The sequence below is a fragment of the Aphelocoma coerulescens genome, chromosome 1A, assembly GCF_041296385.1.
Source record: "Aphelocoma coerulescens isolate FSJ_1873_10779 chromosome 1A, UR_Acoe_1.0, whole genome shotgun sequence".
Classification (NCBI taxonomy): Eukaryota; Metazoa; Chordata; class Aves; order Passeriformes; family Corvidae; genus Aphelocoma; species Aphelocoma coerulescens.
The window spans coordinates 4,668,766-4,791,190 of record NC_091014.1 but is presented as its reverse complement, the minus strand read 5'-3'; the positions used below and the strand labels follow the sequence as shown (position 1 = coordinate 4,791,190).

The following is a 122,425-nucleotide window of genomic DNA, read 5'->3' as shown; positions in this document are numbered from 1 at the left end:
TCAGGAAAGAGTCCTGAGTTTGGGGCCTGAAGTTGTATCTCATTCCCTTAACAGGAATTTCTGAGCAGCCAGGATGGGTGCTGAGGATTTTCACCCTCTTTACATGTGGCAGCAGCTACAATTTTTTTTCCAAGCTTGAATTTTTTGGGGGGTTTGGCTGAAAGTTTGTGACAGACGTAGGAGCTGAGTCTCTCTGCAGGATTTTAGAGAGGGTGTGAATTTGCACCAGAGCAGATGCTGCTCTAGGACCAAATCTTCCTGAAGCTCCTACAAGCCTGGGGGTGCCTGAAGATAACCAGACATGTCCTGGGCATGCTTATTGAGAGCATAAAAGAGGAGGAAAAAGGTATCAGTGTCATAATAAAAGAGAGGACTTGGAGGAACTGACTTGATCCTGGAGTCACATCCACAGAGGGGTTGCAGCCTTTTGGGTTTCTTAAAAATGTCCCTACATTCATAAAACCTATTGTTTGCAATAGGAAATCAAAGAGGGATTATGGACCTGGCTTTTAGTTTGCCTAGATTTCAGTCTCCCATCTGTACAGTGCTTCCATTCTAAAGACAAAGTACAGAATACTTATAAGGTACAGAATATGGCATTTTTCAGCAGTGAATTATTCAAGCAGTTTGTAAAGCCAGGGCATTGCTCTTTTCATTTTTGGGGATGGGGAAACTGAGGCACAGAGGCTGCTACTTGTTAGAGGTCAGCCAGTCTAGGGTAAAACGATGGTCACCTGCAGGCAGGACATGAACTACCAAGGGGGCATGGTCTGAAATGAGATCAGAAAATTCACTTCATGAAAAAAACCCTCTGTTTCCTTCTTTACTTATAAGCCCACAGCCATGTCTTGCTCAGCAGAGTTCTAGTAAGAAAAGTATTTATTCACATTCCCACCTGATCCCCGCACTGAGATACTTAGTCCTGAGCTCATTATGACCTTAAATATGTTACCTATTACCTTTAATGGCATACTGTAGACTCCTCCACTCATATGCATCCTTATTAAATGTGCTTAGCAACCTGGCAATGAAGAAGTAGAAGTGTCAGCCTCTTCAAATTAAAATAAAAAATCAATTATGCTCTTAGGGGCAGATGGAGATTAAGCTGAATACAATGTACTGTTACTCTGTTGTGGAAGCCAGGGCCTTTATGTGCAATTAGTGGCATTTCGTTCTTAATCTTCCTCCTTAATACAGAAGGAGCCATTAAAAGAGCAAAAGCCATCCACAAGCCTGTTTCATAGTCAGCTTCAGAGAGACGTTTCCAAATGCATCATTTCCATCTTAGTACTGTAAAAAAAAAAAAAAATCCCCCAAATTATTGATATGACCTTTTAAGACTTTGCTGTGACTTTGGGGGTGGTGCTGAGTGGGGGCTGGAAGGAGGAGGGAGGAGAAGGTCGAATGGGAAATTGCAAGATGAGGTTTTGTTGCATGGTGAGATGTTTGCCAGAGAGATTTTGGCACAAATTGTGTTGTGGATGGGCTTTTGGGCTGTTGTGGGAATGTGTCAGGGCATTTCTGCCCACAGCTGACCAGCTCCTAAATCCTGTTAAGTACCAAAACCATGGAAATGCCTGAGCTGGCTTTGGAGGCCACCATGCAAGCAGGGCATTGAGAGAGCCAGACCAACTCAATATTTCACATACTCTGATACAGAATTCACTTCACGTGCAGCAATGACAAGAAATGCAGATCTGATGCATAATTTAATAAAACGTGAGCTCCTGGTCATCCTTGTCAGACAGAGATTTTGGTCTTGTTCTGCCATTAAGGAGATTCCTGTATGAAAGGGGAGGGAAATGGAGAATTTACTTGTTTGACATCACAGAGCTGGGCAGAAACACCCCTGTTAAGTGAAAGCTTTAACCACTGTGCTGCATCTGAGGTCTAAATACATTTCCACTGTTACAGCCTTTCCCTGGGACTGCATTTCTGTGTGTGAGAGCTCAGCTCCTCCTGCCTCAGTTTCCCTAGCCTTCCTTCCCAACACCAGCTTGTAGAAGCTAAAAACCAGGAGGTGTTTGCCTGCCAAGGCAAAGCCTGTAAATACTTGAAATAAATGAGGAAGCTGTTTGTAAATGGTAGAAATGAGCAAGTTTTTGATATGAGAGTCGATCTCTCCTGTACTGCTGGCACAATCAATAAGGCTCATAGCTATGAGCCTCAGTATTGAACCTCAGTGCTGTGATTTATTGGGTATAACATGTGCTTCCTTTTCATTTACTGCTAAGGTTGGGAGAGCTATTGTTTAGCACAGAGACCACGCTTTCTGGGCATTCCTGAGCTGCAAGCATGAGGTGCTGGCTCAGATTTTCCAGTTAATATTAAAGCCAGTTATTGCCCCTCTGGTGAATAGCCACAACCCCTACGCAGTGATTTCTAATCAACAGGCAATAAAAATAAATAAAATTGGGTAATTAACTGCTTTGGGCTGTGGAGTTGGTGTGTGGGTCTCCACATGGGCTGTGTGTCCGGGGAAGGGTGTGCAGGGCAGCTGCTGCTGGAGGCTGTGGGGATGCCTGGCCCTGAGACCTGCCATTTGAGAGGTGATGATCCCTTTTCCCTGGTATTCCTTGAGTTTCTGCATGGGAAGGGCTACACCAAGGGACCCTTTACCTCTCCAAGGGGCTTTTTGCCTCTGCAATTATTCCACACAGGGCTGGTGCTGCCAAGAGGTGCAAAGCCTGTGAGACCATAACCCAATGAATATTTTATGAATCCCAAGCCAACAATCTCTTTGCTGTTCACAGCATTCAAGAGGCAGGACTTTTACTGTGAAGCATAAAGAGGGAGCTTAAATTTTGGATTAACTTCACTTATGCTAATCTCTTCTTTAGATCATGCCTTAAACACCTGCCTTCAAAGCTCAGATACATCGGACAGAAAAAGGGATCTGAGAAATTCAGCCTAAATATGATCTCCAGGAGATGGCACTGTGAAACAAGTCTTTCAGCATCGTAATGCCACCTCCCAGGGACCAACTTCTCTCTGAACTAGGGCTGATGGATAAAAAGAAGACAAAGGTAGACGTGAAAGCCCTGGCCCAGGGACTGTCATGAAATAAGGCCCTGATGGTGTCTTTACCTCCTGTAAAGATTGTGGTAAGGTGGGGTGGAAACTGTAAAACTTAGATGCTGAAGGCCACCATTTGTTGAGAGGAGAGGGAAAACGCAGAGTAGCTTCACTGCGAACCCAGGAGCAGTCCCAGGAGATGAGTATGGCAGAGGAACTGACAGGAGCTGCACTTGGCTGTGGAGGCAGCCCCAGGTGATGCCCTGTTGGTCTCCTCTCTGACACCAAGCTCCTGTTAGACACTCTCCATCCTTCAGCTCACTCAGGCTGGACACTGTTAACCAGCCCCAAATAATTCCCCAGTGTCAGCTGCACAGTCCTGCCCCTTTTCCAGTGCAGGGCAGCTCAATGTCAGCATCCCAAAAGCAGGCAACTCTCTCCAAAAGTGGAGACAACCACACCCTTTGGGTTAAAGGAAACCTGGCTGCTACCAAGGAACTTCTGCCCAGTCTCCCAGTGTCTATCATGGGTGAAGCTCCAGAGCCTGAGCTTTGGCATTTTACCTGTAGAAAGGTTGGCTCAGATCCCCGCATTTGCACTGACTGCAAGGTTAATGCCATTTACTTGTTTATGAAATGTCATCTCAGCACCATGTTAAGCTTGTGGGATGCTCTGAGTCCTTCAGGCACCTGCTTAAATTTGGGCCAGAAATGGATAACCGAATGCACAATCCCCTACAAATCCCATAATGTCCCCCAGAGCATTTCTCTTCCCAAGCCAGGAGAAAAGGGAGAAATTAGGTCTGTTAATACCATAACATCTCTGTTTGTGTGTGTGTTTGTGCCTCTTTGTGTAGGGGATCTTTTTACATCTCCATCTTTCCTCCAAAAACCTGAACCTGCCAAAGGCAACAGCCTGGAAAATGGGAAAGGAAAAATTTTTTTCTTGATAATCTTATCCTGCAGATCAGGAATTGCTGGTATCTGATCTAAAGTAATGGGACTGTCTGAATTTCACTGGGTTGGACATGTTTCTTGTGTTCTACTATGGAAAATTTGGGATGTTAACAGTCAAATCCTTTGGGGGTGATCATCAGAGGAAAGGGCAGATGGATGTTTATCACAGCTTGGGTACTTGGTGTTCAGGTAAACCTTTTTATCAATGCTACTTGCATAAAAGTGCTTTAGTTGAAAACAACAACAAAATTCAGATGTGAAACTTCTGTTCCCAACTTGAAATACAAGGTCAGGTGTCATGGTTGCCAACAAATGTAGCACTAAGGAGCGTGGATAGCAGTGAAATTAATGGAGTTGCTTTAGATCAGTGGGAGATACATCCCTGAGTGTCACTGAGTCTGAAACTGGAGCTGATCTCAGTGTGGTTTTTCTGACAGGGCTTAAATCCATTTTACATTTTGGGACACTACACTGGGACAATTCAGTATTTCTCAAAGCACTTTCTTTTTTTCCCAATGCCGCTCTCAAAGGTTGTATTAAAATGAAATCTCTCAGCTATTACTGCAGTTCGTGTCCACTAAACACAATTTGTATTCTCAGCTATGTACAAGATGCAAAGTCTTTGCTGCCAACTGGAGCAGTTAGTCATCCCCAGACCAGACTGATATAAATCTGCACCTTTTCATTCATATCTGAAAACTTTTCTGTAGCAGCCACTTAGAAAAGTTCCAAAGGAATTTTGTTCCTCAGTTTTAATTACTCCTAGTTTCTTTTTTTTTCCCCAGACTACTTCTTTAGATACCATCCACAGACCTAAATTAGATCACAAACTCTTTGGACAAGGAGAAGGCTTTCTTCCACTTCTCTACATACAGGACCAATTGCATTGTCGGTGCTTCAGAAATAGTCTCTAAGCAAAACTAAAAGAGGCCAGGACACAGAAAATCAAGGTGAAGAGGGAAGAAGAAGCTCCAGAGAAGACAGAGGAACCAAAGCCTCTGAGAAGACCACTTAAGCATGAATGGAAATAAAGCATGAAGGTATCTGGTGTTAAAAGAAAAGAGATGGAGAAACACCTGAAGTGCTGTGAGAACCACTGTGACTGTGTCTGTCCCAAAACTGGATGGTGCCACCAGCTTTTGATGAAGATAGGCTGCAGCCAGAGGAATCTCAGTGTAAACTAAGAGCAGATTAAAAGGACGGAGAACACAGACATGGTGTTTGCAGAGCATTTTCTTTTCAAAAGTATGTTGGAAATCTGAAATGTCACCATGCTGAAAATGTCACCCTCTTTCCACAATCATCTGGAGAAACAGGAGTTCAATGCTCTGCTGGCATCTGGTTGGGTTTTTGGTCTTATTTCGAAGTTCTGACAGTGTTCCCTTGCTGTTTTGAAATCCCATCCAGCCCAAAGCCTGAAAATAGGAACTGCTTGATTTGTGTGTTTTCCAGGAAATCTGCTGGAACAGGAGAGGCTGAGCCCATGCCCGTGGCCTCTCAGAAATGGAGTGTGAATAGCAAGAACATGGATTGTGGTGAAGAAACACTGTCTGCAATATTTGCCCTTTTTTCCCAGTCTTCACTATCTTCTCAAATGTATCCCAGAAACAAATCACATCTTTCTTCATCTTTATTCCACTCCTCACTTGTCCTCTTGCACAAAATCCATGTGGTGTGCTGGGGGTGTCTGTGAGACGCTTGTGGAAAAGAAGGGGATTGGAGAGAGTGGAAGAGAAATGGACTGGGGAGGTTCAGTGATGAATCCCCAGCAAGAACCAGTGAAAAGGGTGCTGGTGCTTGCAAAGGGGCAGAGAAGAGCTGGGGTCACCTGTGGGAAATCAGGGCTTCCCCAGGTGTGAGACCACCCTCCCTGCTCCTGCAAGGAGGGATGCTCACGAAATCAACCTGGAAACTTCAAGCCTCGGCTCAGAAATGACCTGAGAAAGGCAAGCGGAGACAGCACTTGCATCTGAGCTTGAGGGGTGACGTAAATTTGGCAGCCCGGGCGTGGGGACGGACACAGCACCGTTTGGGGTTAATTCCAGGGTGGAAAGGACAAAGCCCAGGACTGGTTGCTGCCTCGAAACAGGGATATCTCTTCCCTCCGCTCTTCTCCAGACCTGTTGAATGTGTGTTCCCTGCACCAACCCCCACCCCGGAGGATGCTCCAAAAGCATCCGCTTGAATTCTCAACCGTACCAATCATGACTGCAGGGAGGCAGGAGCTGGGGCTCTAAAAATCCCCATCAAAGATGCTTTACGCAGTCCCTGAGCAGGGCTGCAAAAGGGGGGGCGAAAACCCTGCAAAATTCACCCCCAGCCCCGCTGCTGAGCAAACCGGGGCAAGGGAACCTCTGGGATCTGCCGGCGGCCGGAGCACCCCGAGAAACCCCGGCTGCAGAGGGGGGGGTTTATCCCCATCCCACCCATCCCTGCGGATTTTTCTGGCCCCCCGAGGACCGGACCAGCCGGGGTGGGGGGCATGGACAGTAGTGTGGGGGGCATGGACAGTAGTGTCTGGCATAATTTTCCAGCCCTGCAGCGGGGCTGATTTCTCGAGACGGGAGAAAAGAGTATGTGTACCATCTGAAAAATCCCGCAGTGTGGCTGTACGTGCAAACACCCCCGCACCAGCACGGCCGCGCACACCGGCGTGCAGCGCGATGCCGCCGTGAATGCCCCGCAACCGCAGAGAAAGGAAAAACCATCAAATAACCCGAAAGACAAAAACCCATCCAATAACCTGGGGAGCAAAGGAGGGAAAGTTGTGCGTGTCCCCGCGCGCCGGGAGGGCGGAGGGTGCCCACCAGTTGATTTTGCATCCTGCCTTGTGCCTTCGCCGGCTTTTCTTGATATATTTTATTTATTTTCTGCAACAGGGAATAAACAGGTAGTGCTGGAGCCCGGCGAAGCGGAGGGAACGGGCGGGCTGAGGGATGCGCTGCATTTTTTGCTTTCCCTCTTTTCCCTATCTTCTTCCCCCATCTCTTTCCCTGGAAGTTTCTTGGCGACACGAAATGAGGAGGAAAAGCTGAATAAAAGGTTGCGGGGAGCGGTGGGGAGGGCAGGCTGGGAGGCAGCGCTCCGGTGTTGAAGGCTTTATGATATTTTATGGCATTTAACACGCGGGCGGCCAGCCCGGGATGCCGCTGCGCGCTGCCCCGCGCCGCGGAGCGCGGCCGAACCGCGGCATCACTTCCACGCGTGGATTCCATCCCTCCCTTCACCCGCTGAGCCCAAATCCCCGGCGGAGGCGCGGCTCGAGGCGCGGAGGCACCGCGGGCGCGCAGCGCGGCGCAGCCGGGGCGGTGTGGGTTGGGATGCGAGCGGGATTATTTTTAGGCATTTTTATTTTTTTTTTTTTAATCCCTTTCCTTGAAACTGCTGAAAAAGGTCACCGAAGGAGTTGGCTGCTAAATATTGAAAAAAAAAAAAAAAAAAAAAAAGGAAAAAAAAAAAAAAGAGAAAGAAAGAAAAAAAAAAGCCCTAAAAAGAGCGGCAGGCATGCGCACTGCGCGGATGCCATATTGGAATGAGTCTGCCGCGGGTGCGGGCGCAGGCACGGGTGGGCTCCGCTCCGCGCAGCACCGCGCACGGCTCCGCGGGGGGAAAAAACGGGGAAAACACCCCAAAATAAGCCAAACTCGCACAGGTAAGGCACCGCGCCCGGCAGCCCCCCCTTCCAAGCCATCCCGGCTTGCATTTCCCTTTATTTTATTTATCGGGTTTGGCAGCGCTTGGGTGGAGAGAGTCGCTTTTCCCCTTTCCAAGATGTATTAAAAAATCTGTATGATTTTTTTCTTTCTTTTTAAAGCGCGAGAGATGTGTGTGGACTTCCCCCCCTTTTTTTTCCAGAGGGTGAGCCCGTGGTGGAGTTGTTGGAAGTGTTGGCGTGCCGGGGCTGAGCCCCCGGCCGGGACCGGCGCTCGGAGCGCGGCTGCCGCTGCCCGGCTGCGCTCCGCGGGCCGGGAGGGTCCGCGCTGCCTCTCGGATCCATCGCAGGCGTGGGGAGCTTTCTTTTTACCTCGACAGGTCATTTTAGATGCTCCTATTTCCTTTTTTTCCCCCCTTTTTCCTGCCTTCCCTTTCCCCCTTTTTTTTCTATTTTCCCCTTCTCCTTTTTTTCTTATTTTTTTTTCCTCTTATTCTCTTTTCCCATCTTTCTTTTCTTTTTTATTTTTATTTTTTTTTAAAGTAATACCTATGATTTTTCCGCTTTTCTCGTGCGACCTCCTTTCAGATTTACGAGGCTGATGCACATCTCTCGGAAAGAGTTATTTTGGGTGTGCGGGTGGGTTTCTTCTGAATCTGTGGGGGAAAAGGAGGGGGGAAAAAAAGCTGCTGCAGGAGGCGAGAGGGAAGGGGGAAAAAAAAAAAAAAGAAAAGAAAAGAGAAGAAAGCAATCAGCTGTGCCAAAATGTGCAGCCCTGATCTAGACATATTTTCCCGTAGCGCTCCCGAACTGCGGTAAATGAATATTTATAAAGCTTGTTCAACATGGCGGGTTAAGGTGTCTTCAAAAACTGCAAATAAACATTTTGCGAGGAGAAGAAGAGGGAAGGCGGGGTGCCGCGCGTTTGGTTCAACTCTCTTTTGTTGCTCGGAGAGGTGCGCTGGGGGATTCAGTGCGGAGGGATGAGGATGGATCCCAATTAGGGGTCCTCCCCCCGCAGGACCCAGCGGTGGGAAAAGTACCGGAGCATTTGTGTGTGCTGGGAAGGGACGTGTGGAGTTGGGAGCGCGGCCGATTTGCCTTTGAATGCCGAAATTGCAGGCGTGCCATGAGAAAAAAAAAAAATAAAATGCGCCGGGAGACGGAGCGCTGATTTATTTTGCATTAGCCGTAGACGTGTCGTGGGATGAGATGTCCTGTTGGAGCTGTCAAACCTTCCTGGGCGCAGTCAGCCGGGAATGTCTGGGGTGGGATTTTTTTGCATGTTTTTGTTTAGCAAAAACACTCTGGAATTGCTCCACGCAGAAATTTGGGCGGCAAACAAGTGACTTGGGCAGTGCGACCTGCGTCTCTCTTGCAGAGAAACCCTAAAAGCCCCACAGTGACGGAGGCAAATCGCAGCTTTTGCAAAGCAAGAGCAGGACTTTGCAGAGAGTTCTCAGGGAGGTGTCTGTGCCCTTCCCGGTTGCCTTTTCCAAATGTATTTTCCAGGGGAGTGGAGGAGTGAGGCTGCCTCAGAGGCAGGGAGAACTTCCCCGTTCCCGTTCAGGGAGCACTCGGTGCTGCTGTTCTGGGGCTGTTTCACCGTGGCTGTAAGATGTTAACTTCGGAGCGTCGGTGTTTTGAAGTGCGGGAGGCAGTGGGATGCTCCAGCTGCGCAGGCTGTCAGTGCCTGGGTGTGGATGGAGGAGCCGGGGAGAACCCAGGAGTGGCTGAAGAGCTGATGTGCTGCTCGTTTCCCTGTGCCTCTTGGAGGTGCTCCCCAGAACCTCACTGTGATTTCATTTAGCAGGAACAGTTGGAGATGCTGTTTGCGCACCTTGTCAAGCAGGGTGAGGTTTCCCATTCCAAAAGGGCTCATCATGATCCATCTGCCCTCCCATTTTCCCCCCTCCTTTCGCCAGCCCCCGGCAGGACCAAGCTGGCTCAGGGATCCAGCAAGCTCACACTGGAGAATGTGGTGGTGGGGAGGGGGGCAGAGGAGAAGATGGGGTTGACATTGTGGTTTCTTATCAAAATAGCAGAAAATGGCATTAATTATAAGCAGAGAGGCTTGGAGGACAGTTATCAAACTGTGGTGGGATTTGAGTGGCAAAATCCAAGAGCTGCAATGGGGTTTTCTTTGGGGTGGGAAGGGATGGAACCATTGCAGAAGGGGAAGGTGTCTTTGCTCTCTGCTTCCCATGCATCTCCCCATCCCCAACTTTGCTGTCCCTTGGACAGGACAGCTTCTAAAACCAGTTTGTGCCCCTGGTGCTCTGGGGAAGAAAGTCTGGTAGCACAGTGGTGACCTGGTGTCTGAACAGAGAAGCAGCTTCACCTGGTTGTGTGATGGGGACATGGAAATGGAAGGGATTTGATAGGGTCTGTGGAGATCCCTCTGAAGCTGGGGCAAACCTTCTCCAAGAAGTTTCTTCCTGCAGTGCCAGAGAAGGGTGCTGGCTAGGATTTAGTGCAATTTGTTTTCCTCTCTGGAAGCCTTTAGGTGAAAGCAAATTTGATTTCCTTTGCTGGTGGCAGAGTAAGTGCAGGTGAGGCAGGTTCTTTCTTTGAGGTTGGCACTATTGCTTGGGTGAGCAGGGATGCAAGTGGCCTTATTCCTCCTTTTTTTTTTTTCCCCTCTCTCCAACAGATTATTTATGAAAAGGAAGAAAACATCATCACAAGTCTAGTAACTTCAGTGCTTATAAAGGATTAGGTCCTAATAAGTCCTGTGATAAGATGGAGGCTCGGTGTAATCTGTTACTAAGTGAAAATCTAAAAGCCATTTAAATGCAGGAAAGAGCTATTGCGAGATTGGTACCTTGTACACAGCAAGGAAATACCTTTTTAATGATTTTTAAGGAGTGCACAGGATAGTGGCACAGTAAATACATTATTAGCAAGACAGAGTAATTTCAGTTCTGTATTGAGGAAACATTTGCAAATATTCAACAGATGTTCCATGTGGCAGAGGTGGAGAGTGTGTTTTGCACAGATGTAAGAACATCTGTAGAAGACAGTATATAGTTATAGAGCTGTGATTATGAGTGATAATTGACTGGCTGGACAGACAGTTGATGTTTTAATGAAGCATTTATTAAAACTTTATGGAGGTGTTACTAGAAATAGGATCAACACCACAACTGCCAGTGCTTCGGACTGGGATGCTTTTCCCCCACTTTTGGCTTGTGCTGTGCTGAGCTGGTGTATTTTGGGTCACTGCTTCTGGCCTTTCAGAGCTGTGGGATGCTGGTCTGATATGAGTGAGGGGCTGTGATATTACCTTGTTGAAGGACAGGAGATAGTAGAGAAGGTGCCATCTTGTTTCTCAACAGATGTTGTGAAGAAATTCTTGGCTGTGAGGGTGGGGAGGCCCTGGCACAGGGTGCCCAGAGAAGGTATGGGTGCCCCTGGATGCCTGGAAGTGTCCAAGGCCAGGTTGGACGGGGCTTGGAGCAACCTGGGATAGTGGAAGGTGTCCCTGCCCATGGCAGGGGCTTGGAACAAGATGGTCTTTAAGGTCCCTTCCAGCCCAAACCATTCTGTGTTTCTGTGAGTCTTCAAGGACTTTTCACTGGTTAAATTCACTGGTTAAATTGGGGTGGGGTAAGCAGAACCATGGAGAGTGTCTGAGGAGGTTTGCAAGGATGATGATGGTTGAAGGAGGTGTCTGGTCCCTGACTGTGTCCAGGGACACAGTGACAAAGTAAAGGAATTGTGGAAAACTTCAAAACTTGTGACAAGCAGCCAAAGCTTGAAGCAGAGGAGCCAGAGGTGTGTTCATCAGGGTTCACAGAAAAAAATGAATGTGGTGATCACAGGGTCCATGTTTTAGATGACCTGAAGGTGTCAGAAGTATTTTATTACTATGAATATTGATGCTGAGTCTATCAGCTGGTGCAGCAGGGTCCTCAGTGCTGAAAATGAAATGCTTTTGATAACAGTGATGCCACCTGAAATATGAGTTTGTTCTGTCATTGTAACATCTGGTCCCTGGGAGCAGGGTTCTTTTAGGATTAGAGTAGCTGATGGTACCTTGTCAACATTTAAAACTCATAATTTGAAACTGTTGATCTTTGCATGACAGACCCTGATGAAACCTGTCAAATACATCCTATGGGTTTTTTTGCCAAAAGATTTCTCTTTCCTTTATTTTCTGTGTCTTGAGGTATGACTCCTACAGTGGTTAAAAAGGTTTGAGTTACAAAATAAGGAAATACAGAAATAAGAGCGAAGACTTTGTCACTGACATTTTAAAAACTCCTGAAAAAGTTTATTTTGAGATTGGCCTTTTGTAAGACCTCAACAAAGCATTCTTGTGAAGGCTGGTTTGGAAAATGTGTTCGCAGTGTACTCCCATTTTTATGAATCAGAAGTGTTGCTCTAAAATTAAATAGTAACAGAAAGAAAAAAAAACCAAAACCAAGTAATTCTTGACAGCTGACCCAGAGATCAATTCTGAGTAGGTGTGAGGCTTAAAAAAAGTATGTGCAGAATCCTTGCTATTTTTACTCCCAATTCCTGCTTTCATGACTAATACTCTTAGCATCACTGGGTGGCTTGTGCAAAGGAGCCCTCTTTTTCTGGGTAAAGTTCTGAGACCCAATTTAAATATAAGTTAATTAGAAAGTCTTACATTTATTTGCTTGGCAGGGAAATGGAATTCCCTCCTAAAATCCAGGAGGTGACTTTATACTTGCCCCTGCAGTGTAGGAGATCAGACAGGACAACCATGGGTTGAGGATCCTTAAAGTCTAAAAGGTCGTAAGTCCCTTGTGGAGCCTTTTGGGTAGAAAGCCATATCTCTCCTAGGTGCATTAAAAATACACCTGTAAAGAAAGTTCAGGAAAAAACAAAAATAACTGGTTCTTGGAAGGTGTTTTGAGTGTGGGATCTCAGGGCCAGGTGTAAGATCAGACTGCAAAATGCTTTGTTGGGATGGTGGTGGGACATTAAATCTGGATGCTTTGCAGCAGTTCTCATGTTCACATGAAAGGGAATCTGATTTGTTTTTCCTTGGAGAAATTGGGTGGAATTAGCCCTGTAAATGGGACTTGTAGGACTCTATGAGTTAAAATGTCTTGTGCAATTTGGTTCTGGATAGACCTTGGCAGGGGTCTGCTGGCTGCTCTCCCGTGTGCTTGGCCAAGGGAAGGGTCCTCCTTTTCCTGCTGTTGTACCGTGAGGTGGCTGGAGATGGTTGTGAGGGCTGGATTTTTAAACATTTTTATTTTTTTAGCAGATCCTGCCAGTCAGTGGAGCTGCTTCTGGATGTAAAGCACTGACAGGGATGTAAGTGCATGTAGGACTAAGAGCCCAAACACTGATCAGCTGTGCTGTTTAAATGAACCAAACAGTGCCAAGATCTAAAATGTCATTTTTTTTCCTAAAAAGTGTTGGAACCAGATGGCAGATGTTTCCTGGATTCTGGTTTGCATCTTGTATTTTTTTTTTAATGGCTCTGACTGCTGCAAAGGCATAGAAGGCAGAACTGATTGCCCTGGACAGTGGGAGTTTGGTTGACGAGGGACTTCTGAACTGGCCTCTAAATTAAGTCAGTGAAAACAGCGTTTTGTGGTTCCTGCTGGGTGACTTCTGTGGCTGGGCTGATTGGTCACACTCAGGGGGTCTGACTGATTAATTTGGTCCATGTCGCTGGTGTTTCGAGGTGATAAGCATCAGGTGATGGGGGCTGGAACTCAGTGATCCTTAAGGTCCCTCCCAGCCCACACCATTCTGTTCAGTGGCTTTACCCTAAGGAGATGAGATGTCTCAGGATGATAAAGCAGCTCTGTGTCTTTAAGTTACCCGTCTCAAAGGCTTCCTAGTTTCAGCTCTGTTTCAAACACAGAGGTGGAAGAAGACAGAGTGTTGCACATGGTTGTTGCTGTGCTTGTTCCTTGCAGTTCCTTTTCCTGTTATAAAGGGCATTGAGGATGTTTCCCCAATCTTCTTCATGGCCCTGGCTCAGGTGAGAGCTTTAGAAGATGCCCAAACTTAAATATGCCATATTTCCAAGTAGTTGGTGTATGTTGGGTGCTTAGCATGGGTAGAAGTGCTTTACCAAAATGGGAAATTGTGGAAATTGCCTGTGGAGTCGTGGAGAAGGTGTCAGAACAGCTGGAAACAGGAAATGTTAGTATGTGGTGACCTCCCTCTCCTTGGCACATGTGCTTCACGGGATGCTGAGCGTGGGGATGTCCAGGGTTCACAGGGGTGATGGCAGCCGTAGAGGTGGGGCAGCAATACCTCCTTGCCCTTGCTTGTGAAACATCCAGCTCATTCAGAAAGAAAACTTAATCAGAAAGTGCTTAAATTTTTGAGGTTTGATCTAGTCTTCAGAGAAGTTTGTGGCAGGTTTTGGCTTGGAAGTCCATCTCTGGGGTCCTTAGGTTTTATTTATGCACAGGACAGCTAAGAGGGGGATCTGTACCCAAGCCTGGGTGTCTGCCTGTTATCTGTCTCTCTTTTTTTTCTTAATACTGCAGGGCTTTTTGCTGTAAACAAGTTAAGAGTCTCTAGTTAGATTTATTTTACTTTAGTCTCTATTTAGATTTACTTATTAGTTATCTTATCTTACTACCATTTATCTCAGTGTGTATCCTGGACTCAGGAGCATGCCAGCTAGGGAGGATGAGAGAATTGCTTTGTGAGATAGGTTTGTCTCTGTTGGCATCAAAAGTGTGAAGCTTTTGGCACCAGTGCAAGAAGAGAGGAGAGCAAGGACCAGCTGAGTTACAGGGGCTGCTACCACCTTGCATAATCCCTTCTCTGCCATGTGCTTTCAGAGAAGTTTGGTTCCTGTCCTTCTCTGACTTTGAGGTGGACAATCCAGGCCTTCCCTACTCTGGTGGTTCCCTAGTTTCCTGTTCTTGCATGTTTTCCCTCCAGGCTGACTCATTTATTTTCTGCTGCTGCTCAAATGTTGACTTCAAGAGCAGAAAGATGAGCCCTGTTGAGTGGCTGGAAGGGGCCTTGTACAGACCATCCCATACCCCAGGGCAGGATTAACTCTACCAAGATCACTTTCTGGACAGATCAGCATCCTGACTCCTCCAAAAAGCCCTTTCCACAGTGTATCCCACTTCTTCACCAGATTCATTATAAGTGATTTCTTCTCCTGCCCAAATCAAATGTCCCCTCCCTGCAGTTTAAACCAAACTGCCTTCTTTGATCCACCAAGAACATGGAAAACACATTATATTCTTTCCCCATTCAGCTGTTTTTTATGTATTTGAATATTGTGAAGATTCCTGGTTCTCCGGAGTACGTGGTATTTGTTTCTTCCACCCTAGAGTACAACACAGAGCTGTTCAAAGCAGTAAATTTCCCTTATTAAAATCCTATGGGGTCTTCAATATGAAAGAGAAATTGTCACTTGATATAAGTGAAAACATTTGGTGAGGGAAGCTCTCAAATAAATAATAAAAAAACCCTCACAGGAATTTGGAATAAAAGGTTTCCAACTTGTACTTTGTGTGAGAGGAGAGACAGGCCCTTTTTCTAGGAGGTAAAACTGTGACTTGATGTGTTCAGTAGTCCTTCTGAGTGAGCTTGCACTGCATTGTGTGGATGCTCAGGGATGTAAATGTTGTGGAAGGCTGCCACTAGCAGTGCATCCTGGATCGTGTCCCTCAGGGATGAGTCCCCCTTCATCCTGGTCCACGAACAGCACCAGTACCACATGGCATTTGAGCATCTCCCTTCACCTTGTCTAGTGGAAGGTCTCCCTGCCCATGGCAGGGGGGTTGGAACCAGATTATCTTTATGGCCCAACCCAAACCATTCTATGACTCTGATTCAGCTTGTCTGCTGGGGAATTTGGATATTTAAAATCTTAACAGGTGCTATGCAAGAATAGGAACCCCCTGAGGGTTGTTCATCTCATCTGAATTTCAGGTGTCTGACTTGGACCACTTAAGTCATCCTTTGGACACGATTTTTCTTGGCTTGGTTTAGGCTGGATATTTGGAAAAGGTTCTTCACCCAGAGGGTGGTTGGGCACTGGAACAGGCTCCCCAGGGATGTGGTCACAGCACTGAGCCTGACAGAGTTCAAGAAATGTTTGGGCATCACTCCCAGGCACATGGGTGGGATTCTTGGGGTTGTCTTGTGTGGGGCCAGAAGTTGGACTTTGATGATTCTGGTGGGTCCTTTCCAGCTCAGGATGTTCTGTGATCCTCTGACCCTGCAGCCCTGCTGCCACTCTCAAGTGTCACTGTGCTGAAAGGTGGGAGCATCTCCAGTCGACGTCTGTTGCTGGATTTTGGAGGGGCCAAAATCAGTTCCAGTTCACTGGGAAAGCAGTGGAATTTGTTTCTTCACTCAGCATTACATGGGCACACCTGATTCACCAGTCAGGCAAGAGGTTTCAAGGATGTACGGTCTTTTTTGTCCTTCTTGTGTCAATCCCAATTAACCAAGTGTGTATTTGAGGGAGAAAGTAAATTTTTCAGGGGTAACTTTAAGGAAGAGCCCTAGGGTGCTGGCTTTGTGTGTGGGTAAGGGATCTCTCCCTACAGGGAATTACTCCAAAGGGAGAAAACCCAGGATTGAGTTGACAGGAGAAATGTAAAATAGTGTGAGGAAGCCAATGCTGGTGCTTGTACAAGGAGCCAATATTGATACAGATGACAAGGCTGGAGATAAAGGCAGGGCTGAGACTGACAGCCGTGGGAAGAAGGAAATAAAAGAGATTCTTTATTATATTGCCTGGCTTTTCCTGCCTGTGAGTTAAGAGCCTGGATCTGAACTAAATACCAAGGGAATGGGAACTGCGTGGGGGGAAGAGTCGGATCAGTCTGAACCACCACTGTGCAGAAACAATGAGCAAGGGATCTGAAACCAGGGAATTTCCCCCCTCCCTGCTCTCTCAAATGCATTTCATAGAATTTTCCTTTGTGCTCCTGCCTGGTGTAATGTCACCTCGAGCCTCTTTTGGTGCTGTTTCCCATCACCTTGTTCCCAGGCTGGCTGTGTGGCTTGTGGTCCTTGATTCGGTTTCCAGTGGATTTCACACTGGCAGAGGAATTGGAGTACAGTGGTGTGTGCTGCTTGTGTAATGTTGATGATTGCAGGCCAGCCAGTGTGCTACTGTTAACAATATGGCTGGGGACTCTGTTTGAAGTGTTAATTAGCAGCAATTAATAAGAAGTGAAAAATTAATACCCTGTGTCAGCTTTCTTTGCTAGTTAGTTATATCAACACTAAAGCTCAGAGCTGTTTTGAAGCTGGTGTTTGCGTAAGAGTTTGGTCTTCTTGTCATGTGGTTTTGGGAAAATACTGAAGTGCTCTCCTACCCTAATTTGTAAACTAGTTATTCCCAAAGTAAGCCAAGTAATGGCCTCTAATAGATCCAGTTTCCTTGGCATGTGGGTGCTCTCGACATGACGTTTGAAAACCAGTAAGTTGCCCGTAGCTTAAGCAAAAAATACATTAAAATAGAGTTTAAAAACCCAAAAATGTTGATGATGTTGCTGAATGTGCCTCAGAGATTCTGTATTTCCCCTCTCTTATCTGAAGTGGGCTCCAACCCAGTCCCAGATGGGGCCACTGAGGATGGGTTCCAGTTGTGTTGCAGACACCTTGGGCAGGTTCCTGCTGGTTTGCCCATCCATTTTCCATTTCGGATGGGAAATTCCATGATCCAGGGGTTTGAGTCCCTCATAGGTCTGGTGGCAGATTTGGGGCTTGGCTGTGTTAAAAAAAAAAAGGCAAGTACTGTTGTTGTCTGGTAGGGCACCTTCAGCTTTTTATCAGCTCATAACTTTGTTTTATCAGCATCATAGAGGCATCACGAGATTTAACTACAATACCAAGAGGGTTATGTTCCTTCTTCGTGTATATATTGTTACCCGTGAGCTCTCTTTAAGATGGTGGATTTGTTGTGTTTAAATTGATCTCTCTGTTCCTCTCTATTCTTTGAATTTTTTTGGCAGACCTGGGTTACCTTCCATCCTTGTCTGGTCCCAGGCAAAAATGAAAATGGCCATGTCCACCCAAGGTTTATCTTCAGCTGGCATCTCCCCTCCTCTCACATTTAACAAGCCTGATATAAAATCCTGATACTTAACTAATTTATTATTAATGATATTTATGGAAGTGTTCTCTACCAAAGGAGAAGTGGGTTTTTTTTGACTTTCAGTAAACTGATTGCTTCTAGTTTCATGGTTAATTGAAACTTAATATACACTGGGGATGAGTGATGTGTATGTTCTGAGGTTAGCTGCACTCAGAACACTCGGAGTCTATAATACACTTAATTCATTAGCAAGTCTCATGTCAACAAAGAATAAAGATGAAGTGCTGTAGTGGCAGTGGGAAAAGGGTTGTATTTATGGATAAATGAAAGTTCAAAGGGCATTTTGTGAAGAGACCAACAGCCATATTGCTCTGAGCTGGTTTATGACCTTCCTTTTTAAAAATAGTTCTTAATCTTTCATTAGCAGGTTCCTTTGGGGTGGGGAACACGAATTTCTAACTTTGCCTGAACAACCTCCAGTGGGGGGTTGAATCACCTGCCTTGGTAATTTGCTTCCACCAGTGATTTTTCTGTGAAACACCCGTGGCTTTTGCAGGGTTTAATTGCAGCTGTGATTGCTCCAGCAGACAGTCCCACTGTGGTCCAGTTAATGGATATCAAACACTTGACATGCTCCTCGTCTTTTTCACTTCTGCTATAACTGCTCACACACGTCTGTTTCTTCTTTTAAATTGCCATTGTAGCTGCCTTAAAAACTGGGAGTGAGAAATCCATGACAGAACACTCTCCTCCTTTCTGTTTTATAACCATCATATCTAGTCTTCTAGAATATGCCTCCAGAGTAGTAAAAGTTGAAAAAAATCCCATATATTTTTACAATCTTATTACACCCTGCTTTGCCTGGCCTCTGGCAGTAAACTTCTTTCCTACTTTTAGTCACACATTTTGCAGAGCATTTGGCATGGGTGCTGCCAGCACAGTCCTCTCTGTCCTGCAGGATTTGGAGGCTCCTCTAACAAGCAGGACCAGTCCTCCCCATCAGATATTCTGGACACACACCTTCCCTACTGCCTGTCTTTGCTTTAGCATATCTTGTGTGAATAGCTGGTTCCCTCTGTGCCCATAACCCCAGCTCTTGGTTTCTCTTTTTCAGTCGTCCTTTGACATCTCATTATTCATCAGCATCTCAGAGTTTTACTGAAAAGCTCACTTTGGAGTTCTTTTTAATCTACTCCTAAAGGTGTATCTTGGGGTATTGCTTGTCTGGTGGCTTACTGGGGATGGAAATGCAGTTCCCATTTAGTCTGGTGCCTGATGCAAAATCTGGTCAGCCTGGATGCCCTTTCTCATATGATTTTTAATTTCTGTGTGTTTTTATTCCACTTTGAATTTACTATGGTCATTCCTTCTAGAAGAATCTCCTCTGCTAACATAACCCAATTTAAAATGAGTTAGTATTTGCTGCCCTGCATGTTAAAACTGGTAGTTATCTTAGGTCAGTCTGCATTCAATAAACAGTTGCAGCTAGCACTATTTCATGAGGGTATCTGCATTTTGCATGCTCAGTTTTATTTTTTAGAGTTACTTCAGTCTCTCTCATGAGTATTTTCACTTCAGTGTTTCCTCTGTTTCATTATCCCAAATCTCCCCATTTGGAATTTTGAATATTTATAGAGTGAGATATCTCACACAGTGTTAGCCATCAAAAAGCTGGAAATCAAGGGCTGAAATGGGTGAAAGATGGTGGAGATGGTTCTTGCCTTTTTTTATTTGTTTGTTTTTTTTACCATGGGTTGTGCTGCCTTGTGGGCTGATCCTTCTCTCTCTGTTGGTGGCATTGGGAGCTGGAGGGAACTTTGAGATGTGAAGCCTCTGAATACTGTTTATTTCATTATTGTTGCTGTTGATACTATTGCCACTAAGGTCCTTTTTTGTGGTTTTCATCCACCCCCAGCTTCAGCTTGGAGACAAGAGCAGGATGGAAGGGTCACCATCAGAGAGTCATGGAATTTTTTAGGCTGGAAAAGGCATTTGAGATCTTTTATTCCAACTGTATCCAGATGGGATGACATGAGTGCCATTGGGAAAGGCTGAGGGAATGGGTTGGTGTAAAGTAAATCACTCATTGCTTTTTTTATTTTTCCTTTAGCTTGTCCTCCTTGCTGCAAGATGAATTAGGAAGGCAAAGCCTCTTCCTCTGAGCCATGGAGACAAGGGCATCCTTCATTGCCAGCATGAGAGAGACCCAACACCTCTCCCCAGAGAAGGATCCCAGCCCAGCCAACGGCGATGGGGAGCACTTTGATTCAGGTGAGCTCCCCTTGCCCTCCACGAGTCCTTGTCACTGCTGCAGCTCATCACAGGTAGAGGTGGGGACAGCCATGCTGCCAGGGAGGTGTTGGGAATGGTTGTACAGCTCCAAACCCTTTTACAGTCTTAGGGATTCGACTGCGTCCTGCGATTGATGGGAAACAGGAGCTTTTCTTCTTCGGGGTCTCTTTGACAATATGTATCAGCTATTCAAAATTTAAACAAAAAGCCATGGAAAAACTTTTCTCAAGGCATCATATTATGTTCTCCCAGCTTCCCCACCAGTTTTTATTATGTTGAAGTTTTGTGGTTAAGAGAGATGAAACAAACATTCTGAAATTACAGCATTTCTCTTCTGTTTTGACCTTCCCCTTCATTTCCTTTGCTATTTTTCAGAGTGCTTCAGGTGAGGGGGCTTCAAACTAGACCAGCCAGAGGAGAGCTGGTCAGATGTTGTCCTTGTGCTCATGACTGGATGCTTTGTAGTGTTCTGGGAGGGGCTCCTGAAGCTGAGGATTTGCTGTGCTAAATTTGTTCATTCTGTGATAGATACAGAAAAGTGGATGCTACGTTCTGATGATTTCTGATGGAATTAGGTGCTTTAACTTCCCGTATCCAGCCTTAACAGGAGGAGACCATGTCATATGATGAAAAAGTACATTATGGCTAGACCTAACCTACTTTCTTTCTGATGCCAAGCTTTTCCCTGCTTCTCCCTCAGCATGACAGACATTTGGCCACCCAGCCTTCAGTTTCTGCACTTCTTGTAGCAGCTCAGTGATTTTCCTGTTTCCTTGGACACCAGATCCTTGGATTTCCAGAGTGGACACATCCAGGGTGATATAGTCACCCCTGGATCTGTTTTAATCTGTGGAAGAGAGATGGGAGCCTCTAAAATGAGGTTCAGTTGGCCACCCATAGACATTTTTTTGGGAATGAGAAGAAACTGGCCTGCAATGCCTAAATTTCTGTGGGGACAAGGATTTTGATGGCTCTTCTGAGGCCATTTGTGGTTGATCAGGTGTTTGTGTGTCTCCTTGTCCCCATGCCTCGTCTGTGAGCACTTCAGTGTTCTATTCACTCAAAAAGTCATGTATGTGTATCTAGCTGCTATAAATAGGATATTTAAGCAATTTGCCTTAAATACTTTCTCCTACAGTGAAGCTTGGGGAAAAAAAAACAAACCTGTGTTTCTGGAGCCACAGAATTTGGGTATTTTATCCCCTTTTTTTTCCATAGCTGAACATCCCAGGGGACTGTTAACAGCTGGAACAGTTGCATTTTTATGGTGTCAATGCACGAGCACTTTAAAGCCATTGAGAGCCTCACAGATAATGACTTGTTGATTTTATTTGCCATCCTGGGCTTGTTTATACATCACTGTATTGTAAACCAGCCAGCCTTGACTCCTTCATTAAGAAAAAGCTCTGGACCTAAGTACCAATAATTGGAAAGGGAGCTGATATGTAAAATAGGTTTAATGCCAGATTTATCACCTCTCAGGGGGTCCTGTGCTCCTCAGCTCTTGGGTTTTTCTGATGGATGAGGAGATTTGTGTGCAGCCCTGTTGCATGTGTAGGTGGTGTTGGGTCCTTCGGGCTTGTCTCATCCCTGTGCCACTCTGTGCCTGCTCTGGATGCTCTCCTGCCAGAATTCCATCAGGGAACAAAGTCCATTAAAAAACCGTTTTGAAAACATACAGTCCCTTCAAAATTCGTTGTGGTGAAATGAAGCAAAATAAACCACTGATGCTGTGATAAATGAGTGCTCTGACATTATTTTTACAGACCTTGTAAAAGTAATTTCCTGATAAAGTCTGCAGATAAAACACGGTAGAGGAGCCAGGCTGGTGATGTGTCAGAGAGGAATGAGCTGACAGGGAGGGAAGGCTGCAGCTCTCACTCTGCCTCACCTGCTGGCCTTGCAGCCTCTTTATTTGGGTTTAGAAAGGAGAGATCTGGGTGATATTTTGTTGAACAGGTGCTGTTGAGAGTTTTGCTGGACAGCATGTGAAAGAACCTGCCAGCAAATATCTCTATGCTGGCCTGTGGCAGAGTAGGTCAGGGTTAATAAGGTTATGAAGCACAGCAGGACTTCATGCATCCATAACTAGCATCTATTTCTATTTATTGAAAAGTTTTGCCAAATTCTAGAGATGACTTTGACCCCTGGAGACATTGCTCCTTGCAAGGGCTGGAGATTAGGCACTGAACAGACTGAAAACCTCTGCTCCCACTGCTCTATGGAATGAATCTTTCCCATAAAATTGCTGAGGAAGTCTGGAGAAAAGGAGACATGCTGAAGGAGGGCTTGGCTCACAAAGGAGATTAGAGCAAAAACAGGAATAAAGATTGAGAGTGCACAGAGAGCATCCTGGGCTGAGGGAAAGGGTGCATACTCTGAAATGGAAGTGTCTGAGCAGGACAGAAGAGAGCCCAGGGCTGACCTGGAAGTCATAGAATCACAGAATTATTTAGGTTGGAAAAGACCTCTGAGAGCTTTGAGTCCAACTATTCCCCCAGCACTGCCAAGGTCACCACTAAACTGTGTCCCCAGGTGCCACATCTGTGTGTCTTTTAAATCCCCCCAGGGCTGGTGACTCCAGTGCTGCCCTGTTCCAAATCTCCTGTCCATGTCCTGAGGTGCAGATGCCCTTGGGGTTGTAGAGCAGCCCATCCCAACCCCCCAGACACAGATGGGTGTGGGAGCAGGGAGCGATGAGGCAGAGGGGAGGATGCACTTTTAGCTTTTCATGTCAGGTGCTTCTGACTTTTGGTGGGATGGGGGTTGGTTGTGCTCAGGGTAAAAAGTTGCTTAAGCATTTTTAAGCCTGGAATGGATAATCATATATGCCCATCTACTGATGGACTAACATACTTGGGTTTAGAGGCTCAGCCTTTGAAGTCTCTGCACCGAGCTCTTCTCTGTAACATTAACTCTGCAGGGTTGCAGGCATGAAGGCTGAAAAATATCCCTGTTCATCTAAATTGCCTGCCTGCATGATACAGAATTTTTCCACCAAGCTCCTACCTTGTGGTTAAGTTGTGGCTTATTCAGTCAAGGTTGAACAAAGCCCTCATTCTGGGTCAGATATCTCAAGTAGAGCCAGCTTCTGTGCCTGAAGGTTTTTTTGCAGTGACTGCAAAAATCAAAACGAAGCCCATTCTTTATTCTGCATTGAATTTGTCTGTTTTTGGATTGTAATCATGGAGTTGGGTTATTTCTTGCTGAGTTGAAGAGTCATCTGGTAGCCTCTTTATCACTGAAGTAAATGTTGATTTACATCTCCATATTTAAGCAGATTATTTGAGTTTAGGGCAAGGAGTCAGACTTGATGCAGCAGCGTGCAAGTGTTTAACAGTGTTGGCAGCTCAGCTGTGAACTCCCAGACAGATCTTTACCCTCCAACAGCTCTGTCTCAAAAAGCCTCTTCCGATCCCCTTTTTCCCCCCTCACCTACGTGGGTCTGGTGCCACAGGCTGCAAATAAAAACTGAGTCTTCCCCTTTTAATAATGAGAGATTCCCCTTGCACAACATAATTTTCTCTGGTCCTGGAAACTGGAGACCTGTAGCAATAATTGCAATAAATTAACCCTGCCTTTTTCTTCATAAAACTGTCTGGGGAAGGTTCTTAATTCAGTTTGTCATGAGTCACTTTAATTACATCATGACCACACTGATGAATGTTTGGGCAGGTAAAGGGTCTCTGAGAGTTTGCCTGATAAATGCTTATTGCAAAGAGCTCATTGCTAGACTGTAAATATTTTTGCTCTGGGGATGAAACTGGGCTTGCAAGATTGCTTGGGAACAAAATGAAAGCAATCAGATTTGGCTGATTTTCTGTAAGTGAAAGAAGATTTATTTTTAATTATTGCTGTGTGCGTTTCTGTGATGGTTTGGGGCCTTGGCTCTGCTCAGCGTGGTTATAAAGAAAGAAAAGAAAGAGTGGTCATGTCAAGCCCTTCCTATGGGGAGGGGTTGTGTGGGGCAGTAGTGTGGCTGGGCAAGAGAGAGTGCAGAGCCCCAAATCTGAAGGGGAGCAGGGAGCAAGAAGTCTGTAGGGGTCTAGTGAGGTGTGCTGGGGGGTTTGGGGAAAAGCAGCTGTAGTCTTGGGGGAAGAGGGAGGCAGGGGAGGTTTATCTGAGATTTATGGGTGGAGAAATGCTGAGGAAGGAGAAAAAGGATGGCAGGAATGAAAATGGGTCTCCCTCACCCCAAGGATTGGGGTGTTTGGTCTACACAGTGCTCAGCCAACAGAAGCATCTTCTGATTTATCACTGGGGCTCTGCTGTAGTTGACGGTGCTGGGTGAGTCCCTTGGAGGGCACAAGGACATTGCACCTCAGTGACAGTGGGCAGGCAGCCACCTCCCTCGCAGCCAGAGAGTCATCAAATGCAAAATAAAAGAGCACAAGTGCCTGTTGCAGTGTATGACAGTTTTTGTACCCCCACTGCCATGGAAGCAAAGTCATTGCTGGTGTCAGTGTTGGCTGCTAAAGCCCCAGAGTCTGCTGAAAGCATAATAAGAGCTGGTCAAAACACAGATCCTTACAGCAAGCTTTCTGTTTTCCCTTCTGTTGATGTTTATACTGGTTGCTATTCTCACCCTGAACTCTTTGACACAACTTTTGCCTTCTTTGGCTGTGCTTTAGGCTGCTTCTCTTTCTCTTTCTCTTGGTTTTTTTTTTTTTTTGTTTTGTTTTGTTTTGTTTTGTTGTTTGTTTGTTTGTTTGTTTGTTTTTGTTTTGTGGATTTTTTTTTTTTTAATTTTGAAATTTTTTTGCTTTTGAGCAGATGAGGGTTCCAGCATTGAGGACACAGACTTCAACTGGGATGAGTTCCTGGAGGAAACAGGAGCCAGTGCTGCTCCCCACACCTCCTTCAAACACGTACGTGCTTTCTCTGAGCCTTATGGGTGTTGTACATGTTCCCTTTTCTGGTTTTCAAGGGCTCCCTGGAGAACTGGAGTGGAGTCTGACCATTTTGGGGAGAAACTGTCCCTCCACACTTGTGATAACCTGAATGGGAATAGCTCTCAGGCTGGTGTTAGGTCACCTTGGGGTGTTTGCAGTCATAGCTTGGAGCTCTGTGTCTGTGCCACTCCCTTATCCTCTCTCTTCCCATCAAATTTTCCATTTTTGAGGGGCTGTGTTGCTCTCCTTTTGCTTATAATGCACTCATTTTTTTCTCTTCACCAATTTTTCCCTCTACATTCATTGTTGTCCATGCCAGCCTGTAGAGATTGATGTCACAAGAGTTTCTTATTTCTCCAAAGCTCCTTTTAATGCCTGATTTACTGGCTGGCAGAGTCACTCAGCACTAGAGTTCAGTGTGGCTTGTAGGAAACCATCTCTCAGCCTCGTGCCTGGAGATGCTTTCTCAGAAGTGTGGGAAGCAGGGAGTTGGGCAGGTGGTGCTTTTCCTGGGTGAACATGGAGCATATGGACAGCTGTGGTAGTGACAGGTCTGTGCACAGATCCAGCACAAGCAGCATTGGAAGAGACCTCTGGAAATCATCAGGTCCTCATCTTTGATGATCTCTGGAGATCATCTTTTTCCTCCAAGTGATTTTGTGGCTTATTTTGTAGGGCTAAGGAGCTGCAGGGATGGAAAAACCTCTCTTTTGTCTGGATCTGAAAAACCAGCACAGTCCTCCATTCCCTATTTTGCTTTCATTTTAACAACAGTGGAGTACTGCAGGGTGAAGGACCATAATTCTCTATACTGGAGAATTATAGGGAAATGCTTATTATGGAATTTATTCTTCATCCAGCAACTATCTGGACAGAGCATCTTGTCCCAGATTTCTGCTCCAGGCCCAAAGTAGAAAGTTTTGTGCTTCATGAAGCCCTTAAGGATGTCTTCAGTTGTGTGGAGATGTCCAGCTCATCCTGCTGATCCTGCTGACTGCAGTGTCTCACAGCAGCTCAATCCTGGGAATGTCAGCGTGGGACAGGTTGGTGCTGGCAACAGTCCTTGGTGACTGTGCTTCACAATCTGAAACTTGATCCTCAAAAATCTGGCCAGGAACCTGAAAGTTGTCAGAGAAAAATTATCTTATCTCTCTGATTCCACTCTTGATGTGATTTCCAGTCACAAGTCCCTTGCCTCCAGAGCACCATGTTGGTGTTATGGTGAGCACAGGGAGAAAAACTACAAATGAATCACTCTCTGCAGTCATCAGGCTCAGGTGCTTTGAGCTGCAGCTGCCAGTCTGTACTGGGAGGAGGCCAGGAGATCCAGTTTTTACTGGGATGTGGGCCAGTCTGTACCCTGGATTATTTATGAGGACCCTGAGCATCACCAAGATCCTGTCTTAGCACTAAGTAAAGCAGTGAATGTCACAGACCACCTTCAGTCTTAGACCATCTCCAGAGGTCCCTTTCAGCTGTTCTGTGACTCTGGGCATTGATGCTGCTGGAAATGCCCACACAAGGAAAGGTGCGTTGAATTCTGCCACCTGCAGATGATAAATGGGTTTTGCTGGGCAGCCATGGGGTCAGAAGCTGGAGTTGGATGAGTGAGGGATTGCTGCTCACATGCCAGAGGAGTGTTTTCTCAGCAGCTTGGCATCCCCACGTCTGTGAAATCCTCCGTTGACCAAGTAGACCATGTAATATTTATCTTTGTGAGTAAAAGAGTAATTTTAACCTGCCATTTCAATTGGAAGTCAATCAGAGGCTTACCCACATTTAAATCCCTCTGGTTTCAGTAGCAGGTAAAGTTCAAACAAACCTGTAAGAAGCTGTCCTTAAACATCTAGGGAATAACAGGTTACATTTTGGATGGTTTTGTGAAGACAAGGCTGGCACCTGTCCATTGAACTGGCATCCACCTCTTCCTTATCAACAACAGCTAGAGGCATCCCACTGGTCCTTGGGACATAGGTTATGCTGCAGCAGGTCCTGGTGTTCATCAGCAGTGTCCCAAAAGAGGTGGACTGGCATTCCAGTGTCCTGAAGCAAGTTACAGGTGACCTGCCACTGCTGAGATAAATGGAAGTGACCCAGACAATTTACTTCTTTCAGTGACAGGTCATACCTCAATTACCAGGGTGCTGGGAGGGGGAATTGGCTGAGGCTTGAGCTGGTGAGGATGGGTGCAGTGGAAATCCTCTCCTTGGTCTGCCTGGTACAGCATTCAGCCCTTGATGCTTGTCAAGCCTCTAGAGGTGCTTCAGTGTTGTTATGTGACTAATTATTGTAGTTGGGCTTAATTCCTAGAGGTGCTTCATACCTGCCTTTTTACCTTGCATGTGTCCTGTGATTTGCCTGCTGGAGCTGTGCAGTGGGAAATGAAAGCTTGAGTTATGCTGACTGTGTCCCAGGCATTAGTGAGATTCAGGGAGTGAGGATGGGTGCCAGTCCTCTCCTGGATGTAGTACACCTGAAGGTACCACTCCTGCACTTTGGGACCTGTGGGACTTGGATGGTGGCATATGTGCTGGTGAAGCAGGAATGGAACTGCCCAGACAGATGGAGAAGGAGGTGGTTGGATTGAGACACAGTCAGCTCATGTCCTGTCCCAGGGCTGCTCTTTAAGGGCAGCATTTCCGGGCGGGGTGGGGTCTCCCTGCAAAGCAGAAAAGGTAACACCATGCCTTTCTCATTTTGCAAGGTTGAAATCAGCCTTCAAAGCAGTTTCCAGCCAGGGATGAAATTAGAAGTGGCCAGCAAGAGCAATCCAGACACGTATTGGGTGGCTACGATCATCACCACCTGTGGGCAGCTCCTGCTGCTCCGTTACTGTGGCTACGGAGACGACCGCAGGGCAGACTTCTGGTGTGATGTGATGACAGCAGACCTGCACCCCGTGGGCTGGTGCACGCAGAACAACAAGGTCCTGATGCCTCCAGATGGTGAGTTCTGCCTGGTTTGTGCTCTAGGGTCATGCTCTGCTATGGGGCTGTGGGTTCATCTCCGGATTTCTGGTTGGTCTGGGATGGGCACTCCAGGTCCTCAGCTGGTGTTGGGTGATGTGGGCAGGGTCATGTCCCCACAGGATTCAGTTTGCCAGTCAGCCTCCAGCAAAGGCATTTTTGCCCTAGCTGGTAACAACAGAAGGCACTTCCACAGGGAGCTGTCTTCTTGCTGCTGAACTGTAATGTTGTGATTTTCACTTCAGGGAGAAAACCGTCCTGTTCTGGTAGAAAGGAGGGGTGAAATTCAAGAGTGAGAACAAACTAAAATAAGCAAGATCAGTTTGGGTGTAACCGAAATCAGAAGCTGACTTTGCACTCAAAAGTGTTTTGCCCTGAAAGTTTAAAACCTTCCACCACCAGACTCCAGCAGCTTTTAATTCCAATGACAGATCCATGTGATTAAAGATAGCAGAATTTGGTCATTACTGGTTAGGACATGTCCTGACTGGCAGCTCTTAGGTGCACAAAAGCTGAATGGAAGCGTTGTAGGTTCCTGAGTGGCCCATGTGGAGCAGTTTGTTAATAATACAGTTTAATCCCCAGTGTATAAGAATATATTTATATATATATGTGTGTGTATATGTATATATATAGGCTGTGTACATCAACAGAGCAGCTGTGGTGTATCCTTGCTACTACATCGCTCCAAGCAGAGACATATTGTCAGTGTTGCTGCTAAGCATTCCTGCCATATACCCCATTTATTCTGGATTAAGGGAGGAAGAGATGAGTATTCAGCCTCCAGCTTGTGCATACATTTAAGAAAAGTCTCATTTAAGGGATCTGCTGCTGAAGTTACTCTTTCCCTTTCTGCTACGTGTGGCCATTGGAAACAGTGCATGTGCCAGCTGTGTGCCGTGTGGGATTTCTCCTGGAGTAAGTGTTCCCTGATTTCCCTCTGAAGTGAGCCGTGGACACAGTCTTTGAATCAAAGCTGACATTCCTGCCTTGCCTATGCCCAACTCTGAGCTAAACTTACGTTTTTGTTCTGGTCTGTGTATTTTGAATAAACACAAGATTGATTGCTTAAAAGAAAAAAAAAAAAGAAGTCTTGAAGATAAATATGGCTGAGAAATCTCTTGGCTTAGCACCAGTAAATCAAGCTGATGTGAGAGGGGGTGAGGTATTTTATTTTATTGGCCTCTTAAACTGCATTTTGTTATGTGGATTACAATCAGCATTACCAGAAAGGTGTACAGTGCTGCAGACTAAATCTCAAAATGTGAGGGTCAGGGGGGTAAGAGAATTTCCTGAATGTCATAATAGAAAATAAAAATTCCCTTATAACCAGAGGCAAGTGCTTTTCCTGGATCTGTTGGAATTTGCCCTTTGGGTCGTGGCTGCTCTGTGGGAATTGCTTTGCTTGAGTGACTGCAAGTGTGCAGTGTCCTACATCCCTTCTCCTCTGGTGGGTGATGTAACTGTACACCAGGGTCTTAAATTTGGGCAACTGCCCTGTTGGGTTTTTTTTTTTGTTCCCCCCCCCTCCCTCCCATTTTCAGTGAATAAACCTTGTTGAATATGTCATAGTATAATTCTCAGAAAGAATAAATTAAATGCATGATTTGTTATTTCAAAAGAGATTTAAGCATTTAAAAGCTTGGCTCGTATTTTGGAATGAGGCATCTAAAATGCCCAAGAGGATCTGAACCTTCAGGACTTACAGAATCATAGGATCTATACGTTGGTAAAAGAGAACCTGATCTTCTCTGTGAACTCTGAAGATTTTTTTAAACCTCTGGAGCATTGCACTGCACCTTATTTTGTTGTCAGACCTATGGGAGAAACAAAAACCAGCTTTAAATTGCATGGACCCATTTCTGAAGGGATCATTTCTGCACATCTTAATTACAAGGAGTGTATCTGTTGGCTAGAGCATGCAAACAGCATGTCCAGGGCTGGTTATCTGTCATTAGGCTGTGATTTTAATCAGGAGCTGAAGGCTTTGGTTAAAAAGCAGAGTTGCCAGAATGGGCTAGTTTAACAGCCAGAATGACAGCGCTGGGACAATGCTCTGTACGAGTCAGGTTGGACTGATCAGTGCTCCTCTCATAAATGTGATGCCAGACAAGAATGGCAGAGTGATGGGACAAAGAATTTCATTAGATGGGAGAGAGATGCAACAAAATGGGCCGGTTCAGTTCAACAGATCGATAGAACTTGGTTTAAAGTCCAGCACACACAGAGCTTTTAAGAGGCGGCTGCCAAATAATTGTTGTTTATGATCCAAATCGGAGGAAGCAGATTAATTTACTGACTGCTGCTCTGTTATTTATGGGGTGACGTGTGTGTTGCATCATGGTGCCTGTGGCCTGTGAGGAAAATGTCGAGTCGTGTTCTGTCCTCCCTTGACGTGTTGGTGCAGTCACTAGATAGGAATACCTGAGGTGGCAATAAAATGTCTTGGTTTATGGCAGGATGGTGTGAGTGCACGTGTGCCTGTGAGCTTCACCCTCCAACCCCCTCCTCCACAGGAAATCAAAGGAATAAAATTGTAGTTACTTCAAGCTTTGCCATTAATTATATTTTTCTCATTACAAATCGGTGTGTAATTTGAATTGCAAACTCAACTATCCTGGCAGAATAGATCTGTTTACCATTCAAAGCAAAATGAAAATTATTTAAATTAGTTAATATAGAACTCATTTGAATGAATTGGATGTTTATTCATGAACTAGCTGAGGCAAGTGTGAAGCTGTCCTTATGGTCTGTAGCTTTGGCACTGATCAGCTCTAATGTCACGTCCTGGGACAGAGATTTCTTCTTTATTGCATATTAACTGTGGTGTAAGCAGTGGGTAACTACTGCCTGATGTAGCTGAGTGCGAAATTTTCATCCTTCCTGACAGGGCCCTTCAGCAATTGTAATTCATATGAGGAAGAACAACCTGCTTCAGAGTCCGCTGGCAGTGTCAGGGCAGTGGTGGTGTGGGAGGCTTTGTTTCCTGCACTGTAAGGGTGGGATGTAAGGTAGATTTTCCATTGTTTAGTTAAAATTTCCCCATTATATCAGCCTGCATGGAAACAGGGACAGCAATTACCCCCTCTTTGTCTCAATCAAACACTGTCTTCCTCCTCAGCAAAGTGCAGTTGTTTGTCGACATCCTTGACCCCGTGGGATGTTTTACCCGTTGAGCATTAAAAATTTAAGCCTAACTAAACTTTCCTGACTAGTGAAAGGAGCAGAGGTGTCTCTCCTCTTTTAGCCTGTTCATTTCCATGTGCTGTTTTCCTCTGTTGATGACAGTTGAGTTCATGGACACATCCGCCATCGGGTGCAGGAGCGGCGTGGAGAACCTGACAAGTGTAGTAGCTAAATTATGCATCGTGAAAGAGCAGGGACATCCTGTGATTGACACTCGGGGGTTTTGGTACAGATTGCAGATTTACAGCTGAGCCAACAGAGCCCAGTCTCTCCTGGCACTGTTTTAATGCATCCTGGGATGAGCTGAAGACACCGGACGACAGGATTGTTGTGTACACTTGTAATTGCAGCAGTGGCTTTGCTTTAATGTTATTGACAGATGGAAATTCAAACAGGGCATTTCTGTGTGCAGATCTGTGAGCTGGAGTCTGCTTGCCGTGCAGACTGGGAGGCTGGAGATGGAAAGAAACACAGCAGGGAGAGAACCAGGTCTATACTTTGATTTTGCAGTGGACTGGTGCGGATGGGAAAACCTCTGAACGCTGGCTGTACCTGGGCTTGGTGACCAAGATGATCAATCACTCTGTGATTCTCTGTAGGAAAGCAGCTTTTACTTTCCTGTTGCATCAATACAAGGGGGATTAAAGTTCCGAAGTCTGATCCTGGGGTGAAATAACCTTCTCTTTCATGGTGTTGAGCTTTATAAAGTTGAACCAATCAAATATACCATTAAGAGGGGTAGACTTAAAGCATTTTGGCTGCCCAGGCTTTCTGTGAAGGCAAACACTGTTATTTGGTCACTATTTGAGACAGGTTTTCATGTGGCTCTCAGGTGAGATTAGCTCCTATCCCGGATCTGGGCCAAAGGAGGGAAATTTCACTGTGATTCCAAGTGCTGGGTCAGATTCTGGGCAGGATATGGTTGAAAAGGGAGCTGAAACTTGTGTCATGGCAAATTGAGTTGTCTTCAAGTGACAACTTACTGCTTTTTTTTGTTTGATTGGTTTTATATATTATCATCTGAGTTTATCACAGAGCAAAATCCTGCTCTTTGGGGTCACTGGTGTAAAGGAGGGGAGAAATGGATCTGGTTAGCTTTGTCAAAATTTACAGCATAATGACTCTGAATGGATTCTGAATGGCCAGAAGATGGTCTGCTGTGTTGCAGGTGTGGATTTGGTGTTCCCCCAAGGCACACAGAAGGCTTTTTTGAGGGTCAAAGCTCAGGGTGGTGGTGATGTGACCCATACCTTTGGCTTTCAGCATCTTGGAGCTCCCTTGAGGCTGCAAAGCTTGTCCATGGGCTTCATAAAAGAGGGACACAGAGATCAGAGATAATGTTTCTGACAATGGATGAGGGTGTTCAAAACTTCTCTTGCAGAAAATACAGTCACGGATATTTTTTTTTTAATGAAGGCAGCTTTTCCCTGGTAATCTCATCCCAGAGGAAGTAAAAATTAAACTGTGTGTGCCTTCAAGTCTGTAATTACAGTGCAGGTAGAGGGATCAGATGGGCAGGGTGGACTTCTCCTTTCGCCTTTTTACTGGTATGGAGAGCAGATCTGGCCCCAGTTTAGCTCTTTCACCTGAAATATTACTTCCTAAGAGCTCGAGGCTGGAGAAAATAAGTAGGCATTCACTGAGCTTACGCTGTTTTACATCAGCTAAGAACTGGGCCCTCGAGCCAAGTAAAATGAAACTCGGAAATCTTCTTTGGCAGGTTGCACTGTCAAAGACGGTGGATGTTTCTAAAGCAGTATCCAGGGCTGTTTTTTAAAATCTCTGCCCAATCTTTATCCTGTTATTCCATCAAATCCGAGCTTAGACTAACCTAATGTAAATAGATGGCAGGATTTCTTTATTTTAAATGCTGCAAATGACTCCTAGTACAGTGTTTTATGTGTGCTTTTCAAGTCGACTTTAGCAGACTATTAATTATGCAGGGGTGACGTTAGCATAAATAACTAGTCAGCAAATAAATGTCAATTAAATATTCTATTAGCATAGTAGGTAGCTTTATGCATTGGCATAGAACATTTAGCAGATTATACTTAACGAGCATATAAAAAAATAGCTTTTATTTTTTCTTAGCTCTCCTGATGACGGCAAAGGGGAGGAGAGGAGGTAAAAATGCTGGCTTTGGCTGAAATGCGCTGTGGTAGGAGTCAAGTCAGTTGACTCTGGTGTATCTTAGGAGTTTCCAGGAGCTGGAAATCACTGGAGCATGTCATGGCTTGGCATTTGCCCCCAGCCTCTTGTAGCCCCTTGCAGGCTTGCTCCTGAGGAAAACATGCTTTCATTACAGCACCCTCAGTAGTTTTTCCTTCCCTTCCTTGGCATGACTCAGATTCCTCAGTCTGGGATGTGAAAATTCAAGAGTTAGCCCATGGTTCATGTGGCATCAGGGTAATGTTGTCTTGATAGGAAAAATGGTCTTTTCACTATTGTGTGAAACGGCAAATCTTTTGCATGTGCTGCTGGCTTTAGTTACTTTCAAAAGACTTAATATTGCCAAGTGAGGCCCTTTTGGGGTAAACTGAGCATAACAGGCCCCCACGTGTCTTTTGGGAATGTAATTAATTGTTGAGCTACTGTGTAAATGTGGCACAGCCTGGCCAGTGGGTCAGGCTTTGCAAGAAGTTTGAGGCGTAGGCTTCATCAAATGCAGAGGGTTTTGATCATCTCCAGGTTTGCTGGGCTTGAGGTCAGCATTTTCTGTTTTGATTTTCCTTTTAATACTATTTTTCAGGTCTAGAGGCATAACTGCAGAGAACCTTGCAGGGATGAGATGCTCGCTGGTTTATTAGGTGGAGTGGGGAGTAAATGATTTATCCTGATGTTTCGGTTGTGAAACTCAGACAAAAAAAAACACTTCCTGAGTGAGAAACACGAGGTATGCACTGCTCTGGCTCTGGCTGGGACCCCTGTGAGTGATGGAGGAAATTGAGGGGAAAAAACAATGTTTGGTTAAACACAGGTCTTTTTGTTTAAAGGTTTTTGGGAGTGCTGTAGAGGTGGTGCTTAGGAGCACACCTACCACAAGATTCCCAGTCTTGGCTCTGCAGTGGCCCTGTGGCTCAGGTACGTGGCCTTTGGGCACTCTTGGCTCTCTGCTAAGGGGAAAGTTTCCCCTGAGGCCAACTCTCATCATCTAGGGTCACTCTTTGTGCTTCTCTTGAGTATCTGGTGGAAATGGCTTAGAAAAGTTCCTTTTTCCCCTTCACAAAACTGTAAATTCAAAGCCACTGCTTTGTATTCACCAGTATTTTCCTTTGGGAAAAAGTCAGCGTTTTTCCCCTCAAAAACATCAAGATAGCTGGTTTTGGGATTAAACATCCAAAAAACTGTCTTGAGTTGCTGCAGACTCAGCACCCCAGAAGCGGGTGCTGGTCCCTCCTTGCCCTTTTGCCTGGGTTAGACTTTGTCTGAGGAGGTTTTGGCCTCTCCTTGTGCATTCATCTTGAGATTCTTCTCCTTGATGCCCCATGAGATGTGCTTGTGCCTGGGGAACCCAGCCCTTGCTGGGGATCAGGCATTTGAAAAATTGAAACCGTGCAAGATTGTTTACTTTTCCAGTGAAAAAAAAGAAAGCCCAGAGCTTACACATGAAGTAGGCTCTGTTTATTAAAAGCAAGAAAAGAAACGCACTTTAATCAAAACCTAATTTTCCAGTAAGAAGCCGTTTCAGCAGAAACATGCCCTGCAATCCTAGTTTCCAGGGACAACTGCTTATGCTGTATTTATATTTATTTATGCTCACAAACAAATGGAGGAAGGGAAAGAGGAGCAGTCCAGACCAGACAGCCTGTGGTCCAGCAAGGCAGGGATGTGTGCAGTGCCTGTGGGCACCAAAACTGCTCAGGACCCTGCAGTGCACCTAAAGTGCCTCTTCAGCATCTGTGTTTGGGTGCTTTTTTAATCATAGAATCCAAGAATGGTTGGGTTTGAAGGGATCTTACTGATCATCTCATTCCACTCCCTGCCATGGGCAGGGACATCTTCCACAGAGCAGAGTATTTCTAAGGATAATTTGGAAAAATCAGATTGTGCCTACGCCTAGATTAGATATCAGTGCAAGTCCTTAGAGGGTTGACAGTTTCACTGATGCAGTTGTTCCCTAATGCAAATCCTGGATTTTTTCAGATTTATGGGTGGAAAATACTTTTCACCTATAACTACAGCCTGTCCTTGTTCCTGTACTGGACTGAGCCATGTAGTCAGCAAACCTTGTAAAAGAATATTATTTAGTTTTACAGCTAACACTGGGGATAATGCAGCCCTGTTTACTCTAGTGTGTTATTAACCCAGCTCGGAGCATGGGTTTAATCTGGAGGTTGGCTGGCAGCCAAGGAAGGGTTCAAGAAGTGGTTCTCCAATGGATGAGGTTTGAGAGCCAATGATTCAGACACGGCCCTACTGAAATGAATCCGCTCTCTGCCTGCTTTTCCCTCGCTTGGGTGGACTCCCTGTCCTGACTTTTATCTCCACATGCTGCTGCCTTCCTCCACAAATGAGGGATGTTGCCATTCCCACAGCAGCTGGATGGTTTGTAGCATCATAAAGGGTCCCTTTTGGGCGGTGCAGGAAAGGCTGAACGATGAATCCTGTTATGATTAAAGAAGCAGCACCTTGTGTACAAGCAACAGCAGAGCTGAGGATCAGGGATATTGCAATGAAAACTGAAAGCCTAATCCTTTTATAAACAGTGTGGAGGGGGGGAGAGAAAAGCAGTGATTTTTGGGGACTTTGACAAGTTATAAATATATCCTGAGTGAAACCAATAGTGTGGAGCTTTATGAAAGATTTAATGAATGAATATTTCATGCCCACATGGTGCTTCTTCTGTAACGTGTGCTGTTGGTAAAAAGCAATAAACAAAGAACCTCCTTCAGGGTTTGTTTGGGCTTTTAAATTAAACTAATTTAATCAACTTTTTCAGTCAAGCTTGATATTAGTTCATTTCTGTACACAGCACTGTACTTGGTTCTGTTTGTTTTCTCCTGATACCTGTTCCGCTGTTTGGAAGATGCTTGAATATCAGAGAATGATTCATTTCATCCTGCCCATATGGTGCATCTGGGTTTTCAAGGCAGAGAGCACAGTCCTGACTTTTGCCTTTTCCTAAAGCCTGAGGAGCCATCCATCCTATAGCATCACAGCTGGGGGTGTTACAGGACTCCAGCTGAGGTCGTTATCCAGCAGGAAAATCACTTGAGCGTGTTGGTCATTTCTGATTGTAAGCAAGAAGAATTTTTCTGGGTTTTGGAAGCCTTCAGCACTCAGTTTGCTGCTGCTTGAAGGACTAGAACTGGCCCAAACTGCTCTGGAGTCTGGCCCCATATGGCCAGCGAGGCTTGGACACTTCTGCACTGGATGTCAGAGGTTTATGCAGGGAGATTGAAATTCTCCTCAAGCTCAGGCTCCTGGCAAGGTTGGGGCTGGGGTGTGCTAGTGAAGTTTCTTTATGCTTGGCTGTTATGACAAACGGCCAGGAGGAAATCAGGGTATGTGTTAGCTCTGTGTTCCATGTCTTTTGCAATAATTTCCAAAAAAACCTTGGAGACCTGATTCTTCCTTGGGAACAGCAGGACTGAAGCCAGTTGATGTTTTCACGGCTGGACCAGCAAGTGAAAAGCCAATGAGACACAGTAGGGAGATAAAAGCAAGGGTGATTGGAGGGGTAGAATTAACTTTGGGGAGGCTTCAGCATGAGCTGTGGACTCTCTCAACCCCACACCTTGCATGGAATGGGGCATTTCTTAGCTACTTTTGCCATGAGGAGGAGCAAAAGCGGGGGGGGGGGGTGGTTTGTTGTTGTGGCTTTTTTGTGGTTTGTGTTTTTGGTTGGGTTTTTTTTTCCCTTGTGGAACCAGTTGATTTTGTAGTGGGCAACTTTGGGAACTGAAATTCATCCCTCTTGGCTGAATGCAGTATGGTCCCATGAGGTCTCTGCTACATATAAGCAGGGCTTTGTATTGGAAGAGGGGTTGTATTAGAAACAGAGCAAGTTTTGCTTGTCCAAACCCACACAGATCTCAGTTTCATTTATTTTTGTAGCATTATGAGGCAATGTGTGAGATTCCCTCTATAGATCAAAGCTCAATCCCATTGCACAGCAAAAGGGTTAAACTTCAGCAAAGACTGATGCAGCAAAACTCCTTGCAGATGATGCTGAGCTGCAGCAGTTGACTTACCCAGCCCAAAACGTTGGCAGAACCAATTTCTGTGTCAGCTCCTGACCTCCTGCAAGGAAAGCTCATTTCAGTGGCACTCAGGCTCTGTTCAGGATGCTTGGAGCACTTGAGGTGAGCAGTTGAGCCCCCATGGCTTTGCCTTCTGTTGCTCATGATTCTGGTCACAGTCTGCAGGGTAACTCTGCAGCCTCCACCGTGACCAAACCATTGGTTTTGGGCCTGATGTTTAGTGCAGGTTGTGCTGGAGGAACAGAGATGGGGAGGAAAGGAGTAATTGCAGCGTGAGGTAGAGACTGTGAATGAGAAGCTGCATTTCCAAGGAAATACTGCAGGAAAAGGCTGTGAGCAGACACCAGACTTTTCTGTGAGTAGAGATTCAGGTTCCTGAGATTTCCTCCTTCTGTAGCAGCAAGTGGAGCAGGGTGGATTTTTGGACCTTTGAGACCATTTCAGAAAAAATCTCCCATCGACAGTTGTTGCAAAAAACTTCTTGCATCCACTGAATCAAACAGCAAAATTCTCCTCCCAAGACACTGAAGTGCCAAGATGGAAATTATTTCATAATCAGCCTCAGTGAGGCTCCTAAAAAAAGAGTAAGTTTTAGAACCCTGTTGCTCTGTGTTGAGCCAGTGTTTGACATCATCCAACCCCTTGGTTCAGACTATGTGAATATGAAACAAAATGCAGAAAAGTAGAGAATCTGTTCAGTACTGAAGAATTACAGCCCTGTTTGTAGGCTTGGTGTGTTGTCATTGAGGAGACTCCAGTGTCATTATTCATTATTCAAGCAAACATCACTGACCTGTGCACCTTGCTTGTGACTCTGGAGGTCTCCACACCCTGAATATCCAGCAGTGAATATGCATAGTTGTTCTTCCACACTCACATCATGTCCTTGGACATGTGCTCTGAAGCTGTGGAGATAAAAAGCCCAGAAACCAGAGAAAAATGGGAGGATTGACCCTGAAAGCATAACAGTGGGTGCAGACCACTCATTTTTTGTAATTGTCAATTTAATTACTGTCTGGCTGAATGCATTTTTAATAAAATACTCTTTAAAAATTATTAGTTTGAGAGATTTTTAAATAGTCATTTCTGATAATTGCATTTAATTTCCCTTCCCTAGTCTCCTGTAATTTTCCCCAGAGGAGTTTTGGAATGGAAATGCCACCTCAGCTGTAAGACTAGACTTAGGTAGTTAATGATACAATAGGTAAAACATGGTCAGATTTAATTAATCTCTATTGGAGACATCTGTGGAGACTTAAAAAAAAACCCTATAGCCTTCATATTCTGAGTTAGAAACACTTTTGGGTGTTTATATCTGAGAAGCAGGTGATTTTTTGGTGCGTTGGATAGGAACTGGGAAGGGTGAGTAGCACAGGGGATTTGATCCAGAGCATGCCAAAGTTGAAGTACACTTTTCTACGGTGGACCTTTTTTGGTCAGTTTGAAGATTAAATTACGTCTTTTAGTCCTGAGCTGAGGGAGGATTTTCTGAGCTCTTTTGAGCCAAGGACAAACCCAATGTGACCAGTGCCACGTCTTCAGCAGAGCTTTCCTTCAGGTGCACCAGGGGCACCTCGGATTTGTGAGGAACAGGCATGGAGTGAATTTGGGAAGCTTCTAGTGGCAGATGCAAGTGCCAGCATGATCCCGAGCCAGCTGTGACTTGCACTTGATTTTTCCTTCATTATGCATGATAATGTGGGCTCCCAGTCACCGTGGAAGGGGCTGGATTCCCGAAGCAGACCATATGCTCCTGGAGCCCATGGAGGTGGCTCGTAACACAGTGCGGAGGTTTAAGGGATGCTCTTAGAAAGCATTTCCCTGATGACACTTAAAAATCAGTTCTTCTCACCCAGATACCAAATTCTGGGTCAATTCTGGCCCTTCTGCATTTTGCTGTGAATTCCCAAATAATCTGTTTCTATGTCTGTGTGTGTGTGTGCTCTCGCTTCCATTTGATTTCGGTCGCAGAAGGAAAAAGGAAACCAGACCCACAGACGAGCTTAAGGACATGCTGAAAGCCATCCTGATTGATGGTTTATTTTGTATTGTGAGGCAGAGCATCCACCTCCTGTGTTTATAGCTAAAAAAAGCTTTTTTCCCCACGCTGTCACTTGGGAATGAAGAAATGAGGGGAAAGTCAGCGTTTTTAGGTGTAAAAATATAGCTACTTCCTAAAGTGCTGGAGTTGATGTAGAAGATTAATTATATCCAGGGAAAACCTTGCCAGATTCAGGAAACCATCCTGCTATGTGTTGTACCAGTTTTACTGAAGAGGCTCTGCCATGATGAGTACAGAACCGAAAGAAGGGGAAATCCTGCAATTCTCGTGTGCCAAACAACTCGGGGAAAGTCACTGAGGAGTCCCTGGCCATGTGAAGCATCTACACCCTGAATATTTTGACTGCTGAAATGACCTCTTCCATAGAGTCCTGCTTTGCTTTGAGCAATTCTGCTGTTGCCCTTGGCCTTTTCAGCCTGGATATCAGCAGGTGGATCTGTTGGGAAGGCCTCTTCCTGTACACCATCTAAATTTATTTAGAAAGAAAGAAGCCAAAAAAACCTTGAAGCATTATATGATGAAGATGAGATTAAGGGCTCACAAACCAGTTTGATGAACCATGGCTCTGCACTAATATCTGATTTAGCAGTGAAGGCATTTGGGTTCACTGGAGCATCATCATCGCCTGTCAAAATATCCTTGGGTGATGGCGAAGCTAAAGTTTTATAATTCAAAGGAAGTTTAGAGCACTGTGGAAAAGCTGCTCCTGTTTCAGGTCCTGTAGCACATTGTTATTCTCATTTCAGATGTTGCCTTGCATAATGTTCCACGTTGATCTCAGATTGAGATTTAAACTCTTCAAAGTTCGGGGGATGTTTTTGATCCTGGGATTTATAGTTCAAGCCCCTTTTCTGTTTCCAAGTGGAGAAAACACATGTTTAGCAAGCACAAAATGAGCCTTGATGGAGTATTTCTTTGATGGTGTTGCGATGATGATTATGAATTTACATTTTGTGCATAGGATGTTAAGCACCTCATGGGGCCTGGCTGTGCTTCGACTGTACCATTAATTTCGGGAAGGATGCATGATGAATGTTCATCAGGCCCTCTAGGTTCTGATTTGTGGTGCTCACATCACACAGCCGAGAGGCTCCGGAGTGATTAAACGGGATTCAGTCATTAAGAGCTGGCAATACAAATGTGATTAATTGCAGAATGCACTGTATATTGTGAAATGAGTTGGATGATTTTTTTTTTTTTTTTGAAAACATATGTTTCTGCTTCATGGGGTGTCAGAAGTTGGAGTTGTGGTGAATGAGGCTTGTTTGCTATTTCCATGATAACTTGGGAGTGTGCTGGGTCATGGGAGTGGTTAGATTTCCACTATTGTCTCAACATCTGGGTGTGAGCAGTGAGATTTGTTGAGAATCATGGCCAAATCCTTAAATTAGGCCTTACAAGTCCAGCTTTGCTGTTTGTACCTCACTAACTCAAGCACAGTGGCACCAGCCTCCCCCAGAGTTTTCAGAGTTTTCCTGAAAAGGAAAACAGAGTTTTCCATCAAAGAATCCCTTTTCCTCTTGCCTCTGAGATGCATTTTTGTGTTGGGGGTCTCAGGCTGAAACTGGTAATGGCTTGCTTTTTTCTTTAAAATCACTTATTGTAGGAAAAAAAGTTGGAAAACATTTGGAACACGCTGCCCAGAGAAGCTGTGGCTGCCTCATCCCTGGAAATGTTCAGGTCTAGGGTGGGATGGAGCTTTGAGCCACCTTGTCTAGTGGAAGGTGTCCCTGCCCACAAGAGGGGGTTGGAACAAGAAGTCCAAACCTTTCTATGATTCCAAAAAGACTCCCCCAATTTTAAGCCTTAACCAAAGCTTCAGTCCTTTTTTTTTTTAATTGGTGTTTCTTCTGTTGTGTATTAAACAATATACTCAACTTGTAAGCATCATCACCATTCATTCTCCTTTCTGTAGAGTACAGAAAATGAAAAAAATAGTCCAAACCCAAAATCAGAATGGATTTCTTGGACATCACATCCCTTTATTTGTCTTCTATGTTTTGATGCTTTTATTTGTAGTGGGTATTTGCTGTAGTCTGTTGGCACTAGGAGGGAAAAAACCCCATAATTGTGCAGTTGAACTGGTTTATGCAATGTAAGAACATTGTGCTGCTGTAAATTTGTTGGGTTTTACGGAGCTGTCTCCGAAGAATATCCTTCAGAAAGCGACCACGGGGTTTGGGAGTGAGAAAAGGCACTTAGCATGGGGGATAATTGGATGGAGTTTGGAGGTGTGAGGTCAGAGCCCTGGGCAGGATATTTATTCTGCAGCGACGTCCCCGGACAGAATGGCCCATAAATTTTAGGTGTTGTTATGCCACAAAGTCTGTCTGGGGCTGGTCTGTGAGATCTCAAAGACACAGGGCATGGAGCTGCCTCTTCTGTCCATTGCCAAGGCAAGCCAAGGGGAGGCTGTTTGGTGTTCAGGAAAGCTCCAGATTTTCTTTCTTCCACTTTGTGCCATCAGTGACACCTGGGGCAGTGCAATTTCATGTGAAAGACCCCAATTCATACCCGCTGTTGGCATGGGCCAGTGTGTGCCTGGTGCTGCCCAGAAATACTCAGGTCTGAACCAAGCTGGTGGCTGGCTTGCAATAGTTCTGGCTGTGGTTAGGAGTTCTGACTTGGATGGGGATTTATCTAGGAATTTAGCATTTTGCTTTGTAGACATATTTTTTTTCCTCTTTCTGCATTTCTGGTTTGGAACTAGTACACAAGGAGCTGTGGATGGCTACAGGAAGGCTTTACCAGGGTGGTGCTGGGCAAGCAGCACAGATACCCACCCCCACGGCTTTCAAAACTTTTAAATGGGGATTTTACAATCTTTGTTAAATTTGTCTGTGCATTTCTGTCTACCTACAGCAGCAAATCTCTTTGCCTCCAAAGGTGACTAAATATTCTCTTGGTTTTCACGCAGAGAGACTACAATTTGGAAGGAAATAACTGTGCAAATGCCTGCTAAGTGAAGTTTTGTGCAGAGAGCCTGGTGTATGTACTTGTGTCTCATATGGGTGAATTCATAACCTTCTCACGCAGTCACACCCTGAGCTCTGTGGTCTGGTTTTGCTTGTGAGCACTTTGGTTAAGATGCTGATTTTCCCTGGATAACAGCGCTCTTGCAATTTTATTGTTACTACTTTTTTATGTCTATGGATAAAAATCGATGTAGAAATTACAATCACAATACCAGGTCCCCCCTCTTTCCCCGGATTTGAACTGCTGATTTGACAGGGCCTTCATTAGGACTCCTGGGTCTGGAGATTGGGAGCTCTCAGTGCACATGATCCATCTCTTCTGAGCCCTGGGCACGGTGCTTAATGCACACGGACGGAAAAAATAATCAGGAAATGTGCATGGAGGCTTGGGGTTAAGTGCCAGGAGCTGCAGAGTTTGGATGCTCATTTTCACAGTGAGCCATCACCCTAATGGACATTGATACTAATGATGGGGGAACCCCTATGGTTATGTGGTGTGTGCAGAGCTTTCAAAACCCAGGCGTTGCCTGGCTCTCAGAAATGCCTTTCAGGAACCCTGTGTACACATCCAAGATCATTTAAAGTCAGCTAATCCTGATTTGTTTCTAAGACTGTTGTTGACAACAGTGAAATTCAGTTACCTTGTACCTAGAATTGAATTGGGCAGAGAGCAGTGCTATTGCTGTGTTTAAGGAGTGTGCAGTTTCTGTTTAGGTAAGAAATTTTGGAGGAGCACAAACCACTCGCTCTGGGTGAAACACTCTGACTTTGTAGTTATGCCTCAGGTTTCTTCCTAATTTATCACAGAGGTAACTGAGACTAAAATCAGCCCATTTTTGCCACGCTGGATTGTGTAGCAAAATCAGAATAATCAGCCTTCATTCGTGCCTGCAGATACAAGACAGCAGATAAGTGACCCACTGAAAAGTGGTCACGTCAGGAAGATATTTTTGCATTCCCTTCCCAGTTCATGGTGGTGTTAATGAGGGTAGGTTTTGGTACCTAATTGAGGTGACAACGTTGCAGAATCGTGTTCCAGGTGAAATCAGTGTAAAAACATCTTAAAAATAGATAAATAATTGCAGAATCATTTGGGTTGGAAAAGACCTCCAAGATCATTGAGCCCAACCATTAACCAAGGCTATAAATATGTGGCAAAGGCTCTAAACAGCCGAATGCTTCATCCTTGAATTCCACCCTGTTGAGGCTGGATGGCCACGTGTGACTTCTTGTTATGCTGAGGGACCAGCTGAATGAATTGGTTGCATCCCTGTGAAGTGAAGGATGGGAAGAGATTAATTCTCCTCTCTTGCCATGTCCTACCTGTATCTCTCTCCCCTCTTCCCCCATTCCCATATCCCAAGGGAGAGCAGTGTTGTGCCTGAGTGATTCCAGGCTGGGTGGTGCTGATCACACTTGAGTGAAGTCCTGAAGCAAAGGGAGGTGACAAGTGCAAGTGGAGCTGATAAATTTGCTGTTATTTGTTATCTGTGTAATCTGATTGCAATTGATAAGTAACACCACCAAGACAGAGCAGAGTCACTTCCCATTATCAGCACCCCTCTCCTTTTTATCCTTTTTTTTTAGAATTTAAATAACTTCAGTGCAAGCCATGTATTGACTTTGACTGAAGGGAGGTAATTAATCACAGTACTTATGAGGATCATTTATTGCTGGATGGGTACCTGATGCTGTTGTGTTCAGGGAGTCAGGGCAGGCTGATCTGGGTTTGTGGTCACTGTGCTGTTGGGATCTATGAGGCAAATTTCTCTTCTGATCTTGGGCAGTTTGACTTGGAAGCAGAAAGCCACAGCAGTGGGATCTCAGAACAGTGTGTCTGTATATCTGTAATGTTGTGTTTGGGGTGAAGACAGCTGATCCTACTGCATGGGAGTGCCTCAGTATTTGGTGGTGACCCTTCTGCCAGGCAAAAGTGTATTGTTCAGCTTCCTGAGCTGCAGTGAGTTAATGGAGGGGATTTTTACAAAATTTTGCATAATTAAAAAAAATACACCTCACTCTAATAGCAACCACCCACCCTGTCTGCACACACTGATGGCTTTCTCCCACAGCATCCACCTCTTCCGCCCATAGTTCCTGCAGCTGGGTTGGAGTTTGTAGCCAGTGCAAACTTCAAGAAATGAAAAAGCAGCTCCCAAACCACCCACTACTCTCCTTTTTGTTAAAAGGATAGCAGTTAATTAAGGACTACAGAAACCTGAGGGGAGCAGTGTGCACGTCTGTGAAGGGCTCAAAGGATGTTAGGAAGCGAAGTGTCCTGTGGACAGTGAGGCAGCTTTCTGCACATGAACTTGCTTATTTTGACCTAAAGAATATAAGTAGATCATTTCTGGAAACCCTGAATGGCAGCAGGAAGGATAAAAGTAGCATTGTACTGAAATTCAGTGCAGTTAAATAGAAAAAACTGTAAGGGAAGTTGTTCAGGTGAGAACCTAAAGTGTGTGTTCATGCCTTTCTCTGGTTGTTTTTTTTTTTCCCTCTACTTTTTTAATCGAGTGCTTTTTCATGCAGAGTTGGGCATGCAAGGATTAAGGTCTGTGTGTTGGCCCTTTCTTGGGTCAAGACCATAGAAACTGCAGCATAATCTTATCTTAGAAATTATTTCAGGATGGTTTAGGTAGCCTGAAAAAACAGAGGGCACCAAATCTCTTGAAGACAATTAAAAAAGCATGCAGAATATTCTTACTAAATTAAGTAGCTCATGTAGGCCAAATATTAATTTGAAGATTGCATTTATCCAGTTTTATTTTTTTAAAGGTGAGATAATTAAGAGCTGTAAGAGCAAGTAGATCAATCAACAGCTTAAAGGAGCATCTACTAAGGGAATACAAGAGCTACACATTGTCCTACAGACATCACACTTCCTTCCAGCATCTGTTCATTAGCCTGTTGTAAATTCACATGGATGGGGCCACAGAGTACTGCTGGTCCAGAAGTGTCTTTTAAGCACCTGTATTCTTTGATGGACAGTTGCTTATGACTTCTGGTTTCCATGAAAATCCTCTCTGTATAATATTTTCCTTGAACACTTTATTTAAGGCAGGTATATAGAAGGCAGTGCCTGAGCTCTGAAGTTGGGGCCTCATGATATTTGTGGCTGCACCACAAGAAGATCAGATCAACAGTTCTTGATGCACTTTCTTTTCTTTTCTGGACTGCATTTGCATTGTTTTGTGATCCAGTTCAAACCACAGAACTCTGCTGCTGTGATAACAGAAGACTGTTTGAAGTTTTAAGTAAGAAGTTTGTTTGAAGACGTCTTTAGCCCCATTTGGCTTTTTTTCAGGGAGCCTACAAAACAGTTCAAAGCAAATAGTAATTTTTATTAAAAAATGCTATTAAAGCACTAAGTAGATTTTTCTAAAATGTAGTTTTTTTATTTATTTTATTTTGGAAATACTTAATGGAGGATCTGGTTTTTTGGGGTATGCAGTGAAGTGTGTTCCCAGCCCTGAAGGTCTTGGGGAGGGTTCAGAAACAGCCTGAGCCTTTTGCTTAGGGACAGCACTCAACCCCCATCCTGTTTTCACATCCAGTCTGGTTCACAAGGATGTAAATAGTTCAGCAAGACGAATGAAAATGTGGGGATTCAACCGTTTCCTGTCAAAATGCTGTTTTATCAAAATGGAAATATTTTGTGAGAACATGTCAGTTTTGACAAATTGTTTTGATGGGTGAAGTCTAAACAAATTGTTTTAGCATTCTATGTTATTTTGATATAAAGACATCTCATTTCGACTCCCATCATTTAGACCTTTATAACATAGTTACAACATTTATATGTTAATATTTTCGTAACTTATAAATATTGCATCAAATGTGTGACAACTTTAAAATTAAAAGAAAATGTCAATATTGTAAGCTTTCTATAGTTTTGCAATATGCTGTTTAGCTTTTAAAAAACTGTATATCTTATCACAGAGTCACAGAATGGTTTGGGTTGGAAGGGACCTTAGAGATCATTTTTTTCCACCTCCCTTCCATGAGCAGGGACACTTTCCACTAGACCAGGTTTCTCCAACCCCTGTCCAGCCTTAGTTTTCCTGAATGGGTGACATGTAGCAGATCCCCACTATAATGTCACCTGCCCTTGCTGGATGGAGTGGCTGGAATTCCTTTGTGCTGCCCTTCAGGTGTCTCCTGCTGATCTGTGATCCTTCTCCAGGCTCTGGGCATCTCTTGCTGGCACCAGCAGCTTTAGTTCAGTGGATCTTAAATGTATTTCTAATACACCTATATATAAATTTTTGAGCATCCTGAATTATTTGTTTAGAAAATGAATTTTTTAATGAGATCTCGGTATTTTAGTTTATTTCACAGTGGAGTGAGAAGTATTGCCTGGGTCCTGCCCAGCTATAATTCATCTTGTTAACTATTTTTGTTCATTCCAGTCCTAGGAAAGAGTTAAATTTTTAATGATAAAAATAGTTTCCACACTGAGAGTGTTGTCACTTAGCAGATTAATCTGAAAGATCTTAAACCATTTTATAAAGCTGTTTAAAATGCTGTTCTTCACGTATGAGAAAATTAAAACTCTGCTGTTTAGAGGTTGATGGGTTCCAGTGGGGATTCTCCTGTAGAGGTGTCGACAGGTTGCTGGTGATCCTGGGTTATTAAAAAAAAAAGAAACCCAACATGAAGAGTGTTTTGTTGGGTTTTTGTTGGTTTTTTTTAAAGTATAGGCAAAAATGAGCATAACTTGATATTACTGCTTGTTGGGCACGTGTATCCACGGGACACACTGAGGTGTTTCCAAGGAGTAGCTTATTTTTAGGTGCTGTATGCCTGTAAGTTATTTATGCTGCCATTCCTTTATTTTACCAAATGTAGCAGTTCAGATCCCTGAGTCTCGTTCTTGTCAATCAAGTGGGTGCCTTTGGGGGGGAAAAAGCAGTCACGAAAAGTAAAAAACAAACCACCTTCTTTCCATTGTCCCGTCGGTTTTTCACATTTCAAGGTTTTTCCTGCACTTTGCAGTGTCCTGTTCATGAAAAAAAAGAAAAGAAAATGAGAATTCTCATGTAAACCCATGGCCTGAGAGGAGCAGCTCTCAGAAAAACAGCGACTACTAGAAAACTAGATAAAATCCCAAGAGTTGCTAATGTGATAATAGTATCTCATATTCATTGAATGGAGTGCCTGTGCCTCAGTGCTGTCATGGGACTGCGAATGTGCTTTTAATCTCTTATTTCTCTGGAGAGGCAGATAAATCTGAACCCATTATGTGCTGAGGCAGGGCACAGAGATTTACAGGGTTGCAGGGAATGAAGCTGCTGTCCTGCCTCTTGGGCACTAGTTCAGTGGGATTGGAGGGGATGGGCTGTGCTCCAGCATTTCCAGCTGCTCTTGGAATGGTTTTCATGGTCAGCACGCACAGAGCAAGGGGAAAGGGCTTGGTTTGAGCAGCTCATGGGGGAAACCAGGTGTCCAGTGATAAATACAGGCCACAGCCTGGAGTCTCAGGACACAGCTGGGAGAATGAGACCAACGAGTAAAAGTGAGGAAATGGCAGTGGGTTAGAAGGGGGAGAAGCCTGAGAGTCGGAGAGGTTGTGGGCAAGGTGAATTGGGTAGAGCAAAGTGGGAAGAATTTGAGGGATATTGGATTGGATCCATTTTTTGGTGGAGTCCAGGCCTCTGCAAGGGGAGCTCAGTTTTATAACCTGAGTCTTAAGGTGGAATGGTCCTTTTTCCTTCTGATTTAAGAATTTGCTTTAATGTTTGCCAAACTAGAAGGTGCTCTCTGAAATAAATATTTTTTTTTCATGGAAGGAGGCAGTGAGCTGCAGGGAGCTGGTTTTTACTGTTGCATGTGTGGATAATTTCACTGAGGTCTGTTAGGAGTGGCTCAGCCTTCACCAGCCCAGCGCTGAGCCTGGGAACTCAGGAACGGGTGCATCACTACAACTGCTCCTCAGGAATTAGGGAGGGAAATGTGGGATCTTTCACAGGTCTTTTTGTAGTGGTCAGGATTCAGATGGGTTTTCCTGTGTGTGCAGTTACTCCTAAATGAACACAACCTGGAGCAGAGCTACTGGGGAAGTTCACTGGGGTCTTCTGGGAAAATGGATCTATTGAAAGGTGAAGAAAGCATGGCTGTCTGAAACCCATGGACCACTCCTGACTCACTGAAATTATTTAAGGCAGGAAAAAATGTTTTGAAAATAGGAATTCTAGTGGAGTTTAGGTCACCATGGAGCAGGATCCTTTATCCTGGCCACCTTCCCTTCCCACCAGTTGTCCAGCTGCAAAAAACCAGCTGAGTTCTCCCAGCCTGTCTGCAGTAGGAGAGGTTCAGCAGAGCCTTTTCCTGTAGCTAACGAGGGAAAATGGGAAATAGTGATTGAAATTTCACTTCTTCAGTCCCCAGGTGCTGAGTCTGATATGCCAGAGGAACACCCACATTTCTGGAGAGGGATGCTCAGATTGGGCACCCATGCATTGCACTGACAGCTATTCTCATTTACCCAGCAGATTTTCCTTAGTTTGAATATATTTGTTTAACATTTTGCTCGGTCCTCAAAGGCTTTTGCAGATATTGTGATCATTCAGATTCTCTTCATTACTACTAAAAATTAATGTTTACATTGTGGTGACTTGAAGTGTAGAACTGAGAAGGCTGATTGTGCTCTGTAGGCACAGAGGAAGGTACAAATCCCTGTTTCTACAACTTCCAGTGCAATTTATTGTCTCTCAGAGGTTTTCAGAGTAGTTTTGTCTATGCCACAACAGTGGAATAAAATAAAGGAAAACCCTAGAAATTAGATTTGTGCAGGAGGGATGGTTCTGAGACCAGCTAGAAACTGAGAATAGCTCATTTTTTTTTTTCAACTGAGCCTGTTTAGTGTGAAAACAGAGGTCACCTTGGCACTTAGGGATTTCGGAAGCCTCTAATCCAGATTTGAATGTGGAGAGAGGCATCAGTTTATTTAGATGTCAAACTGTGAGGTGCAAATCTTTTAAAAAGGACAAGGGATTTTTTTTTCTCTCTGAAAGGCACTGGAAGGGAGACTGACTGACAGACAGCCAGATCTGTGAATCAGGCACTGTTACGACATCTCCAATTGGGCATCTGGAAGTGGAAGCCCCTGAAATCTGTTAATCTGTTGTCAACTCTGAAAATCCTATTCTCCCCCCACCTCCCCCGACTCCTGCCAGCTTTGAAAGTTCAAACTGTGTGCTTTTTATCACATTTGTCATTCCTTGGTAGTGAAGCTCTGGCATTCAGAATTTGGCTGACAGCTTTGTGGGAATGAGCGAAAATCGAGTTCAACTTGCACCTTTCAGTGCTGTTCTCAGGGAGAGGCTGAAGTCTGAACTAGAGGGACTCCAGCCTCATTCATTACCACAATTAGTGTCCTCTCCCTGATGCCAAAATTCAGCTTGTGTTCTTTATCCTGATGTAGGTGGACAGGAACTGATGAGGTTACACAGCAGGAGTGTTGAGAGAGAAAGTGTCATATCTAAACCATTTCTTCTCAGGCTGTTCTTTTGTCTTAAATAATGCAAAGGTCATAAATCTTCTGGAAATCATGCAAAATCAGTGCTGCAAAAGACTTAGGATGGTTCCAGGCAAGTTCAAGTGTTATTTTATGGAGGCTCAAGTCCAGCACTGCAAGGTTTGATAATTTTAAATACATTTAAATGTACTTTTAATGTAATTTAGATCTATAAACTGGATTTATAGCTCAAGCTGGGAGCACTGGCTTTTGAGGAAGGAGCACAACTCAGAAATGAGGTTGAGGTAAGGTGCACTGGGCATAGCTTGTGTCTTTATCCATGCCCAGTCGTATGGATTGCCATGGGGTAATGGTCTTTACACCACGTATCCAGTTGTTTATTCAGAGGAAAGGTTTAAATTTTCAAATGGTCCTGATTTTTCCCTTCTTTAGGTGTTTCTAAGGTAACAACATAACCGTATTCCTAATGATTCTGTCACATATAAGTAAGATCATTTTTGGGAGAAAACGAAGTTCCAGATGTAATTTAATTCCCATTTACAGGCAGGTGTAATTAAAGTCTGATTTCTGCATTTCTGATTGCAAATGCACAATGCATTTGAAGAGGCATCCCGAAGCTGAGATTAGCTGAATTATTGCCTTTATGTGTCCACTGATTTCAAGCAGAACTGACCTGGAATGTGAATCCTAGAGGCAAAATTTATATATTTTCAGTTCAAATCTTATAAAACTGTCTGGATGCATGTTCTAAAGTAACACAGGTTGACAGTGTTTAGGTCAGAAATTACTCAGTTTCTTCTAAATGAAACAGAAGTTCCTGATAAAGGAAAGACTCTTTCAATCTTTCTTCTTGCTAGTGTATTGACTCAGCAGCTGATATATGATGTTCTCAGGCTTGATTTTTCTACTTTGTTGGAAAAGCACCTGGAGTTTCTGGTCTCCTGTCAAGGAACTGAAAGTTTGCACAGCTTCTTTTTTTTCCCAGAGGTCATTAGTGAACATACAAAAAGACTTTATAAATCACATCTGAGCCCAGGTGATAAGGAGGAAACGAGTGGTTACACAAGCAGTGGCCAATTCTGAATGGGAGAGATGGGGATGATAAGCCACAATGTTGTAAATCACTGTCAGTGGCTACAGTGGAGCAACACCTTCCCTTTTTTGGGGGATTTAACCGTGTGCACAGGTTGCCCAATGAACTGGACAATAAACCAGCTTTTCTTCTGCTCTGAGTTGCAGTTGCATCCAAAACTTTAGAGCTGGTAAACCCCAAGGAGGTGTTTCTAAAATCATAGAATCACAGGATGGTTTGGGTGGGAAGGAACTTAAAGATTGTCTCATGCCACCCCCTCCCAAGGCAGGGACACCTTCCACTATCCCAGGTTGCTCCAAGCCCTGTCCAACCTGGCCTTGGACACTTCCAGAGATGGGGCAGCCCCAGCTTCTCTGGGCAACCTGTGCCAGGGCCTCATCCCTCTAATAATGAAGAATTTCTTCTTACTAAATACACCAAATCCATTGCGTGGTACACACGTGGCGAGTCAATGCAGTCTGCTGTGCTAAGCATTTCTTTTCTTCCCTCCCCTTCCCCAGCAATCAAAGAGAAATACATGGACTGGACAGAGTTTCTCATCCAGGATCTGACCGGCGCCAGGACGGCCCCTGCGAATTTGCTGGAAGGTGTATGTATTAGATTGCAGTTCCTCTCCTCCTCGGTGTGTGTGCTCCCAGCCTGCAGGGCCGTGTGCTTGCCGTGTCTGTGTGCCAGCCCTGGGACCTGACCCAACCCCACCCCAAAATCCATGGCACCAATGCCCGGACTCTGCTTCTCCCCAGTCACGGGGAGTTTGTTTTGCCTTTTAGTTCTTTAGAAAGTTGGGTGCTCAGAAAAGGCTGGGTGAGGAAGGAGAACATCCGTACGAAGGAGAACTCAGCCCTTCAGTGCCCCATTAGAGCCATCAAACTGGTGACCTGAGCTGCCAGCTCAGCCCTGCCCCATCCCTGGAAGCGTCCAAGGCCAGGTTGGATGGGTTTTGGAGCAATCTGGTCTAGTGGAAGGTGTCCTTACCTGTGGCATGGGGTTGGAACTGGATGATCTTTAAGGTCCCTTCCAACCCAAACCATCCTGTGATTCTGTGGCACAGGCTGGAGAGGGGGTTTAGTAGGTTGATGGGGAGCACTGTCAACTTTATCTGTATATGGAAAGAGCTCCCCCAAGGACATTCCCTCTACCTAAATCCAGCAGTCACATTTAGCGGGGAAGTTGTTGGGTGAGGTGGCCTCAGAGGAGCCAGAAGGGTCCATTGTTTAGATGCACCCATTCAGCCAAGAGGCCAGTCTGTGCAGCAGATCCACAGGGTGACTTGCACCCAGGGACAGCCTCTGTGTGCCTTGAGATCCTGGATAAAAATCCCACGGCTTCACCTTGAAACCTTGGCAGCTTTTCCATCAGGGCCTGTCCTGCTCTCATGTGGATGCTGTGGGGACATTTGGAGAGGACACAGATGGTCCTGCAGGAGCCCCTCATTCTTTGTCCCTCTGCATTGAGGCTGAGAGTGAGGGCATACAGAAGTTGACCTTTGTGAAAGTGCTCATGTTGGCCTATGGGAAGCCAATGTGCATCCAGGCACTGTTTTTGATCTTTTTGTCTGTGGTCACTTCCACCAGATACAGCCACAGCTACATCCTTTTTCCACATGCCCATGCCTGGCAGGGAGAATTAATATTGTACCATTAGGGGTTTTTTTTCCTCCCCAATCTGAGGGATGAACAGCCTTTGCAGACCCCAGATAATCCACCTCCTCAGGCCTGCTGCATCCCCATTCCTGGACCACTCCCAGGTGGCATATGCAGAAATCTGATGGTGTCCAACCCCCATCTCTGGTGTGTGCCAAACCTCTCCTTTCTGCAGGCAGGGAAGAGAGGCAGCCCTAGGCAGAAAAGCAGAGAGAGAAAACATTGTGTTGGCTTGAAACAGTTTCTGACCCTTTTCTGGTGTTTTATGTGCTCAGTGCTGTCTGTGTCGTGCAATGTATGTTGGCCCCTGTTGACAGATTTGCTGTTCTTGAGTGCTGCAGATTGTTGTTAGACTGCTAAATCAATATGTAGTGCTACTTTTTAAATCTTTTTTTAACATGCCAGCTACGCATGTGAAGGGTTCTTCCATTATGGTAAATGTTAATATTTCATGCAAGCTGATTATTAATCCTAGCCATTCAGTTCTCGTGGGGTAAGTGACAGCCCATTGGCTTAAAATTTAGCACACAAATCAGAGAAGCAATATTCACTTTGATACAGCCAGGGATTTATTATAATAAGTTAAATCATTACACCATAGTTTCATATTAAAGAATATTTTGTTGCAATGAAGCAGTTGTATGAGAGGGGAAAAAATCCACATTAAAGTGGATTTCTGTTGTATTATTAAATTCTGACACTGCATTTTGCCATGAAATAATATTTGAAGAGATTATACAGATGCTTGCAGCTTGCACTGTAGAAAAGTAGCTTATAATGAATGGCAAATATATTGTTCTGAGAAATATCTATTAATCATAAAGCTGTTTAAAAGTGTACATGTGATAAGCTTTTAGTTAATTTTAATTGCATTTTTTTTACCGTATTCTCATTCTCTTGTCTGTATTTTTGGATTAAGAGAGATGTATGAAAATCAGTTGCATCTCAAAATTTGAATATTTTCGATATTTGGTAGGAAAAATAACTTCTTGAAAAATAAGGCTTTCTCCTTATTTTGTTTTGTAGCCAGTGCTAGAAAGAACCATCCTGGACTGACTCTTGATTTACAGAATCAATATTTTTAAAAGTAATGTGAAATGTTTATATGGTTTAATTAAGTAAAAGTGAGACAAACACACAGGAAAAAAAGAAGTCCTTGTTTTTAATGTGTTTTGCCTTTGCTTAGCATTTCCTTTGGGGACCAATGCTTCCAAGTCTTGGGGTCATTTTAGTGCTGCACTTAAAGCCCCGAAATCGAGACACTGCCTAAGAATTCAAACTTGTATTTAATTAAAAAAAAAAAGAAATCTAACCATTATGTTAAAGCTTGAGAGCACAGAGATGCTCACAGTCACAAAACAAAAACACTGAGCCCCAAAGTAGTTGTTCTGCAGAGCATCTCATGGTTTTTTAATGGCAGTGCTTGGCAGCTTTGCAGGTGGAAAGTTACACACGTGTGTGAGTGGCTGCAGAGTGGGATCCCAGAAAATAACCACATATAAGTAAATAACCTCAGTCACTGGGATTTCTTGGGCATGGTGGCTTGACCCAACAAATCCTGTGTGCCTTGGGCTTGGATCCAAACCTGCTGTTGTCTTTGAGCTTTGGAATAACCCCCACAGACTCATGCATCCATGGCTGGGGGGGATAATTTGCTCTCCACGCCAGTGAAAATGAGATAAAGCCTTTGGTGGAAGAGATCAGTACACAGAGTGAAATTTTTGGGTCATGCACAAAGTGGTCATCTTTCAGGTAAATGTTAGGGTCCAGTCCTGTGATTGGTTCTTATCAGCTGCAATCAATGAGAATTTGGTTTGATATCCTCCAATATAACCGGGCTTTGAGTAGTTCAGGAGATTCCCAAGTGGATGTGCTATTCGAGCTGTTCCACCTTTTATTATTCTTTTTTGTTGTTGTTGTTGTTGATGATGTCGGTTGAGAAATTAGCACAACTGTTGTTTTCTGTTTTACTTCTGAATTTGCACTTGGAAGACATTGGGTAAAATAGAAGAAGAACAGACTGTTTGCTGATCGCTTGGATGATGGTGTGAAAAACAAAAATAATCTTCTGCTGTCATCTGTTTCCTTGAGAAGTCTTCAAATAAAGTTTAAAATAAGGAGTTTTGCTTCTATTCAAACAGCCTCTGCGAGGAAAAAACCCTGTAGACCTCATTACAGTTGATTCCTTAATAGAGCTGCAGGATTCCCAGAATCCCTTTCAGTACTGGATAGTTAGTGTGGTTGAAAATGTTGGAGGAAGATTACGCCTTCGCTATGTGGGATTGGAGGAGACTGAATCCTATGACCAGTGGTTGTTTTACTTGGATTGCAGACTTCGACCAGTCGGTTGGTGTCAAGAGAATAAATACAGAATGGACCCACCTGCAGGTAAAGAACCTCCCCAGAATACTGTCTCACTGATGTTTCGAGATACTTGTGCAGCCCGTTTGTCCTTCTCCAGCATTCACATTGCTTTGTCAGTAGTTTCTGGCTGTGGCACAAATGGGAGGTGAGATCCATCTAATTTGGGTTCAAAGTGAACTGTATTGTTTACTAAATAAATTCAGTTGATGTCTTTACAAGTCTGTCAGACCACATTGAACATCAGGAGATTACAGCTTGGAAAAAAAAGCTCTTTAGGGTTGAGTTTAATTTTCAAACCAGCTGGAATGGAGAGGGATTGGGACTGCAGTTAAGCCAGCCTGGGATCACAAATTGACCCACCTTTTCCTGTGTAGGTTAAAAACATGTCCAGGTCTGTGCCTCATTTTCTCTGTGCTGCAGGTGAAGTTTTTCCATGGGTATTGAATTCCCCTCCTTTAGGAAGGTGCTTCTGATGTGGCTTCTGTCCTTCACACCTAATGAGGAGAGTTTATCCCAATACATTCAATTCTCATGTTCACAAATTTGTAGGGGACTTGGGTCTCAAGTGCTTTTTGGGAATGTGTCTTTTTCTTCACTGATAGGTAGGAATCAATGTTCCCCATCACTTCTAATTAAGATGTGAATGCTGGAGAGCATGAATATCACCCACTCTTTTATTTTATAGACTCTTTGTGTTACAGAGAAACAACTCTTTTATTGACCATCTCTGAACCCTCTTGGCCTGTATAGGTTTGGTGAATATAGAAGTGGCCCAAAGAAGATCTGTGCTTCCTCTTTGTTTATTCCATTTGCTTTCTACTCTTTCCTCCTTTTAGCCAGTTGTACATCCTTTTCTGTCAATTCCCCACCCATCATGCCTTTCTTTTTATTTTCATTTTTATTCAGTTGTCTTGTCTGTTACTAGACTCTTATTTGCTGAAGTTGTTTACTTTTCTTCTCCCCTCTCCTTGATTTAACTTCTAAAATTTCTGTCTCTTGTTCTCATCTGTTCTCATCTGATACCTGTTTCCTTTCCTTTGCATTTCTCTGGTCATCCACTTTTTAGTCAACATTGTTACTAATGAATTCAATGCCCAGATCTTCTTCCTGACTTTTCATTGACTTAAATAGGTATTCACTACTTTACACCTCCTAAAATTGAGCTTCATAGGAGTTTTCTGAGAAAAGACCCTTCAAAGAAGAGTGCACTTCTGTTTTTGCCCAAGTCTTCTCCTGATCACTGCTTCGAGGGTCTTTCATTGGCCCTCCCTTCTGACCCAGTTGTCAGGCTCTGTACTGCAGGGAGTAGCCAGTCAGGAGTGGAAATCTGAGGAGTTTCTGGAGGCAGGAATGCTAGTTGTTCCACTCCTGATCATTTGATGTCCACCTAACATGGAGGCACAGAATTGTTAAGACTGGAAAAGAACCTTTAAGATCTTCTTGTTCAACCACCCGACGTGTTCATGAGGCACAATGAATTTAAAAAGTGTATGAGACCTTAACTCAGAGGAAGAAGAAACTCAGGGATGAAGCTACTAAACCCCAGACTCTCAAAGAATGCAGACTCTCAAAGACCTGAGGCCTGGAGACTGTGCCAGGGATACATCCTGGCCTGCTTACCCTTTCCTAGTGGCTTCTTTAGGGAAGAGCATTTGGACTAGGAAGACCTCTGTTGTGTGAAGGACCTAGTGTGGACCTTCTTAGGAAGGAGAGGGAGCCTGCAGGCAGTACCTTGTTTTTTACACATCAGGGATTAGATTCACCTGCTGTAGTGCAGGCATCAAAAGACAGTTCAGCGGGAGCAATTGCTTTCTCTTTATAATGGGTAGGGAAAAGGGGGTGCTAAGACACACCTAACGTAGGTAAGATAAAATGACATCTTTATAAGCTTATTTTTGTCACTCACGGGGGTTGCAACCAATGAGCACATACCTGGTTGTCCTAAATTTTGAACATCTGAAGCCAGTTAAGGCGACTCCTTGATTGATAAAGGGAACAGCCTTAGAGTGTGTATCAAAGCTGTTATGAATCAGCTCTGAGGAGATGCTGAGGACATGCAGCTGCTTCCAAATCAGGCTGTGTGTCCCCTTGCTATCAAACAAGGGTGTTTTTATACATCACTTCTGCAGCTTGTGACAGTGCCTTGCCTACCCTCAACTTGGATGCTACATATCCACCTTGAGCTTTATTTCCCTTTGTGTCTGGGGTGTGACTTTCCCTGTTGATCCGCCTCTGGCACTTGACAGGCTTCACTTCCAGGTCAGTCTTTCAAGATGCAGAGCAGCTCAGATAAAGGAAATCCCATGGACCCAAACAATATTTTGGATGGAGAGGTCTCTTCCCTGAAGCCACCCACATCCTAACACCCCCTTAATGTGCAAGAGGGTCCTTTGGGGCTTGGAACTAGATGATCTCTGAGGTCCCTTCCAGCCATACCATTCAGTGATTCTATGAAACAGCATCCCAGCTGTCTTCCTGCATGGACTCTGTATATCTCACAAGCCCATTTAACTGAAACAAAGGGGTTATAGCTTATTTTTCCCTTCAGATGTATATCTGAATCTGGAATAAACCTCCTTGGTAGTGCAATTTGGCACAGGCTGCTTGACACAGAGCCACTGATGGCCTGAGCTCAGCTGTTTATGCAGGACGAGATCATCTCGGTTTATGTTACTTTCTATTTAAAGACAAATTGCTAGTCATTTTAATTGCTCACTACTTGTGAACCCTAATACAATTTGACACAGTACACTTTGTTCAATTACCTGCTGCCCTGGCACTTAAATAAAATGCTTTATGCTCTTTTAACCATGCAATTTAGTGTCCATACGCTTGCCAGCATAAGCGAGACTCCACTAATTAAATGTGCATATGATATTCCTTGCTGGTCCTTGAAACCACTGGAGTTGCCTTTGTATCTTGAAGTCTGTTGACACTGCCCGGAGAAGTTGCTGCTTGTTTTCACTGATTTTGGCCAAAGTTGCTCAAAACTTGGACAGAGGTGCCCAAAATGCCACTTTGAACTTTCCTGTGCTTCACTGCCATCACAGCAGAAAATGAGGGTCTGTTTCCAGCAGGGATGCATCAGGCACAGTTTTTCTAAACTCAGACTTGAAACAACAGGCTGGCTGCAGCGTGGGGCAAAATCATATTGTATGAAGTATTTCCCTGTAAGTTAAACCAAAAAAAGAAAGAAACAAGTGAGTCGTCCCCCTCCCTGCACTTCTTGCTGATCAGAGTTCCTGCAAGCAAGGGAGAAGTGGGGCAACAAAACTATAAAATAATGAACAATTATTTAAAGAGTGCACTTCTTAACACTTGTGCCCCCTGCACACGCTGTAAACAAAGACTTGAAATCTATATTCCCATTAATAACCAGACAGCTGAGGAATTAAAAATACTGCCCTGAAAGGTTAACATCCCCCTTCAAGTGTGTTTAAATTCATATGCATATCCTTGATGTCTGTTCTGAAGTAGTGGGATTTGATATAGTGGAAGTATAAATACATCCACTTCAGTCAGTGATTCTGCAAATCCTGTTTTGATAAGGTCTTAAATCTGTTGAGTTCAGAACATAAAATTCTCTTGTACCATCAGTGCTAGGTGGAAACAGTGCTTGCCAATTCCTTTCTTTTTTTTACGCATATTTTTTATTCCCTCCTTCAGAATTGTAAGATACAGCAGTAAATCTTCTGCTAGCCAGTAAATATATATGGTTATTAGATGTACAGGATTTAAATGCAAATTGGGCCAAATTGAACCTTGATGTAAGTGTGGGAAGTCACACTGGCCAAAGAAAAGCTCCACACTCTTCACTCCATATTAAGTTCAGATTTATTATTGAGCAAATGTTCATTTCCATTTTAATAATTGTTGCAATCTATCTACCTATCTTCTCTCTTTGAGGCCTTGATATGAATGTTCTGCAATAACTTGTTACGTGCAAGATAACAATATGTTTTCTAGGGCAGGAGTAAATCCAATATAATGTTCCTCATCACAGTATTGTTTCCTACATTGTTCCCTTTGATGATTCATAGGCGTTTCACTGCACTGCACTGCACCACAAAGGGCTTGTTAATATAATGATTTTGTAATATTAAACCTGTGTAAAGAAACTCACTGGAAGCAATGTGAAGCTGCACAATGATGTTGCCTAAAAGTATAATGATGAGAATTCATAAGTGTAAGTTTTGCTCTGGTGTGATGCTCTGGTTTGAGTGTGATACCAACAAATGTGTCTGGGTAGAGACTGAGCTGAAATGTTTCTTCCCACACCCACCCCAACCCTGCAATTAAAAAAAACCCAACCACTTTCCAATGAACAGGTGCCTTAATAATAATAATTTCTGTTCAAATATAACTAATATTGGCTAAAGACCTGAGGCTCCTCAAACTAGGAAACATCAGGTATTTTGAGAAATGAAAATCAAAGAGTTTTTTTGCTATTTTCAAGAAATGAGGTAATACAATTCTTGTTCTCTCAGCAGTAGGTCAAGAATGTGAATTTTTCTGGGTTTTACTTCAGGATAGAAAACACAATCTTCCTCCAGTGTGCCCCTGCTAGTTGCTTTTGTGTTGAATGTATCCATGTTGCATAGCCTGGAATGCACACACTGTTCATTTCACTTGTTCTGTCCAGTCATATGACTTAAGAAGTTTAGTCTTCCAAAAATGTTTGATTTCCACACAGTCACCTTTTGGGTTTTTTTGTTTTTGTTTTTGTTTTATTATTGTCATCCCTTTAGATATCTATTCTCTGAAGACTATAACTGAGTGGAAATGCGCTCTGGAAAAATCCCTTAATGATGCAGCAAATTTTCCTCTTCCAATGGAAGTGTTTAAGGTAAAAGATACTTTTCCTTTACTTATGAAACCTGTCATGAATAAATATCATGCCATGTTTAGCAGCTTGTGTTAAACTTTTTTCAGGAAAGGCCTTTGCTGTAATACATAACCCTGGAAGGTCACAAGTGGGATGGTTGTATAAAACACATTTTTGTGTGTGGACTTACCTTATTTCTTGGTCAGTATTTTCTGGGGCTGGGGGTGATCAGCCAGGGTTTCTCCAGTTATTTTTCGTGTGTCTTGCTCTGTTAGACCTGTGCAAAGACATCATATGCAACCATGAAGTAGTAAGGCTATGGATATAAAAGTTGACACTAACTGGACAGATTTCTGTGAGCCTTCTACCAAAAGTTTTAGCTGATCAAAAGCCACAAGGTAGAGAAACCTCCTTCAGGGACTTGTAATGGAAGATTGAGAGATAATGTTGTTTCCACATCTTCCTTTTTTAAATTTTTTTTTTTAATTCTCACTCTGGTTTGTAATAGTTAGAGATGTGCTCCAGCACCGAGGCACCGGCTTTAATTTCCCATGTAAATCTGCACTGCTGTTAACCATGGTGGCTGCAGATAATCCTGATTTATGGCTGTGCCTGCCTGGTTTCCAACAATTCCATCTTGGCTGGGGTGGGATGGGCAGTGAGAGGATGCTCAGGGAGGTGTGTGGGAGCACAGCAATGCCCCCATGTCTCCAGTGTCACCTCCTGCTCGGGGACCTGGTGGAGCAGATTGCCGTCCCCACCACCAGCCTGGGGGACCTCTGTGTTCCTTCCTGGGATACTCCAAAGTATCCATGGAATTGGTGCAGTCCCTGTGTGGATGTGGCACTCAGTGGTGGCCTTGGCAGTGCTGGGTTAATGGCTGGACTTTGATCTTAGAGGGCTTTTCCAACTGAAATGACTTTATGGTTCTGTAACTGGAACAAGGCCCTCATCGTGCCCCATTCTGGCTGCCACAAAACCCTGGTGCCACCTTCACCCTCCCTGTAGGGATGTGCCAGCAGCTTCCCATGAGGAATCCAGGCTCCTCACCCAGCTGGGCTGCACTCAAATTAGCAGCATTAATTTGGGGACACTTTGCTAATGGCCTGGGCAGTGGCTCGTGCTGGCAGTGTGGGAGCTCTGCTGTGCTGGGAGACGTGGGAAGATTTGTGTGTTGGCCTTGGGCACAGATGTGGGCTTGAGGAGCCCCGTGTTGGGGTGGAAGTGGCATGCAGAGCGTCCTGGGTCTCTGCCATTTGTTTCATCCACGGCTTCCATCTGCCACCTCTACTAAAAGTTTGCATTGGCAGCTTGAAGATCAAAAATGCGTTGTGTGGGGCAGGGATTCAATCACAAAAGGGAATGTCTCGTGTAAATTTTATTCCTGTGTATGTGAAAGAGTGAGGAATGTTTCAGATGAGGCTCATGAAACATCCTTTTTGAAAAAAAAGTATAACTAACAGCTGTGTTGCTGCCTCTTCCCAGCGTGCCAGACTTATACCCACTTATTTTAATTATTGCATGCAGGTCATAAATTTGAATTCAGCAAATCCCAGTTGCTGTCTGTGTGGCTGTAGCTTGCAAAGATGTTCCTCTTAGAAGACAATGCAAAACCTTGGAATGCTTGAATGGCCCAGGAGAAAAGTTACTTTGGGGACAAATGTAGCAAAATGTCAATGTTTAGGTCATTGATTAGGTCAGTAGGACTTCTTTGTTTGCTGTAAAGTGGAAGCTGAGCACAGGATGAGCAGAATTCAGAGTTTGGTGTTGTCTGAACCCCTCTTCTGGTGCTGGGAAGGCAGGAGACTGAATACATTTTTTGTGTGTGGGCATCACTTTATTCTGCCCATTTAGGGTGAATCAACCCCATCTTGTGCATCTTAATTAAGGAGAAAAAGACAAGATTTTATCTGTGCCTGTGAGCAAGTCTTCCTCTAGTAATGACTTAAACATGAGTTAAGGCTTTAGGAGACTATCTGAGAGTAAACTCGACTGGTCTTGCAAAGAAAGCAAATGATTATGTGTGGGACCTTCAAGGAGAATCCAAGATCCCAGCAAAGAGTGTCGTATCCAAAGATGTATTCTTTTTAAATTTTTTTATTTTATTTTATTTTACAAACCCAGCACAGAAGTAATGTCTCTACACGGTGCCTGGGGCTCCTTTGCTACTGTAGCTGTCATGTGTTAGATGAGATAAAAACCACAAGGTTTGACAGCTGGCAACTCTTAGAGATCTTCTGGAAAGCTGAAAATGTCTGCTTTGGCAGATGTGGTAAACTGCACACTGAGCAGTTACATTCTGTTTTTTCCACGTTTCCCTACAGAATTCCATGGCCGAGGAGGGTGTAGGTGTCTGCTTGCTCTTCGTGAGCCATCCCCAGGGCAAGCACATTCATGTTGGTCTGGATTATGGCTTGAATCCATGTTGTCCTTAAAGCTGCGCATCACTGTGGGAAGTGTCACTATGGTGCCATCAAACTGGCCCCAGGAGGTGGCACTGGCAGAGCAGAGCCACGTTTGTAGTGTGAGAAGTAGCTGCTCTTAGGGGTCTGTCAGCCCCTTGCTGCTGTCGGCAGTGACACTCCGTGGTTTTGGTGTCACAGGGTTGGGTTCTGCCTGAGAACTCACAAACCATGGGCTTGAGCCTGAATTATCAATGCTCAGGAGTGTGGCAGAGCTGGACTTGGCACGTGGTTGGTGTTCAGCAGCAGGTCCAGAAGCTCCTTGCAAAAGCTCAGCCCTGATCCCCTCTTGGCGTCCGGGGAGAGGACACCGGACCACAGAAGCCGGTTGCAGAAATCAGGGAGAAGGCTGCAAACAGGATTTTCTTTTTTATTTTTTTTTCCTGGTGCTGTTTTACACTTGGCCATATGTTGGAAGTGTTTGTAAAATGCTTTAGGATCCTTTGAGAAAGGAACGTGATGTTTAACTGGCAGAAAATGCTGCTATTATGCAGCTTCTAAACATAGTGTTTTGCAAACTGCACATCCTGGAATAAATTTTTCTCCTCACAAAAGCTTTTTGCAGCACACCTGCTATTTTGTTGTTCCCTGCTTTTCAGAAAACACGTTGATCCTTGAAGAAAAATAAATACAGACAGGATTTTCAAGGATGTTCGAATGTCTTAGGAGCACAAATCCTTCCAAAAGGCCACAACCCAAGGACATGAGTCCTTTGCTGTGTCTGCTCTGATGTCAGGTTACTGTTGGGATGCCCCTACACTTGGTTTGGTACTGGTCATAAATGATGGCTTGGGCTTCAGGGGACACCTGATAAAATGGACAAGGCTTGTTGTGCATAAAGATGGTCAGAGGGTTATTGGGGTCTGATACCAAGTTGTGTGGAACAATTTCAGTGGTTTGCTTCAGTGCTGGCATTGCTGGTGCTCTCTAAGAGGGAGCCCTGCTCCAAACACAGCCCTATTACTACAAATCAGTGCATATTTTAGAGTTTCAGCCCAGCAGCTTGTGTAAGGTGAATGGATTTAGTTTCCTGGAGAGAGGCAGGCAGGAGATCCTGCAGATCCTCTCTGACTTCCCATTCTGCTTCCTCCAGTCTCCTGTGCCAGATCTGTGGGTCCCATGCTGATGTGGATCCTCACCTCAGACACCTCTGTTTGGGGAACTAAATCCTACCCAGGATTTGGGGTGCTCATCACCTTTCAATGGATTTTTCATACTGACATCCTATTCCCAATCCCTATGAAGTGAATCCTGATGGCTGCCCTGGATGGAGCTGTTGCCAGCCACATCCCTAAACCAAACTCTGATAAATTGCTTGAAGGCCACTTAGGAGAGAGAGGTGTTACCTAACACAGGTTGAAGTTCCTGATTCATAGCCTTTGGTCCCATTCCTCTTGTTTTCCACCCTGCTCTCCTTCCCCAAAGTTGTTTGTTTTTTCCAGCTCAAAATCTTTCTGGCAAAAAAAACCCCTCTGCATTATGCCCAGCCTAATGTTCCCCTATTTCTGACTGGAGCTTCTGGATGTCTCCTGTTACCAGTTAATAGAGTAAGACTAATGACATGGAAGGAATTGGCTGGGACAAATCTCTCCTAAGGAGACTGATGGAGGGACCACCCACCATCCAGGCAAAAGTTGCCCCTGAAATTCAGGATAGAGTGATGCTTCCAGTTCTGCACTCACAAGCCTGAAGACAAATATTAAACAGGACTCCTTCCGACCAAAAAATACGTTTTTTTCATTGGATGAATTGTGCATTTTAGTAATGACAGTAAGATTGACACTTTCTCCAAGACCTTGATTTTTTTTTTACTAAAGGAAGGCAACGTCTCTCAGAATTTGGTAAACACTTTGGGTGTTTTTGAGTGTTCTTTTCCAGTGTTCTGTATTCTGGAAGAGTTTAAGTTAGAGAAACCCATGGGATACTTTCAGCTCATAGACAATCCTGACCTGGCTGCATGAGTAACCTTGAAGTCCAGCAGGGTTTTACTGTCTTCATCCCCCCCTCAGCTGATGGGCACGTGCTGATGCAGCAGCTTAAAATGAGCGTGCCTTTGGTTTCCCTGGAAGCCAAATCCCAATCCCGAGCTCCTCCATGCCCTGATGGCTTGGCCGGCCCTGGCTCCGCACGCTGCGCTTTAATAACCTGCGAGTTGCCGTTTTGCCTGCAGGCTGCCAGAATATTTATACTCCATCTGTTCTTCCCCACCCATGGGCTCTCCAGCCCTTTTCCACTGCTGCTGTTTGCCATGGAAGACAGCCATGGCTTCCCAATCCCTCTATTGTTCCGCTGCCTTTTGACCCACTCTTGCCTCAGCTCTGTTAAAAGCATTTTATCTTTATAAGTCCCAAGGGGTACCACAAAGGGAGTAAGGATGTCTCTGATGCCAAAGGGTGAGTTGGAGCCTGGTGATACCTCTGTGAGCAGTGAACAGTCTAACCCTCTCCAGCTCCGTCCTGACTATGGGCTGGGCAAGGATTTAGGTTGGGAGAGCAATCCAAGGAGGTGAGCAAAGCCAAGCCCTGTCTGAGGTGCCCCCAGGGTCTGTTTGGCAGCACCATATGAAAGTCAGGGTTGGGAGAGAAATGCCAAAGGCAGTTGAAGCCAAGCAGATGGGCTGAGTGAGAACCAGGTCCCTCAGCCCTCCTTGTCCCCCTGGCGTGTGTAATTTTCTCCATTGCATGCTGGGGTCTCTCAGGATGGGGAGAGGTCAGCAAAAGAGCCTGGTTTAGTTTACTTACTGCATCCAGGCTTGGTTTGAGGGAGGTTGTGGCATCCTGAGCTCTTGCCTTCTGCATCCCTGGGCAGTGTTTTCCACTGGGAGGGGCTGATGTGCACCTACAACAGCATCTGCTCCCATGTACAGGGTTGGGTGATTGCTAAAAGTCACCCACTTAGGGCATTTTTCAGGGGAATGTAGTGATAGGGCAAGGGGCAATGGCTTAAAACTGAAAGAGGGAAGGTTTAGATCAGGTAGTAGCAAGAAATTCTTTCCTGTGGGGGTGGTGAGGCACTGGAACTGGTTGCCCAGAAGTTGTGGCTGCCCCATCTGTGGAAGTGTTCAGGTCCAGGTTGGATAGGGCTTGGAGCAACCTGGTGTAGTGAAATGTGTCCCTGCCCATGGCAGGGGGTTGGAATGAGATGAGCTTTAAGATCCTTTCCAACCCAAACCATTCCATGAGTCTACTGCTGTATGATCTAAAGATGCATTAAATGTCTTCAAAGAAAGCAAAAGCAGCTCTGGTCCATAGCTGTTTTTCAGGGTGGTTGCAGCTCACTATGTGCATTGAACTGGCTCCTGATGCTCTCTGCTCCAACAAATTCCTATTGATTTCTCAGTAACGATTGCTGCCATGATGTTACCAAGAGCAGCCTCCGTCCCTCCTCAGGATTGAGGTGCTGTGTGTCGAGGGAGTGTGAGAAGAGACGCTGCTGGTTTCACTCTGAGCACTCGAGTGGCTGTTCCCACCTGTGTCACCCTTTCTGTGTGACTTCACCCCCATGAAATGGGACCTGTGTGTGTAACACAACCGCGTCTCACAACGCGTTCTCAAAGCGAATGCTTGTGAAACACTGTGGCTCTGAGATGCTAAAAAACCCAAACCAAACACGCCAAAAAAACCCCAAGTGGATGCATATCCATCTCTTTTACCTCTGCCCGTGCTTCCAGCGCCCAGGCACAGCCAAACAGGTGCTGTGTGGGAGGGGATCTTTGCCCTAATGCCATCTGTGGCGGGCTGAGCCATACGGAGAAGGTGTGCTTGGATTTCGACCGGCTACTCTGCAATGTTGCTGTTTCTATGGCAACTATTTTTTATTCAACAAGAGGAGCTTAAAATCCGTAGGGCTAAATCCAGTCCTCGGCAGAAGCATTTGCAGTTTTTCAAGGTGCAGTCTGTAGCTAGCTCTCGTTGCTTCAGGGTCGTGGTGTCTCTAAAACCTCCCTCCCAGCACCCTTTCCTCATCATCCCACCCCACATCTCTACATTTTGGTCTTCCTCTGCTGGCTCTTGTCAGAACAAGGGGACAGTTTGCACGTGTTGTGTCTTACGGGGTATTTCTGTCTCCCTGCAGAGAGTGCACCTTCAGGGAAAATTGCCCTGCGTTTAGCAAAGGAAGTTGGTGAATCACAAACAAGGCTGATTCATCTACAAATAATGCAGAGGGTTGCATTTGGTAGCGTTTTTTTCTTTATTTCCTTTCTTTTTTCTCAATAAAAAAAAAAACGCCAGATTCCTGTGGAGGCAGTTTAACCACTGCTATTACTGTGTTTGTGCCTGGTTACCACACATGAGCTTTGTGATTAAAATTAGGCAATTAGAAACAGCCAGTTTCTTGGAGAAATCAGAGAAAACACAGAGGGGAAGTGATTTCTTCAAAAACAAAAACCAAATCAACTAAGATGTTCCCATTCATACCAGGTGGGGCCTGCTTCTTCTGTGTCCTTTTATTAAAGTAAACCAGGAGAGATGGGACTGAAGAGAAGAGCATTTCCTGCTTTTACAGTTAAAGGAGGCTCAGGTCAATCGTTTATTAAGTGATCAGTGTTTCTAATCAGCCTCTCAGCCTTGCAACTTTTCAGCATTCAGACTTAGTTCTGAATTTTGCATGAAGCTGCAGTTTTGTAATTTGTGTGCATCTGATGGTCCTGGACCAAAAGAACCCTGACTATTAAGAATATTTGAAAGTTAGCCTCTAATTTGAAAATTATTAGAAAATTATTCCAGTGGTCTTCAGCAGAATGGGCTAAAAGTGGGCATTTTACAATCCAAAGGTGATGCCTTTCCTGGAATTTGGGGACACAGAGGAACCAGCCCTGAGTGCAGCTTCCCTGAGTGTCACAGACAAAAGCAGGTTAGCCAGGTCACCCTGCTCTGTAAAATTGCCTGAGCTCCACTCTTGTGACATGGACAAAATTGACTTCATTTATACCTAAATGATGTTTGTTGAGCAGAAATTACATTTGTTGACCTGGTATTTAGGTGCCAGGTCAGGCAAATGGCTGTGATGATTTTGAAGTCTCTGAGTTCATCACCTAAAGCTAATACTTAGTGACTTAATTATCAGGACTTCAGCATGTCACCCATACAGGTACTTCACTTCCCTAAAGCTTACTCACATCTTTTAAGAGTTGGAACGCTTTTCTAAGTCTGTTTGTGGATCTCTTTTGGAGTGACATTTAGGCTGCCATGTCACCTGGCATTTCTGAAACCTGCACTACTGGTGGTAGTTTCTCAGCTGAGAAACAGAAAGCTATGTGGCTATCTCAGACCCTAAAGAAGAGGGTTGGGAATTTGGAGCCTGTTTCTCCTCCCAGCACTGTTCCTCACTTGTTACTTGACCTCCAGACGTAGCAGTTCCCAGCCCTGTGTGAGATGCTGGGTGCACTGAGCTGTTGCAAAGCCCATCAGTATTTTTTGCAGAATAATTACAGAAGCACAAGCCACGTGAAGATGGAAATGATGGTGCAGATGTGTATCAAAGCAGGGCTGTCTTTCAGGTGGCCCAGAGGGTCACAGGCTGTGCATTTGCAAATGCACCCTGCTCTAAAGCTGTGAGCGTGGGACTGAGTTTAATTGCTTTTTGGGGATTATAGTGAGAGCTGTGACAGCTCTGGCTTTTGCCAGTGGGTTTGGACTGTGAGTGACAGACATTCATTGAGGGGTTTTGTAGTGCTCCACTCATTACCCGTGAGCTGTAATGTTAGAGATTGTGACCCTTGGAGTGAGCAGCTGTGCTGCCCATGCCACGTTAATTTGTTGAATGTTTTGTGGCATCATTTTTCACACTGCTCTAAGGGACTCTCCTGCATCCTTGCTGATTGTCAACCCAGTTTATTTGGCTGCTCCTCAGCAGCCAGAGGGTGTTTCCATTGCCCCCTCAGGGCTTGTGAACCCCAGGACAGGCAGTCTGCTGGTATGAATTATATAATCACAGAATCATTGACTCACTCAGTTTGGAAAACTCCAAGATTGAGTCCAACTATTAACCCAGCACTGCCAAGCCCACCATGTCCCCAAGTGCCACATCTACTCAATTTTTAAATCCCTCCAGAGATGGTGACTCCAACACTTCCCTGGGCACCCTCTCCCAGTGCCTGATGTTCAGTGTAGAAACTTTTACTAATATCCAACCCAAACTTCTGTGTGGTCAGTGAAAAGCTGCTCCTGGGAAGCACTGGCTGCCAGTAGGAGTAAAGGCTCACGATGCATGGGGCTATAAAATGCTCCAGCTAGTCAAAACTATTCTGCCTGTTGAGCTCCATTTCAAAGAAAATTGAAAGTCATTTGGAGAAGTTGCTGGAAAATAATGGCTGGTGAAATCCTCACTGGTGGCATTGAATGCTGTGAAATAGCAGCAAAGGGTTGAATTCTGCCACCCATAATCATTTCAGGCATTTCTTTTGTTCAGCTGCAGAGCCCAGCAGGGACCAGGAGAAAGTCTCACCCCTCCAGTCCTTTCCCTGTAGCTGCTTTTATTAAACAGGCGTCGTTCCTGTCAACGTGAATAAAGGGAAGAGAGAGCAGTTCATTATCCAGTGTATCACTTTGAGTCTAATACTAATTAAAAGCTTTGCCATCACTTCTCTGGAACCTATTCTTAGAAATTATGTAAATTAATTGGAGTTTTGAAGAGGAGCATATGCCAAATCCTAAGTAATTCCCTGCTGGCTGAGGCAGCTCCAGCACTGGAACCGGAGAACGGCATCAGGAATCTTTTTTCTTTCCTTTTGTGGCTGCAAAAATATAGAGCTGCTTTGGTAAATTTTGATGATTCTCTTTAGTCAGTATACGAGACAGATCAAATATCCAGACCCTGACCATTTTCCAGAGAGGTACGATACAAAGGCTTTTTCTCCATGAAAGCTTTTCTGTCTCAAAAATGACATTTAACACAGACAGGGTTTTTACTTCCACAGCATTTCTCCAAAGAAATGCATGTTCCTGCTTCAAAGAGGATTTTGACCCTCAAAAGGGAGATGTACTTGAGATCCTGTGAACTCCCCCGTGAGTTCACTCTTGCGACTGATTTAATGGGGAAAATATTTACTTGCTATGCCGAATGACAAGGGAGATTTGATCCCAAGGTACAGAGTGCTTTTGAAGTAAAATAGCTTTAAGTAGTATTAGTGCATTTGTCCCCCTATCTGATTATTTTTCCCCTTTGAAAAAAAGCCAAAGCAAATAGAAGGAGAAACACCAAAGAAAATTATTCAGATAAAAAGGAGAAGCAGTATGGTTTGGTGTCAATATATTTTGGTCCTAATCAACAAATCACTTTAAAAGTTGATTAAACTACTTGCATGTTTAAAGATAAACATGATTAAGTACTTTGGTGGATCTTGGCTTATTACATATTGAGGCTGGATCCGAGCGTGAGTTGAATCGCGGAACGTTTTTGGGGAGATGCTGATTCCAGATGCACATTTTGCAAAGTTGCCTTTTCTTTACAACCTCACCCCATGTATTAAGAGACTCAGGGTGTGGGTGCTCAGGAAGGAGGAGGAGGCAGCCCTGCAGTCCAGATGCTTTTTTTGCCTTTAGGAGTTTGAAATTCAGTGCTGGTGAGGTTGGATTTTTGCAGCCATCATCCTTTCCCTCTGAAGCCTTTTCAGTATTAAAGGTGGCGGTTTTTGATAGGACCTTAAAGCTCATCTTGTTCCACTCCCCTGCCATGGGCAGAGGCACCTCCCACTATCCCAGGTTGCTGGCCTTGAACGCTTCCAGGGATGGACGTCCACAATTTCTCTGGGCAGCCTGTTCCAGTGACTCACTACCCTCACAGTGAAGAATTTCTTCCTAATACCTGATCTAAATCTGCCTTTTTTCAGGTTAAAACCATTCCTCCTCACCCTATCATTGCATGCCCTTGTGAAAAGGATGTTCAAACTCCTGGCTGTCTGCTCCTTCCTCAGCCATTAGTTCCTTGGGCTCTGGGCCATTATTGTTAAATGTTCCTCAGTTTCCTCATCAGTATTTTCTTCTGCTATGAGACTAAATCCATTACAGTTTTTTGTTGTTTTTTTTTTTTGTTTTGTTTTGTTTTGTTTTGTTTTTACTGCTTTTTGGTTCTCACTGAAAAGGGTTCCGTAACACTGCAGGTTGGTGAGATGAAAACAACCATTCATTTAGCTGTGGCTGGAGCTTGTAAAAATCCTTATCTCTAGCAGCAGTTGGAATGTAAGATCCCAGAATAGAAGTTGTTAAGCCCTTGCAAGTGCAGACAGTTCTTGGGAAAAGAAAGCACAATGACACAACTCCGGATCAATAGAAAATCATTTTAGAACAAGAATACCACGTGTAGCACTGAATGTAGATGGGATTGTTGTTGCTAACCACTTATTAGATAGCAAGCTTTCTGCATGTATTTTGGAGGAGTCTGTGAGTGTGTGCTAAATATAACATCATCTCTCTTTATGCTTGTATTGGCTAATGCACCAGTGGTTTAGAAATACTGTGGGACATTTTTATTGAATGAACACAAAATGCAGTCATTACCCTGGAATTAGGGTGGCAGCTTGTATGACTGTTAGATAGGGGCCACAAGGGATGGAATAATTAGGTGTTAAACACTAAACTGGTGGCAAAGCAGGGAGTTGAATCTGGGTTGATTCTGAATTTCAGGACAGCTGCCATCCCCAGAGGTGCTGTGGGGAACCCTCTGCATGTAGCCTGTGGGTGCAGCTGGGTTTTTGGTCCCAGGTAGAAGTGTTGTGTTGGGCATCTACTTGCACACAGCTGCCTGTTTTCCAATCAGCACGTGTTCTTATTGCCCACATTTTGGGTCTGAGCCTTAGTCCATTTCCAGGTATTTGGAAAAAATAAAACCTTTCTATCTTCCATCTTGGAGACCAGCCCAGGTGCTTATTTTGGTGCCCTGCAGGTGCTGGACATCCATCAGGGTAAATAAGGGCCATGCTGAGCTGTTGGCATCCATGTTGTGCATTACCCTGGGGGGCTTCAGTTTGAGTCTTGGCACCTCTGGACTCTAAGCTGCTCCCAGAGGGTGTCAGAGGTAGAGAGGCTTTGCCCATGGGAGATTGTCAAGCAGCCATTTCTCAGCCAGGTCCTCATTTTGGTGAGCACAATCTCCTTGTGGACCCAAGTTCTGGTTGGATGCCACTGCTGAGATGGACATACCCTGTGCTTTAGATAGGATGGGCTTGGTGCTGTAGATGTGTCCTCTAGGAGAGAGGTTGTCCCCTTGCTTTCTGTGATTGGGTTGGCATGAAAAGAACATAGGACCAGCTAAGTGACAAAACACACGTGGATGCCTTCCAAATAGGTTTTCAGATGTATTGGCTCCTTCTTGGTGTCACCATGTGCTCCTCTTCCCACAGGACCATGCTGATTTGAGAAACCACTTCTTCACTGTGGGGATGAAGCTGGAGGCAGTGAATATGAGGGAGCCCTTTCATATCTGTCCTGCATCAGTGACCAAGGTGAGTGCTCAGAAAGGAGGGGTGAAAAGAGCCTGACTGGGAAACCCTTCCTGATTTTCACCATGTTTAGAAAAAAACACAAGTGGTACTTAAGTGGCTGGAGAACACATTAAGCAATAGGTTTAAAATCCATGGATGTTCCCAACTAATTCTTTCTTTTCCACAAGCATCACCAGCTGACTCTGTGCACTTAAAACCAATGGGGATGAGCACGTTCATGTACCCCTTGCATGCAAAAAAAGTGGATCCCTTGTTTGTCTTTGTCTCCTATCCCTCTATATGTATTTTCCCTGCACATCTGGGAAACCTTTGGAAATAAAACAGCTGAATGATGGTGGTAGCTGGATATTTAATCCACATTCTCAAAAAGACAAGAGAGAGGAAGACTCTGGGGTCTCCAGGATCATCTCCAGTCCCTGCTCAGCTGTGGGACCCTGACCCTTGGCGATTTCCATTGCTCCATTTCACCCATCTCTAAAACTCAGGGTTTGATCTCTTTGGTAGAAACACTTTGATGAAAAGGTTTAGGTGGGAGCAGGTTATTTTCAGTAGTTTGATCCCCACTTTGGCTGTTTCAGCTTTCCAGGTTACCTAATGTTGCAGCAAATCTAACTCCTGATTTTTGTTCTCTTCTTTTTCACCCCTCAGGTTTTTAACAATCATTATTTACAAGTGACCATTGATGACTTGAGACCTGAACCCAGCAACATCTCGATGCTTTGCCATGCAGATTCCTTGGGAATCTTGCCAATACAGTGGTGCCTTAAAAACGGAGTCAATCTCACACCTCCCAAGGGTCTGTATTCCTTCTCAGTGATTTTTGGGTTTACTCTGAAGGAAATTTGCTTGTTATTATTGCCTTTAAAACTATGCTGGTGGTTGCTGCAGAGCGTCAGCTGAAGTATCTCAAGCCAGAGTAGTTTTCTGGAGTGATTGAGGCTGTTCTGGCTCCTACCAGCCCATGAACATGTCAGCAAACCTGTGTTGCTGGTGGATTGATGTCCCTGTGCTTTGAAGTCTGATTCAGGCGGTACCAAATCCTCGTGCATTCCTGTGGAATGAATCCTAGTAATTCGTTGTGTGTGTAGAGAGCAAAAGGAGCATTAAAATGTCCTGTTATTGTAGAGGCCAACCCTGCAGCATCCACCTTGGTACAACGCCGAGGCCAAGCAAAGCTCCTAAATCTGAATGTTTGAGCTATAAACAGCTGCCTGCCCAGGAGTGTGGAGGGATTTCCTTGGCTGTCTCAACCAATCCCAGGGCACATTGCAAGCAGTGTTCAGGTCAGAGCCAGGAGAAACAGCCTCCAGCCTTGCTATTCCCCAACTTTGTAGCAGTGCAGATAATTACTCCCAACTTCAGACAACCACCTGTGGTGCCCTAGCAATATTTATTCACTTGCAAAATGTGTGGATTCCCTGGAATTTCAGGTTTTTGAAGCTGGCCGGGTTGTTGCTCTGATGCCAAAAATTGGTGTTGCTTGGGAGAAAGAAATTCCTCAAAAAAAAAAAAAAAAATCAAGCTAAGTTTTGTGTATGAACATTTTGTCTTCATTTTGGAAAAAGCGTGATGCTGCCAAACCCAGGGAAGGGTTATTCCCTACCAGATTCAGAATCCTCTTATGTATGTCCAGAGTGCTTCTTCAGCACGTGTAATTTGAAATTCCCACCAAAGTCCTGGAGCCCTGTGCGTGCAGCTGCATGTGGTGCATCCATGATTGCTCTGCTGAAATAAATCTGCTCTCTGGGGATTTAGTTCTCTCCTGCTGAAACCCAGGTGTAATGATAATGCCTGTGTAAGCACTCACTGACGCTGGCCAGAAAATTTGCTAAAAATGAAAGTATATAGAATATTTTGGGGTTTTTCCACCCAAATTCACGTGCAGCTTGCCCCAGGCAGGATAATTAACTGAAGGAGACCATAGGCCAGACATTCTCTTGATGGGGTCACAGCCTAAAAATTTCCAATCCATGCTGATACAAAGCCTGTCTGAGATGGTGTTTTATGGGTCAAGTGTGTGTGAACTCTCTTTTAGATGCCAGCATTTTAAGACATATCTGAAGTATCTGTCATGGGAATATTTTTCAGCTTGGACAGGCAGTTACCTGATCTAGTGAAAGCGATCCCTGCCCTTGGCAAGGGGTGGAACTGGGTGACCTAAGGCTCCTTCCAACCCAGACAATTCTGTGATTCTGTGATCTGGTGTGATGCCTGGTTATTGGGATCCACCTGGGCACCTGAGAAAGTGTAGAAAGTCTCTACTTATTCCCCTGTTGAAAATAAAATTTGCTTTCTGCTGTGAGATCAGAAATCCTGGGGGGAAGCTATTAAAAAGGCATAAAGCCAGTGGCAGATAGATGCATTCTATATGTTGCTGTATTTTTATACTTTGTACGAGGGCTGCATGTCCGAACTGAATTTTACCACCTTAAAACCTTTTCTATGGGCAGAAAAAGTTTTTTGAGTTACTAAAATGCAATCAGGTATTAGAATGAGTTATTTGAAAATAGAACAAACACAAACTAAACACAACAAAAACCCATAAACCACGAAAAAAAAAAGAAAGCAGAGGGAAAGCGAAAGGCATCCAAACCCCTTCTGGAGGTCCCAGACTTCTCTGAGCAGAATAATAGCAGCTTTGGGTAAAAAAATATGACCAGGACTGATCTGAGAGGGCAGCAGTGCTGTGGAAGTGAGGAAGGCTGTGGTGTGAGCTGGCTGCTGATGAGCAGGTCTGCCCGAGGAGGAAATCCCACCATTTCCACCCTGGACAGCTCTGCCTGCCCTGGAGTGTAAGGAATTCCTGCTTCTTGCTCCTGCTGCCCCAGGAGTCACACATTTCCCCACCAACATCACCCCTAATGGAGAAGAAGTTGACATTACTTGTTCACAAAAAGTGTTGTCAAGCATTGGAACAGGGAAGGGTGGAATCACCAGTCCTGGAAATATTCCAAAGACATGTAGATGTGGCACCTGGGGACATGGCTTAGTGGTGGCCTTGACAGTGCTGTGTTAATGACTGGACTTGATGATCTTAGAGGTCTTTTCCAACCTAAATGAATCTGAAATTCTGTTTAGTGTTGCCCAGGTGTCCCTGTTGAAAGGCAGGAAGCTCCCACGATGAAAAGGATGGCAATGGAAGGAGTACCTTTTCTTTTTGTGGAAAGAATTTCTTTGCTGTTTTCTGGGCTTGGGTTTTTTGGTTGATTTACGGTTTACAAGGAGGTTTTCTGATTGTAAAATTACTGATTTTATTTCATGAGAACAATGTGCCAGGTTGGGGTATTGGAGTTCAGAGTCCTTTATTTGTCTGATATCCATTCTCTTGCCTTTTTGCCTATCAGGGCTTTATTGAAGCCAAACAAAGACTAAATGGGTCATGAACAGGAGGTGCAAATATTTGCTACTCGAAATAGAGAGCAGTATTTTCCTGTACAGTGCCAGGAATGAATACCCATTAACTGCTGCTGTATAAACATTGAACAAGCTCTGTTTATATTTATTAGAGCTGGATTTATAGACCACTTCCCTTTAGAGTAACAACCATTGTTTTATGAGCTATTAAGTGGGGGAAAAAACATTTTGATAATGCTCCTAGCTGTAAAGCTTACTAAGGAAATGCCACTTCCAAAACCTCCAGTACGTTTGTATTGTTATATTTGCTCCTCATTAGGCCGCTGGGCTCTTCCATGCCCAGAGCTGAGATGGCAAACACAGTGAAGGTGTTGCATGTTTGAGGAGCAGCAGCTGAGTTGTGCGAACACAGCTCTGAGTGTTGTCCCTTGGGCTGGCAGGGTGTGAGTGCCGTGTGCTGATGGAGGCACTGGGTACCTGCTACCTCCCCGTGTGCTGAGGGAGGCAGCTGAGAGCAGGATCACAGAATCTGGGAATCTCTAAGGTTGGAAAAGGCCTCCAGTCATGTAGGGTCATAGAGGCCAAACTTTGGCTGATCCCACCTGGTCAACCAGACCAGAGCACTGAGTGCCACGTCCAGTTGTTTCTTGACCACCTCCAGGGGTGGGGACTCCACCACTTCCCTGGGCAGCCCATTCCAATGCCTGACAACCCTTTCAGTGAGGAAATTCTTTCTGATATCCAACCTGGCCCTCCCCTGGAGCAGCTTAATGCCGTTCCCTCTCTCCTGTCCCTGTTCCCTGGGAGCAGAGCCCGACCCCCCCGGCTGCCCCCTCCTGTCAGGGACTTGTGCAGAGCCACAAGGTCCCCCCTGAGCCTCCTTTGCTCCAGGCTGAGCCCCTTTCCCAGCTCCCTCAGCCGCTCCTGGGGCTCCAGCCCCTTCCCCAGCTCCATTCCCTTCCCTGGACACGCTCCAGCCCCTCAAGGTCTCTCTGGCCATGAAGGCCCAGAACTGGACACAGCCCTGGAGGTGCAGCCTTGCCGTGAAAAGGCCACATACAGGTCAAAGCTTGTTTGAAATCAGTTCCTGGGTGTTCCCCTTCTTAGAATCCACCTTGTGCTGCAGCAGTGAGTTATTTTAAATTCCCCAGCTGCCCTCCAGGTTCCGTGCCTGCTGAAGCCTAAAGAGAAAGGTTTTCCAGGGATTCCAGTGGTGCAGGACCAAGCCAACAGGTGGTTGTGTGGGGACAACACAGTCAAGTTTTAGTACCTCACTGAAACCTCTTTAATGTGCCTTTTCCATCCGCTCTGCCAAGATCTGTGTAGCTTAAAATGGAGATGCAAAACCCATCCATGAGGGGTTTAAATCGGAGATAAAAAAAGAGATGGAGAAGAAGTGTGAAGAAAATACTGTTGAAGAAATTGTTAAAAAACAGTGCAAGGATATTGTTTTGTATGAAAAAATAACATTATTTTTAAGTAACTGCTCTTCTTTTTTCTTCTTGTGGCTGTTTAGTTTTTTAGTTATTGTGCACTTTAATGCCCCACAGAAATAGGCATCTTAGCTCAAGGCTTTATCTCGGTAATTTGTTTGTCATGAATGCAATTACTAGGATTAGAAATCATCTTATCCCAGATACTTGGATCTTAGCAGAATGCTTGGCACATTGTTTTCAAAAATTTTACCTACTTTTTTGGGGATCTGGCAGACTGATGGGGGATTACACTTGGTATTCCAGTCCTTGCCCATAAAAAAAGTCACAATTTTCATTGTCATGAATGATTCATTCACATTTGATCTTGAGTGTCCCTTTTTGACTGTCAATGCAAAAGGCATTTAGGGATGTTCTCTGAAATGAGGCTGGGCTGAGATGCTGGGAAGGGAGATTGAGGGGAGAATTTGGCCTTTGGGTGACTCTTGAAACTTTCCAGTGAGAGTAGTTCTGCAGTAATGTCATTAGAATATCCACAGGCCCCTGGACAGGATTAGCACTCTCTGGTTTCAAGCCCTGTAAAAAATAGAGACTAAGACACAGGCAGAAAAAGGCCCCAAAAAGCAAATCAAAAAACCCATTTCTGTCCCAAGAATTTATTGCCTAAATAGCCAAGTAAGAGTAGTGGGTGGCGCAGAGGTCTGATTTGTCTTTCTGTGATGGGACTCCTTGAGAGATGCTCAAGTAAATGAATCCCTTTATTTTACCTTGAAGCAGAGGCTGAAGGGATCATCTGCTTGCTGAGACTGGGAGATCTGTGCTCATTTTCCAGCTCTGCTCCAGATTTCTGTAACATTTTTACTGTGATGGGGTTCAGCTCACCCACCCTGAGCTGCTGGGGAGTCAGTCAGGGAGGGTATGTTAATGGAGAGAGGAGAATTTATCTCCTGCTTTGAAAGAGAGGATGGATCAGCTTCTGATTGTGCTGATCCTCTCCCTGTCCCCTCCTGAGGGACCAGCAAATAACCCATGTCCAGCTCCATAACCCCATCTTTTGGACAGCTGAAAGGAGAAGAAAGAAGTCCATGACTAGCCCCATGTGGAAATTTGAGACAGTGGCACTTCTCATTAGTTATGGGTTTATTAAAAGTTGGGAGATGCTAACAAAAATAGGAAAATAAGGAAAATAATTATGTCTTACTACATTTTAGTGGAGACTTGGCAGTGAAATGCAGGAGGTGTGTGAGTGGAGGCTGGAGAAGCCGTTGTCTCTCACAGTGTACAAGCTGACACTACACAGGTCACTGGGGCAGGATGAGATGCTGAAACACAGATGTTCATCTGCTTGGGGCACATTTTGTCCTCTGTGGTGTGGAGTGGTGGCTGATGGCTCTTTTTGTTTTGTCCCCCTGCAGGTTACTCTGGCCAGGACTTTGACTGGGCAGACTACCAGAAGCAGTGTGGAGCTGAGGCAGCACCTCACCTGTGCTTTAGAAATGTAAGTTCTTCCTTTTGCTCCAGTCCATCCATGTGAAACAAAACAGCTTGCACAGAAAAGCTGCTGCAAGACTTTGGGAGGTTCCCCCAGGCTGCCTGAGGAAGGGAACTGGAGGAATGTTCCAGGTCTCCAGCCCTAAAAGAGAAAAAAGCTTGTTTTAGTCTTGCCTTTAGCTGTAATTATCCTGCTCTTCATCCCCTATCTGGTTGTGTACAGCACAAAAAGGATCTCAGCTGGTTTTTGCAAGTAATTCAAGTGCTACTAAAAATAATCTGGGTAAAGAAATTGCATAGTACCATTTGCTCCTTTTCACATTTTGGGTGTTTTCTCTGTATCCCAGGGGGCATACATTTAACCAAACCACATGTATTTTAAGCTAAATGTGTGTTGAAAATGTGTGAGAGAAGTGATTAACCCTCATGGATGCTTTGGTCTTTGGGACAGTTCATGTCCTTCCTTGATGCAGCAACAGTGATGTGAGAGTGATGGATGCCATTAAGATTCACAGCTTTTGAAATAATCTTTTGCTAGCTGTTTTATGGCAATGACAGTCCTGTGTGGCTTGATCTGACAGGTATTCATCACTTGGGGAAAGGCAGATGTAGCCTTCTGCCTTTTCCAGTAACCTGGTGCTCTTCTTCATGTGCCCATCAACTGATGGAGGTTAAGCTCTTGTCTGTAACTGAAAATGTTCCTGATGGTGGTACCTAAATGTTACTGGTGTACCTAAAATGAGCACAGAAGGCTTTGCAAAATAAAGTGGTGGTGTGAATGATGGACAGGCAGGTATCTGTAGGAATTGTGCAGCTTTTCACTGTACTCAGAAGTCACAGGACTGAGGGATGGGGTGTTCATGGAAAACAGAACGGAGACAGGCACCAGCTGCAGTTTTCCATGGCCTCCCTCATCTGCTTGGGGCAGCCTGGCTTGGAAGCTTTGATGGTGAATTGGTGATTTTTTTCTTGATGAACTTGGAAGACCTGTACCATGAAGAGAGTCATGAACAGAATTACTCTGGTTTGACCTGGGAGTCAAACCAGAGTAAGGATTTCTTTGCCCCTTTTGTTGTGCCATCCTACGCAGAACCTTCTTCCTGAAGGAACTTCAGGCAAAGATTTCCAGCAGTGCTGAGGGAAGTGGGGCAGTGCTGCCTAATACCAGTAGAGTGGGGCTATTTTTGCATTTCTTGTGTCCTGCAAGCACCCCTGCCTTTTCTTTACATCTCTTTTCATGTTGCCAAGTAATGGATCTCTTCTCTCAGCACTGGCAGCCTTGAGAAAAGTCTCTGCATAATATCCTCTAAGATTAAGTCAGGTCTGAGCACTTTCTTTATCCTTTTTTTCTTTTTTTTAAGGAAACATTCACCAGATGAGCATGTGTCTGTTACTCTTTCACTCTTAATAACATGATTCTTTGCAGAGGGAACTGCTCTGTTGTCACTTGTGCAGCCTCCTGGCTGGTTGGTCCCCTTGATTTGTGGCTGTGAGGGGCTCTTTGATGGAAGCTTTTTTCATCTCCCACCTCGTGCAGGCAGACGTGGTGCTGGCAGTGGAGGTGCTGTAGCTGTTTTCCCGGGAGGGATTTTTAACAAGGAGAGGCAGTTATGAAATGGATTGACGTGCCCAAATGCTTAGTAAAATAAACTCCACCTAACTGTTTTGCCATTGATTCTGTATAAATGAGCCTCCAGCACCGAATTGCAATGAAAGGAGCTGGGGTGATGATAAATGGCGTTTCCTTGTTAGGGAACATAAAAGGCATTTAAACAAACTCAGCCTGCATTCCTGCAGCCCTGGCCATTAGCAGCTTTTACAGGGTGAAGCTGATCTGTGTGCTGAGCAAGGCTTGAGGCAGTCCAAACTGTGTGAGAGTAGCAGCATGTTCTTGGATGGGAAAGAGACCAAAGCCACGAGGTCTTGGTCTGTAAAAGAGCTCTCAATGGCTGTTCAAAGTGAAGTGCCCATGGCCCTTGGTGTTGTACTAACAGGAGAAGGGTTGAATTTGAGCCTGGCTTCCAGTTCCTCACATAGGAGGAGAGGTTGGTGTCATTTTGAGTCAGTGACAGTTATTACCCATCCCAATTATTGTTAGCAAAAAATCTCATCCCAGAGGGGTAAACCTTTCTACTGTGTGCAGAGAGATGCAGAGCAGGTGGGACAGAAGGGAGGAAAATCCAAGGCAGGGAAGCCCTGGCATGGCCACAGGTATTGCATTAGTGAGTTTTCAGGGATGGTGCTGGGGGAGATAACTGGGAAGGGACTGAGCATAAGTGACAGGAGGGGACACTGGAAGGAAAAGTGGCAGTGAGCACAACTGGATCCATCTACACTCCAGCCAGTGACCTCATGTACCTGGAAGCCTTGTTCATTGAACTGAAAATAGAATCACAGGATGGTTTGGGTTGGAACAGACATTGAAGACTGTCTAGTTCCAATCCTCCCATCCCATGGACACTTCTTCCACCCACTAGATTGGGTTGCTCAGGGGCCCATCCATGAAAACTCGATGAAGAGAAGGTTACTCAAATTTCTTCAGCTTCAGTCAGCTTGGGTGACTGAATATATGAAGTGGTTTCTCTGGTCTCAGGCAAGATGGTTTTTTGCTTTATAAGGTTTCTCCTAGCAAGGTGAGAGATGCTTAAGCACAGGAGTTCTGGGAACCCTCTGGGTAATATTGCATTAACAGCAAATGCATCACTGGCAAGCATTCAAACATGCTTGGAGCTGATGTGGAACAGCTTCCTCCCAGTCTCCTAAGAGTTAGGGATAGGAGTAGAACACGACATGCATTTCATCATTGATTTGTTGTCGTAATTGATTTTTCATATGGGGGCCATGGGGGCCATGGGCTCCTGTCTCCACAAGTCCACAGGTCCCTGTCAGGAGCCTGCTCCAGCACAGACTTCCCAGAGAGCCCCAGCCTGTTTTGGGTACCCATCTCCTCTGGCATGGGGTCCTCCAGGGGCTGCAGGTGGATCTCTTTTCCCGTGTGGACCCCCGTGTGCTGTGGGGACACAGCTGCCTCACCATGGGCTGCACCAGCCCAGCTCTGATTTGCCTCGGGATGCCTTTGCATTCTTCAGGGTATCCTGCCCTTCCAGTGGAAAGCAAACCGTGCTCAATTTATGCTTCCCAGCAGACAGTCTGGTTGGAGTTGTGCTGCACTGCTGTGTTTCAGCATTGGCTCTTGACTCTTTCAGACATCCTTCAGCCGTGGCTTCACCAAGAACATGAAGCTGGAGGCGGTGAACCCCAGGAACCCTGCAGAGATTTGTGTGGCTTCCATCACCTCGGTGAAAGGCCGGTTGATGTGGCTGCACCTGGAAGGTACGTGCTCTAAAGGCTGCTTGTGTTTGTCTGCTTCACTGACTCTCTTAATTTTGTCCTTCATCCTCTGCACAAAATTGCTCTCTCCAGCTTTTCAGTTTTATACACATTGCCCAATAATGTGTCGTGAGGAATTACATTTTGCTGCTCTTTCTCTGGGGGAGCTGCAAGCTCTTCCACCCTCCCCATCCACAAGGTCTTTATCACCATGATAACAGCCTCCTCCCTACACCTTCCTCCTGGGATTGGAAGTTTGCCTCACTTGTGCAGCTGAAACTTCCACAGCAATTCCCAACCTGACAATTTGTACAAGAGGAGAGGTCTCCAATCAAAGCCCTTAAAGTTGGTGAAAACATTGCCAGGTGTAACCCAGAGTATCATAGTTCCTTCCTCCTGAGTGTTCGTTTTTGGTAGAGCTGTGTGCAATGGCAGGTTTTATTTTTTCCTCTAAGATAATTGTTTGCCTTCTAGCTCAGCGTAGCAACAGCTCATTTGCAGCCTGGTCTGGACACAGGGCAAATATTTTCTTTTAAGAGCTGGAATCAACACTTGTTTGAAATTCCATTCTCACTAAGGCTGTTGTTGAATTTACCCCCATCTGGGCAAGGAATCTGACCCATTTTGGCAACTTCTTTTCTTAAATGACCAGGTACCCTCACTTGTATATGCCAAAGATGTGGATAGATGCAGGAAGAGGGCAACACACTCCCACCTTGCTTCCTTCTCTCATCTCTTTCTCCCTGCCTTTTACTCTTTAATTTCTTAAAGGATGTCTTTTTACAACTCAGCATAAAGAAACCCTGTGTGCATCTCCTTTCTTTTGAGTTCTGATATATAGATGCTTTAAGCTTGGTTTATGTCTCAATACCAGGAATGGAATGATCTGTAGTAAACAAAAAAGATGCAAAAGACTGCAAAAGATGCAAAAGACGGGGGCATAAAAAGAAATTTTGCTGCTGTAGGAATACATCACTACAGTATGCACAGTGTTATGCTAAAAGCAGGCATTAAAAAAAAAAACCACAACCAAAACACGCCTGCTTGCAGAGTTGTAAAATAAATGTGGCTTGAAGTGTGGCATGGGTTTTTTTGACTCCATTAATACAATGTTGTTTCTAACTGATTATTTATATTCTGGAAGCAGCAAGGCTCCCCAGCTACCACGGGAGCCCCTCGCTGAACACCTCGAGTCCCGTCATTTATCATGGGCACTTCTGAAGCTTTCATTGTTGCCCTCCCAGTTTCCCAGTTTGACAGCCCAGGCTGCAGCCGTAAACCAGGAACACAGGAGTTAAGCAGGGCAGAGTTAGACATGAGGGAACATTGTGTGATAAATCACACTTTGTACAGTAGCAAAACCCTAAAGTCGAGGGTGAGCGTTTAATGAGCAGCCGTGCAGTTCCCCCGTGGTGGAGGAGAAGCTCAGGACTGATGGGATGCTCTGCGCTTTCTGCTACTTTATTACTCATCATCTGCATTGTTAATTTTTACTGGTTCATTTTAGATTTTAGAGCTTGAAGCTTTCTGGTTTGAATTTATACAAGTAATAATGCACGCTCCCTGCACAGCCCAGGAATTTGAGGAAAGCCCTTTGGTTAATCACTTCCCCAGGGGGGCTTCCTGAAATTTCCCCTTCTACAGTTTTCTAGAGTCACTGCTCTGTTCTGCCCATCCTGTAAGATTCATAGCTGGACACAGACATTTTCCTCACCCTGTTTCCAGTCTTTTTATTTTCCCTTTAACCTCCCAATTCCCATGGACACTAATGGCTCTGAGAAGAGAGCAGCATAAAACACAACAAATGAAACTAATGAGTCTCAAAAAAGCTGTTTTCCACTCATTTGAGTGAGGCCAAAGGAAGCAGTGAGATGTTGGGAGTGGAAAGCAGGGTTATCAATTGCCAGAGGGCAGATGCAGTGCCAGGGTCTTAAAAGAGGAATAGAGGTGTTACAGGAGAATGGGCATTGTGGTGCTTTCTTGCTCCTCAGGGTGGCTGCAGCTGTAAACTTGAGAACCAGAATGTTCATAGAACCATTTTGGTTGGAAAAGACCCTTCATGACACGTTTATTGTTGCTTGCAAGCAGGAAAGTACATTTGGTCTGCTTACTTTATTATAATAATTTAGAACTGTAGAATCATTAAGGTTGGAGAAGACCTCTGATATAATTAAGTCTGTTTTGTGAGAATAGCACCATTACAGTAATGAAGTAATGGGTATTCCCAGACCTGGTGACATTTCAGTGGGGTCTGTGTTGATTTCTTACTCTTTTTAGGGCTTGATCCAAGGCTTGCTCACTGTGTGTGTGTCTGGCCACTGAATCCACTGTTCTCACATCAGCTCCTGGCCTGGATTTGTGCTGTCAGGTGAAAATGTTTTCCCCACTGGAGAGTGCAGCTTTCATTACATTCAAACTGAGCAGTGACCACGTGGTATTATCTTGTGGAGGGAAATGGTTTTGCAGAGAATTTCAGCTGCTGAAATCTTGTATTCCCCATATGCCTTCATCCCTTCCTCTTCCCTTCCCCATATCCCAGTGAAAAAGTCACTGTATTTTCAATGTATAGTGCATGACCACAATGCAGGGCTCAGAGAAGCACCATCAGGACATCCATGAATCTACACAGACATCATGATTGCGTTTTTTAGATTATTTTCTCCAGCACTGTGATCACCAGCACCTATTTCCCTGCCTCCTTTGGGTTTTTCATGCAGCCGCACACTCTCAGAACAGCAGGTTTATTACTGATCCAAATGCTGCACCTCAGCCTCGGTGCTGTTCCCATCACAAAGTTCAATTACTGTTTCAATTACACCACAAGCCCTTGATGAACATTCATTAGTGGGAAGCTCCCTGTAGTCATCTGGCTGTGCACAGTCAAACACTTGCTGCCTCAAGCAGGAGGCAAAGATGTTGCAACAGATGCCAAGGCGAGGGTGATGCAGGGGAAGCTGCTGATCCCTTGGTCCCTTTTGTTAGGAGATCACCTCCTGCTGGTGCTGGAGCTGCCTGTCCTGGGGTGGAATTGATGGGGGGAGGAGGTGAAGTTGCTGGCCCAGCTGTGCCAGTGCAGTTGAACTTTACTTGGAGTAGTTAAATGGTGCATTGACTCAGGACACTGAGTTGTTCTTGAAACAACTCAAATCCAGCAGTAATATTTTTATTGGATTTTGGGTGGAAATCAGGTAAATTAGGAAAAAAAAATAGGAAAAATTTCTTCACTAAAGGGGTGTTCAAGCACTGGAACTGCCCAGGGTAGTGGTGGAACAACTGGTCCTGGAAGTGTTCAAAAAACATGTAGATGTGGTGCTGAGAAACATGTGTTAGTGGTGGGCTTGGCAGTGCTGGGTTAATTGTTGGGCTTGATGCTCTTGGAGGTTTTTTCCAACCTAAATATTTCTTTGGTTCTATGAATGGGACATAAATGAAGACAGGAGATTGTCTTCTAAAAGAGGTGTAATGAGCAAATTGGAAGGTACTTGCTTTAAATAGAGACTTCAGGTGAAGTTTTGGAGTCAGCATTGTGCCAGAGACCGTGGTGCATGTGCCCTATTTGGAGTTTTTATACTGCTTCTCTCCTGTTGTGTGATCAGCTGTTGTTTCATGTGAGGAGCCCTAGGAGTATTTAGGGCACTTCTGGACAGAAGAGTGGCCACCTCTCACCCTTAAAAAATGGGACTCAAGGGCAGAGCTGAGCAAAAAAGCTTCAGGGAAGCACTGGGGCGTAAAAGCCTCTCTCTCACATTAGCTACCACCCTGTGAAAACCTAAATACACTCTCTTACCATTAAGAGCAAGCACCCAACAAGTCCTTCTGACTCACTTATGCAACTTTACAAAAACTCCGAGGGTCAGTCAGGCCATCTTGTTGAGAGAGGTCGTGTCTGTTTAACCTCCCTGACTTTTGGCTGCTTCACTGCACGCCCTCAAAGTGCTCTTAATGGGGTTTTCCTCTGGGCCACATGGCACTGTAAATGCAGCAGCCCCATCCTTGCTGTCTGTGCAAAACTGAAGATGAAATGGTGCCTGATTTTGATGCAGGGAAGCAGATTTATTTTTACACGCTCCATCATTCGCTTCCCTGGGCTTTGCATGGGTGCTTGGATGGCTCTGAGCTTGGTGTTCCCATGCCTAAATCACATTATAAATTTGTGTTTATAGGTTCCCAGATGCCCTCTCCAGAGTACATTGTTGATGTGGAGTCTATGGACATTTTCCCTGTTGGTTGGTGTGAAGCAAATGCTTATAACCTCACCCCACCACACAAAGCTGTTTGTAAGTACAAGGAGACCTGAGCAGTGCAGATGTTACATCAGTGGAAATATCAGGGTTTCTGCCTTAAATCCGTGATCCCATTTTTGACACTATCAGCCTACGCAGTAGACCAGTAGCCAGGCTGGAAGTGTGCTGCAATAAATGGTAATAAATCTAATTAGTGACCAGACTGGAATTATGCAGTTTGTATTTGTCTCTGTGATCGGCCCCTCCAAAAATGGGATTGTCTCTGCTGGGAAAGGCTGTTCCATTGTTTGGGATTGCAGGGTGAGTTGTGGGTTTGCAGAGGAATTGTTGACAGTGGGGTTGTCAGAGGGAAACCAGGTTTTGTTGCTCTGAGCCAAGTTCACTCAGGCAGCTGAGTGGATTAGGGACAAAGACCTCAAATTGGAAAAAAAACCCCATAAAATACGAAGTGGAATGGACATACAGAGGCCATCCATGTGCCCCTTTCCAAAACAGGATCTGCTCCATCTAAATGGAGAAATAATTGCTGCCATTCTGTGATGGGGTTTCTGCCCTTTCCCAGGGTATCTGTCCTTTATTTCGCTGCCCTTGCCAGCTCAGAGATTTTCCTAGCGTTCAATTTAAATCCCCTCGCAGCACAATTAAGCCCACAGTGTTTTGTCCTGCCTCCAGTGCATATTAAGACAAATTTCTTCCCTTTCTATTTGCATTTGAAGGCCGTTCATGAGAGCTCAGTGGCTTGGTGGTGTTCTCCTCTTCCAACATATCCAATCTCAAGCCATGAGGTGAAAAATTGGCCTCACTGTTTGTATTAATTAACATCCGAAAGGCGAATTTTAAAATGTGTCAGCCCTTTCGAAGAGTTAAATGTGCTTAAGTTAAAAATCAGGCAGCCAGAGCCTAATTTAGGAGAATACTGCTATGGCAACATTATGCAGCCTTATCACAATTTATAGCTGGGGATAAATTATACTGGAGGTAATCATGCTTGTAAAACATAATCTTATCCATATGTGTTTCTGTATGGAAAAATATTTGTGTTTTTATTTTCATTTTTTTTCTTTTATGGTGATCCCATAAAACACAATATTAGCATTCCAGAGGAAAGATTAAATGTATTATTACATCCTTAAAGTAGGTTTTAATGATGTAGTGACTTACTTAAAAAATACCAAGAAAAGATGGTGATAGTAATTAAGTACCATTTCATTGTGTTCAAAGTCGTTTTATAGTCAGTGCATTTGCACAGCTTTTTATGCATTCTGGGTATACTTTATAGGACAGAAGGGTAAAAAACTATTTTTTTTCTTCCTTGCTTCATTTTTGCAGTGCGAAGGAAGAGAAGAATTGCAGTTGTGCAACCAGAAGAACAGTAAGTTGGGAGGTTTTTTTTGTTATTTAAGGTGATATTTCTACAGGAATGCATCGGGTCTTCCAGTGGGGATAATACACAGCATCTGTGTGGCTTGGTAACTACTGCCCAGATACTGCAGCACAGTCAGCAAGAGGATTCTTTGAAATATTTGTTAGCATATTAGAAAGTCTCTGAAACAGCAATTTTTTGCTGGTTGGGGCTGCACAGCCCCTGTCTGATGGCCAGCAAGGGATGCTTAGGGAAGATGGACATGTACCAGGAGGGCGTTTTCCCTGTCTAGCCCTTGCAGTTTGTAGAAACTTGAATTTAAGGGACTTAAGTGAGAATAGTTGAAGCCTGGAGGTCTAAAGCTGACACACCAGAGTGTATTTTTGGAGAAGGGGTGGATCTGGGTCCTTCATCTGCAGTACCCTGGTCTGTGATAAACCACGTGGAAGTGGAATTGTGTTGGAGGTATCTCCATTCCTCATCCCAGGCTGTTGCTGGTGTATCTCTTAGTCTAGCCTGAGGGCAGATTTTGGCCCTTTGTCCTGTCTGACACTATTAAGAACACCAGATACACTATTAAATGCACTCAATTGCTCTTTAAACAGGTTACCATCCACAGTGCCTGTTGAGAAAATACCTCATGACCTCTGCCCAGTTCCTCAGCCAGACACGACAGGTAAAGATCTTTACTTCAAAGACCCATGTCCTGTATGAAAGGGGAGGACCCCAAAAAGGCAGTGAGTTTCATAGTGCTGGGGAGATGGAACCACATCCTCAGGGGGTGTAAAGTGGAGTGAACCCACCTGATATACAGCAGGTGAGGGTCTGGTCCTCCATGTGTCTTGCTGGGGTTGTCAGTTCTCCTGGAGCTTGCTTATTTCAGGTAATGATACGAAGGCTGGTGAATCTCTCTGGTGGAGATGGGTGCAGGTTGTTAATTGACACCCATGAAATTGGGTACAGCAGGATCTGATGGATCCCTGTGTTATGTCAGGACTGTGTGGCATGGCTGCTGCTTCTGTTTAAGGCAGATTTCTCTCCCCTTTAGCAATGGCAGGAGGTTCTGAGTGCAATACACATCCAATTAATGGTGTAAACCCGGCAGCAGGGACAGGATTTCACTCTCTTTATTTCAGCAGGCTGTGGGATAAACGTTGGCATTGCAGCCAACACCCCATTACAGTAGGATGGGGAGAATCAGAGTCTTTTTGGGTATGATAACCAAAAAAAGTGGATAACCACTTTGAAAGCATGTGAATCACATCTAGAAGTTCCTATTTCTCTCCATGGGCTATAAAGGAGCCCAGAGTAGTTAGCCTAGACAAGGAAAACTGCTCTGCAGACCCATGTCAGGTCAGGTAATGGCACTGCAGTGCTTGCTGGGTTGGACAAGGGCTGAAGAGGGGTTTCTAGGGCTCTCCACTGAGAGAATGTTCTCCCTGAGCTGATTCCCTGTCTTTGAGACTCAGCTCATACATCCCTTTCTGGCAGGTTGCAGTGAGTCACTTATGTCCACCTGCAGTGTGAGTTCTGGAAGACGCCTGTCTCATGACATGGATGAAATCCGTTCCCTGTCCTCCTTTCTGTAGGGTGTGCAGCCACATCAGTCACTCTTAAAAACACTCACTTTTCCCATGCTGAACAGACTTGAGTAGCAGGGGCTTCCCTCCTCTCTATCCCAGGGTAGAAGTTTGTGCCTCCTTTATTCTCCTCCCCTTCCTCCCACATCTAGGGGGAAGAGGCACCCTTGATTTATGCTACAAAAGTGCTACAGGCACATCACTGCTGCTTTCTTCTTGCAGGCACCATCAATGGGAGATACTGCTGCCCCCAGCTCTACATCAACCACCGCTGCTTCTCAGGTCCATATTTAAACAAAGGCAGGATCGCAGAGCTACCTCAGTCTGTGGGGCCTGGCAAGTGTGTGCTGGTCCTCAAGGAGGTATGGCCCAGCTCTGTTTTGGGGGGATTTCAGAGGAAAGTATGGGTCATGGCTTGCCAGACCCAGAATTTGCAAACAATGCACCTAAAATTGTCCTGGAGTGGTTTCCACAAGGCAAAACTGCAAGCTGGGAAGAGGGGGCAGGTTTGTGCTTTGTGGGTTTTGGTTGTTTTGAAACATGGGGAGTTCTTTTGGTTGGGAGCAGCTTTTGTGTGGGTTGCCATCAACATAGGAGCAACTAGCAGTGTCATGGAGACGTGGGCATCTTGTTTTGGAGACAGAAACAACTTCCCAAGGAGAGGACAATGGCAAGGGCCCAGCATTGGGCAGTGTTACTTTGCAGAAAAAATTCAAGCTTATTATAGCCATAAACTCAAGCTTGTTCTGGCTGTGGGAACCAGTTCCAAATTCTGGAAAGGGTAAAGAGAAGACATTCAGGGTGATGCTGTAGGGGAGGTACACCTGATTCCTGATGAGATGAGAGAGGTGCCAGCAGCTTGGAGAACCGTGGGCAGGATGGGGGTGAAAAAATGCAGCACAACTGAAGTTCCTGATGCTCCTCAGCCCTTTGCACCCAAGGCCTTGTCCTGACCTCCACCACTGATGCAGTGAAGCATCATCCTGTGTGTGTGCTCTTGAATCCCAAAGTCTCAGGTGAATAACAAGTAACTCTTGTGCTGTTCAGTTCCAAACTTATTTTTACAGCCTATCTGTTCCTTATTTCCAGTGCCAGCACAAGTTTTCTGCTGGGACCACTGGCTTATTGTGGTTTCTTTCACTGTAAGAGGCAAGTGAGGTGGCAGTGTCTGTGGTTTGACATCAGCTGCAAAGTTTGTCTCATTTCTAAGGTATTTTGTTGGAAAACAGGTTGACACCTGGAGCCAGATACAGTGGGACAGCAGCTATTGCCATCCAGCCATTGCACCTGGGCTGAAAAGTGGTGACTGTAAGGTAGCTATTCTGTATACTAAGGGCTGGCTTGAAGTTAAATTAAAATAAATACATTGTCAGCTTTAGATTTAGTTCTGGGGTCAGAATATCTAAGAAGCACTTACTAACAGTTCTTCATATATGCCAAGAACTGCTCAGCGGCATTGTAAAATAAAACAAGGTGTCTTCTTAAGACTCCAGATGATCTATAACCCACCACATCTTAGAGAAATATGCTGTAAAGATTAATTAGCCTCATTGCTTACTGCTCTTACTATTTTTAAGACACTTTGCTCTTTCTCTATTTAAAAAGAGAATGGACTGTGACAAAAGATGCTTTTTAGATCCTTGATCATCTAATGAAAGAATCCCAAATAACTCTTAACGCTCTACTCTCTCTGTCCCACAGACACATCAGTTCTCCAAGTTAAAAAAAAAAAAAAAATTAAGTTTACTGCCCTGCCTTGAGGCTACCCTGGGATTTAGCATCTCTTGTTAGGTAGGAGATGTGGGATTATCTCTGAGAAAGAGGAGGGAAATTGAGTTTCTCCTCATAAGAATGCTGATCATTGAGGTCTTGAACAGGAGAAAAGAGGTGTGATTATAGTTTTAGTTGTGCATTGTCAGTGATATCTCCTAAGAAAACTTCACTGAGGGTTGAGACCGTGTAAAGGGGGATGGAGATTGGAAGTGTATGAACACCAAAGAGCTGTGATGGGAAGAAAAGTGCTGAACTGCCCAGTGGCATCAGGCACACCAAATATACTCAGAAAAGAGCCCCTGTGCACATGAAAATACATGACATGGAGAACTTTATGAATATGAGGTGCTTGTGAGGTTGGGCAGAGGGTTTTGGTGGTGCTGTGTGATCGTGTTCACTGGTGTGACTCCAACTCACTCAGCTCTGAAAATCCAGAGTTCAGCAGTACCAAAATAAAACCTAATCCCACCCCCTCTCTGCTCCAAGGCACAGGTGGCTGTACCCAAACCATTCCTGATAGAGAGAGCTGAAATTACACCACTAAAATCTCAGACTGGTCACACTCCAGCCAAAGGAAATTAGACTGGTCTGAGATGGTTGATGTAATTTTCCATCTCCAGAGAAAGTTAGAAAGTGGTCCAGGTTTCTTCACTGGTTTTGTTTAAATCACAGTTAATTTTTTCCAAAAGTCTGTTTGTTTGCATTTAATAGAGTGTAACATGAAGTGATACTGTTGCTAGAAGGTACCAGTGTTACTGTGATGATGGACCTTTGCTGTAGGGTAAAATGCCAAACCTAGTGACTCATTTGAGATCCAAGAAGAGTAGAAGCCAGAGGTTTTGATTTTCTTTTTCCTTCCCTGAAAGGGAAATAATTGTTCTTACAAAACACTCTCTTTTTGAACTGAGTTTAGAAGTTTACAGAGTTCTGCTGGTGACAAGCCAGCTTTGAGAAAAGTCCTGGCACTGTGGGTGCCTGTGTAGGGCTGGAGTTGATTAGGTGTCTGGGAAAATGCCCAGACAGGGCCGCTGGTATTGCAGGGTTGAGTTTTCTTTTCTTGCTCGTTTCCCAACTACTCTGACAACTCATAAAAGCACTATCATGCTGGTGAAGGGGCAAGACAGCACTGTTGGTCAGCAACAAATTGGTCAGCAAGATGCTTTCTGCCCCTGGCTATCCCACCAGCATGTGGGGTAGGTTAGGCGTGCTTGAGAGCTTTGCCAACAAACTCCTGCACAGAGATTAAATAACTCTCTGGATTTGTTGATCAAGGCACCTGATGTGTTGTGAATGAGTGTGGTAGCTCCAAAAGCACTTGATGTTTTTGAAAACCCACTTTGGCTTCCTGATATCAGGTGTCAGAGACTCTGTTAGAGGCCAGTGTCCCTCAGTTTGTGTGGGGAGGGACAGGCAAGAGAAGATGTTGGTGAGCAACAGGAAGGACTCACTCACTTTAAATAGCATTTTAAAATGGTTTGAGTTGGAAGGGACCTTAAAGATATCCAGTGCCACCCTCTGCCATGGGATGCCTTCCACTATCCCAGGCTGCTCCAAGCCCTGTCCAACCTGGCCTTGGACACTTCCAGGGATCCAGGGGCAGCCACAGCTTCTCTGGGCAACCTGTGCCAGGGCCTCAGCACGCTCACAGCCAAGAACTTCTTCCTCGTATCCAGTCTAAATCTGCCCTCTGTCAGTGTTTGGTGTCTCTAATTGGACTTTCTTGAAGAGTGGTTTGAGTAATGTTTCCAAGGGCCCAATGATAAATTAAATTTTGCTTCTAGTAAATAACCTATCCAAGCAACTCCAACTAATGCCATTTTACAGAGTACTCTGCAGCATTAAGTGAAGCCCTTGCCTGAAAATGATTAATCCTGGAGGGTTTTCAAAATGCTAGCAAATCCTCAGGTTGCTGGATTTTGGGGGGGTGGGGGGGAAAGCCAGCCCAGAAAAAACCAAACAAACAAACATAAACACATTGGTCACTGCAGTATGACCTAATTATTATTCCATTTCTGATGAACTGCATTCATGGGTGCTGGATAAACTTAATGTTCATCATACTGAAATCATTTGCAGGCCCCCAAGGAATTAAGAACAGGCATTAGGTAAAGAGCTAAATTAGATGAAAAGCAATCCAGACTCACTGTGGGGTCATTCATGTGCATACAATGCAGAGTGTTCAAACACACGGTCTGGTGCTGTTAAGAGATTTGTTTTCCTTGTGTTTATCTCCCTATGCCAAGTGTAGGCTATTAAAGCTTGGATTTCCCGAGCCAATAGCAGGAATCATTTTTATTCTCAGGGACTTTGGATTAAAAGGATTGGCACACGTGTTCTGTTGTGCGGAGTGGACACACACTGGGTTCCAGGCACACCTCCTGCAAACTCTTTTTGTGGAGACTTCATTACTATTCTGTTAATACAGTCAAGGCACACAGCACTCAGGTTTATGAACATATTGCTGACCTCAAATGTGTGAATTTCCCCTTCAGTGTTCACTGTGGGATGGTGCACATGGCACTATACCTGGTTGTGCCTTCAGAACTATTTCTGTTTTCACTTTTTTATTAAATTGATCCGTGATGGATGCAGCGAATGGAATCTGCTTTGGGTGAGAGGGTCTGTCACAAAGACAAAATTACAGGTTAGCAGATTTTTGGGGTTAAACAGCAGCATTTAATGCAGTTACGTTATCAGACACAGGTGTTATCTATAATATGGCAACAGTGATCCATTCCGGGGCCTCTCCTAATTGCATCCAGCGCTTACCCTGTGAAACCAGGACAGAAACAGGCACCTGCAAGCTGCTCCTGCCTGTGCAGCACCTGGGACCATATTCAGTGTGATTAAGGACTGCTTTTAAACCCATCATTGTTGTTGGTTTTGTCTCCCTATAGGTTCTCAGCATGGTGATCAATGCAGCTTATAAGCCAGGGAGTGTTTTACGAGAACTGCAGCTTGTGGAAGACCCTCAGTGGAATTTCCAGGAGGAAACACTTAAAGCAAAGTAAGTCGTCAATGTGTGTTCTTTTATTTGGGAGGTTTCAGAAAGGGAACTGACAAGGGGAAAAAAAAAAAGATAAGAAGAGGGTTTTTTTCTTTTGTGAGTGTTTTACTTTTCTAATTATCGTTTTGCTTCATTGAATTATTTGCCTCATTCCATAGCAACTTCAGAAATGAAATGTTCACCTGAACGGTTCGTTCCTATTGTCTTTCTCCAAGCAGCCATCCAGTTTTTGATGAAGTGGAGTCCTGAGTTTTATGATAAGCTGTTCTTATAAGCTTGGCTATTACTGAATGAACTCAATTCCTGGCTTTCTAAATGGAGGAGTATTGCTGCTTTTAAATTAGAGCCTGTCAGGCTAATGCAGAAAAAACTGGTGAGAATGAATGGCACCCAAAAAAGTTCAAGCAAATCAGCAGGGACACGTTTTTTAGCAGGAGTGTGATTAGGGCAAAGTAGTAACAGATCAGAGATTCAGGTCAAGATTTGATGCCTTTCTAGAATATATTCTTCAATTCTGAATTCCTTCTTATGACATTAAAATCTACATATTTGTGTCTTCTTTATGTAATGGGCACTATACTTAGGATATATTTAAACAACTGTTGTCTCTCTGAAAAGAGGGAGTCTCACCTAAGCTCTCTCCAGAGTCCTTCTGAAGAATAATTCTTCCCACTTGAAGATGGATGCCAACAAATAGTTCTTTGAAGACAGCTCTCTTTGTTGACTAATGGTTACCTTGACTTTTTAAGTACTGAGTTAAATGCAGTGAATCTCACCCTTTATACTGAACTCTGTTACTCCTTTTCAAAGAAAAGCAATTTTCTCTTGGTTGATATGAATAGCTGCCAAACACAGCACTGTTGATGGCTGCTGTATTTGATCTTTGCCCATGCAGATATTGCAGAGAGTTCATGTGTTCTCTGGCTGAGGGAGAGAGTTGAGAAACTTCTATTCTGTGTACACTTAGGCTGCTTTTCTGAAGGAGGATTGCAAACTGAAATGAAAATCTACTATTCTTAATTTGCTTCTTTCACCTGTGGGGAAAGTCAGGCTTTTATGTTTGTCAGTGGAGATGTTGTGGATGGAAATCTAAAAGTCAACCTCGTGTGTGCAGATTTTCATTAAAAACAAGTCTTTGTCTGTGACCTGGTTTTCACTGCTTCTAGGATCCCACAGCTTGTGCTACAAATACCAGATAATTCACTCCTACAGGTATTTAGCAGTTGTGAAATCAAGTTGTAATGCTCCACCTTAACATCTCCTCCTGCAAAGAACTGAGCTTACAGGCAGTTTTCCTATCAGCAGTATCCTGAGTAGGATTTTGTTGGGGTTTCCTGTTTGAGTGTGGGGATCTGCCTTGTGCAAAAGCAGAAATATCTATTTCTTAAGGCTGCTGCAATTCATATTTCTAATGGGAGACAGCCTGAGAAATGTTTAACTGACCATCCATGATAGTATTTTATGTTGGCCCCCCAGTCATGGCCCATGTACATGTTCCTGTGTGCCAGCTGCCTCAGCAGGCATCAACCTCAGCTCTCCAGGGAGTCAGGCAGCATCTTTCAACTTTATTAAGCCACAGAATGGATCATCACAGGCTCAGAGCTGGGACAGCAAGTTTTGAAGTGCCTTCTGAGGACAGCAAAGGATTCTCCTCCAGAGTAGCATTGCCCTCTGGCTCCTGAGGAGACAAAGCCTATGGGGCTGGACAGCACCTTGTTCTTGAAGCTCTCTGGCTTCTGGGGCAGGTATCTTCACAGAGCAGTGCTTGGTGGCCATGCCAGCTTGCCTGTGGGTAGTTTGAGTACTTTTAAGAGTGGATGGCAGAGGGTTGACAGGCCCCAAGACTGTCTGGCTGCCTTAGGACTTCCTTCTTTATTCCTTCCTGAGTTTTCTTGAATTGCTTCATCAAGAAGTTTTGGTTGTGCAGGAGCAGAAAAGAAAACATGGTCATGAAACCAGATACTGTGGAATGTGCAAACGGCATGTGACACCTTCCATCAGGTGTGACAGTGCTGCAGAACCTCAGAGACCTGTAATGAGCGACAGAGACCTGCAATGAGCGACTTCCAGCTCCATGGGGGCTCTGGATGGTGCTGGTTGCTAAGGATGACCGCTCCAGAGCCAGCTGTGATGGGACACACTGTGTCACCACCTTCCTTCTGATGTGGACTGGCACCCCCTTGGATCTTGGTGGTGTTGTTTGTTTGCAGTGCCTGCAGTAGGCTAGAGCAAAGGAATTGGTGAAGAGAAGGCTGCTTTTCCCACTGTCTCAAATGCCAGGTTTTGCATTGCCAGGCATGCATTATCTCAGTGCTGGGGGAGCCTGCATTTAGTTCACTCTGCTGTCATGAGTGACCACTGTGGAATCAATTATGCTCACCTTGCAAAGAAGATAAAACAATTTGGGTTGTCCAGAGAGATGTGTTTGCAGTGTGCAATGGCAGCCGTTTCCCATCAGCGCTGCTGGCTCTGTGTGAGAAGAGTCAAACCTGATTTATTGGTGATGATGAGTTAGAAATGTCAGGCTTGATCCTCTTGAGTTCCCATCAGGGCCAGTTGAAGCTGTCAGCATTCAACCCTTACAGTTTTGTTGCTCTTAAGTTCAGTGCCGACATCTCGATTTGCCTTCCCAATTCTACATAAAATGCTTAAGGGACTTCCTGCTTTTCAAGGGTTTTCATTTCGAAGGGTTGATAGTGGGGCTGTTTGGACTTCCCCATTTTTGCAGGACTTTGGACATAAACAAAAGCGGTGTGTGCAGAGAGTTATCTCCTGGGTCTTGCATGAAGCCCAGTTGATCAAAATAATAAAGATGAGTATTCCTGGACTCCTTCATTAAATGAAATTCTGAGAGCTGCTCAAATCCAGCAGCTGAACTCTAGGAATATTTACCCCTATGCCAGACATCATTGCTTATTTATGAGGCTGCATTTCAAAGAAAGCCTTTTCACTGCAGGTGCTTTAGAAGACTGCCTTTCGCTTGTGATAGGTGAGGCTGAGGTGTTTGAAATCTTCTTTGCCTCAGCCTTTGCTAGTGAGGGTTGCTCTCAGGCCTCCCAGGACCCTGATCCTGTTTGGGGGAGTGAAGTGCTACCCACAGTAAATGGAAAAGAATCCAAAGACACTGGAAGCAAACTGGATGTGCACAAGTGCCTGGAAGCATTTGGGATGCAGCCAACTCTGCCTGGGAGAACTGGCCAATGTCATTGCAAGGCCACTCTCTGCCGTGTGGGGAAGTTGATGAGGGTGAGGGAAGTTCCCTGATGTCTAGAAAAAGGCAATCATCACACCTCAGGAAGGGCAAGAAGGAGGATCCAAGTAACTACAGGCTGTCAGCTTAACTTTCCTGGAAAGGTTATTAGCCAAATCCTCTTGGAAGCCGTTCCTGAGAACATGTGGGACCTGTAGGGGACTGACAAGAACCAAAGGTCGAGTTGTGCCTGATGTGATGAGTCAACTGGTTTGGGGTTGAGTTAAAAACAGTGGAAATTAATTTATGTTCATTTTGAGCAAAGCTTTCCAAACCAGGACCAGTGGAATGACTTAAACCCTTTATTTCTGTAATCAGGAGGAGGCTTAATGAGACAAGGCCTTACAACCAGAGCATTCCAATGCCCTTTCTGAATCCTGTCTTCAAGACTGCATAGTGCCTCTGGATGATAAAATAGCTTTGAAGGAAGTTAAGTCCTAATGTTTGGCAGACTTTAAGGTAGTAAGACAGAACAAACTTACTGCAAAAGAGCAGAAAGGAGTTTTTTGTCCCCCAAAAGGAAATTGAGGCTTTTATCTACTGAGTTGTTCAAATTAGTCTCAAGAATTTTCAGAATGCCTTAGAATGAGGCTTTTGAAAATGAGGTTCTCAATGTTCTTGCTGTTTGAAGTGCCTTCAGCATGAGGCTTTCTGTGTCATCACACAGCAGTCCCTAACTGGAGCTCCTAGAAGACAGTATGTTCTTACGAACCTCTCATCTATTTTAGGAAGCTTCAACAGAAGAACTCTATTGCGAAGTGCTGTTCATTTAATACTTCTGCTCATGGATCAGCAAGTGTATTTTTCATGAAAATAGTTACAGCCTTAAGGTTTTCTCTGAGTTTGGGATCTGAGGGCAGAGAAGGGGAAAGAGGAAAGAAAGGTTCCTTTGGTTTTAGCTGAAAAAATATTTTTTTTTAAAAGAGCAGCAATTTCTAAGAAAACTCCTTGACACAGCAATTTTCCAAGTCTCCAGTGCTGCCATGCTATGCATGCAGTTACTTGCTGCTTACAAGTGAGAAGATAGGAGCCCTGGTATAAAAACATAAATAGGAGTACCAGTAGTTGGTAACTTCTTGAGAGATGCTAATGGAAAAGGTTTTCTGACAAAGGAGCTCCTTCCATATGGCTGTCCTAGAAACAGCTCAGATTACATTTGGTGGTGCCTGCATTAAAAACCTTGAGTGTGTGAGGAATGTGGAAAATATTAGTAGAACCTGGTTTATAGTTGAAAGAGGTGCTGCCAAGACCAAAATTATGAAAAATATATTGCTGTGGCCAGTACTAACACCTTGGGTTATTGAGACTGATTGCTGCAGTCATGGAGATCTCCATTTTGCCATCCTCTCTGTTAATTAAAATGTGTGTTGCATTCAAAGCAGACTATGAAATCAGTCAGTTGTTCATTTTCCTAGTTTCATCTTTTCCTTTCAGCAGGCACTGTAGTACAATGGGTCCTTCCTGGGCAGCCAAACACAATAGGAAGCACACAGTTAGAGAAAGTCAGCCATCCTTGAATAATACCCATCAGGCAGCTTTCTTAGCTTATAAGAAAGAAGATCAAGAGGCAATTTGATTAGAGTGCTTTTGCAGGGAAACAAAACCAGATGCAGTCTTTTCATCCTAATGGTGAAAGTCAGAACAAGGACAAATAAATGTGAGTTAAATTCAGATGCATCCAGACATAAAATGAGGTGTAGGCACATGAGGTGTAGGTACAGGTGCTCCCTGTGCCGTGATTTTTCCAGCATGGAGACCCTTGAGGCCGCTGCTTGTCTGGAAGTGCTGGTTTAGTCCAAGCAGAGTTATTTGGGTCCAGGTGAAAGCAGCACAGTGAAATCCTGCAGGCTGCCAGACTCACTGACCCAACGATCTGGGCTGTTGTTAAACTTAATGGCTCTTGGAGAAGTAATAAGTGCAGGAGTCTTTTCAAACACATTGAAAAGAAATGTAAAACTTTTATAAGTAGATACATTTAAATGCCTGTGGCATTTGGTCTTTTTGGTATTAGGTATTGCCAAACCCTCCTCAGCCAGCCTGCCTCTGCAGCTGTTTCATAGAGAAGCTGGGATCATAACAGTGCTCTGTACCTGAAAGGAGCACTTCTCCCTTTTACATCATCTGTCCAGGTCTTTAAGAGTGTGTGAAAAGTTGGCTCATTAAGTCATTCATGCATTCAGGTGAATGAATCCAGGGTTGTCTTGGCACCAAATGGGGTATCAGAGTCAGCACCTTGCAGGAATGCTCGTTTAGGTTTTATGTTGAGGTGATCATTTGGATTGCCGCCTGAGGATGGTTGGACTGGGCTGTTCTCAGACCCAACTTCCATTTGGTTTTCCTCTTCATAACACTTTATATGCCACAGTTTCAAACCCTTTTCCCACACCCCTTTGTTTTGGAAAGAGCTGTCTGAATGTTTTAACTCTCTGGTCACATTTTTATTTCACCACCTCCTCCTTTTCCTCTCCCATATCTATCAGCAGCTGCTAGGAAACTGCAGATCTTAATGCAGTGACAAATGCTTTGTCTCATTTTTCATGGTGACTGTATCTTTGTCTTTCCTTGCCTCCTATCCAGTAACCTTTCTTCCACTGTTGTTCCCTCTTTTCTTTCATGTGTGTTACTTTTCCCTCCTCTGAGCACGTTTATAATGCTACAGCACGGGCTGCACACGTGGTCGTCTCTTGTGTTGCATTCCTCAGGATGCGTAAGAGATGTTTTAAAAACCTTATCTCACTGTTTACAACAGCTTGCTGCTGCTGTTTAATAAATTACAGGGATAATTGGTTTTCCAGGGTTCACATCTACATTGTAGTACAGCAGGGATGTAACTGTATCTTTCTCAGCCATTTATCGCTCAGAAACACTTTGTATAAAACACCAAAATAAATGTTTTGGTAGCATAGCAAATTTGAGACCAACCTTTCATTTCAGGTTTCTGCTCCAAGCACTCCCTGTAGGAATCAGTTTTTAGGGCCCGTTGCTGCAGTCCTTTTAAATAACTCCAGAGGCTCCTGATGGGTTCCTCAGGTTTCGTAGTGCCCATGTCTGTGACTGGTGAAGTCATCTGGTCCTGGGATGGCAGAGGCTGTCGTTTCACTCGGATACTTCTTCACAGTGATTATGTGTCCTGGTAGCCACGGCTGGCACCATGAGTCTTGGGGACTGTTGGAGCTGGAATGTGATATGGGAGCAGGAAAGATGGCAATGGAGAAGACCAAAAGTGCACTGGGGGCTTACAGAGTTCAGCCCAAACACAGGGTGGTGACCAGGAAGCTCTTCAGGGTGTATAAACATACGATCATGGGTCAATACATGAAGAGAGACTGCATCCCTCTCCCAAAAGCTTTCCATCAGTTCATAATAAGGACTTGCTTTCCTGTGTAGTATCCTCACCAAGGCTGCTGAGGTTTTTTTCCCTCTCTTTCCCTATCTACAGATATATCCAGTGTGCACATGGATCCCTTCCCAAGTCATGTCCACACCTTCAGTTTATTTCACCCTTTCCTTCCTCGAGTCCATCTGAAATGCAGCCACTGAAAAAAGTAGACGTGTTCCTCCTGCATTCCCAAAAGAGACCCTCTCCCAAAAGTCCCTGGGGAGGATCTCTCCCTGGCAGAGGAAGAATCTGGTCTGAAGCACCACAGGATTTTACTGGATTGGTGACGTGGGGTCTTGTATTCCTCCCTAGGTACAGAGGGAAGACGTACAGGGCGACCGTGAAGATCGTGCGGACGTCAGACCAGGTGGCAGATTTCTGCAGGAGGGTCTGTGCAAAGCTCGAGTGCTGCCCCAACCTCTTCAGCCCTGTGCTGGTGGCTGAAGTCTGCCCTGAGAACTGCTCCATCCACACCAAAACCAAGTACAGTGAGTATTGGAAAAATCCCTCTTGGTGTGCTGGCTGGGATCCAGAGAAGTGGGAGGTGGTGTGTGGTGAAGAACAGGAGTTGTGTGATATGTTAATACTGACTAGGATTCATTTAATCTAAGAGCAATTATTTAATCCTGAGGCCACCACAGGTTCCCTTAGAGTCCTGTACCAGAAAACTGTCCCATCTCACTCCATCCTAATACATCTCTTTGAAAGTCATCATTTTTTGAAAGTCTTGACTTTCTTTCTTATCTAAAGTTAACACAAGGATCACATAAAAGGAACCTGCAGTGGGAAGCTGAGATTTAAACTTGCTACGTCTGAGAGGGCTTCGTTAGGTGAGATGAATCCTCTTGGTAAAGATTTCTGGCATACACACCAGCACAGGCCAGTACCACAGTGCTGAGGTGCTGGAAGATTTGGGAACACTGACTCCCTACTCAGTGTTTAATATTTAGACATGATCCTGCCTGTTCAGGAAGGCTGTTGTCAGGCATGTGTTCAGCACTTGTTGCTATCAATGTTACTGATACTGTTGGCTCTTAAACAGGTCAGGAAAGTGGAAGAGTGTTGTTCTTCTTCCACAAAGGTTGCAGAAAGCAGTGTGATTGATTTAAAGCAATTCTCTTGTGTTTGGTGCCACAGGAGAAGAAGGGGTGGGCTTAGGGGGATACTGAGATCACTGAGGAGGGGTCTCTGTAGAAGTCTACCCCTGAGCTGGAGTCCTGGCTCCCACTGGTAGCAAATGGGGAGCTGGAGGAGTGCAGCTAGGGGAGCTCCAGCTGAGGTTGTCCCATCTCAAAGTTGATGGGTTTATGTGACTGGATGAATTTTTTCCTCCAAACTCCATTGATTTGTTGAAAGGCTCAGTTTAGTTATGAACTTTGGCATGGGTGCCAAGTGCCACTTTAGTTGTCCTGGGATACCCTACATGGTCAAGGACAGAGTGTCTTTCATCCCCAAAACATGTCAGAAGGCATTTAACACAAGCATCTAAGAGTCTGAAAGGGGACACTCACATCCTTAATTTCAACTTGGGCCTCAAAATAGTTGAAAGCAATAAAAACCCATTCCTTTGTACATGATTGAGGATAGCTGGCCCTCTCCCCTCTCTGCTGAAAACATTAGCAAGTGGAAGGGTGTCTGACACTGTTACCTCACACAGAACTGCATGGGATCAAATCTGGAACTTGTTGGCCTCTGTCTCTCCAAATCACTGCTCAGCTCTGCCTAAATACATATTGTTAAATTCTGAAGTCTTCGTTCATCATCAATAAATCTGGATACATAACATCTGTAACACCCTATGCTAGTCCAACATGACATCTTGTATTTATGCTGGACATTTTTTTTTCCAAACCAATGTATTTTAAAGCTTAAATTGTACCTAGAATACAGTCCTGAACCTGTAGCAAGGAAGCAAGCCAAGGTTCCTTCTTTTGGTGGTTAAACTTTTTAATGGGCATTGTGCTTCGTTTCTCCAGCTTATTACTATGGGAAGAGGAAAAAAATCATTAAGCCACCAATTGGGGAAAATAACAACACGAAAAGTGGCCATGTCAAGCCAGCCAGACGCAGAAAGAGGCGGAAATCCATCTTTGTGCAGAAGAAAAGGAGGTCTTCAGCTGTGGATTTGAATGCTGCAGCCTCTGCAGAGGTTTGTGTTGCTGGGATAAATCAGCAAAAACCCTTTGGGGCTTCTTTTTGTCCCCCATTCTGCATTTTCCTTTTGGGGGGCTTCTCAGCACACCCGAACATTTCCAGTTTCTATTTTGAATCCTTCCTTGCTCCTCCGTTCTTCTAAGGTCAGACTGGTTTTATTGGGGCACTTTGGGGATTTTTACCTGGTCCGTTTCAGAAGTAGCAAGCAGATTTTTTGCTCCCGCCTTCCCAGTGCTCACTGGCTGACATGCTGCCTAATATATCTTTGTTTTATTTCCTTCCTTGAAAGCAGGCAGATGAGCCTGTTAGATGCTTTGCACAGCATTTAGCAGAGTGAAGGAACTCTGTGATCCATGTCTAAGATCTCCAAGTATTATAATAAATAATGATAGCTCATGAGCCATTGTGGTTTGAAGGGATTTTATTTTTTTTGTTAACTAATTGTCATATTTTTTGGCTCACAACATCAAGCCTTAGCATACAAGCAAATGGTTTGTGTCCCAGATACACAGAATTTGAGGGCTCAGTCTTTCCACTCTGCTGTGTGATACGACAGGGTCTGAGCCTCAGCAAAGATTCATCTCCAAGTTAAACCTGGAATAAACTTAGTTCTGTGTGGGCTGTTTCTGGGGGCTTTTCCCATGGTAGCAATAACAAGGTTCATGTGTGGTTTCCCTTCCTCAGCTGAGTGCCAGTGATTGCTGCTTTGTGCAATGTGAAATAAAACTGGTTTACTTAAATTCCCTCTACTTCAACTAGAGTAGGGTATTTTATTCAGCTTTCCGTTGATTGCCTTCATCTTCACGGCTTGGTCCTCATTTAGGTGTAGTTCTGCTTCATTTCCTTAGATTATACCTGCTTCAAAGGAACTTAAACTTATGTTAAGCCTAAATCAACCATTAGCCAAGTTTTTCAACCTTTCAGCCAGTACAACTATCTTTGTGTAAATTGCTCTTTCACTCAATACCTGAGCAAATGGCTTTGGGTGCCTGCTCACACTTGGATCAGAGCTAAGCTGTCAAAGCCATTTGGGCAACTCGTGTATATAAGGTTCAAAATGCACGGTTTCCATCAGCTGGTGTGTGCTTTCAAGCTCTGTGTGACAGAAATAACAAGAATCTGATATAATACTTTAAATGGACCTTTGGGCTTCACCTCCAGCAGTTCAATGTTGGGCTGAAAGCAGGAAAATCTGGGTGAAATCCTCTGTCCTGAGTTTTGCAGAATTGTCACTAAAAGAGTGCTATCTTAAACATGTAGATATTTACAAAAGGCACCAAAATTTCCCTTTTTTTCAGGACCAATAACGTCCAAACCAATTTGAAGCAATGTGAAGGTTTAAAGTCAAGCCTATTTCTGGTCTTACTTCATTTCAATCAACCTGAATTTCATTTTATCCTCATAGTATTTTCCATTTCTCCTCCTGTGCATCTGCAGCACCACAGGTTTTGAGATACCAGCCCAAGAGAGGAACATTTCATGCTGGATGAGTTATTGCTGTTGACCTTTAGCTAGGAGGAGAAAAAGGATTTTCTGCCACATACTTTTTTTCTTCTATGTTTTGTAACAAACCTAAATCGAGGGCTAATTCACTTAGCGCTGCAATGAAAACGAGGTAATTCAGTTAAAATAAATGTTACCCCGGACCAACATGACCATGGGAATGCAGTTTGACCCCGTGCCTTTGGATTTGCTGCTGTATCCATCTCCTGGATGCTGTTTCTCTGTGCAGGAGAGCGAGGACGACGAGCCGGACGCGATGGAGGATGAGACGGGGAGCGAGGAAACGAGCTCGGAGCTGCGGGATGACCAGACGGACACATCCTCAGCCGAGGTGCCCTCCACCAGGCCCCGGCGAGCCGTCACCCTGCGGAGCAGCACCGAGCAGGACAGGCCTCCTCCCACGGAGAGAGCCCGCCGGAGCCGGAGACCCCAGCCCCACGCCTACAGCGAGGCCGAGAAGGGCACGCAAGCCAAGGAAGTGAGTGTGTCCCGTTTCATAGCAGAATTCCTCCTAAATTCACCTTCAGTGCCAAACCTCCCTGGCCTGAGGGGGGTATCCCTGCCCTGGTTCTCCACAAGAGGTAGTTTGCTTTATGAAAACTTTCCTTTTTTTTTTTTTTTTTTTTTTTTTAATTTATTTGCAGGAAATTAAGCAAGAAGAGGAAGAGAAGCTTGTCCTGGACAGTAACCCACTGGAGTGGACTGTGACTGATGTCGTGAGGTTTATTAAACTCACCGACTGTGCACCCCTTGCCAAAATATTTCAGGAGCAGGTAGGAGTCCTTTTGTCACTTGTCCCTTTGTGTCTGTGGTGCCTGTTCATGTAACAGCACATCCCACCTTGCTGGCTGGGCCTGGGGCTTTGGTAAAGAGATCATGACCAGACTTCGGATCCATCAGGCCAAGTTATAGCACCACTTTTGGCAAGGCATGAAAACCCGTAGGAACTTGAGTCAGAGCCTTGCCAGATCCTCAGAGAGTCCAGAAACTCAATAGCCTTGTGAAAAAACCTTGGGGAAAGCAGGAGGTTTAGTCCTTTCATGCCAAGGTCCATGGTGCCATACTGGTGTCCCATAGATAGGAGCCTCAGTGTAAAAACAGGTGATGGCTGCCTGGCACATACCAGGCTTTCTCCTGGCCACATGGCTTCCATCCTGTTCTAAAATACTGGCCTGGGAAGCAGAAGAGTGCTGCTTTGAAGCCAAAGCCGGCTGTCTGAATTTTGCCATTAACACCTAGATGCCTCTAGTGTGTAGGCACCCCATTCCTCGCTACGTTCCTCTGAAGATCTGCCAGTCAGGCCTTGGATGACCTGAATTTAGGAGATGCCAATCTTCTCCCCATTAAGGACATAGGTTTGCAGGAGCAGAAGCCAATGTTCTTCATCTCAAGCCAGTGTGAGCATGTAAAATTTTTATGGAAAAAGCCATTCCTTGGCTAATGAGTAGCAGCCACTGCTGAGGGTAAAGGGCAGCACTAACGAGCCATAGTTAGGAAGAAGTAAGTGTGGTTAATTAGTCAGTGGTGTGGCCAACTGCTCATTGAACTGTCACTGATTCTTCACCATGGATAACTCCAGCTGCTGTGGCTGGGAGAAGGTGGAGGGTGAGTTTGGAGCGAGTGCAGCTCTCCAGAGCAGGATGCTGCAGTTGCCGTGTCACAGCGAGCTCCAACCATTTGTTAACCAGCCTGGAACAATGCCAGGGCTTGAAGGCCAACCCTGTCTCTCCTTTGCCAGAGAGTTTTATAGGGACTTGAATCAAACACAGATGGCTGGAGCTTTTCCTTATGAAGCTCTGGTGCAATGGGCCATGCCATCAGCCTTCAGGGGAGGATGAACCTGAGCTGCAGACAGTCCTGATCAAAGCAGCACTTCCAGTGTCTAAATCCTCCTTGTGTTCAGTGCTGCCTAACCAGGGCTGTCCTGAGGAGTTTATGTTGGCTGTGAGTTGCTGTGCGCAGGCTCTGATCTTCCCTAAGGGGTACAAAGCAGTTTTGTGTCCTGGTCATCATCTCAGTCCATTAAAGAATTAAGAGAACTCAATCTCTTTATTAAGAAGAGGATCATAAAGCCAACAGTCGTCCCCAGTAGAATTGCTCATCTGGGGTACTGGTTCATGGAGTTATGCCTGAGGGAAGGACATGACCTGCAGAAGTCCTTTCCAGTTTACACTGTTCTGGGACTGTGGGGCATTAGAGATTGCAAGGGCTCTGGGCAGTCTGGGCTCCTCTTTCTTGGTCATTCAGCAGGGGAACAGGGCAGGTCCTGGGTGGACCTGGGGACAGGGCATGGAGCAAGGCATACATAAACCTGTGCTGAGCAAATCGTGGGCCATAGGAGGTGGGGAAAGGGTCTGACTTGACAGTGGGACCAGCATCAGTTTCTCCATTCAGCTCCCTCCTCTGTCTCCTCGTGTCTCTGCAGCCTGCCCCTTGTTTCAGTTCCTCAGGCATGAAATGGGACTGACCAGATGTCTGTGGACTCTGTAGAGGTTCTTTAGGTGATCCCTCATTTCAGCAGCTGTGAGGCTTTTCCCAGACTGGGGGTTAAGGTGAGAACCTATGAAGAGACACAAGACAACTTCTCAAAAAACATGTGTCCCAGGGAAAGGAGATGGGCAGTGTCAGAGCAGGGCAAAAAAGCCGAGGACAAAAGGACTTAATTTTTAGGGCAAACTTCCCTTCTTGTTCCTCCAAACTCACGCATTCTGCACTCCAGGGTCCACAAACAAACCCATTGTCCCTGTGTTTCTTTCCCCAGGACATCGATGGCCAGGCCCTCCTGTTGTTGACGCTGCCCACGGTGCAGGAGTGCATGGAGCTGAAGCTGGGTCCAGCCATCAAACTGTGCCACCAGATCGAGCGAGTAAAAGTTGCTTTCTATGCACAGTATGCCAACTGACTGCAGTTCTCTGTTCCTTCCTGTCCTCCTCCTTGTTCCCTGTCTTTTTTTAACATCTCAGCTTGTTCAAGAGATTTTCTTCCCCCATATCCTTTTTCTTTTCTGAGAGCAAGTGGAATTGGAAGCACTGGGAATTAATCCATAGCGGGGAAGAAAAACACAAAAGAAAACTAGCAACAAATGGAACTAATTTTTCTGTACTTGTAAAGCACATGGAAAGACTGCTGGCATCTCTCCTCCTGAGCCTCTCCAACTCATTGCCCAGTGGTGCAAGGCCAGCACGGATCAGGTGGTTTGTCACCAAACCAAACCTACCAGTGGCAGATACATTCCCTAGGAGAAGGGTCAGACGTTCCCAGATGGTGATGCTTTGTCTAGGACAGCTTCTGGACACGAACATTTCTTTTAGATAACTCTGACACTCTTCTTTCATATTGAAATGTAAGTGATCATTTGTAGCATTACCTGGGGTTTAACTGCAAATTTGATCTTGGTGATCAATGGGCTTTTTTTTTTTCTTTTCTCCCACCTCTCTGGTTTTACAAAAGGACAAAGTGTTACACCAGGCTACACTGGTAATTCCTGAGTCAGCTTTGAAAGGGGACTCAATCCATGGTCTCTCTGGTATCAAAGTTGCAGTGAACTGACAGGGGTGACACAGGACCTGGTGGGGCAGCAGCACATCCTGAGCTGTGCTGGCTCTGCACAATCAGGTGAGTATCTCTGTGATGGGATCTGTACAACGCTCCATTCTTGTACAGGAACATGAAGGCTTTCAACCTGACTTTTAGCCATATGGTGACAGCAGACTGGGATCAGGGACTACTGCTTACCCCTGTGCTCAGAAGAACCTACTGACCAACACCAGGCTGCACCTGCTGCATTCGCCCTTCATTGGTTTCCTTCTTAAATTCTTTGGAGAAGAGAGGCAGCCTTGAGAAATAAATACTCTGGAATACATCTAAATCTTGCCCAGCGAGTGTGTTAGGCAAGAAGCATTGACTCTGTTTGCTATGCATCACTTGGGAATTCGTAGCTGGTCTTTCAGTGCATTTCCTGATTTGCCGCTGAGGAATGGGATGGGTCCAACTGCTGCAGGCTGGACCAGATGCTGAGACATTCATCAGAAATGTTCTTACATGGGAAATGAACAGGACTGGATCTGTTCTCAGCTGTTGTTTTGTACTGAAGATCTTGTTCAAGTTTTAATCCGTTCAAGGGAGTATTAGTTGCCTCTGCATCAAATGGCGAGGTTTTGTTCTTCAGAAGTCCAGGAACATGGTTCTGTAGCGGGGCAGATATTAAAAAAACTGGGTTTTAGACTGGATTTCCTACTGACAGTAGCAGTGAAATGTGTCCCTGCAACTGGTTTGAGAACAACTTTGGATCCCTCTCAGGGTCCCCTAAAAAATGTTGCTCCTTGTTTCACTTCTGAAGACAGAAGGATTGTGCCCAGCAAAGCGAGAGCACAGCTGAGAAAATCAGGGAGGCTGCTTCTCCCATCTCCTCCTTGCTTCAGCCCAGTCCTGGTGTTACAGCTGTCAGCAGGAGACAGCTCCTGGGAGGATTCTGTCAGGAGAACTGGCGCATGAGGACATTCCAAGGAAGGGAAGCAGAAAGGCTGTTTGCTGAACAGCGTTCCAGCACCAATCCTTTACTCGTCACATCCAGCTTCTTTTGCTGCTCTGATGGTCTTGGAGTTTCTGGCCTCTGGGATTTGTCAGAGACATTTAATGCCTTCTGGGACACACTGCAAAAACGTCAATTTTTGTCTCCATCAGCCTTGTAACTGTAGATATTCCTATGGCAGCTAATTCCTCGTGGAGGCACGATTGGGGAGCAGACACACACAGACTCTGAGAGCAGCCAGCTCTAGTGCTGGCCAAGCAGGGAATGGGTGAAGCATAGAGCCAAGAACATGGGAATCTTTACTGATTGTTCAGGGAAGTTTAATCATATTGAAAACTGAAACTATTAAACAACAAAAAAAAGAGTTTTAATTTTACCTTGCGCCGGCTCTTTTATTTCCACAGGTTTCTCTCTCCTCACCATTTGTCGTTCACTTTACTGTTCATCAGTGTTGCCTCATTTATCACTCTCTGTTCTTTCAGAGAAGTTGATAAGCTAAATCTTTATGCTAAAATTAACCTTGGGTGGTAAATGCTTTACTGTTTATTTTTAGTCTGCAGGTTGGAAAGAGATACGGGATTGGGGTACTGTTGTCTGTTGCATTGATTGCTTTCCAGAAAAACTGGAGCTGAACTTCTTTGGCCGTTTCTTAACACAAGTGGAGAATGGTTGGTGTGTGGTTTAACTGGACAATGTGCTCAGATTGAGCAGAGAATCAGAAGGAACTAATCACTCTTGCCTGGACTTCATTTAAATTCTGGAACATCAGTAAAGCTTTGGAGTAATGTATTTCAAAGGAGATGATGGAAATCCTATCTTGCTAGGGTAAAATGCCACTTTACTTTGCAATGTAGAAGTATAAACCACTGTTAAGTTTGGGGGGTTTTTTTGGTCCAGACCTGATTGATTCTAAGTTAAATTCAGAGCTGCTGCAGCTTCACAGATACACGAATGAGAGTGGTGAAGCCACATCTTCTCGCCTCCCTGTCCTGAATTTGGCACCTAGGCCTGAAGTTTATTGTGTTACCAGCTGCAAAAGGCCACTGCTGTGAAGTGCTGAACTCATGGTTATCCAAGGCCATTGCCAAGGGCTGGGGAGCAGCCCTGCTGTTGGATGCTGACCTTCAGCACGCTGACACAGACCACTTTGCTCCCACAAGAAGGCTTTGCAAGTGTTACTGGACTCTCTTTGGGCAAAGGACCAAAGATAGGCATTTTTGGGACAAAAATAGGGGGCTGAAGAGTGTGTGGTGCCTGCCCATTGTCATCTGCACTGGCTTCTTTGGAGCTTGCACTCATCAGGCTGAACAGGTCCATGGGCAGGTCCCTGCTCCCTTCACAACTTTGCCTTGAGAGTATCAGCCAATTCCCACTTCGCAGGCCCAAAGCATCCATCTCTGAATTGAATTAAGTCAGTAACTTAAGGAATGTCCATGATTCCCTGGCTGGTTGTCCTGCCTTCCTCCTGCCATCATGGATGCTCTTCAAGAAAAGTGGTCTTTGGTTTCAGGGCTTCTCTTCCTTTTTCAGTTCACAAACACAGCTCCCATCCAGACTCTCATTTTTTAACTCAGTGCCAGGATGACCAAGCCCTGGCTTTTCCTACCTCTCAGAGGCATGAAGTCCTCTCAGCTCTGAGAGGGATTTCAGGGTCTCCAGCTCTTTTGTGTTACCTGTATTCCATAATCCTTGATAGTTTGGTCCTGCAGGGTGCAGAAACTGCCTAAAAATGCTGTGTGCCCTCAGGAAACACCAAAATCCGAGCACACCCTGTCCTTAGTGAAATATCCAGTAGGTGCATGTCCTAGCTGAGATGGCGTGACCCACACTGCCAGAGGTATTTGGATGCTTGCTGAGATGTACAGAGTTTGTCAGTGGGACACCTAAACTCCTTTATTTTACTCTGGGCAAACAACTGATTTGCCTTAACCTGGAAAGTCACCATTCCTTGGCTTTGACCTTCAGCCTTTTGCAGTCCCAGTTGTGTGGTGTCCCCGTCTCAGCCCTCTGAAGGCAAACCAGGCAATGCTGGGCTGCCATCATCAGCATTCAGTCACCTGAGAGCCTGCCTTGGTCTTGTCAGGGCACAGAATGGAATTTGGCAGAGCTGCTGTGCCGTGTCCGTGTTTCAGACGCTCCGTACAATCAGGGCGCTTCAGATCCTTTCTGCTTTCCTGGTGCAGTGCATCTGGAAAATGATGAACTCGGAGTGTTCCTCTCATTTCCAAATTCAAGTGCCAAAAGAGAAGAACATGCTGCGACTGAACTCCATTAAAACCAGCTTTATTGCACGTGGATAAGTACAGTCCCAAGGGCTCCATTTTGGTGCTAAGATAACGTCACGCTGTATTTTCCATTGCTTGAGATTGCAAAGCTGATTCCTTATTCCAGGAAATACTTTCTGTAATCTGCAACATCTTGAACATTAGGATTTTTTTTTTCTTGTGACTGTACACTTTTTAACTTTGATACACTCAACAAATACCCCTTCACCCACAATCCTGTGAGTTTTGGAGATGTTTTATACGGTATATTCATGTAAAAATTCTTTCAAAATGTGGATGCATGTATATTTTCCTCTCAATAATATTCTTCATCTCATCAGCTGACCCAGAACTAAAGGAATCTGTTACTCAGGATTTGATCCAGAAATAACTGAGGTTAGCATTAGGGCCCTCACCGATGTGTGGGCTGTGGGACCAAATCTTCACCAATTTCTCTCACTTAGAAGTCAAAAAGTCTGTGCTTAATTAACAGAAAATTTAAATGCCTCCTTCTCCTAGAAGGCAGAAATGCAGCTGCAATCTGCCAGGCTTCACAAGAGAGGGCTCATGTCCTTAGGTGCTCATGAACTCCCAATAAAGGAGCAGAGGCCTTTAAGTCTCATTTATTCTTTGGTACAATACTCCAGCAAGAAGTGTAGATGGTGTTAATGGCTGCATGTAGAATATGAGCCAGTCATCAAAGATGAGAATTTTATAGCCCAGCAGTCCTTTAAATGTCAGCTGTCCTGCAGGAGAAGAGTGGTTTTGCAGGGGTTTGGTGCCGTGCACGGGAATGCTCTGACAGAAGACACGTGAACTGCACAAACCTGGGTCATAGTTACAAATACTCGTGGCCTTTTTTTGGTGTTTTTTTTTTTTCTATTGTGTTAATTTTTACAGTGAAAAAGGTAAGTTGATGACTGCCAAGGATGTGGGAGAGGGGGCTTCAGGAAGGAAAGAAGCTGGAGTTCTGGGTTTGAGGTGTCTTTGTGGAGAGGGACCTCTCACAACAGAAGCACAGCCTGGGGTCTGTGAGCATCATTCCTGAAAGCTTTTCTTTTCACAGCAGAGATGGGTTTTGAGTCCCAGCAGGGGCCAGGTGAGAGGAGGGAAAGAAGCTGGCAATAGACTCAGTCCTTCAATGCTAAAAGGTTCTAATTATGTTTTCCCTGTGGAGATAAAGAAATTTGGCTCAGATGTCTCTAGGCTCCTTGGCTGGATAGAAGGGAAAATCAGTCTTTCTTGTACCTAATTCCTGTGTGTCTTCTGGGGTTTGGGGGGCTGAAGACTCTTGTCTTGCACCTTCCAGACCTCCATAGGAAATACCAGGCTAGAACTTGAGCTGTCTCCCACTGGAGAAGGCGACATTGCCCTGAGTTCAGGTTGTGGATCAGTGTTCTGGTGTGACAGGATGAAAATGCTCATTGCCAGGGCACCCCGCCTGCTTCTTGTGGCTCCAGCCTCACTGGAGATTATGGACATATAAATGTAATTTATACATTGTAAATGTGTGCATTCCATTTCCCAGTCCCTGTCCTGCCAGACCTGGTCAGGGTGTGCCAACACATGCAGTTATTCCAGCAGCCTTTGCCTTCAGGGACCTGCTTGCTGGAAGACTCCTTGGGAATGGTTCCATGACACTTTCACATGCACAGGCAGGGGTGTCCTGTGTGGACCAAGAGAGGTGAAAGTCTCAAATGCAGCCTTGGAGGGGAGTTGAGTCTTTTCATGTGCCTTGTGTAGGACAAGGCAAGCGCTGAAACCCTCCTGTCTCTCACGGAACAGCAGGAATTTGCTCCACAACCAGCAGTTATGCTCCATTCGTGGTGGTGCACGTTGGAAAACTTCAAATTGTTTTGCATTCCAGTTTGTACTGAAGGTTTTGACTCGAAGTTTGTGTACATAATCCCTTTGGTGTGTTGATACGTATGTGTGTGTATATATATGTATATATATGTGCGTGTATATGTATGTGTATATATATATACATATAAATCAATCAATGCTGGTGTTTTTACTTTTTAAAGTTCCCAGGGCGAAGGGCATGTTGTCAGTTTGCTGTAAGATTCTATTCTGTATATATGTTTTCATGTAAATAAGTGAAAATCTATATTCAGAGTTATATTTTAATTTTTATTCAGAATGAAATCCCTTTTTACTTGAAACAGTTGTAAGCCACGTTGTTAATAAAGTAACAATAAGTCATTTATCTCTCCAGGGTGGTTTTTTTGCTTGACAGGCCTGTGTTTTGATGTATCTGTGTGTCCAAGCTGCCTGGATCAGTTTTGCCTTCACTGACCCCCCAAACATCCAGAGGTACAACACAGCCTCCCTGATGCCCTTCCTAGATGCCAAAAGTTTGGGTTTATGTGTCTGGAAGTTCTTCCCAGAAGCAGGATGTGAAACAAGGAAGATGGTGAGTGGTGAGGGGAGACAACAGCATCCAAGGAGTTTTTAGGAAAGTGAAGGGAGGAGGGTGAAAGGAATGAAAATTTTTCAGTGAGCAGCAGGCAAAGGAGAACGTAGTGACAGAGGAGTTGATGGTGGCAGGACAAGAGTTGCAGCAGGGCCACAGCACATGGAGTAGGGAGACAAAAAATAAAACTTCCCCAGGTGCACAGCAGCCATTGAACATGGGGGAAGCTATCCTGCAGTGGGGAAAAAGCTGTTTGTGGATTCCAAAGGGTGGGCTTGGGACATACCTGCTTTGCCAGGCAAAACCTTGTGTGTGTGTTACGTGTCTCATGTGATGTTTTCCCTGCAGTTACAGGCTGTGAAATGAGCTTAAATTCCAGCTTTGCAAGTCCTGTCACCTTTCACACCTTTTTATGGCATCCTGAATCCTGATGTGAAGCTCTCTGTGAGTTGGACTAGCTTGGCTACCAAGCATTTGTCGCTGGTCTCATCACTCATCCCTTCTGCCCCAGTGAAAGCAGGGTGGTGCACACCCTGACAGGACCCATTGTGTGCATGGGAGAGAGTGAGCACAGAGTCCACAGAATTGGCTAACAAGTGTTTGGATAACTCTTGTTTTTGTTTTTGCTCCATCACTCCTATTTAGATGCCTCTTGAGGATACAGTAAAAGGGGAGAAACAAAATTTCTCCCTCTGTGTTCCACCATTTCTCCAATTCATCAAGACTGGCTATTTTCTGTCAGGCAAAAACACAACCATGGGCAAGCAAGTGGGGTTAGGGTGACTTACAAAGGGATCAAGCCACTGCAAAGATTATTTTACGATGTCAACAAGTCTTGGGGTGATAATCCTGTGTTCTGACTCCTTATGACACTGTCCTAAAGTCCAGGCTTTGGGAGGACAGAAGTGCGGGTAGTCAGTGAAGTGACCTGTCCAGACAGCCTTGAGAATAAAGCATCAGACCAGTGGGTACTGCTGAGTGTTGACAAATGCCCTGCTGGACCACAGAAGAGCTCCCTGAAAGGTAGAGAATGGGAAGGATTTATCAAAGGAGATAATTCTGAGGTGAGTCTGATGGCAGCATAAAACTGAAAGAGCAGAAGCTTGAATGGTTTATGATACTCTTCAGAATCCAGAAGTGAAAATAAATCCCTGTATCTCCCCATAGCTCATTACAGAGTCATTTAAAAGTAATGCAAAGTTCAGACACCAGTTTTTAAATTTCTGCCCCAGCTGAGGCAAGACATGCTCAGAGCTCTGCAAAGAGCTAAATTTTGGAGAACGGGAAGTGATTTTAGTAAAATGCTGGCAAGACACTCCCAACTGAGTTCCTTGAAATTAATGACCAACACATGAAATAAGGTTGCCATATATCATTTCCTGAGGGGAAAGCCAGTCTTGCTTCTGATACCATAGGCCAAGATTTTGAAGACCACCTCCATTTTTAGTATTTTTCATGTACAATTAATTTGTGAAAGTCTTCCAGATACTTGATCTGATTTGTTGACACAATCAAGCAGTCATGTAGGTGGAAGTATGAACACCGACATGTCAACCATCCCATTAAAAAACACCTACAAAACTAAAGTTAAATTTTCAGGTCTCTGAGGAAACACCATCTTTCTTTCCTGCATACAGAATGAAAACAAGCAGGTAGTTATATTTCACTCCCACGGTTTGTAGACAGACTTTCAAGGCAAATAATTATTGTTTTTAATAACCATGTTGTTACTGCTGCTGTTGATAGCAGTTTTACTGCTTTTTTAATTTCGAGATTCATGCCTTTCTGTGAAATTGAGTGATTCTCCAAGTCCCTCTACAGCTACAATATTTTCTTAAGACTGATACACCTCTTGCTGTAGTGTCTGTACTCAATTACTGTAAGTTGATTTTATAACTACATCTCAGCCGAAGTTGCAATTATGCTGTCTTCTCTAATAAGTCATAAAACCAGAGAAAAAATAGTGCTGCAGGACACCTGGAGGTGTCAGGCTGACCATTTCCCCTCTGCAAGGCAGGACCAATTAGACAAATCTTACTCCTATTTGGCATTTGTTTCACCTGACCTTCAGAGGGGTGTCAAAATAAGACCTCCAGCAACAAGCCTTTCCCCAGCACTTCCACAGCATGTTAAAAAAAATATAAGTGATGGCGTTTGGATGATGAAGCGTAATATTCCCAGGCAAAAGCATGGAGCTGATGGTGCCATGGAATGGCCGCTTCATTTTAAAAAGCTCAGTCTGACTGGTGATTAATGTAGCAATTAATAAAAGTAAAAGCAGAAAATTCATGGTTAAGATGGATTAGATTTCAAGGAAGCAACTGTGGTTATCATTTCCATCCTAAGGGGTGGGTAGGCAGAGCTCATGATGGAGGTGACAGCCCAGGAAGAGCAGATGAGCTGGGAAGGGGCTGGAGCCCCAGGAGTGGCTGAGGGAGCTGGGAAAGGGGCTCAGGCTGGAGCAAAGGAGGCTCCGGGGGGACCTTGTGGCTCTGCACAAGTCCCTGACAGGAGGGGCAGTGAGGGGGGTCGGGCTCTGCTCCCAGGGAACAGGGACAGGTGGAGAGGAAAAGGAAGGGGAAAGAGGGAAGGAAAGGGAGGGAAGGAAGGAAGGAAAGGGAGGGAAGAAAGGAAAGGGAGGGAAGGAAGGAAGGAAAGGGAGGGAAGAAAGGAAAGGGAGGGAAGGAAGGAAGGAAAGGGAGGGAAGGAAGGAAAGGAAGGAAAGGGAGGGAAGGAAGGAAAGGGAGGGAAGGAAGGAAGGAAGGAAGGAAGGAAGGAAGGAAGGAAGGAAGGAAGGAAGGAAGGAAGGAAGGAAGGAAGGAAGGAAGGAAGGAAGGAAGGAAGGAAGGAAGGAAGGAAGGAAAGGAAGGAAGGAAGGAAGGAAGGAAGGAAGGAAGGAAGGAAGGAAGGAAGGAAGGAAGGAAGGAAGGAAGGAAGGAAGGAAGGAAGGAAGGAAGGAAGGAAGGAAGGAAGGGAGGAAAGGAGGAAGGGGGGAGAGGAAGGGAAGGGAAGGGAAGGGAAGGGAAGGGAAGGGAAGGGAAGGGAAGGGAAGGGAAGGGAAGGGAAGGGAAGGGAAGGGAAGGGAAGGGAAGGGAAGGGAAGGGAAGGGAAACAAGTCCAAACCCAGCACCCACTCTGTATCAGCTGGACGTGCAGAAGGAACAGTCTGTGTCCCTAAATCTCCCTCCCAGCCATGCAGAGCACCTGGGAGATATTCCCTGCCGAGGCAATCAGCAGCCTCCCATGATGACACCCAGCAAAAAGCAAGGGCCTGTTCAGGGGAAGAAAGTGTTGTTATCACTTTCATGGACTTGTCACGGAGACCTGGGGACCTTGCAGGAATCGGGGACTGTGTTCCCACTGGTTTAAGGTGAGATCACACGTGTCTCCAGGGAAGAGTGTGCTGGGGGAAATCACCACATTAAAATGCAAACATTCCTCTGAAATTCACTGCAGTTCGTAGCTGGAAGGACTTCAAACATCCAAACTGTGAAACTTTAGGTTTGCACAGGAAAACTGCGAGCTCTGCTGAGCTCCTGGATATATGATTTGACCTTACTTGCTTTTTACCAGTGCAGTTTTCTCTTCAGAGCCCCCACAGCAGGACTTTCCCTGGCCAAGGAGGGATGGAGCACAGCGGGTCCCCAACCACAACCACTCAGTGCCCTGCTCCTGAATGCCAGGCTTTGACACCTTGTTTTTGTGCTCTGTCAGGAAGACATTAGAGAGAAGTGCAAAAGGAGAAAAAACAGGAATCTGGACACCATGTGAGGACTTCTCTGCCTCAAGGACCTACATTAGCCAGGATTAAAGCCCTGAAATACAACCTCATTGAGGGAAAAAACCCTCATTTTTTCCATGCTTGTTCAGCATCTACAACTGCTGGCTCCTTGGAGCTTGACTTCATTTTTAACCTATATTATTACAAGTGATAAATACATTAATGAGAATGTCTTCAACCAAGAACTGGAATAAACTGGAATAAATTCACAGACCCTTTTTCAGTTGGGAAGTCCTGCTGTCTGTCCTCTCTTATCACATGAACCACTGAGGCAGGCCAGGGTGATCCTGCACATGACGCAGCGTGGCAGTGAGAAATGGGGAATCTGTTTCCTCATGCTCCCTGATCCAGGGTCTGTAACACACTTAAAAAGTCAATGTATACACTTCCCTCTCCTTCAGGTGCTTGGGAACACAGTGTTCCTAAAAGGGAGGTCGGGAGGAACCTTTGTCATGGCGTTTCTGGGTGAAATCTGAGTTTTTATAGGAGCACACTGTGTCTGTGTGTGTGGGAGGGCAGGGTAGAAAAGAACCAGCCCAAGCTCAAATATTTGTTGAGAATGCAATGGTGGAGGATGAGATCGTGCCCACAGGTCTCAAAGAAGGTTCTCTCTCTTATTCCTCTTCTGGGAATGAAATTGCTATTTGAGGTTGGTGCTGGGGGCCTTTTGCTTTATTTTTATTTTTTTTTAATTCCAATTTAATTTGTTTAATAAGAAGCAGCTTTTCTGTTTCCACTTAAAGTTGTTCAGCTGTGGCATCAGTGTGCCTGGATGTGTCTCTGTGTGTGAGTCTCCAGTCCATTGTGAAACACAAACCAGAATATCAAGTCTTTGCATTGCCTTAGATCGTGTTTTTTATCTGATATTGAATTAAGTAAAGGGCTTAATGTTCAAAGTGGTGTTCGGGGAGTTACTTGCACAAATTCTGTTATTGCTGTTAATGGGATTTGTGCAGATTGCTTTGAAGATGAGTCCCTTCATGTGGAATAGGAAAAGACATTCTAAATTATAATTTATTTCAGACAAATCTATCTTCAATTTTTTACTGATAGAGCATTAGAGACATGAGGCAAAAAGCACTTGCTGAATTTTTTATTAGTATTATTGACAGGCATGTGAGGACAGGTTTGGTTCAGATAATCAAGTGGGTATTTGGCTAACTTTTAGAAGTGGACAGAAAGGGACTTTAAATTTTGGAATAAAGATAAAATTTGGTGACATTTCAGAAAAACTACAAAGCTGGAAAGAAATGGTCACGAGATATTTCCTAGACACCACCTTAACAATGCAGACTAAATACTGAGGGAAATCTTAATTTAGAGAGTGGACATCTCAGCCTGCAGCTCAGTAGTGCCTCTTAGTTATTTCACCCAGTGATGACACCTGTGGAAGCTGTCCCTGCCCAGGGCAGGGGATGGAACAAGATGATCTTTAAGGTCCCTTCCAACCCAAACCATTCTGTGATTCTATGACCACCCTGGTTTTAAGATGTAGCCAGGAGCAGGCAAGAGCAGGCAAGCCTGGCTGGTGGGACTGTAGAGAAAAAGGTTTGAGGATCCAGCTTTTTCTGGAGAAATCTCATCCCTTCTGACTCCACAGAGGAGTCAGATCAGGTTTGTCTTACATGAGCTGAGGACAGGGAAGTCCGGGCTGATCAGGACACCTGGGGGCTGAGGGTTCCAGCCACTAATGCAGAGCAGGACAGCAATATTACAAGTGTTATCTAATTTGCAGGTGCCTGGGCAGAGAGTTTCTCACCTGACTCCAGCCAAGGCTGGAGATTGTGGTACCCCAGGGCATCCAAGATATGAATGGGATGGCAAATCCAAGGAGAAGTCACACCCTCTTGGAGCAGCAGAAGTGGCATTTTGAGGTCTCTCAGGTAGTGGTAAACACCTATTTTGAGTCAACTCATTCATGTCCCACCTGGATTTCTGCCTCTGCAGCTTCCCTGGCTGTACCAGGTGCAATCTGAAATGCTTCCAGACATGGAGACTTCCATTATCCGTTCTGGGAGAACCAAGACCCACACTCCCTTTGTTGTTTCTGTCTCTGAAAGGGTACGTGGGGTGATAACCACCCTGGTCCAGGCAGCTCCTAAAGATGGATGAGCAGTTTAATGCTGCTTTTCTCACTGCTGAGCTTCCAGTGAAGATTTGTGGCCTTCTTCCTCCTCAGATCCTTGCAACCCCTATCTTTTATCCTCTGATCTGGATAACAAAGCTGACAGAAGTTGTATAAATTACAGTCTTCAGAGTATTAATGGCCTGGTTCTAAATGATTAATTACAGGGGATCTCTTGCATTCACAGATCAGTATTAGTGAGTCACGCAGTATTATTCCACAATAGCTCTTCCTCAGTCAGCCTGCCCTGGATGGAAACAGGTTGGTAGTTTCTGAGCACAGAGGTGTGAAGAAGTTACAGGAGGAGAAAGAGTTTGTGCTTTTTCTACTTGTCATAACTACCTAAATATAGGCTTTTAGCTCAAAGAGCAATTTAATGCTCCTAACTCACAAGCCAAGGTTACTCTGTGGCTTTGGAGGGAGCAATTGCTGCTTCACTGAGTGGTCCCATCCCCTCCCTGTGTTCCTCCTCCTTTGTGCCTCATGCTCACATCAGTATTTTGGCAGTTGAGAAATTCACCTTGGGAGGGAAAGAAGGAAAGCATCATCTTTTTCAGCTGCTCATGGATTTACACTGGAATCAGGAACAGGATTTGCCACAGTCCTAAGGACAAGGGCAGACCCTTCCTCACACCACATGCAGAGCAGGAGAGTTGCATCTGACACAGCTCAGTTATTCACACTTTTCAGTTAGATGAAAACTTGGCTCACTGTATTTTTGCTCCATTAAAAAATAAATCTTTATGATTTTGAAATGAGATTTCCCTCTTTCCCTCCCAAAAACCTGAAAAGGCAGTACTCAGCTGTATCTTCAGGCACTTCTAAAAAACTGGCCCTAGGGGAGCAACTATTTACAACAAGCCAAAACAGGTCCTTTGCTAAATAAAATGATTCCCTGATAATGCAATTCCCAAGGTAGAGAGGGACAAGAGCAAGGACAGCATAAGAGACTTTAATTGTCTCCCATTTCCAGCAGGAAGCAAGCAGAAGGAATAATTGTTAATTGCTGTTAATTGTTGATTGCTGCCTGCTCCATCTGCAAAGTTTCCATTAGGAACTAATGAAACCTTGGAAGAGCTTGGATGGGTGTATTGTTCTCTGGCTCTACAACTTCTTTCCTCTGTAGCAGGAACAGGGTGAGTTTTCCACTGAGCTTTGTTTAGAAGGATGCTCAGAGCTTCTGACCCTGCCCTGTGTTTTCAGCCATGCCAGAGGGGCACATCTCTGGGAAGAGTTTCATTTCTTCCACAATATGATGAGTATTTTGCTATTATTTTCATAGAATCACAGAATGTTTGGGGTTGCATGGGACCTTAAAGATCATCCAGTTCCAACCTCCTGCCTTCTAGTGGCAGGGACACCTTGCACTAGAGCAGGGTGTTCCAAGCCCTGTCCAACCTGGCCTTCACCATTTCCAAGGATGGGGCACAACCCACCAAAAGAGGTCTTCAGGACACCCATTTCTGCTATGCTGCCTCCCAACAGCAGGTTCTTGTGCAAATAAATTTAAGGGCAATTCATCTGGAGCAAGTATTAATACTGAAGCTCAAAAAAGGAATCAAAAAATCCACTTTTCATTCCCACCATTAATTATTGTGACAAAAGTGTCTGTCTTGACAGAAAAAAGTTGACAAGCTTTGCATCTCCCCTTCTCAAGCCTTTTACCTCATCCAGCCTTACTATTTTACTTTGGTCAAATCTGGAGGCACTGGGCTGTATGTGGGACAGGAAGATGGCATATCAGTACCAGGAGCTGCACTTGAGGAGCTGCCTCACCTCCTGCCAGCCACTGCATCTATTTCACGTATTTTTTCCATCTCCTTGTCTGTAAAATGTGCAAAGTGTTGCTTACTGCACTTCAAGAATCTTGTGAGTTCCTTAGCTGTGGATAACTAAATATTATGACATATAAAAGCACAGGGTATAGATATATCGTAGACTTCACACTTGTATTTCACACTCTCTATTAATGTGGCACTCCACAGTGACATGATATTTACCAAAAACTTCCTGGAAGCAGATTCAAAATTTTATTTTTTTTTTTTTCGAGGCTTAAAACTGTTAAGCTCAGTGTTTATCTGCAATGGCAAGGCAAGGTGCTCAATGAATGGCAATGAAAGGTTTCTAGTCCTAAAAATAGCCTTTCCTATGCTGAGGAAAGAAAAAGAAAGAAAATACCCTGTGAGATTTTTCTGCCATTAAGGCAGTCAAATTGTCTTTTTAAATAGTGTGAAAATTGACAGATTATAAAAAATAGAGAGAACAATCACCGGAGAGTGTACGATAATCTGGCAATATGGAAATTACAAATTTTAATATTTCCCCAGAGCCAATGAAATATGCAAAGGAACAACTGCATAATGCAGCAGGCTCTGTGTAACCCTGAGGTAGCTTGAGTTAGCAAGATATTCTATCCCAGTTGGGTTTTTTTGCTTGGTTAATAACAAATCCACCAAATTACTTCAATGGTGAAGGACAGAAAAATCCTCTCTGAAGTTCAGTTGTTGCACAAAGCTGCTCCATTAAATATCCAGATTTAATGATGCTCTGGTAGTTCCTGATCTTGCTGAATTCTTTACTGCAACATGAGAAGTCAGTTGCTCTAAATTGGTGCAGCTGCCATCAGCATTCAGTTGCCATAATGGATTTTCTTGGTGATCCATCAAACACAGGTTTTCCTCCAGCAGAAACCAGCAAGCCATCCGGAACTGTGGGGAGGTTTGTTCCCTGATCCACGCTCTCCAGCTTGTAACTGCTTTCCTTTTTAAATCACAACATTTTCCTGCAAATTTGGAAGAAATCTGAATGGATGTCACATCCAGGATTCCTGCCTCTTTGGTAATGAAACTGCCGAGTAATTCCTTCTTTAAAGAAGATCGATTCCTTCTTTAAAGAGAACAAAATATTTTAACTAACCTTGGTCACAAAATGGCAAGGGTGGTATGTTCCTGCAGACAAACAGCAGCATCAAACTCTCCAAGCAGAGTCTGCAAGATGTGAGTTTTGCTTAAGAGTTTCTTTATCCAAGAGCTTTTGTTTGGTTTCAGTGCCTGGGCTGCATTTGGAATAATGGATTGCAGCAATTTCAAGATACAGCAGAAAATTCAGCCCAAGCTCGCTCAGGCTCCTGATTCAGAAGAGCACTTCAACATGTGCTTAATTTAAGCATATACTTGAGGGTCTGAAGGGCTGAACAACACACTTGTGCCCCTCTAATTAGAGATTACTCAAATCGTGCTGCAGCACAGACCAGCAACAAAAGATGACTCAACCCACCTTCCCCTAAAGCAGAGCTGGAAGAAAACTCCAGTGGATGAAAAACCAGCTTCTGACAAAAAAATACAAGGATATGCCTATACTTAAGTTACACAGGCATGTTCTGGGCTAAACTAAACAGGGAGGTACTGGTAGGACTGTCCAGAGAGTCCTGAATGTAGAAATTGGATAAAACATTGAAATCAGACTGTTTTATTCAGTCCCTCTCCAGTTGTCACAGAAGGCAGTTGCTCGATGAAGCGATGCTTGCTTTGCCTGGAGAGGTGATGTTGACAGTTCATGGTTGACCAACCTTAGGTCCAGACTTTCTAAACGTAGGGCACCATGCAATAAACTTTGCATTGTGCTAGACCTGGACAAGCAGTTTTCTTTGAAGGTGAGGCTCTGCACCAGTCAGATTTTATCATTCAAAGTTTCCACTGAAAATCTTCCAGTTTCCAGTAGTTCTGACTGTAATTGTCCCAAATACTGGTGCTTCAGAATCTTCCAGTTTCCAGTAGTTCTGACTGTAATTGTCCCAAATACTGGTGCTTCAGACAGGAAATCCTCCTCACACATCTTCCCTTTTAACAACTAAACCAACCTGCCTTGCAGTGCTTGGGCTTAGAAGATTTCAATAATGGTTTTGATGCAAGTTTA

General features: G+C 44.7%; 1 protein-coding gene across 7 annotated transcripts; it reads left to right on the top strand.

The window, feature by feature from the left end:
- Nucleotides 1-7,504: 7,504 nt before the first annotated feature.
- SFMBT2 (Scm like with four mbt domains 2) lies at nt 7,505-108,300 on the top strand. Of its 7 annotated transcripts, none has more exons than XR_011156139.1 (22): nt 7,505-7,623; nt 19,758-19,918; nt 24,713-24,807; nt 27,536-27,776; nt 51,297-51,385; nt 54,581-54,827; nt 59,552-59,649; nt 71,431-71,532; nt 72,181-72,328; nt 77,735-77,817; nt 81,017-81,143; nt 85,304-85,417; nt 86,714-86,756; nt 87,353-87,423; nt 88,550-88,689; nt 92,998-93,107; nt 100,049-100,224; nt 101,713-101,885; nt 103,623-103,871; nt 104,038-104,166; nt 106,155-106,736; nt 107,057-108,300. XR_011156139.1 is itself a non-coding variant. In XM_069034510.1 (22 exons), exons 3-22 carry the CDS (start codon nt 19,813-19,815, stop codon nt 106,293-106,295), a joined length of 2,682 nt encoding a protein of 893 aa, XP_068890611.1. In that variant the 5' UTR covers nt 13,387-13,597; nt 18,762-18,848; nt 19,758-19,812; the 3' UTR covers nt 106,296-108,300. The 7 variants fall into 7 exon arrangements, 5 of the variants coding, with proteins under 5 accessions (XP_068890591.1, XP_068890611.1, XP_068890601.1 ...); XR_011156138.1 differs by having other exon boundaries at nt 106,844-108,300; XM_069034510.1 differs by lacking the exon at nt 7,505-7,623 and adding exons at nt 13,387-13,597; nt 18,762-18,848 and having other exon boundaries at nt 106,155-108,300.
- The last annotated feature ends 14,125 nt before the right edge of the window (nt 108,301-122,425 follow it).

What these genes read in the sequence shown, in the direction of transcription:
- SFMBT2 (XM_069034490.1), top strand. Translation starts at nt 19,813, where the DNA reads ATGGAGACAAGGGCATCCTTCATTGCCAGCATGAGAGAGACCCAACAC. An exon ending in CAATCTCACACCTCCCAAGG is followed by an intron (nt 72,329 to 77,734) that starts GTCTGTATTCCT and finishes GTCCCCCTGCAG; the next exon opens with GTTACTCTGGCCAGGACTTT. An exon ending in TCCTCAGCCAGACACGACAG is followed by an intron (nt 87,424 to 88,549) that starts GTAAAGATCTTT and finishes TTCTTCTTGCAG; the next exon opens with GCACCATCAATGGGAGATAC.